This window comes from Oncorhynchus clarkii, chromosome 9 (genome assembly GCF_045791955.1).
Source record: "Oncorhynchus clarkii lewisi isolate Uvic-CL-2024 chromosome 9, UVic_Ocla_1.0, whole genome shotgun sequence".
In the NCBI taxonomy this organism is placed as follows: Eukaryota; Metazoa; Chordata; class Actinopteri; order Salmoniformes; family Salmonidae; genus Oncorhynchus; species Oncorhynchus clarkii.
Window position 1 is genome coordinate 53,684,303 of NC_092155.1, and position 116,323 is coordinate 53,800,625.

Genomic DNA, 116,323 nt, shown 5'->3' on the forward strand with positions numbered 1-116,323 from the left:
ATTCGGTCCTACTAAATTGAGCACCACCGTAGCTAGGCTAGGTTTTCGACCATTGATCAAGAAACAGAAGTTAATTTTAGAAATAAAACATGATAGGAAGCATTGGCAGCATTGCCTTTGTTGCTAAACCAACAAACAAAAAAATGAAGGGACAATCTGCAGTTTCAATCAACTCAGTGATTCCATACAGTGCCTCTACTAATGCAACAATTGAGTGGGTATTGTATCTACACTTCAATCAACTATTGTAATACATTTCATGTTATCAGAATAATGCTCATCTGATCAAGAAAGTTGATAGTAGAAAGGAAGACTAAGAAAAAAAGCTACTAATAACCTGCATTTGAAGCAAACAATAGGTGTGAATGGTTGGGATTTCCTCATTATAAAGATGTAGTTTTTTTCTTGGAGAGACAGCAATGACAGAAGTGTTCACAAGCTGCAAAACAAAGACAGCGTTTTATTTCTCTCAATACACACCATGCCGTTTGTATGTCGCTCTAGCCTACTATATCTGTAAACGGCTTCCATATATACCAACTGCCTTTGCCTGAGGGAATTAGTCAAACACACACACACACACACACACACACACACTAAAAACACAAAATGTACTCAAGGGTGGACGAGCTTGTTAATCACTGCATTGCGAAATGAAACATTTCTGTAGTTATACATCAGGCTCATTGTAAATCAAGGAATTCTCATTTGTACACAAATAATCATGGGTGTCGATCTGTGCTATTATATAGATAAAGTGCTCTAAGGACCAGATTGAGTGTTAGTGACAGATCAAGGGTTTACATTCTGGCGCTTGGGATTGCCACTACTTGGGTGCTTATACTTTTCTACAAAACACAGTTATTCATTTAAACTTTAGCAGATTCACCCATTCTCTGAGGAGATGCCACACAAGAGGCTATTCTGGTGCAAACTCATTCTAGCACTGGTGAGCAGTCTACTTCAACTGTTACAAAAATATACAAAAACATCTGTGCATTCATTCACAAATCTTCTCAAACCAGTAAAAGATAAATGCTTCTACTACACAGTCTCAAGTAGAGGAGGCCGGTGGGAGGAGCTGTAGGAAGACAGGCTAATTGTAATGGCTAGAAAATAAATTGCAAAGGTATCAAACATATGGAAACCACGTTTAATGCCCTTCCATCTATTCCATCCCACCCATTTCAATGAGCCAGTAATCCTATAGCTCCTCCCACCTGCCTTCAATGGTCTCAAGGCATTCAAGTTGGCAGCAGGCAACATGGCTGGCCACCTCAGCTGGAGGAGGGGCCGGTATGTCTCTGAAGCGGGGCAAGGACGACGTCAGCGTTCTTCTGCTCACTCTCGGCACTGTACAGGCCGTGCTCCCGGATGTAGCTCACCACCAGGTCCGGTAGTAAGTAGCGGACGGTCTGGCCCCGGCACAGGGCCCGACGCACGTGCGTGGCCGAGATCTCATTGGTTACCCACTCACGGACCACGTGGATGTTCTTGCGGTGCTTCCACAGCACCTCCGATTGGTGGATGAACTTGTGGGCGTCACAGCCGTTGCGGGTGATGCACACCAGGCCATAGCGGCCCACGATCTCGGCAATGTCCTCGTGCTTCCACAGGTTGGGAACGCCAAAGGACTCCAGGACGTCCGCGCCGCACAGAAGTTTCAGCTGAGGGCCGTTGTCTAAAGGGTTCATGGACAGATGAATAGTTTATTAACCCATACAAGACTGAAATGTGTCTTCTGCTGTACAGAACCTCTGATATAAACACACATTAGGCTAGAAAGTCTGAAGCAGTGGGTTTAAGTAAAAGTGTGTGAATTGCCTGATTTCTGAGAAGGATCTTTTCATCTTACGACTCACCTACACTTAAGAGACACGTATCATGGAATGTTGCCAGACAATGTCAAAAAGTTGGCCACAATGTTCTGCACTAGTAGAGACAGCCTGTGCCGGCAAAACATGTAACCAGCACCATTAGTTTTTATTACCTCAGGGCAGATCACTTGCTGTTCCACCATACCAGTCTTCAGGTGGTGTGACTAGTTGTCACTGGTTTCTATAACACCAAACCCTATGTGGGTGCTAATGTCCCAGACAGACAGTAGTATTCAACAGTTGCTGGCTCAATGAGTTAGAACAAGGTGCTGGCAACAATAGGGTTGCCGGTTTTAGTTTATTAATATGAACATTTAAAAATAAAAAACAAGCACATAACTTGAAAAAGCCATATATGCACGAGTAAAATCATCAAGGAAAAAGTCAGAGACTAAATTCCATTGTGGTTGAATTTCCAAATGGGCCAAATAATGAATGTCACTATCAATGGTTCCGTAAGTCACTTTGCATAATAAAATGACCAAAATTGTCATTACTAATCTGAGTGGAATTGATAGTAAGAAACAATACAGCAGCAATGAATCCCGATTGTGTTACCTGCCCTGGGTGTTACACAGCATCCTCCTCTCCAAAGAAGAGCTAGTAGGGACTTCTGGGTAGTAAGAAATGTGTGCATTTGTCTGTAGTCTCGGAATGCTCGTGGAAAATCTCTCTCCTTTTTTACCTCTCCTTGTGTGATACGAGGATGGATCCTCGAAAGAGTGCTTTGTCGCCTCAATCCTCCTCTTCTTTGCAGTGTCCACATAGTCATTGTTCTGTTCCGCTGTCATCAGTTCTTTATAATGATGCCTTAAGTGCAGACAACAATTCAATTGACACGAGGGAGATAAAGCCCAATGGAACCAAGCAAGGATCATGGCAGAGTAGCTTCACTTGTTATTATGGTTACAAAATGTCACAACTAAATTACTTTTTGGTCATTAATTTGATTTCAATAACTTTGAAGCAGACCTTTTGACTTGAACAAAACTTGCTATACATACTGTATTTGCCCATGGCTGAAGTAATCTGAAAGTAACTTTGAGACCTGAATGCTAAAACATTAAGGAGATAGAGGTGCTCAAAGTTAACAGTTTGCATACCCCACCCTACCATGAGTGCCGTAGGAAACTATTCAGACCCCTTGACTTTTTCCACGTAGCAAATTGATTAAAGAGTTTAACAATCTACACACAATACCCCATAATGACAAAGCAAAAACAGGTTTTTAGAAATGTTTGCTAATTTATAAAAAAAAAAAACTGAAATATCACATTTACATTAGTATTCAGACCCTTTACTCAGTACTTTGTTGAAGCACCTTTGGCAGTGATTACAGCATCGAGTCTTCTTGGGTTGCAATGAATCCCGATTGTGTTACCTGCCCTGGGTGTTACACAGCATCCTCCTCTCCAAAGAAGAGCTAGTAGGGACTTCTGGGTAGTAAGAAATGTGTGCATTTGTCTGTAGTCGCGGAATGCTCGTGGAAAATCTCTCTCCTTTTTTACCTCTCCTTGTGTGATGCTACAAGCTTGACACCTGTATTTGGGGAGTTTCTCCCATTCTTTTCTGGATCTCACTGCATTGTGTGGTTGAAGATGAGTTAAAGGGCACCAAGTGGCAGTTGATCTACCTAGGAAATGTAACTCCTCGCTCTCCTGAGCAAATACCCACCACCACCTTCTCTCCTATGTCAGCACTCCGTAGTGATGTAACAGACAAACTACAGACCTTGATGAGAGATCTCAGATAGCGAGCTGAATAACCTTGCTACACCCCAAGCCATAGCCTCAAGACCTGAACAGATCATTGAAGCCATCATCAGATGCTAGGGCCAAAATCAAAGCTCTCTGCAAACAGGTAGAAGAACTGAAGTATGCCATAGCTGCAATGATGATCCATCTAACTCAGACCAGCAACACATCCAGGGCCAAAGAGGAATGAAAACTTATTCTGCTATAACTGTGGTGAAGATGGCCACTCTTCCAGGAACTGTCAGAAAAGGAAAGAATGTAGAGGAATTCAACAGACGCTTCATCCATGCTCAAGGAAAATCAGGAAACAGCAGAGGGGACAGTAAATGAGCCTACAGTGTCTCCTGTGAAAGTGAATGGGAAAACCCTGTCATGCCATCCTAGACAGTGGCAAGCATCCACCGGCAGTTCAACAAAGACAACACATAATATCCAGCCTTTAGAAGGGATAACCTTGTGGGACCTAAGTGAGAGCAACTACCCCATGACGGCAACATCAGCATCACCATTGAGATCTCCTGTGATGCTGTAGACGTCCAGCAGCCTATTGAAACTCTAGCCCTTGTGTGTCCTGAGCCCCCCATGCAGGGAGACCCTCCATGCTCACTGGGACCAACCGTTCCAGACCAGCTACATTCCAATGCTTAATGTAGAAGGATGTCAGCGACATGAGGGCTGGTCTCCTTGTCTACCTGGATGACCTCATTGTGTTTGGGAAAACCTTGAAGGTGCATGAGGATAGGCTGATGAAGGTCCTGGACTGTCTGGAGGCCTGAGGCTTTCCATCGACAAGTGCCAGTTCTGCCAGACCTCAGTGAAATACCTGAGCCACAGTCTCCGATCAAGGTATCGATGCCCTCCCCTCATGGCCCAGACCAGAAAACCTCAAGGCCCTCCAGTCGTTTCTTGGGTTCTGTGGATACTACTGGAGGCAAATGAAAAGGATACACTTCTGTCGTAAGATCCCTCCATGAGATTACTAGAGGTCACGCCCCCAAGAGAAAATGGCAAGCCCACCAGTCCTCCCTCTAGAGTCACCTACCGGAAGGAGAAGGAGCTGTTTGGAAAACGATGGACAGCAGAGTGAGAGAGAGCCTTCCAGAACATCGTCGAACACCTCACCAGCTCACCTGTGCTTGCCTTCGCTGACCCTGAGAAGCTCTACGTCCTCCACATTGACACCAGTCTGAGTGGCCTGGGTGGAGTGCTGTACCAGGAGTACCCTGAGGGATGGAGACCAGTGGCTTATGCAAGCTGGACCTTGTCCAGGACATATAAGATCCAGCTCACAAGCTTGAGTTCCTGGGGCTAAAGGGGGCAGTGTCAGACAAGTTTCATGATTATCTGTACGGAGCTAAATTTCCTGATGCACAAGGACAATAACCACCTCACCTATGTGCAAGCCAGTGTCAAGCTGGATGCTACAGGCCAGAGGGGGATGGCCACTCTCGCCAACTACGAGTTCAAGTTGTAGTACAAGCTAGAGCGAGTGAACATTGCCGCCGACGCCCTGTCAAGATGTCCACACATGAGTGCTGAAGAGGCTGGAGACTGGGTTGAAATCCCCTCACCAGGAGTCAGAGCCACTTGCCAAGCGAGCCACTTGCCACTCTTCAGACAGTATCTCAGAGTGTGCATCTAGGAACATAAGGGCCCAGCCCGAGGATGAAGCCTTTGTGAACTTCACTGCTCTAAAGATGGACTATCCTGCGTGAGGATCTGCAATGTGCTCCGGGACTCAGTAATATACACTGTCAGCAAGGCCATTTCCAGAGGCTACAGTGTTCACCCTGACTGCACCTGTCGCAGTTAACCCAGAACCCAAAGGAGCCACAGAAGATGGACTGGAGAGGGACCCTGAAGAGGAAGCTGTCCAGCCCTCCCCAGACCCACAGTGGACACTCAGGCCATCCCAGAACTGCCAAACAAGAGTGTGGTGAAGGCACTAGTTAGGCTGTCTTATGAGGAGTTAGGTACACCGCACAACACTACCGTATTACACCGAGGTATACAGGTATTTTGTATAATAAGGGTATTTCTTTTCTTGGATGAAACATGAATGTTTCTGTGTACTTATGTCAAGCTATGACACATTGACGATGCTGTGTGTGTATCAACATATTGCATTCTGAGGTCAAAGGTGTTGGGTCTTGTCGGGAGGCTACGTTTATTTTGTGAGGGGTGTATGTAACTCCTGGTTAATTTGTTGTTTTGTAGCACAGACTATTACTTATTGTGTACTGACCATTGTTGCATGTGAGACATATTTGGGAGGTGGACCAGTTGCTAGTGAACAGTGCGACGTATGAGAAAGAACTACAAGCAATCAACATTTTCTAATTAGCCGTTTAAAGTTGTATAACTCACTGACCAGTGAAAATAATAGTATATATGATGAACAATTAGTTGAGGATCCCCGACCACCATGAGTACAGTGAGGGATTTGTTGCTTGTACTTTCTCAGACAGCGGATCAACTGTCATCAACAAGCTCCTCTTTTTGTCTCTCAACCGCTACACCGAGAGACAGCGTTAACATGGTCGTGAATTGCCACTGGTCGTGGTAAAAGAGAGGAGTTCAGAGTTTGAGTGGTCCCATTTTAATTGAAGAGGACCGTTTTAGTTTTTGTTTCACAAAAGGAACTGTGTCGGGCCATTCCAGTGTGTTTTATTGGGACAGCCACAGGTCTGTTGACTAGAGGTTTCCATTCACGAGCAGCCCCTCAATCACGCACCAGTAAAGCTTGGAATGGATTCTTGGACACAGAACCAAGTTTATTTGGGACTGAGAATTTTTCTTGTTTCTTTTATTAGTTTAAGGGAGGGGATCCCCATTTTAAAGTATCTATGAGCATTCTGAGGTGTTAAACCCTGGTACTAGGTACAAACTGATATGAACTCCGGTCCCTCAGAAGAGAGTGCCACATTTGCATTTGTGAAATTATTTTGACAAGATATGAAAGTAAAGGGCTTTGTGTTTCTAGATCCGTATCACAATTGAGAATGGGTTCACGTTTACATGTGTTTTTTGGCTGCCAGTGCCAATCTACCTCTGAAAATAACATAAGGTCCTTGGACCTTAAGGAGTAACAGTAGGTTCCTTAAGAGTACATCTTGGCCTAGGTTACCCTGGATAAATGTAATACAAGAGTCTTGCAGTGCAAGTAATGCTTTTTTTCATTTTGTATCACACAAACTCACCAAATCAAAATATATTTGACAACCCCTCTTCACACACAAATTATCAGCACTCACCGCATCACTTTAGCTGTCTCCACCCATTCAGGCTGCTGGCTCTCCCATGCATCTACCTTGATCCAGTCAGAGGTGTCTGTGGCCAGCCTGGCCATATCTACACGGTGACAGGCCTCAATCAGACCCTTCTTCTTATAGCCGTCACCCACTGCAGAGATGATGCCCCTCACCACTATGTACTGTCCTGAGAGTACATAGAAAGAAAGAGGAGTTAAGCCAGCTAATTCTGTAGAGCACACAATGACAATACAAATTCAGTAAAATACAAAATACTACCACTCTTATTTGACTAGATCTGCTTCTCATAATTTGGAAGCAATGCAAATGTCTGAGGAAGTAGGTCCTAAACTCATAAAACACAAAGTGATGATTTACAAATGTATAATCTAAAGAGAAATCTACTGCAGCCCCCGTTCTGCCAGTCAAATTCTGTTAAAGGTCCCAAAAAGCACACACATCCCTGGGTCGCTCGTCTTTTCAATTTGCAGCAGCTAGCGACTGTAACAAGCTGTAACAAACACTCAAACTGGATTCAGTCATTCAAAGACTGAATCATGGACACTACTACTGACAGTTGTGGCTGCTTTGCATGATGTATTGTTGTCTCTACCTTCTTGCTGTTGTCTGTGCCCAATAACGTTTGTACCATGTTGTTGTCATGTGTTGCTTCTTTGCTATGTAGTTGTCTTAGGTATCTCTTTATGTAGGGTTGTCTCTCTTGTCATGGTGTGTGTTTTGTCCTATATTTTTATTTTATTATATTTAATCCCAGCCCACATCCCCGCAGGAGGATTTTTGCATTTTGGTAGGCCGTCATTGTAAATAAGAATGTGTTCTTAACTGACTTGCCTAGTTAAATAATGGTTAAATAAAAAAATAAAAAAAATGTAAATCTGTTGACAGACCACAAATGATCAGACATACCTGTATCTTCCAGGTAATCCCGTGCCAATTCAAACATACGCAGGTGCATATTGGTTATGGGGTTGAAAGACCCACAAGCCAGCAGAACCACTTTGGTTAGATCTTGAGGCTCCATTGATTACAGTACATAGGAGCTAGAAGGACAGTCTAGGCTGAAAGAGAGAAACATACAAAGATATGTTGACAAAGCTGTGTGACCGGGAGGGTTTAGATTTCAAAACTCTTTACTGAATGTGTTGTGTGGATGTGTCTTGCCCATTGCACAGTTCACTTTGATGCCTTTGACACATTTCATTCTAATATTTCATAGTATTTCTGACAAGATAATAAAACATTTAAAAAACTGTAAAGGGGCGAATACTTTTTCCAAGGCTCTTTGTACAGCGGTTTGAACAATTCTGTGGCTAATCCATTTTGCATTACTTTAAATGGGATAGGCTAAACATGACATATGAATAGAATCTGAGCACAACTTTCCCAGCGTCGTCTGAGTTTGGCCGGGGTAGTCCGTCATTGTAAATGAGAATTTGTTCTTAACTGACTTGCCCAGTTAAATACAAAGGTTAAATAAATAAAATACAAATAAATGAATGAAGCCCATAGATGGAATGTTGGTAGCATAGGTCTATGTATGCCTTACTGTGTAAGCCTACTACATAATGATATCAATATTATGGGCTTTTGACTTGCAAAAGTGAAAGTGTGCAACTGAAAGAGCTTTAAGAGATGCACCATGTAACGTTAACCTTGGAATGCCCCAGTGTTGCCTAATTAGCTCAGATTGTCCGTAATGAGGTTCAAACTCACAACCTTTGGGTTGCTTGGCATTCGCTATATTACACTCATCCAGCCACCCTACTTTCCTTGATGCCTTAACATACTAAATGGAGTTTCTCGAATTGACATATAGAATAATAAGAAATGCGCCAAGAACAGATTGCAACAATAACTTTTTAACTACTTTGCAACTATTTAGCATGTTCGCTAACCCTCTACACGCAACTCATAAACGTAAACCCTAGCCTAGCTAACGTTAGCCATCTAGCTAGGATTCGTAACATACATTTTGCAATTCGCAACATATTGTACGTTTTGCAAATGTTGTTAAATGTAATACGAATTTTAACGTTAATTGGGTAATGGACATCCACAAACGAATACATACCATACGAAACGTAACATGTCATACTAAATGGAGAGTCTCGAAATGCTCTGAGACCAGGTTGCTACGAGGGGTCTCAAAGCCTCGGTTAGGTTCGGTTTGCTCCGAGCCAGAAGTAAACGTCTGTGCCATTTACTCCCTTAAAAAGACAGTAGCTTGAAAAACAAGGAAACTTCCATTTGTCCCTCTAGAGAGACTGTACGCAACAACATACAGTAACACTTCATCAAAATCTGTCAGACTCAATCTAAGATAAATCAATAAATATGTAATTCGTTTTTACTTAAAGGTCTTAGTCGCGCGATTTTACAGTTAACTAAGACGTTTGGTGCAGTATTTCTCAAGTGAAAAAAATTGCACAAAAACTAGTCTTCTGTCACTGAACGACAACAAAAACTTAATTGAAGAATGACTACTGCTGACCAATCACCGACGAAGAGGCGTAGACTTCCGAACTTCAGTTTATTTATTTTTTATTTAATCTTTATTTAACTAGGCTTAAGTCAGTTAAGAACAAATTCTTATTTACAATGAAGCCCTACCCCTGCCAAACCCTAACCCGGACGATGCTGGGCCAATTGTGTGCCGCCCTATGGGACTCCCAATCACAGCCGGTTGTGATACAGCCTGGAATTGAACCAGGGTCTGTGGTGCATTAGACCGCTGCTCCACTCTGGAGCTTGACTCAAAAAAAGTGATAAGTGCTATCTGATATCCTTGGGACGTCCATACCCTAGACCTAAACCTAACCTCAGCCCCCTCTTCTTCAGTGGGGTTTAACAGGAAGTCTTCAATACTCCATGGAAATTGAAGGCTATTTCGATCATCTAGCTAAAATATAAGCCTATTTTGACTAACAAGCCATGGCAATAGACAATAAAACAATCCTGAAAACATTTTTCTTCTATATCATGGCGGTCCACAAACAATAGTTTAAGTGCATGCCGCCACCTACTGTGCAAGAATGTATGATCAATCATGATCGGCCCAATTCTGTACTACCATGAAAATAAATTCTAAACCAAATAAATCCCTAACTTTTACCACAACCTCCCCAAAAACCCCTCCCCATTAAACTGTATCTCTGTCATGCTGAAACACTCCACCCTTAGCATTGTTCAGCATGTCAACAACCATTTCAACAGTAACATCTGTTACCCCCAATATATCTCTTTTGCCATCTCCACAATAACCTTCAACCTGTTATTTTTGCTTTCCACACCCCAAGTTGTACTGATAATCTTAGCAATATAATTCATTATCAAAGTGTCCTTTGACAAGGCACATTCATGAGCACACGATTTTTTAACAGGCCTCAAAATCATGCCAGGACCATCAGAAGCACCAGCCCCGACAGTAGACCCACTACAGGTACATCCGTGTATGCTCCATCAGTCCGCACTGTAGTTCTACCAATCTGTTTTATGGCCTCTGCATACGATACAGGATCAGTCATGATGTATCTCTGAGCCTCTCTCTGTACCTTGCATCCACCAAATGCTGCACTGTGTTCTCCCCCACAATTACAGCACTTACCCTTCACACTGCTTCCACATTCACCGTAATCATGTGCGCCTTCACACTTGGCACATATTTTCTTTCCTTTACACTGAGCAACTACATGTCCCATTCTTTGGCATTTAAAACACCAAAGTGCATGGGACAAATGATCTAACACTGAAACTAAGGAATCTTATCTGTACTTTTCCCGGCAAGACTTTCTCAAACCTCACAATCACTGATAACCTTTCACTTATTTGATCCTCTTTCATCTGTGAACATAGATATATTGGGACCCCAGTGAGGAATACCCTTAACCTAGCATAAGCACCAGGTACATGGCTTTTAATCTTCATCCCATTCAATGTTTCTATTTTCAATATCTTCCCCTTGTTCCCACACAATATTAACAATCTACCATTTCCAATGAAGCGAGCTAATTTCACTTCACCTACCTCTTTCTCTGCGGCATTACCTTCAACCAAGTTAGTCAGATAGGGTGTAAGTGAGACCCTGTGGTCTCATCAAACACAATCACCACTTTCCACTCCAACACATCACTACTCTTGTATCCTACCTTGGCCCTCTTTAAGCGTTCTTTACAAGACGATCCACTACTTTCTGTACCATGATCTCTCTTCTTCCTATGTCTTTTCACTACCGAACATTCCGGCCCTTGACCCTCACGTTCCATACCATCTATACTGACACCCATATTGTTCTCATTCCAGCACAGCTGCTGCTTCACCAACTTTTCCTCAATTTCCTCCATTTCATCTGCACTACACGCCGCCATTTCCCATGAACCTCTTACCACATTTCTGCAATAGCGAAACAAGACTCAACGATATCAAACAACTCTCACTTGTGATCAAACAATCGGTCTCATTCGTTTCTAGTCGCCTCCTTACACAGTTCAACCACAAACGTGTCAATCCCTCAATCTTTCCAGATCCCTGAAAACATTCGCTTGATGTTCCCAAAATACAAGGAACCTAACACTAAAATGACTCTTTAAAATGTAATGCACTTTCTGTATTACTAATCGGTCTTTGATTGGAGAGGATTAAAATAGAGACATATGATTGGACAAAAAATAACCGGAAAGGACAAGGCCGCACCCACGGAATAAGAGTCAAGTCTAGATGGGATTCAGCTTTTGTCAGATGTACGTAAATAATTTTTTGTTGTTGCATTTTAGCTAATCCTAACAATTTTCTAACTTTAACCAAATTCTCCTAACCTTCGACATTTAACAGGCTACGTAATTTCTCATAAACCGGCTACGAAAAGTCAATTCTGACAAATGCTGGATCCCTTCTATCCATGACCACGAACAAGAGCTACGTTCACAACTCCCACACTCCCCAATGTTTTTTGACAGTATTTTGTAACACATTTCATGGAGAAGTATTCAAATATATGTTCACCTCTTTCCTAAATTGATTGTGTTGAGGCGAGTTATATTTTTCTAACGATCAGGTGAGGATTACTTATTTAATTTTTTCAAGCCAGCAGCTAGACAACTATAGCCACAGGCTAGACTACTACACGCACAAAAAAACTGTCTCAGTCAGATGAATCTGGCGGCCAGTGGGAACAAGGTAGCTAACTATAGTAGCTAGCTAATAGCGAATGTTATTCTTCATGTCAAAGGATAGACCGCTCCATTGTGTTTGTAGCTAGGTAGTTAATCCACAAGTGATACATGAAATTGAACTATTTACTCACTAAATATGATATTTGCAGGGTGGAAGCATGGCTTCTCGTGGCAAATCAGAAACTGGGAAACTAAAACAAAACATGGAGGAGCAACTGGACAGATTGATGCAACAGCTCCAAGATTTGGAAGAGTGCAGGTACTCTCATCATCAGTCATTCCTAACTGTGAACATAATGTGGGTTGTCTGGATGTTCCACACACAGAACTAGAATTAATTCAGTGTATTATATTTATAAGATTCCACTAAGGGATGTAGCATGGAACTTAGACCACATATGTGTAGAGTGGATGTTCCACTCACAGAATTAGAATGAGTCATTATATTCATTCTATTTCTATGATTCCACAAAGTGATACATGTAGTATTAATGGAATTTAGAGCACATCTCTGTACACCCATAGATTTTGTTCCTCCATTACCAGGGCTCTCTGTTTATTCTAGAGAAGACCTAGAAGAGGAGGAGTATGAGGAGACCAAGAAGGAAACCCTGGAGCAGTTGAATGAGTTCAATGAGTCTCTGAAGAAGATGGTGACAGGCAACATGACACTGGTGGATGAGCTTGGAGGAATGCAACTGGTAGGGACTTTGGATGACCAGATATTAAAATTAAATAGAATATTATGAATATAAATAATATACTTCAAGGAAATCAAACTCATTCCATGGAGGTTTGAGTGTCTGCTGTTTTTTGTTAATTCCTTTAAATGTGTGTCCAATTAAGACCAAGACAACTAGGTGATGGCAGTTCCTAAATAATCAATTATCAATCAAGTACAAGGAAGGAGCGAAAACCCAGACACTATACCATACAGGAAATGAGTTTGACACCCCTGATCTAATGTATCTCTATGGGCCATACACTGTCATATCATAAGAGTGGCATAATATTATAACGGGTAATGACAAACCATAATGTTGTCATGATGCATGACATGGGAGAACTGTCCTTTTCTTCATTAGGCAATCCAGGCTGCCATCAGCCAAGCTTTCAAGACCCCCGAGGTGATCCGAATGTTTGCCAAGAAGCAACCGGGGCAGTTGAGAACCAGATTAGCAGAGGTTTGTCGGAAGCACTGTTCATCTATGTATTTTATGTACATTATTGTTTGTACATCATTTGATACATTTAATATCAAAAGTAAGCTTTACATTCTAAAACCTGTTCAGTTCATGGAATGCTTTGAGGGACACATATTAATCGTGGACTAAAAAGCATGGTCAATGGAGAATCTCTATTGAAATAGCTTTTTAATCCAGGACTAAGATTAATCTGTGACTGGGAAACTGCCCCTGAAAGTTTAGCCGAATGGTGTGAAATTCTCTGTAGATGGACCGTGATGTCATGGTGGGAAAACTTTCGAGGGATGTGTACACTCAGCAGAAGGTGGAGATCCTCACTGCCTTGAGAAAACTGGGCGAGAAGGTAAAAGGCCCGTTGTACCAGTGTACTGTGATCCCTTCTTCATATAGCTTAAACTTGTGATGAATACTGTAAGAGAAAGTGGCATTGAATATTTTGAAAATCTGCTATGATGGAATGGTAATTCGTATAACATACAAAATGTAACCATCTGGAGTTCAATAAATTGTATGCTATATATGACAGTCATTAACTGTCATTTCATTTAGTGAAATACTATAACAGGGGTCTTATGACTATGGTGTGGATTAATGGTCTTTCCTCAGTTTCACTCTTTTCATTTCTCTTTGTTCTTCCTGCAGCTTACAGTCGAAGACGAGACTTTTCTGGCTGAAAATGTGACCGCAACTCTCAGCCAATTTGAAAAAATCACTGCAGACCTCGGTGAGCTTTAACTCCACTGCACTTCTTATTTTTTTTACGTGTTACTATACCATGAGATCCAACCTCAACAATGTAAACTACTGTACTTAACCAGCATCTCACTTTTCAGGATCAGAAGACAAGATAATGGCTTTAGCTAGTTCTGGTGTGGAGAAAACCAAGGTATAGAGGATAATCAGGTGTTGTCCAATGTCTGTTGTTGTTTAACATCAAGTGTTTCCACCCAATAACAGTGCCATAATATTGATAATGTAAATCAGTCATGCACTTAGACCGTACTTGCTTTTAAAGAGTAAAGTTAACCTTTTGTACACTTTTTTTTCTTTTTCTGATGATTGTAAAACTTGGTATGCATTTGGTACTAGAGTATTTGAGTAGAGTAGTCTATTTATAATTTGAACAGTTAGACAGTCCATCGGTCATCCTTTTTGTTAAGTGTGGCTCAGACATTTTGAAGGCTTTAAATTCAGTTTTCATACGGATTGTCTTCATGGCTAAATCATTTTGTTTTAGCTCTTGGATTGAATTATTTTTCCTGCATAACTGTTCATGTCAAAATAAATAAATGAATCATTGCAGTGTTAAATATGCAACGCTGGGCTTAAATGTGATTGCATAACACACCAACTTGAACCAGCTCTGATTCTTAATTGAGAGGAGCCTGAAAATGTCAATCTAAAGTCAGTTTACAGTGTATATGCATCATTTTGGATGTGTAGTGTGTTTGATGTATGACAAAATACTTTCTAAAAATGTAGTCATAAGTGGTATAAGTTTCTCTGATTTATGTATTCCTAATATAAAGTTACATTTCTCAATCTGTCTCATTAAATATGGTAGTGTTGTGGTTAAAACACATTGCCATTATTCTATACACTAGTTCTGTTCTTTCAGCACCAGGGGGCACCATGATCAAACATTTCTATTTATAAGCAACACCAGTGCTCTGACTCCCCTGACAGTCTTATAACTGAGTGGATTTGAACTAGCGAAGCCGGTGGGGGAGGCATGCCTTGCTCGAATGGACCGGTAATCTGCACCGCTCGGTCATATTGTCAAGAATGGAGCATGGTGTATTTATTTTCCATGAAATGTAAGTTAGAATTGAAAAGTATAATTGGGAAGGCAGAAAGCATTTATATCAAAAGTAATCACTTTTGCATGTAGAATCCTACTCATTACTCCACATGGCTGAAGCGGCAGTCATAGTTTCACAGAGTTCAGAATTAGCCAGGCTGCATCCTTTTCCATGTGTACTTGCACACTTCCTCTTATGTAGAACCATTGTATTGGTGTAATCATTGGCTAGAGAATGTTTCCACCATGCGGCGGTGTGCAAGTGCACACTTTAGTAAAAAGGCAAGGGCAGATACAGCAGACCTCAAGTACAGAGAATGACACCAGTCTTAATTAAAAGTGTGAACTCATAATATAGAACAGAACATTATCCAGACACATTTGTACTTTCTCATCCTTTATTTTGTTCACGAGCAAGCATCAACTTCACTACAATTTGCCTTTCAATTGGTAGAAAAGTGAGAGCAGCCCCAACAAGCACAAAAGGAAGCGTTCAACAGTTCTGAAAACATTGTCACCTTCCATTTTTGAGCAAAGATAAAAAATAAACCAAAAATGTTTGAGTGGTGTGGACTTGTGAAAACAGACAATCCGAGAATCAGTAGTATACATGTCCCCTCTCCCACTCAAATCTCACAGTTCCACATGTAATATACAGAAAATTGTTGTTTTCATTAGAAGTGATTCATGCAACGTAAACACCCGTTGAATCCCAAAGCTCATATGTCTGCTGGATGGACAGCGACATTCATTCAATGGAAAGGAAAATGTCCAAGGGGCTGATCAAAAGTATCACAGAACTTGACTTGAGGCCCAAGCTCCACTGACTGGCACAAACAGTTGTAAACTCTGGCCCCTTGGAATGGTGGCTGTTCAGTAGTATGTTTGATTTGTACTTTTCAATAAATAAAGAAAATGTTTAAAAGGGAGATGAGAATGTTAAATTGGCAATGGACTGTGACAAAATGAGCGTGAGAAATTTGGAGAGAATAAGATTATACTCTTGTTCTGGTGAATTTCATGCTGCCCTCAACAACTTTGTCTGCAAATCAGGCAATAATACACTGTTCAAAATTACCGTTCACTATACACAAATAGGTAACTTTATACCCACATATGCTGCCTAGAGCATTTTAATATTGTACATATTTTTAGAAGTGGATTTCCTCAATATGATGATTCAGTACAATATCTATAGAGGATACAATATGGTCCTACTTTTGCTACACATAAACATAGACACATGACACCTATGTAAAACATTAACTTTTAATAAAACTAGCAGTGGACTATTATTACTACAAAATTAAATAAAATCACTTCCCCCAGCTCTGTAAGAAATCTAGCATTAAATAGTTACAAAATAAAAGTTGCCACAACTAAAAGAGCGTGGATGAGTGTTTTGTTAGTTGTGTTAATGCGCTGTGATCGGCAAAAGGCACTCCCAACTTGGGCCAGCTCGAACCTGACCCCCTTATTGGGCCCTAGTCATTTTGAAGGGGAGACTGTTCACCACATTTCAACAGTTGACCAAAAATAATAAATACATTGGACCTAACAGAAATGTGATTGAGCGACTCCAGACATATGGTTTTGCTCAAACCCTCAAAAGTTACTTGGAACGGTCTCCAAAAATGACTTTATATGAAACTTGCAAAGCATAAAATGGTACACTTGTGTTACTTGAGCCATTGTGTATTTGGCCTCTAAAAATAGATTAACATGCAAAGTATAAGACTTCCTTTATAAACCTTTCCAACAGTTTTCCAACTTTGTCATGCCTCACCTTTACTCACTTTACTTTTAAGTTTGACTAAAATTCCCAAAGTCATGCCATAAAACATACTTATGAAAGTTTTGCAGAATGTACATAATTCATTTGGATTCCTAAAACGGTGGAATAACGTTAACCTGTTTGAGGGTTACAAATCCTTTACCACGTGTTTTTTTTTTTAAGATATTGAGATGAATAAGCAGTGATTTTTGAGAGGAAATATAGAGGTTAACATCTGACATCTTTTCAATTAATTGTATAAGTTTTATACTAATACCAGAGGGAAAACAAGTTTACCAAATGTAAACAAATATCTTAGAACAACTCTACAGTACAGTTCCATGTACAATAAAATCTAGTGGTCTACTGCAAAAAAACATTTCATTTTAAAGATTCAAACAAGGACAAAGAAGACTACATTTTAAAGAGTTCTCATATCACAACAATGTGTCAGCAGTCACATATTTATTCGTATTTGTTATGACTTATTTGAAGGTTTCAATATCCTTCAAATAAGTAAAACTGCAGTGAGACTACGCTCAACTGTAATGAGAAAACCGTTTTAAAATGCATCTAATATATTATTTCAGGTTAAATAGCCATGCCATGAAAAAAATCCTTAAAAAAGATGTTTTTTTGCAATGAAGCAGACAAAATGTTCTCGCATTTCATTTCTCTTCCAAAGAACGACAGCAGCCGTGCTATTGAATTGAGCCCTCCTAAAGCTAGACGAACCATACGCCTCAGGTCCGTCTGTATGCTGAGATTCGTTTGTATTTTTGTTCTAATATTTTTGATGCAATATGGAAGGGCTTTTTAAAGCTGCAGATGGAGTGTAGTTCTCTGCTGGTCCTAATGTGCTAGCAGAAATATTAATATCTACACTCATTGTGAATTCATAGCGGAACTGCAGAAGCTGGCTGTTTTCTTAGTACCTTAAGCTACATCGGACTGTGGTTTACTGAACGTGATCATCTTGACCTCAAATTACCTTCTGTACAATAACAGACGAGAATGGGAATTAAATACATTGTCGCCTTGAGTACAGAATTGCCACCTGTGCAAGTCAAGCAAAGAAATAATCATAATTTGGTGGGTGCTTATATTTGTCCTATTTCACACGTGAATTGGAAGTGTGTTTTTTTTGCATATCCCAACTCTCCCTGAGACACCGTCGGAGAGTGGGGTCTCGGCCATGGTCTGACATTATCAACAGCGACCCTGGAGCAATTAAGATGATCTGTCTTGCTTAAGGGCACATTGACAGATTTATCAACTTGTCGGCTCGGGGATTCGAACTAGCTACCTTTCAGTTACTGGCCCAATGCTCTAACCGCTAGGCTACCTCCCGCCTCTTATGTATATAGCATGTGAGGAGTGTGGCATTGTGAGGAGCCGAAAGCAAAACCGACCAGTCCTGTCCCCACTAAGCAAAGAAATAACTACCTCCTTGCAAATTAAAAGACAAAATGAGCAACATTTTGCCATAGAAACCTTTGTGTACAGTTCTGGGTCTGGGTTGCTCTTCTTGAAGCGGACATTTTGTACAAGTATGACGGAAGAGCTTTGCCAAAAAATGTGCAACATGCTATAGCCTTTGTGACACAAATATTCTACACGACGTACTGCGTCTTTTTAGATATTGGACCCATTTGTTTAGGCCTTCACTAACACATTGACTAATTACATGGTTTCTTCATATTTACAAAATATTAAAAAGCAATTTATTCATCTACACATATGACTTGTTCAAATATCCTCATGCACTAAAAGGAGAAAAATGTAAATATGCGGTCTACGTGTCTGAAACGTAATCTCGTTTCACTCTCCGGACTACAACTCAAGCACAAAGAAAGAAAAAAAAAGTCAAAGCTTCTCTCGTTTAGCGGCAAACAAATCTAAAAACAGATGTGCAAGGAATATACATTTAAAAAAATCATTATCCATTTTGAAAGCCTTACATCAGTAAAGAACTAAACAAAAGTGCAAGGTTGTTTCCTCACGGTAGCTCAAAACAAAATGCAAATGTTGGCCAAGTCTTCCCGGGAATAAAACATTAAAAATTAAAAAAGTAAGAAATCAGCGATCCGGTGATTACTATACTACACAGAGTACCACCACTAAGATGACGACAGGGAAACCTTGACAATATATCGCTTTTAAGGGGGATTTGTGTTTTGTTTTTACATCATGGCTCCTCGGTAAGGAATTTGTAAGGGTGTGCCCCCACTGTTTAGGAGGGGTAGTGAGGATGAGAAACTCTATGAGTCATGTGTGTTAGAGTATGTATATGAGTGTGTGAGAGAAGTGTGTGTGAGAAGTGTGTGTATCACAAGAGGCTGCTGAGGGTAGAACGGCTCATAATAAATGGCAGGAACGGAGCAAATGGAATGGCATCAACACCTGGAAACCATGTGTTTGATACCATTCCACTCCTGCTCCAGTCATTACCACGAGCCCGTTCTCCCCAATTAATGTGGCACCAACCTCCTGTGGTGTGTATGTGTATATGAGTGTGTGTGTTGCTTGTGTGTGTAATAAGTGTGTGTTTGCATGTGCATGTAAAAATGTATGAGTGTGTGTATGTGTGTGTGTCTGTTAGTAGGTGAGTGTGGAGTCGTCCCACTCCAGCTGCTGCTGTCTGCTGGCACCCTGCTGGTCCTCTGGCTCTCCGGCCTCCTCATCCTCGCTGCTCTCCGACTCAGCACTTGTGATGTCATCTTCCTCCTCACCTTCCTCGCTCTCCTCCTCTTCTTCTTCCTCCTCCTCACTGCTGTGCTGGTCCTCATAAGTCTACCAGAGGAAAGAGGGTCAGTCTTTCACACATTATTAAATGATTATGAGAAAGATCTGAAGGAAGTGGAGGAACCCGATCAGCAGCTGCGTAGGCTGTTACCAACACTTATGCTGCTGCCATACGGTTAACTATTATTATTTATCCTGATACCCAGTCACTTAAACCTAATCCCCATCCACATGTAAATATCTACCTCAAATACTCCAGTATCCCTGCACATTGTGGGTTTGGTATTGGCACTGACCCTTTTTATAGCTTCCTCTTTTTTTCCTGTGTTGCCTTTATTATTTCCACACACACACACACACACACACACACACACACACACACACACACACACACACACACACACACACACACACACACACACACACACACACACACACACACACACACACACACACACACACACACACACACACACACCCCGTCAAAAGTTTGGACACCTACTCATTCAAGTGTTTTTCTTTATTTTTCTATTTTCTACATTGTAGAATAATAGCGAAGACATAAAAACTATGAAATTACACATATGGAATCATGTAGTAACCAAAAAAGTGTTAAACATATTTAAATATATTTTATATTCTTCAAAGTAGCCACCCTTCGCCTTGGTGACAGCTTTGCACAGTGATGTAAAGTACTTAAGTAAAAATACTACTTATATCATTTTTTGGGGTATCTGTACTTTACTATTTATATTTTTTACCTCTTTTACTTCACTACATTCTAAAAGAAAATGATGTACTTTTTACTCCATACATTTTCCCTGACACCCTAAAGTACTAGTTATAATTTGAATGCTTAGCATTACAGGAAAAAGGTCCAATTCACACACTTATTAAGAGAACGTCCCTGGTCATCCCTACTGCCTCCGATCTGGTGGACTCACTAAACATAAATGCTTCCTTTGTAAATTATGTCTGAGTGTTGGAGTTGCCCCTAGCTGTCAAAAAAAGTAATAAAAAAAGGAAAGTGTGCCATCTGGTTTGCTAAATATAAGGAATTTGATGAGTACTTTTTCCACCACTGAAATTAAATACATTTAAAATCTGATACTTTTAGTATTTTACTCAAGTAGTATTTTACTGGGTGACTCATTTTTACTCAAGTCATTTTATATTAAGGTATCTTTACTTTCACTCAAGTATGACAATTTTGTACTTTTTCCACCTCTGGCTGTTGAATACACCCATTGTTTTTGCTAAAGGGATAGTTCAGCATTTTTACATATTAATTTAATAATTCTTTCCAAACCTTGAAAGCAGTCTACAGACATGGAAACAAATATATACATATGTAAAAAATAACAAAACTATCCCTTTAAAAGGGGCAATCTGCAGTTGCTATACCAATTTTGGACATATAAATGTTTTTGTTTTTTTCAAGAATCAATGAGTAACTTATGAGCTTAGTTGAACTGTCACACCCAATCAGAACCCAAAATATATGCTTGTTTTACTCCGATCTTTGTAACCATTGTACATTTAAACACTGTATAGCCTCAAAACATATACCAAACAAAAATAAATGCACATGCATTTTTTTTACTGCGTTACAGTTCATGTAAGGAAATCATTCAATTTAAATATATTCATTAGGCCCTAATCTATGGATTTCACATGATTGGAAATACAGATATGCATCTGTTGGTCACAAGTACCTTTAAAAAAACAAGGTAGGGGCTTGGGTCAGAAAACCAGTCAGTATCTGGTGTGACCACCATTTGCCTCAAGCAGCGTGACACATCTCCTCCGCATAGAGTTGATCAGGCTGTTGATTGTGGTCTGTGGAATGTTGTCCCACTCCTCTTCAATGGCTGTGCAAAGTTGATATATATTGGCGGGAACTCGAACATGCTGTCGTGCACATTGATCAAGAGCATCCCAAACACGCTCAATGGGTGACATGTCAATGGGTGACAGGATCTTGTCACGGTATCTCTGTGCATGCAAATTGCCATAAATATAATGCAATTGTGTTCGTTGTCCGTGGCTTATGCCTGCCCATACAATAACCCCACCGCCACCAAGGGGCACTCTGTTCACAACGTCAGCAAACTGTTCGCCCACACGACGCCATACACGTGGTCTGCGGTTGTGAGACCGGTTGGACGTACTGCCAAGTTCTCTAAAACAACATTGGAGGTGCTTTTTGGTAGAGAAATTAACATTAAATTCTCTGGCAACAGCTCTGGTGGACATTAATGCAGTCAGCATGCCAATTGCACTCTCCCTCAAAACTTGAGACATTTGTGGCATTGTGTTGTGTGACAAAACTGCACATTTTGCAGCACAAGGTGCACCTGTGTAATGATCATGCCGTTTAGTCAGCTTCTTGATATGCCACACCTTTTAGGTGGATGGATTATCTTGGCAAAGGAGAAATGCTCATTAACAGGGATGTAAACAAATATGTGCCAAAAATTTGAGAGAAATAAGCTTTTTGTGCGTATAGAACATGTGATTTTTATTTTTTTTACTTTACATGTTGCTTCTATATTTTTGTTCAGTGTAGTTAAAATGATACGTTTGAGACCATGTATTGTCAGTCCTTGCATCCATTGCTCTGTCTATGCATTTGAGAGTGGTTACATTTCCATCCGGAGACAGGGTGCCCACTTTGTTATTGTTTCAACTGAGGATTTGCTATTTCAGTGCAAGGCTTTGACCAGAAGGAAACCTTTTTGGAGCATTACAGTGTGCCCGTGTGGTCTATTTGTTTTTGAATGATCGGTTGCTCCATCTCTGTTGTGCTCAGTTGGTAGAGCATTGTGCATGCAACGTCAGGATCGTGGGTTCGATTCCAGCACACAACTGCATGTTGCTTTGGATAAAAAACGCACACAATACTATATAATTTTTTGTACTACTATTGGATAAAAAGGTGTCTGCTAAATTATTTATATGATATTACCTCCATGGGGTTGACTGTGATGGTGAGGGCCGAGTCATCCCAGTCCATCTCATTCTCCTTGCCGCCCTCTGTGTCCCTCATGGTGCGCTGGTGGGCTGACCGGATCCGGAACACGCCCAGGATGATCATGAACACCAGGAAGCTGACACACACCACAATGACGATGGTGGCGGCGCTGGGGACCACTGGGGACAACACACACAGAGTGTGTATTAGGACAAATGTACGCATGCAAGCTCACACACACACACACACACGCACGTATGCACGCACACACACAAACTATATTCACTTCTAGGGCTGGGTAAGACTTAAACTCCTACTCTAGTCTCCTTTTCAGCTCATTTATCACCTGATTTTAAAAAAAAAAGGTACAGTTGAGGTTTTAAAATCAAATTTGATACCCCACCTTTTTAGCCTGTCCTTTAATCAATTACTTTACTGTTATTTAGCTCTGTCTTTTAATCAATGTCTTTGTATTGTTGTTGTTTGTTTTATGTTCCCATATTTATCCATTTTATTCTTCCTGCTTGTTTTAGCTCTCCCTCTTTTACTGTGAAGAGTGTTGTGAATTTGTGAATTTAAATTCACTTTAAATAAGCAGGCTGTATCACAACCGGCCATGATTGGGAGTCCCATAGGGCGGCGCACAATTGGCCCAGCGTCGTCCGGGTTAGGGTTTGGCCAGGGTAGGCCGTCGTTGTAAATAAGAATTTGTTCTTAACTGACTTGCCAAGTTAAATGAAGGTGAAATAAATATTGATTTGATTTATGGTGCATGGATAGAAGAGTTGGCGAGAGTTGTTGGGTTTAATGGGATGGTTGTTTTTGGAAAGTTCAATTTTTCCCCCACACGTTCCACAGGTCACATTTCATTTGCTTACTAAAACTGCATCAGACTACACTGAACAAAAATATAAAACGCAACATGCAACAATTTTACCGAGTTACAGTTCATATAAGGAAATAAATCAGTGAAATCAATTTATTAGGCCCTAATCTATGGATTTCACATGACTGGTCAGGGGCGCATCCATAGGCCCACCCATTGGGGGAGCCAGGCCCATCCAATCAGAATGACTTATTCTCAACATTAAAAAAATATATATTAGAAATACTCCTCAGGTTCATTAGCTGTCCGGATGGCTGGTCTCAGGCGATCCCGCAGGTGGAGGTCCTGGGCTGGTGTGGTTACATGTAGTCTGCGGTCGTGAAGCCGGTTGGACGTACTGCCAAATTCTCTAAAAAGACGTTGTTGGCGGCTTTTGCTAGAGAAATTAACCTTCAATTCTCTGGCCACAGCTCTGGTGGACATTTCTGCAGTCAGCATGCCAACTACACGCTCCTTCAAAACTTTAGATATCTGTGGCATTCTGTCGTGTGACAAAACTGCACATTTTAGAGTGGCCTATTATAGCCCCCAGCACAAGGTGCAATGTGTAATGTGTAATGATCATGCTGTTTAATCAGTTTCTTGATATGCCACAGCTGTCAGGTTGATGTATTATTTTAGCAAAGAAATGCTCACTAAAAGGGATGTAAACAAATTTGTGCACAAAATTGAGAAATAAGCTTTTTGTGCATATGTAACATTTCTGGGATCTTTTATTTCAGCTCGTGTAAAGTGTTGGTCTCATGTTTCATGTTGCGTTTATATTTTTGTTCAGTATAGGTGTAATCTGTTTTAGGAACATGTACCCCAATTATTTCACCTTCTTTATTACTTTACCAAACATACAGTTGATGTCGGACTTTTACATACACTTACGTTGGAGTCATTAAAACTCATTTTTCAACCACTCCACAAATTTCTCGTTAACAAACTATAGTTTTGGCAAGTCGGTTAGGACATCTACTTTGTGCATGACACAAGTCATTTTTCCAACAATTGTTTACAGACAGATGATTTAACTTATAAATCACTATCACAATTGCAGTGGTCAGAAGTTTACATACACTAAGTTGACAGTGCCTTTAAACAGCTTGGAAAAATCCAGAAAACGATGTCATGGCTTTAGAAGCTTCTGATAAGGCTAATTGACATCATTTGAGTCAATTGGCAGTGTACCTGTGGATGTATTTCAAGGCCTACCTTCAAACTTTGCTTGACATCATGGTTAAATCAAAAGAAATCAGCCAAGACCTCAGAAAAAGATTTGTAGACCACAAGTCTGGTTCATCCTTGGGAGTAATGTCCAAACTCCTGAAGGTACCACATTCATCTGTACAAACAATAGTACGCAGGTATAAACACCATGGGACCACGCAGCTGTCATACATACTGCTCAGAAAGGAGATGCGTTCTGTCTCAGAGATTAATGTACTTTGGTGCGAAAAGTGCAAATCAATCCCAGAATAATAGCAAGATGCTGGAGGAAACAGGTACAAAAGTATCTATATCCACAGTAAAACGAGTCCTCTATCGACATAACCTGAAAGGCCGCTCAGCAAGGAAGAAACCACTGCTCCAAAACCGCCATAAAAAAGCCAGACTACGGTTTGCAACTGCACATGGGGACAAAGATCATACTTTTTGGAGAAATGTCCTCTGGTCTGACGAAACAAAAATAGAACTGTTTGGCTATAATGACCATCATTATGTTTGGAGGAAAAAGGGGGATGCTTGCAAGCCGAAGAACACCATCCCAACCGGTAAGTATGGGGGTGGCAGCATCATGTTGTGGGGGTGCTTTGCTGCAGGAGGAACTGGTGCACTTCACAAAATAGAAAATGATGTGGATATATTGAAGCAACATCTCAAGACATCAGTCAGGAAGTTAAAGCTTGGTCGCAAATGGGTCTTCGAAATGGACAATGACCCCAAGCATACTTCCAAAGTTGTGGCAAAATGGATTAAGGACAACAAAACCAAGGTATTGGAGTGGCCATCACAAAGCACTGACCTCAATCCTATAGAAAATTTGTGGGCGGAACTGAAAAAGCATGTGCGAGCAAGGAGGCCTACAAACCTGACTCAGTTACACCAGCTCTGTCAGGAGGAATCGGCCAATATTCACCCAACTTATTGTGGGAAGCTTGTGGAACGCTACCCAAAACGTTTGGCCAAAGTTAAACAATTTAAAGGCAATGCTACCAAACACTAAATGAGTGTATGTAAACTTCTGACCCACTGGGAATGGGCATCACCGCTATTAGCTTCACGACTGACATTTGGACCAGCGATGTAAACCCCATGAGCATTAGGAGTCTGACAGCAGTGGGTCGACAAGGATTTCGTACTGAGGAAAGCCGTATTGCATGCTCAAAAATGTGCTAGTTCTCATACTGCTGCTGCCATTTCAATGGCATTTTTGAAACATGAACACTCCTAGCTCCATTTGAACTGACTCTAGAAATAAGCTCAACTGCGTCTGTAGCAGACGGGATACCCGGTCATGGCATTGAAACGCCTGCTCAACAAAAATGCTTGGAAAAGTACTCTACTAGTCTGTGAACAAGCGATTCGGTAGCATTCTCTCTGAGCCTCTTTACTGTGTCGCCACCAGGCTAGATGCTAGGTACAAGATCCGCTACTTCGATGCAGACAAGTGACAGTGCCCACCGAGGAAGAAAGGCCACGGACAGACAGCGCTGAAACTTCACTGCTGCGTATGATGAAATCCTGGTTGAGAATGAAACGACTGAACAAATGAACAACGAAACAGCACAGCAAGTAAGTGAAATAGGTTTTGAATATGTTTTACTGGTAATGGGGATATACGTAAATGCCAACAAAATAACTTTTTGGTCAGTGTGTGTTTCAACTATTTAACTGTACTAGAACGCTTAAAAAAGCTGCAACATTTTTTTAAATCGGTATTGTTTTTTTTGGCAAAGAAAATATCAGATATAGGTATCAGCCAAAAATGTCATATCCGTGCATCCCTAATTCTGAGCATATGCAATTGTGACTTCCACATAAAATTACTTCTTCACTTATTTTAGGTTTAAGGAAGTGTGTATGTCACATTCCTTATCATATAGCTATGAAAGTAATGTATCCACCTGCTCGAGACAAAATCAGCGATTGCTATGCCATGAAGAAGTCGAGCTGGATAAATGTTTTTCTAAGGACCGCCCCTTTGAGGTAACATTGCATTGAAGAAATATAAATCAGTGTAATGATGCAGCCGACCACCAGAGGGAGGCAAATGCAAGTTTATTCAACAGAGGACCTTTACATGGTCTTAGGAAGGTCTGGATGGCTGACTTATAAAACGGTGGAAAATCAATAAAATAAGTCATGTAAACATGCATATATTTTTTTTAAGTAATTCTATTGCCCGATTTCAGGGACTGTCAGCTTGAGAAGATGTATGTAGTATTTTACTAAACTCAGTTTCCACTTTGACCAAGATGGACATTCTTCAAGTTGTGTGGTAACCTTGATGGGTGGATTTTGATACAATGCCTGCCATTTTGCCAACCCAAATGGTGTCTATATGTGGGGGTATGTGACACAGCCATGTTTCCACCTGGTACAACTGGAAAAGTAACAGTGATTCCCTCAAGTCCATCTCTATGACAATTCAACCAGTCTCCCAGCGTCGGTTACAAGAGTAGCAGCAACTAAATCAGGCTTCCCTGCCCCCCTTTTTCTGTGCCTCGGTCTCTTTCACCAAGTATATCAATTGTATTATAAAATATGAGGACCCCCTCATCAACTGGACATGAGCTCAGATATTTAGTGTGTAGTTTAACTGTTTTTATGCAGTTGTTGATGTTTGTACACTACAATTCAACTCAGCATCTTGGTATTCTGTTTCTGCTAAATGTAATGTACCATTATGTTTATGCCTGTATTCATGTATTTTATATTGTAAAATAAAGAGATTTTCTGATAGAAAAACTGTATGGGGATTTCATCATTGTTAGGTTGAAAGAAGAAAAGGATCTACACATTGTAAAGAATCAAAAGCCACTTTTACACACACACACACACACACACACACACACACTTTTGGTATTTTGTTGCGCTGTCACATTGTGTGATCATAATGGAGGACCGTTGGACCTGGATCCATTTACTAAGTGTCACAGAGTAGGAGTGCTGATCTACAATCAGTTTTGCCTTTTAAGATCATCATGAATCTGATTATTACAGACATCCTAGATCAGCACTCCAACTTTGAGATGCTTGATAAATAAATGGCCCTGGTGTAATCTAACAGTCTTGATGGGGTTTTAGTAGGGTGTTACGATACATTGAAGCCAGGTTGTGCGACTACTCTTCCTGACTTTAGCAGTTACGTCAGACTACAACTGGCTAATAACAATGTATATCTCCTCTTAGATTTTGAGTGTCCTCTGCCAACCTTCTCTACTCTTATCTGGCCATGAGTACACAAGTATGTACTAGCCCGGTCATGTAGGCTACATGGTTTATTAAGCACTCTCAGCACTGGAGATTACAACCCTCAAAAAAATACAACATAAATAAAGGTTGTGCTCAGATTCCTGGCCGTCCAGATGTCGCGGAAGGACCGACGGCACTCAAATGTAATCCCCAAACTAAAAACCAGGCAACCGATAAATATTTAATGTGCCCTACTTTTGGTTAATTGACGTAAAACTATGGGGAAAGCTCGCCCCGGTCTGACCAAGAGGGATTTATTTATTTATTCCAGAGCAAAACATTTAACAGATTAGCTGTTTGATTATGAGGTTAGGATTAACTTTAACAAGAGATGAGTCAAATAATCTACAGCAAGTATTGTGGGAGGAAATGGGGGATCTGGAATTGTCCAATCTAAGATAGGTGTATCATAGAAATAAATAGACAAGAGTTTTAGTGTTTCTGGTATTATAAATCTATGGATTACTATTAATTCCAAAGCAGTGGAGGCCATTTCGGGTTGCCACAAAACCGCATTCACCACATACAGGGAAAAGGGAGGTTTGGGGTAATTAAATAAATACAAAATAAATCTATATTTATTTGAATTCAAGCTGTGTATACCTCAGTGTGGACTGAGACAGACTGTTGGCACAGCACACCCAATTTTGCAGTTTTGATTAAATAGAAGGCTTGTGTAGTGCTTATGATACATATTGGTAGCTAGCCCAAAGAGGCTAATTATGCTAAAGCTAATGCCTAACAAAGTTGATTTACTGTTTAACGGATGCCCCGCCTCACATTAAATATTTTTTTTGTTTTACATTTTTTTTATGATTTATTTGATTCATGTGAATCGATTATTTTAATCTATTTTTGACAAAAGTCAACTCACTTCTCCATTGCAAAGACTGGGATACTGTTAAATCACGGTGAATTGAATCATGTGAATCAAACGTTTCGTTTGCGAATCACAAAAAGTAATTTTAGGAAAAAATTTTAAGAAAACGTGTGCGCTTGCTTCAGCTGTCTAAAAATATTTGTATGGTAGTGGGAGATGTGTTAAATGTCAAATTAAAGCTGAATAGTTGCCGAAGCAGTTCATTATAGTAAGAATAGGTCTGATTACTTAGACTGCTATACATTTCAGTTAACCCATTAATTATAAAAAATAGCAGAACCATGCCTCAGAAATTAACTGTGCCTAAAACTCAGCCGGGACAGGCTTTCAATGGTGGTATCCTACTCCTGACACTGACACCAATTTAGTTAAGGGGGTACACCCTGACCAGGGCTCTGTGGTCCCTGTGACTGTCATTCCAGAACCATTATACCAAAAGGCAAACATGTTGTACTAAGGTTGTTCACTATTTTTTTTTACTAGTGGTTCAAATTTTTACTTAAATCTTTTCATGTATACCATTCATTATTCACACGCTCACCTCACTTGCACAGACAGGCTAATGAGTCGGGTTAGCATTAGTGGTTTTACCTGAAGCCTGGTGAGCGTTGACCAGGTTGTGTCCGGACAGGTCCACAGAGGCGTGGTGCACTGGGTTGATGAAATTGGGCTGCACCATGGCATTATTAGCATGGTCCATGGGGTTGGCTGTGTGGATCACACTGACCTGGGGGTAGGTGCATGCACAAAAAAAAAAAGCGAGAGAGAAAACGTCCAGAGTTACAGACAGACCACAGAATCAAAGTGTTACTGAAGCTTTTCCATTGTTTTTTTATTTTTAAACATTGTTACATATTCTTGTTCACTTCACCAATTGTTGTTCATAATTGTTTATGACATAAAAGGGTTAATATCCCTAACACAGTGACTAGGGATTATTTTACATCAGTCTCTATACTGAAGAAGTGACAGCAGTTGCTATATGGGTGAGGTATAAACAGTAAACGCTCAGTCATACCTCGACCTTGAAGTCGTTGCTGATGTATCGGCCGTTGAGTTCGGAGCAGAACAGCTTGAACTTCCTGTCAAAGAGAGCCTCTGTGTGCCAGTTCTTGTAGCGAATCAGGTGCAGGACCTGCTCATAGTTGGCCATGGTGTTGACGCCTGGGACATGGAGAGGAGGCTTGTCAAGTACAGATTTAGTTAGGGAAAATGTAGCTAAAGGCAGGTCCGGCACTCATTGTTAGCACATAGCAGACAGGAGGGTTGATGAAGGATATGTTTTTTATGCATTATGGGGGAAAAAGTCTAGCCTAGTCTAGTCTACCATAGCCAAACAGCCTAGTCTAGCTTAGCCTAGCCACCCTAGACCAACCTGTCAGGACGAGACCCAGGTTGGAGGAGGTCATCTCCAGGCCGCGCTGCTGGACCTGGGCCTGGTCCACCTCCAAGGTCTCATGCTCTCCGTCCAGCTCATCGCCCAGCGCCGTCACCTCACATGTGTCCAGGTTGTGCATGATCTCCTCCGACACTACCGTCTCTTGAACTGAGAAAAGAGGGGGGAAGAAGATAGATTTTTTTTTTAAATCTGTATGTTTGCTGTGGAAATGTATGTACAGTGGGGCAAAAAAGTATTTAGTCAGCCACCAATTGTGCAAGTTCTCCCACTTAAAAAGAAGAGAGAGGCGTGTATTTTTCATCATAGGTACACTTCAACTATGACAGACAAAATGAGGAAAAAAAAATCCAGAAAATCACAGTGTAGGATTTTTAATGAATTTATTTGCAAATTATGGTGGAAAATAAGTATTTGGTCAATAACAAAAGTTTCTCTTTACTTTGTTTGTTTACTTTGTTGTCTTCACAAGGTTTTCACACACTGTTGCTGGTATTTTGGCCCATTCCTCCATGCAGATCTCCTCTAGAGCAGTGATGTTTTGGGGCTGTTGCTGGGCAACACGCACTTTCAACTCCCTCCAAAGATTTTCTATGGGGTTGAGATCTGGAGACTGGCTAGGCCACTCCAGGACCTTGAAATGCTTCTTACGAAGCCACTCCTTCGTTGCCCGGGCGGTGTGTTTGGGATCATTGTCATGCTGAAAGACCCAGCCACGTTTAATCTTCAATGCCCTTGCTGATGGAAGGAGGTTTTCACTCAAAATCTCACGATACATGGCCCCATTCATTCGTTCCTTTACACGGATCAGTAGTTCTGGTCCCTTTGCAGAAAAACAGCCCCAAAACATGATGTTTCCACCCCCATGCTTCACAGTAGGTATGGTGTTCTTTGGATGCAACTCAGCATTCTTTCTCCTCCAAACACGACGAGTTGAGTTTTTACCAAAAAGTTATATTTTGGTTTCATCTGACCATATGACATTCTCCCAATCTTCTTCTGGATCATCCAAATGCTCTCTAGCAAACTTCAGACGGGCCTGAACATGTATTGGCTTAAGCAGGGGGACACGTCTGGCACTGCAGGATTTGAGTCCCTGGCGGCGTAGTGTGTTACTGATGGTAGGCTTTAATACTTTGGTCCCTGCTCTCTGCAGGTCATTCACTACGTCCCCCCGTGTGGTTCTGGGATTTTTGCTGACCGCTCTTGTGATCATTTTGACCCCACGGGGTGAGATCTTGCGTGGGGCCCCAGATCGAGGGAGATTATCAGTGGTCTTGAGTGTCTTCCATTTCCTAATAATTGCTCCCACAGTTGATTTCTTCAAACCAAGCTGCTTACCTATTGCAGATTCAGTCTTCCCAGCCTGGTGCAGGTCTACAATTTTGTTTCTGGTGTCCTTTGACAGCTCTTTGGTCTTGGCCATAGTGGAGTTTGGAGTGTGACTGTTTGAGGTTGTGGACAGGTGTCTTTTATACTGATAACAAGTTCAAACAGGTGCCATTAATACAGGTAACGAGTGGAGGACAGAGGAGCCTCTTAAAGAAGAAGTTACAGGTCTGTGAGAGCCAGAAATCTTGCTTGTTTGTAGGTGACCAAACACTTATTTTCCACCATAATTTGCAAATAAATTCATTAAAAATCCTACAATGTGATTTTCTGGATTTTTTTTCTCATTTTGTCTGTCATAGTTGAAGTGTACCTATGATGAAAATTACAGGCCTCTCCCATCTTTTTAAGTGGGAGAACTTGCACAATTGGTGGCTGACTAAATACTTTTTTGCCCCACTGTATGTGGTAACATTTTCCATGCCAATAAAGCCCTTTGAATTTTGAGAGAATATTGTCGCTGTTAAAATGTGAGCTTCTTAACAGAGCTATTGGGGCTTGTCCCCCAGAATTAGATTAAGCCTTGTCCTAGACTAAACATACTTTCAATGGACATTCTCCACTGACGATGCTGGTTCCGCTTTATTTTACAGGTGGTATTTACTAAGAAACTATGTGGTAACAATGGATAATAGTAATTTCAAAGAAACCACCTGCTTAATATCAGGAAAATAAAAAGGTAACTATGGAGCTTTTCAGTCCAGGACAAGGCTTAATCTGTGTCTGGGAAACCAGCCCATGATGTCATGTACATTGTTTATCAACCAGAGGTAATGAGAACAGCAGAGCTGGTAGGTAACAGCGGTAGTAGACCTCTAAGCCCTGTTTTCCCATATGGCTTGTTTTACACAAGGGCACTTTGTCTCTCTCAATCTCTAGATCGCTCACCCTCCCTTTATTGCATTCTCTTTCTCCCCTTTCCACATCTCTCTCGCTCTCCCTCTTCTGTTTCTATTTTTTCTCTCTTCTCCCTAGCACTCCCTGCCTTGTTCTTTATCGGACCAAATAGATGAACAGATGTCGTGGCTGGTCAAATAACCCCTCCCATAAAGCTTGCGTAGTAAACAACCCCTCCCTCCTCCTCCCCCCTTCCACAGCTCCCTCCTCCTCCCTCCCACAGCTTGCCACTGGTGGCCTAATCCTCTGTGTGTTATCTACTTGTTTCCACTGGGATATATACCAGGGTCTGGCCAATATCAACCCAATTCAATTCAGCCAGTACAATTAATCCCCGTGCATTGGGGTCTCCTCCAGATTTGCCCTTAGGGACACAAGGGCATCTAAAATGAGCATCCATGTCTGCCTGAACCAATATTTCCGATTGAAAGCAATTGGGATCTGCCCAGTCTCTGCAATTGTAGGGAAGAAGAACCACTGAGTTCAAATGAAATGCCCTGAACCATGATCTTGGCTGTGGTATTGTCTGTGAATGACTGGTGTGTTGTTCGGGGAAGTTTTCCCATATGGCTTGTTTTTCCACAAGGGCACTTTGTCTCTGTCAATCTCTAGATCGCTCCCCCTCCCTTTCTTTCATTCTCTTTCTCCTCTTTCCACATCTCTCTCGGCCTCCCTCCTTTTTATTTAATCCATTTTAGAATACGGCTGTAATGTAAAAAATTGTGAAAAATGTCAAGATTTGAATACTTTCCGAAGGCACTGTATCTACAGCCAACCTCTGATCTGTAGACCGCCAAAGGTCCCTGGGATGATACCAACAGGTCCCTGAGATGGTTGGCTGACTGACAGTTTGTCAGTTCTCAAGAGCTGGTTTGAATCTAAGGGGATACTTCAAAGAAGAGGGACCATAGCTTGCTGGTTGAAAAACCTTAAAGGTTTAGAAACATTTCTTAACTGTAAGGTGGTACACGATCTACAGTAAGGAGGTACAATCTACAGAGTGCTTTTTTTTGGTTTGTTTTGGCTCCCCCAAGTTATTACATTTTTTCACATTTTAGTTTTGGGTATAAAAAAATATATATATATTAAAAAAAAAATAGCAAAAAATGTCCTTAATTGAGGAAATCTGTTCCCAACTAAGTATTCACACAAATAAAATAAAAAGATGTGATCGTGTCTCAATGTATTCGAGGTATGAAATTATTGTATTTCAAAAAAACTATTTTTGGGCTTACAGTAGTTGTGGTCAATTTACAGTGTACAAATGATCAATATTTTACGTCCCCGACCAACCATTCACTCCAACAAAAATAAGCCCCCGGCTGAATCTAGTTGCCTACCCCAGATCTAGATTAAGGTGGACCTATTTAAAGTATGGAGGTATGTAGGGTGGTACGTCTTAGTACCTGTGGGGTCATCCTCTGCCCCCTCTGCCCCCTCTGTGGCCTCTGGCTCGGTTTCAGCCTCAACCTCGCGGGTGATGGTGCTGACGATGCGCAGCTCGGGGAACAGAGTCACGCCCTCAGGGCTCTCAAACTCTGCAGCGCCGCGGGCAAAGTGGTCGATGCCACTCAGGCTGATCTTGGGCTCCTCGGGCTGCAGCACCATCACGTATCCCGCCGCTTCCGGTATCAAGATGCACGTCTCCTCATTGAAGCACCTAGCAAGCCAATGGTTTCAGATCCATTTCAGTTGATATTTCCATTTCAGTCTAATATAAGCAGTACATTAGCCATGCAATATGCGAGAAAAATATCCTCTGTCTTTCTAAGTGCATGCAAATAGGGCAGGGGACCATTTGATTGTCTATACTGTGAAACTTTAAAACAGTTTGCAGTTCACTTGAAGCAGTATTTCATTATTTTGACCTCTATCTTACCATTTTACCTTTCATGTTGAATTCACTTTGGAAAAGGCTCTACCCTCCATTATTAAAAAAAAAAAAAAAAATTCCCTTAGAATAAATAACCTTTTGAATCTTTATTTGAGTGTAAAGCAGCACCTTTTAAACATGTCAGTGATTTACCATTTAAATATCATCATCTTTCACTAACACAAAATGTATAATATCATAAAGCATATACAATAAAATATACATTCTAAAGCCTGGCTAAAGAGCCAAACTCAGTAGTTGCTATTTTATTGTACCAAGTGGTCTGGCGCACAGACAATGTATTTTATCATTCAGGGCTGGTTTCCCGGACACATATCAAGCCCTGTCCTGGACTAAAAAGCATGCTTAATGGAGAATCTCTATACATTTTTTAGTCCCGGGCTAGGCTTAATCTGTGTCTGAGAAACTGGCCCAAAGTGTTTATTGATGGCACGGGACACTCACTTGACGGTGGTGGAGACGCGGAGGTGTCGGATGCCGGGGGTGGGGAACTGGCGTGAGTTCAGGTAGGAGATATGCTGCATGACCTTGTCGAAAGCCTCAATGTCATCGCCTTCCACGGTCAGCGACGACTGATTGGGGTTGAATGCCACCTGAGAGAGAAAAGGTGATGGTGGCAGAGTGAGACCCAACTGTTGATTTTCCATGTTAGTCATTTAGCAGGCGCTCTTATCCAGAGCAACTTCAGTTTAGTAGGGGAAAAAAGCCACATATCAAAGTCATTGCTAGAAGACTGAAGTCCCTCTTAGGGCTGTACTCATGTTCAATGTACTCTCTTTCAACCCTTAGTCCCATATCTTCAAGCAAGTTGTATTGTTTTAAATGTGACTGTATTAGAGGTACACCAAATCCACTGGATTTTGTAGCCCAGTTAAAGGGATTTGTTTCCCTGGAAGTTTACCAATGCTAACGTTTCAGCATTTGTGGCAGAAATCCCATTCAAGTCATGGGAACGATATTAGCATTTTTCACGCATCATGTCCAAATCATCCAAAGTATCAAAAATAGATTGTGAAGCTCACCAAACAGTTCCAGCCACTGCCAGGGAAACTAAAGGCACGGATTGCTGTCATACCTTGTACATAGACTGCTTACATGGTATGTGTAATGTGTAAAAAAAAAAAAATGGTGAACTATCCCTTTAAGGTTAGGAAAGCTGATCCTAGAGCTGTACATAGGGGAAACTTCACCCCAGAGCCCCTCCAGCCCCCCAGGCTATAGCTAGACCTCTCACCTTGACGGCTGAGGCCACCTCCTCAGGCAGCTGCACATCCAGTCCCTCCTTGCAGGTATACAGGCAGTCGATCACCTTCTTGTTCTCCAGCTTTCCCGATCGGATCATCAGGCCGGCCAGATTCCCCCGGAAAAACTGGGACATGCGAGCATTGCCGCCTGGACCCAGCAAAGGGCAGAGGAGAAAACACAAACACAGTCAGCCAGGCGTATAAATCTGCAGACTGACCTTTTCTGGGCCAGTGGTTTGAAGCATGCCATCTGAATGTGCAGCAAAGGCTGCGTGACTGGCGCTCTCATGCAAGTTAGTATGTGTGCCCTTAAAAGGCCTGAGAATGGATGACGGATGAGCTGATACAGGCCTCCAGCCAAACATGCACCAATCTGCAGTTTGATGGTGGAAAAAACAATGGATTGGAGGGGGAGGGGGGCATGCTGTCATGGAATCGGTTCAATGTCTTCAACCCAAATGTTATAATCTTACATACATTTTCATACCAATATGTATCCTACCAGGCTATGGTGATTCTTGATATTTCAATATAATTTATGTTTTTCAATATACTTTTGCTACAATCGGTTGTGAGGAAAATCTTAAATGTGACTTACATCCCAGTTAGCACATTTGGTTCCTTGGAAGCTGAGGGAACGTAAGATTTTGCCTTCCCATTGGTTCTGGGAACGAAGCCATAAGTTGCCTGATGGTAAAACTGACCTTTTTTTTTTTTTTTACGTTCTGAGAACGGAAGTAAACATTTTGCCTGTTCTGGGAACATCCCTTTTAGGTTGCAGGGGGGTTCTGAGAACATTTTACTATGATTCCCTGAAAGTTTTCCTGGGATGTTTAATTAACACTGAGAATGGAAATGATAGATTATTTGAAAGTAATTAAATAACAGAACATTCTCTAAAATGTTTTTAATGAAATGCAAAGGTTATTTTTCAATAACTTTCACTGAATGTTTCAATAAGACTTAATAACACTGCTAGTTTAGTTTGGTCTAACTGTTCTGAACTCCAAGCAAAGATAGGACCCATGGAAATTAATTTGCTTAGTGCAAACACATTGTTTTATTGCACGCGGTCAGTGAGATTCGAACCTATGAACTTATGTTCTCTATCCATGGAATTTGTCCACTGTGCCACCAGCATACCGTGTTTTCTAAACTCATACAAAGCAGTTAATTTTAGTCTATTCATACAGGCCCTATTTTTAAGGAAGCAAGCTGTCATTAAGATCAGGTGTGGCCAATTAGTAGCCGCAGCCAACACACCTGAACACATTTAACAAGATAGAGGAAAAGAGTGTTTGGACACAGAACAGAATGTATGTTTTTTAAAATTCTTAAAACTTTCTCTGAATGTTAAAAAGGTTTTATTTTTTTACATTCTCTGAATAATTTGAGAACATGACTTTAAATACAACCATTAGGAAATCTGTTAGGAACCTTATGCTGAAGGACTGAAATTCCCACAGAAGAACATTGTTTCTTAATCTGAGAATTTTCCCAATGTCAAACCAGTTGGAGAACGTTCCTAGAATATTACCAAAATGTAAATTAAATGTAACTATGTTTGAACTTTTTGGAAACGTTCTGTTAAAGTAATGAAATACCAAGAAAATAACATTTTTTTGTTGTCAAGTTCCTTAAATGTGCTGAGAATGTTCCAAAGCCAAGCAACTATCCTGCACCATTCCAAGAAAGTTTGTACTGCAACGTTTGGCAGTACATCTAAAATAACCATAGGACAACCATGCTCTCACCAAGATCTAAGAAACATATGGTTCTCAGATCATTTAGTGCTAGCTGCGATGCATCCTATCAGTTATGGTTCTTGATTTATTGTTAACTTATTTCTTATATGCTGGTGCATTCGTACGGTCAAGGTGAATATTGTGCAGGGACTTGATGCACCCGGTAGTGCATGAGGATGGGTCTGCTGTAGCTGCGTCACTGCAACGCAAATCTGGCCTCGCCTCTCTCAAGGTCACATTGTCCAGCAGCCAGCAGCAGAATCGCTGTGTCGCAAGCTGTGCATTGTTGTCATCAGATACTCTGGAGCCGCAGCTCCTTACGCAAGGTCATGCACCGAAAAGGTAAACATCTCCAAATACTGCATTGGGTAATAGAGAGCACCGTCTGAAGGCGAAATTGATAGAATACTGCATTGGCTTATGAATAATAGAAATATCAAAGTGATACAAAAAAAGCCGTCCAGGAATATGTTGCATCCAGTCTTACGCAAACTGTCTCATGCTAGAAATGTGGAGTTAGAGAATCATTCCTCGTGCAGCTAGAATGTGGAAGACATTCTAGTCGGGGGTGATGATGATGGCGTTAACAAGATGGACAAATGGCACATATTAAGGAGTAAGGGAAAGACTTGAGCAACCTGTGGAAGGCTCAGATACTGTCTCATTGTCTTTGTCATGTCCTGGGTTGTCTGTAGAGAGTACAGGAGAGAGTTCAGGGAAAGAGAGCAGGGGGGAGGGGATTGAGAATCAGGAGAGGTTGGTTTGATGTTACACATGAACTCCTAGTGCATCATCCTGGTAGTAGGGAATGAGTTAATACTGTATATACAGTATATCAGAACAATTACATGTACACATTTTAGGCATAAACACAAGGAGAACTACTACCATTGTATATCAATGAAAAAAAATGGCAGAAAAATGGCAAGAAAAAGAAAAAGTCTCAAACAGAAAGCCTTATTCTAGCAATTTTCCTTTGTAACTATCAATATAAACTCAAAGAGCAATACTGGTGTCTTAGCTGATACATGCATTGCCATGTAAGCTACAGGATGACATCTTAAAACATCCTGATAAGGGATTTATATTTGTTGTTAAGATAATATCTTAAGACATGCTTTTGTCTGTTTTCACCAACATTCCCGCTGTGTCTTGCCTGGTCCCAGATCTGTTTGAGTTAACATGTCAACTCCAAATGTTTGGTGATAGCACAAACAGATCTGGGACCAGGCTACTTTGTGGCTAGTTTACCTTGCCAGCAGGCCCCGATAGTGAGCTGCATGTCGATCTTGGAGGAGTGCAGGGGGTAGTCTTCGGTGACCAGGAAGGGCTCGAAGGTGGCCCCGTCTACAAAGAGAGCCACGGAGGGGAACTCCACATTCAGCACGTAGTGGTGCCACTCTTTGTCACACACCTGGAGGGAGAGAGAGAGAGGAGAAGGGGCAGGTGGTCAAAGTCAACTCTATCTAAATGAGTCTTTCCTCGCCCCCTTCTCAACTTCAACCAACCTCGCCTCCTGACTTTCTTCTCCAATACGATTTGAGAATGAAGCAAGGAGAGAGGATGCAAGAAATCAATTAAATATTGACTGGGTTGGAGCCTAGTCGAGGCCATGATGAGGTAGACATGGCAAAGAGCTCATTCTGCATATGTTCTACTACCCTGCTCTCATTCTACAGTCCTCATAAGCATCTTTATTATGGCAATGACAAAACTGATTGTGCTAATGGACAAACCATTTGGAATTTTGCTATGATTTTGAGAGGCAGCTGAAAATCATTGGTTGTTGTGGGTTTCTGGGACATTCTCACTAGTAAAATCTGGGACAATAAAGTAACTACTACTACAGTCAAACTGTCTTGAGGTGTGGTGTCGAAAAAGGGGCAGTCTTGGTTGTGTCCTGGTGACCAAGCAGACCACGAAAATAAGTGTTTTAATTAATGCTTTGAAGTGTTATCCTCTGCGTTTTACCCCAAATTAAATTAAAAGTGTAGCAGCTCACCTGGTCCAGTTTCCAGTGGAACTCCGCTGGTTTGTAGTTCTCCGTCTCTGCGGGGTCCTGACGCAGCAGCAGGATGAGGTGACAGTTGTGGACGTAGAGGGAGTAGTGGTGTCTGTTCATCTCTGTGGGATGGGCACCAGATTAGGGTTAAAAGGTAGGTTTGCCAAACTCCAGTAACGTTCCAATATTCCCAAATTCTCCAAATATCCCAGGTGGAAGATTCACAAATTCAAAATAGAATGAGCAGAAAATCTGGAATCCTCCAACTAGGATTTCAAGAAAACCTGGGAATTTTGGAAAAGTTGCCAGAATTTTGGACTGGGAATATTTCTGGAGTTCTATAGCGAGAGGACAAATACTGTCTATTGATGTATGGGGTATCAGACCTGGGTAGGAATCATAACCCTAATTATTTTCTTTCACATTCCTAAGCTGTGCTCGATTGAGCTTGCCAGGCACAATGGAATAGTCCCAAAAGTGCACACCCCATCGTACCAGCACTCCAGACAGGCTCAACGGAGTTCACATTATGGGGTATGTTTTACAGTGAGTACAGGGTAGCGTACCGGTCTTGTCCGAGTTACAGAGGATGGTCTCCTTCTCCCTGGCCCCGGGGCCGTGCCTCATCCACACTGAGACGGTGAAGGGCTCCTTCAGGCTGGTGCTCACCACGCCCTCGGGCACCTTGATGGCCTGCGTGCCATTGAACTCAAACACCTGGTCGCTGTCATGCCCATTGTCTGTGGGCAGACCCACCGTCCAGTTGGCAGAGCTGCTTGGTGCAGGCAGTAATTCCACCGTGCCAGCGCTGGCGCCTGAGAGAGACACACACACACACGGAATGCCAGGTTTAGATACAAATACACAATGCTACAGATGAGAAAAGAGACACACACACACCAAATGCCAGGTTTAGATACAAATACACAATGCTACAGATGAGAAAAGAGACACACACACACGGAATGCCAGGTTTAGATACAAATACACAATGCTACAGATGAGAAAAGAGACACACACACACCGAATGCCAGGTTTAGATACAAATACACAATGCTACAGATGAGAAAAGCGATGACTCGTTTTCCCCAGCTAACAATTACATCATGTCAACAAATCAAATCCACTTTGTTCACTGAGGGTAGGTTATTTTGGAATGGACTGCATTTACGAGGAATGGATGTTGTTTGGCACATTGCTTGATTAGCAGAGATACATTCTCTGAGCTACAGTATATCATGGTTGTTTTTGTTGTAGGTTTAGGGTTTCTCACCGCATAGCTTGTGCAGGGACTTCTCAGAGTAGGTGTCTCGGTCGCAGCCCTTTCCGATGTGATTTGTCTCCAGCTCGATGTTGGCCTGGATGGAGGTGATTGGCTCCTCGCAGGTCTCTAAGTGCATGCTGGGGAAAAGGGCCAGACTGCCTGTGCCAGGCTCGTACTCAATCCTCTTGTTGAAACCTGAGAAAGAGGGAGAGATAGAGGGAGAGAACGTGAAAGAGAGAAGAGAAATGAGCAACATGTTTAGACGCAAAACCACAAATAATGGTATAAGACATTTACAGTCGATACTCGTTCATTCATTAGGCAGTGATTCTGACCCTAGCTAAGAGAGGATAAGCTTGCGGGTTGAATGACCTCTTTCCAATAGTATGCTGTAAACCAAGGCTTGCCAAGGCTTTCGACTCTGTCAATCACCGTATTCTTATCGGCAGACTCAGTAGCCTCGGTTTTTCGGATGACTGCCTTGCCTGGTTCACCAATTACTTTGCAGACAGAGTTCAGTGTGTCAAATTGGAGGGCATGCTGTCCGGTCCTCTGGCAGTCTCTATGGGGGTGCCACAGGGTTCAATTCTCGGGCCGACTCTTTTCTCTGTATATATCAATGATGTTTCTCATGCTGCGGGCGATTCCCTGATCCACCTCTACGCAGACGACACCATTCTATATACTTCCGGCCCGTCCTTGGACACTGTGCTATCTAACCTCCAAACGAGCTTCAATGCCATACAGCACTCCTTCCGTGGCCTCCAACTGCTCTTAAACGCTAGTAAAACCAAATGCATGCTTTTCAACCGTTCGCTGCCTACACCCGCACGCCTGACCAGCATCACCACCCTGGATGGTTCCGACCTTGAATATGTGGACATCTATAAGTACCTAGGTGTCTGGCTAGACTCTAAACTCTCCTTCCAGACCCATATCAAACATCTCCAATCGAAAATCAAATCAAGAGTCGGCTTTCTATTCCGCAACAAAGCCTCCTTCACTCACGCCGCCAAACTTACCCTAGTAAAACTGACTATCCTACCGATCCTCGACTTCGGCGATGTCATCTACAAAATTGATTCCAACACTCTACTCAGCAAACTGGATGCAGTTTATCACAGTGCCATTCGTTTTGTCACTAAAGCACCTTATACCACCCACCACTGCTGGCCCTCGCTACATATTCGTCGCCAGACCCACTGGCTCCAGGTCATCTACAAGTCCATGCTAGGTAAAGCTCCGCCTTATCTCAGTTCACTGGTTACGATGGCAACACCCATCCGTAGCACGCGCTCCAGCAGGTGTATCTCACTGATCATCCCTAAAGCCAACACCTCATTTGGCCGACTTTCGTTCCAGTTCTCTGCTGCCTGTGACTGGAACGAATTGCAAAAATCGCTGAAGTTGGAGACTTTTATCTCCCTCACCAACTTCAAACATCTGCTATCTGAGCAGCTAACCGATCGCTGCAGCTGTACATAGTCTATTGGTAAATAGCCCACCCATTTTCACCTACCTCATCCCCATACTGTTTTTATTTATTTATTTTTCTGCTCTTTTGCACACCAATATTTCTACCTGTACATAACCATCTGATCATTTATCACTCCAGTGTTAATCTGCATAATTGTAATTATTCGCCTACCTTCTCATGCCTTTTGCACACAATGTATATAGACTCCCCTTTTTTCTACTGTGTTATTGACTTGTTAATTGTTTACTCCATGTGTAACTCTGTGTTGTCTGTTCACACTGCTATGCCTTATCTTGGCCAGGTCGCAGTTGCAAATGAGAACTTGTTCTCAACTAGCCTACCTGGTTAAATAAAGGTGAAATAAAAAAAATAAAAATAAACTTTAGCCTTACAGAGTCCAACACACTAACAGATCCTGAAGCCGTTTGAGAGTTACTGATAGAGTAGGTTCTTTGCTACCTTGCCAGCCGGGCTTGCAGGTGGGCTTAATGTTGATCTTGACCAGCACATCTTCTGAGGCGCGGTTCTTCCCACAGTCGTAGGCAGTCACCGTCAGTTTGTACATGCGCTCTTTGCTGTAGTTCAGCTTCTCTGTGTTCTTGATGAAGCCTGAGTGAAAAAAAAATGAAAAAAGAATTGAGCTGATTTGAGATTTTCATTGATGGAATGCCAACAAGCTACAGGTGCGCTAAGAACAAAAGTAAACAGTGCTAATCAAAGCCCAACTTTTAAAAATCGGATATAGACGAGCAAGGGATTATCATAATACAGAGATTTCAAGGTGCAAGCCTAAACTTCAAAGGCAAAGTGCTGGGGAAAAAATGACAGACTTACTGTTTGCCGAGATCAATAAAAAAAATTGGTCTAGGTCAATAAGAATCGCAGCTCTGATCTATTTTTAAGCAGTTTGTTTTTTGGCAGGCGGCAGGGTTGGGCAGCTACTTCGGGGTCCTTACCGTCCTTGTCAACAGTGAAGGGTACATCTGGGGTGACGATCTCGTAGCTGCAGATCTGGCTAAACTGGAATGAGCAGTCGGCATCCACTGCCTCCACCTTCAGGATGCTGTCATACTTCTTACCCTCGATGACCGTGGCTTTGTAGGACTTCTCCTTGAACACTGGGGAATACTCGTTGATGTCGTTCACTTGGATGTGGACAGTGGCCCTGGTGGGGTCAAAGTTAAACTGGTGACGACAGACTGACCGACCAAAAAGATACATCCATCACACAAGCTTCTGTGAATTACATTAGTCTCTGCTTAGCTAACTAGGTAATCTGTGCAATAATCAATTTTAGGATGGCTGTATTGCAGCCGATCACAATTTATCATAATGTTGCATTACAGCTGGATAACTTCGATTATACTAACATAATCAAGAATAGTAAGGAAGGATGGCTCAATGTGGGCAAGGGAGACCTCTGAGATTGGAGACAGTACTCCTCTTCTTGTCTCAAAAGTAAAAAAGTGTTACACTATTGTATACACCCTTATATTATACTAGGATTATACGAGGGTTATTGTGTTTCCATAGCTAGGGTTGACAGTGAGGACTTGTGAAGAGCATTATCAACCACCAATTAAATTTCAGTTCAATTTAAAGGGGCTTTATTGGCATGTGAAACATATGTTTACATTGCCAAAGCATATGAAATACCTCTACATAATCAAAACAGTTGCTCTGTGAGGTATTAAAGTTCACAGTTAGCCACTGGGGAGCCAGGCCCAGCCAATCAGCCAGGCCCAGCCAATCCGAATGAGTTTTTCACCACAAAAGGGCTTTATTACAGACAGAAATACTCCTTCAGTTTCATCATCTGTCCGGATGGCTGATGTCTGACGTTCCCGAGGGTGAAATAGCCGGATGTGGAGGTGCTGGTCTGGTGTGGTTACACGTGGTCTGCGGTTGCGAGGGCGGTTGAACGTACTCAAATTCTCTAAAACGACGTTGAGGCAGCTTATGGTAGAGAAATTAACATTCCATTCTCTGGCAAGAGCGCTGGTGGACATTCCTGCAGTCAGCATGCCAATTGCACGCTCGCTCAAAACTTGAGACATCTGTGGCATTGTGTTGTGTGACAAAACTGCATATTTTAGAGTGCGTGGCCTTTTATTGTCCCCAGCACAAGGTGCACCTGTGTAATGAGCATGCTGTTTAATCAGTTTCTTGATATGCCACAGCTGTCAGGTGGATGGATTATCTTGGGAAAGGATAAATGCTCACTAATAGGGAAAAAACTAATTTGTGCACAAAATATGAAAGAAATGTTTGTGCATATGGAACATTTCTGGGATTTTTTATTTCAGGTCATCAAACACGGGACCAACACTTTATATTTATATTTTTGTTCAGTATAAATACCAGCTGAAGTGTGGCTCTGGCCCCAAGGGAGAGCAGGTCTGCCTAAGCCATGCCCTGTGAGACATGGGTGGCGGCCCGCATAGATGGACACAGAAAAGTCTGGGCCTTTTGGGTAAAACACTGGGGTAAATCCTGTATGGAAATGCACCATGATTATGCACATTTTCCTTCCAACCTTTATTTGATTGAATATGTTGGCAATTATCAAATTCATAGACTGCAAGGTGAATTTTGATTGATGGACTCGTCGCATCAATCTAATTTTAAAAGGACTGCTGGCACCAGCAACAGAACGTCCTACCCACACACAATTACACTAAGATCAGGTCATTCGAACAAAATTGAGTCAAGGCGGGAAGAAATTGCACACACTGTGGCACTCAAGTGTTGACTTTGCAAATTGGTCCCAGTACGGGGCCCTAAAGCACTACGGAGCAAGAGTCAGACATACTTGTGAGATTTCTTCATGTTGGCTCCGTGGGGGCCCTCTCCACAGTCATAGGCCTGGATGGTGAAGGTGTGCTCCTTCTGGAGTTCACAGTCCAGCTTGTCCTTAGCTCGAATGACTCCCTCACCCGTGGACTTGTCCAGGACCACTGCCTCAAAGGGAACATTCTGCCCATGGATCCTGAAGCCACAAATCTCACCTGAACAGGTCAAGAATCGAAAAAGTGTTTGTTTAGAAGGGGAAAGTTCCTTCTTGAAGTCTACAGTCATATTAGTAAGAAAACACTATGTATACACAAACTTAAATAAAGAACAGCCAAAGGTTTTGGCAGCCAGGGATTTGTACATTTGGGGGCAGGGGGTGTCTGTGGAGGAAGCCAGAAGCATTGTTGTATGGGTGAGTACTTGAGGGGAGGGGAGGGGAGGGGGGAGTGGGGGTATTTAGCATAATAGTGGGCTGACTGATCACATCGCATCCAGTCATGCATGTTGAAACCAATAAATATGTGGACAGGCATTTCACAGGAGTACTTTACATCACAACAATTAAACTAATCAAACCAAACCAAACCAAAACAAAGAGGGAGTGCAAAGCCAATATTGGAGCAAGATATTAAAATCGGTGCATTTCACTGTCAGGCTATAAATTACAGAGCTATTTCAGAAGAAAAGAAGGAGTGAACATAGGAAAAAGAAAGGAACCCTAAATCAAAATATTAAAAGTTTACAGTAGAAGTAATATGAAACGATTATGATGAAGTGGTCCGGTATCAAATGGCACTAAACCTAATACAGTGAAGAAAAACTAAATGAACAAATGTAAATAATCCATTAAAGGTTCATTTTGGAGTGAAGGAAGTCTTCCTGTGCAATTTTGCCTCGCACCCCAAACTATTTAGAAATGAATACAAAATTAAATCATAGAGGATCAAACCAGTACAATAGCAGTAGTCAAACAAAAGTACTGGATGAGAACTGGGGTTAGAAATATCAACTTGCTTGACATCCACATCAAATGACAACTGCAGCCATGCTAATGGTAGAGATTAGTGGTGGAAAAGATGCGACAACAGAAACCTCACAGCAGAGAGAGTTTGCATTAACAACCTCAGCGACTTTGCTTTGAAAAATCAAGAAATTACAAGTTGCCAGTAGTCAAAATCATGGTTATTGTGTGAAAATCATCTTTAATATAATTATTTTTAAGTAATACCGGCACATTTATTTCAATTTGGTTCTTTTTTGAGAGGCACCAATGGTATTGGTGTGCTGTTTATTGTCCATACATAATAAAATGTCATTATCAAATTTAATTTCCCAACATTTAGCATGGGTTTCACCAGGTTGTTTTTTCTTAATAAATATTCAACTCAAGGCAGAATTGTTCATTTAAAGTAATTGTCTCAAATTGGTTTTGATATCAGTCTTGGTTGATTGTTCATGATGAATTTGCCAAAATGACAGACATCTTTGAGACCAAGTCCTGACTTTAGCACCTTTTCCCTGATTGTGGCTGAAATACTGTTAGGGTCTGCAAACTACAATGGATGTCTCATGCACAGATATTTCTAAGTACACGCAGCCCCACATCACACTTTTCATCCAGTTGTATTTTCCAAAAATTTGGGGTGTGAGAAAAGTAAAAGTTAAACAAAAACAAATGGGGAGGAGATTAAAGAGCATGGCAGGAGTTTCTGTGTAAAAGTGCGGATGCTAGTTTGCGTTAGTGGGTTAATAATAAAAAACTGAGCACAAGACAGGAGAAAGAGCCCATCATCACCTTCTTTGGTGAAGGTCACCTCAAAACTTTCTACAAGAAGGGAGAGAAAATCAACCCAGGTCAGTCAGAAAAGTTTAATTTCAGAGGTTACACAGAGAGGACAAGATACAGTTGAAGTCGGAAATGTACATACACCTTAGCCAAATACATTTAAACTCAGTTTTTCACAGTTCCTGACATTTAATCCTAGTAAAAATTCCCTGTCTTAGGTCAGTTAGGATCACCACGTTATTTTAACAATGTGAAATGTCAAAATAAAAGTAGAGAGAATTATTTATTTCAGCTGTATTTCTTTCATCACATTCCCAGTGGGTCAGAAGTTTACATACACTCAATTAGTATTTGGTAGCATTGCCTTTAAATTGTTAAACTTAGGTCAAACGTTTCAGGTAGGGGTTTGTGATAGCCACTCCAATACCTTGACTTTGTTGTCCTTAAGCCATTTTTCCACTTTGTGCAGTTGCAAACCGTAGTCTGGCTTTTTTAATGGCGGTTTTGGAGCAGTGGTTTCTTCCTTGCTGAGCGGCCTTTCAGGTTATGTCGATATAGGACTCGTTTTACTGTGGATATAGATACTTTTGTACCGGATTCCTCCAGCATCTTCACAAGGTCCTTTGCTGTTGTTCTGGGATTGATTTGCACTTTTCACACCAAAGTATGTTCATCTATAGGAGACAGAATGCGTCTCCTTCCTGAGCGATATGACGGCTGCGTGGTCCCATGGTGTTTATACCTGCGTACTATTGTTTGTACAGATGAACGTGGTACCTTCAGGCATTTGGAAATTGCTCCCAAGGATGAACCAGACTTGTGGAGGTCTACAATATTTTTCTGAGATCTTGACTGATTTCTTTGGATTTTCCCATGATGTCAAACAAAGAGGCACTGCGTTTGAATGTAGGCCTTGAAATACATCCACAGTTACACCTCCAATTGACTCAAATGATGTCAATTAGCCTATCAGAAGCTTCTAAAGCCATGACATAATTTTCTGGAATTTTCCAAGCTGTTTAAAGGCACTGTCAACTTTGTGTATGTAAACTTGACCCACTGGAATTGTGATACAGTGAATTTTAAGTGAAAAAATCTGTCTGCAAACAATTGTTGGAAAGATTACTTGTGTCATGCTCAAAGTAGATGCCCTAACAGACTTGCCAAAACTATAGTTTGTTAACAAGACATTTGTGGAGTGGTTGAAAAACTAGTTTTAATGACTCCAACTTAAGTGTCTGTAAACTTCTGACTTCAACTGTACATACTTTTGCCATATATGGATACACATTCACATTGAGAGTTTGGATTCAAATTTGATGTGCAAATCAATACACAGCTCAAAAAGCCCCCTTCCTTAGGGGAAAAGTAAGAAGAGGTTACAAAGAAACATTACAGTATAAGCTTCTACTGCCCAAAGATTTACCATTTTGCACAAAGATTTACCATTTTGCACATGACATGCTAAGAGACAACAATAACCAGCAAAATATTTCAGCATTTCTTGGTAGGCTTGGGCGACATACAGTTTATACTGTTTGAAGTTTTTCGAAATATCGACGGCATGATTCTCAATACCGTAAAAAAAAAAAAATTTAAAATGCACATTTTGTACTTTGGGGGATTGCTACGCCGCTGCTTATAAGTTATATTTAACTAAGGAATCTACAATCAGTCAAACTATATTCAGCTCAGGGCTCCAGCTATGCATTCGGTTTGCTAACTTGCTAGCTATAGTTAGCTAACGGACTTTTGTACATCACGCTGTAACGTACAATTGACCTTATTTTATGGCCCAAAAAACATAATACTTAAAGGTCAACTGTAATATGAATACCATTGTAAAGCACAATTTCTCCCCCTTCCAGCAAAATCAATGACGAGACCTTCATGCTGCCTGTCTCTGCATGACTGAAGAAGGCAATGAGCTCCATAGGGTCTTTTTAGAAATGGAGGAACGGAAGAGATAAGCCGTGTGGGCAAACAGCTTTTTTCACCCCATCTGTCCAACTTATCACCTCTGAAATGTAAATAAAACACCATAAAGAACTTATATAATGTGTCATTACATACCCATTTGAAGGTTTGTGTCGAATTTGAATCAGGTTTTTAGGGTGGTGCGAAAGTTATCTTTAGAAGTAAACAGCGGCTATCGTGGCTTTTGAGAGTCATGATGGCTTGCAATGATGATACAATAAATGAATGCATTCAGTTGTACAATTGACTAGGTGTCCCCCTTACCATATCCCTGTCACTTTCTTGTTTTTAAATCTGCGAGAGGAGAATTACACCTGGTGGAGACAGGCTGTACGACACAGAAGGGGGGCTTCTGTTCAGGACCAACCATGCAGTGGAAGCTTTGGGCCTCCCCCCACCCCATGCTCTCCCCAGCCCGAATGACAACATAGCTGAGACTCAGGAAATTCTACCCACAGCCTACCCTGTGTGCCTTGGCCCTCTGCTCTGGCTACAAGCCCCCGACATTTTTTACAAGAACATCATCCCAGCTCAATGTGTATTGATTCTAGGCCCCTTGATGCCCTTTGTATTGCCGGTCGATGGCGGATGTCGTAAGAATAGGCCGACACCTGAACTGAGGGCTACGTGACAATGTGAACTCCACAATGGGGTAGTAAAAATGATGTTTAGCAGATCAAACGGTGACTTAATAGGTTCTGTGGTAAACCAAATTCTATGTTTTAGGGATATGTGAGAATATGAAATTCACAATGGAGGAGTCAAAGGATGTTTCACAAATATCTTTGACTTAGAGGCTCTTACAGCAGCTGTTCAGACTGCACTCCTGTTCGTTATACTACAGCCCCCTTTCCTGATGTAAACACAGATTTTAGAGAGCTAGGCTAGCTCATCGCCACCTTCAGTAGCAGGAGTTCCTGTCAAGACTAATCACATTTCAAGGAAGATAAATCATACAAAATAACAGGGGGATATTGGTAAATGGTATCAATGGTACACTAAACAGACACAAACAAGCCAGATCAATTCAACGGTCATTGTCATGGAATAAAATTGGGAATTAGGAATTGCTCTCATATTAAGGCAAAATGTCCATACTGCATCATACTCCAATGTCCAGTACAGATGTCCCTACTACTCAGAGTCACATTAGGGAATAAGTAACCCAAATGTTGTTGTGGCCAAATGCTACAGGAGTCCTTGACTGTGTCCCTGTATTGTAGTTCCGGGCTTGGCTATTTCTATGGCTGCTGTGCTCATTTTCAAGCTTCCCGCAGCTTAAAAACCTACCATCGCTGCACCAGCCACGACGATGCATGCACACTAGAGGTCCACTGATTAATGGGAATGGCCGATTTCAAGTTTTCATAACAATCGGTAATCAGCATTTTTGGACACCGATCATGGCCGATTACATTGCACTCCACAAGGAGACTGCGTGGCAGGCTGACTACCTGTTATGCGAGTGTAGCAAGGAGCCAAGGTAAGGTTCTAGCTAGCATTAAACGTATCTTATAAAAAACAATCAATCAAGCTTAACATAATCACTAGTTAACTACACATGGTTGATGATATTACTAGTTTATCAAGCTTGTCCTGCGTTGCATATAATCGATCCTGTGCCTGTTAATTTATCATTGAATCATAGCCTACTTCGCCAAATGGGTGATTTAACAAGCTTATTTGTGAAAAAAGCAGTCGTTGGACCAATGTGTACCTAACCATAAACATCAACGCCTTTCTTAAAATCAATACACAAGTATAGATTTTTAAACCTGCATATTTAGTTAATATTGCCTGCTAACATGAATTTCTTTTAACTAGGGAAATTCTGTCACTTCTCTTGCGTTCTGTGCAACAGAGTCAGGGTATATGCAGCAGTTTGGGCCGCCTGGCTCGTTGCTAACTCTGAAGACTATTTATTCCTAACAAAGACAGCCAACTTCGCTAAACGGGGGATGATTTACCTAACCATGAACATCAATCAATCCCTTTCTTAAAATTAATACACAGAAGTACATATTTTTAAACCTGCATATTTCGTTAAAAGAAATCCATATTAGCAGGCAATATTAAACCAGGGAAATTGTGTCACTTCTCTTGCGTTCATTGCACACAGAGTCAGGGTATATGCAACAGTTTGGGCCGCCTGGCTCGTTGCGAACTAATTTGCCAGAATTGTACGTAATTATGACATAACATTGAAGGTTGTGCAATGTAACAGGAATATTTAGACTTAGGGATGCCACCCATTAGATAAAATACGGAACGGTTCCGTATTTCATTGAAAGAATAAACGTTTTATTTTCAAAATTATAGTTTCAGGATTTTACCATATTAATGACCTAAGGCTCGTATTTCTGTGTGTTATTATGTTATAATTAACTATATTATTTGATAGAGCAGTCTGAGCGGTGGTAGGCAGCAGCAGGCTCGTAAGCATTCATTCAAACAGCACTTTCGTGCGTTTGCCAGCAGCTCTTCGCAATGCTTCAAGCAGAGATTAGGCTGGCGTAACCGATGTGAAATGGCTAGCTAGTTAGCGGGGTGCACACTAATAGCGTTTCAAACGTCACTCGCTCTGAGACTTGGACTAGTTGTTCCCCTTGCTCTGCAAGGGCTGCGGCTTTTGTGGAGAGATGGGTAACGATGCTTTGAGGGTGGCTGTTGTCGATGTGTTCCTGGAAGCTACACTGTTACACTGGCAATTCTAAAGTGCCTATAAGAACATCCAATATTCGAAGGTATATGAAATGCAAATGGTATAGAGAGAAATAGTCCTATAATTCCTATAATAACTACAACCTAAAACTTCTTACCTGGGAATATTGAAGATTCATGTTAAAAGGAACCACCAGCTTTCATATGTTCTCATGTTCTGAGCAATGAACTTAAACATTAGCTTTATTACATGGCACATATTGCACTTTTACTTTCTTCTCCAACACTTTGTTTTTGCATTATTTAAACCAAATTGAACATATTTCATTATTTATTTGAGGCTAAATTTATTTTATTGATGTATTATATTAAGTTAAAATAAGTGTTCATTCAGTATTGTTGTAATTGTCATTATTACAAATAAATAAATACATTCAAAAATATATATTTTTTTTTAAATAATAATTTTAAATAATAAAATGTAAATGTAAATTATTATTATTATTTTATTATTATTATTATTTTATTTTTTTTAAATCGGACGATTAATCAGTATCGGATTTTTTCGGTCCTCCAATACTCGGTATCGGTGTTGAAAAATCATAGTCGGTCGACCTCTAATGCACACACCAATGATGTATGGCACACACCAACACACCATTCTCACACAGACATTCAAGCCATGGATTCAGCATCCCTGCTCATCCCATCGAGTACAGTGGCACTGCAGTGAACCTTGTTTGTACTTTGCTGGGACACGCTGTCCACTTTCCCTGCCCTCCTCATCAAAGGGGTGAGTGGTGTACAAAGAAGGGCAGCGTGGAGCGCTCCATTGAACTCCAATTTACTACTGTAAGAGGAACCCATCATGTGCAATGAATGGGCATTTTGATTCCTCTTCACGTTGAGTTCTCTATTGGGCTGGGTTATGCACCCTGTCGTTCAAATCAAATACATTATCAATCTGGAGTAGACGGATCATTTCATTGTGGTCAAGTTCTAGTCTAGAATATAACAGGAACATAATAAGTACAGTAAATTCACTTAATGTGTGATAAAAAATAAAGGGGCAAGGGCACAACAAGGGACATGGGAGAGTTGTGTAGGGAGTACTGAAGATCACATAATGAATGGGATGGAGGGGAAAAAAGCCATTCCCAATACCACAGTGCTTTGAACCTCAGCCAAAGTCAATCTCTTGTATGATTAAAAAAAATTAAAAAGTGCCCTAATGCTGCCTTGGCACATATCAGTTTAATTGTGCCTCTCCTCGGAGATGAACATTAAAAGGGAAACTTCTGATTGATCTGGATATGAAAGGATCCTTAGGGTGGATATGGGGACCAGCTGCGGACCACTGTGTGGTAAAAACAAATCTAATATGCAATATCTCCCCTGGCAGATTTGGAACATAAACTGGGTGGTGCACTTAACGAAGATTAACGTAGAGTGTATGACTGGACTTTGCAGAAGGAGCACAGATGACATAGCTTGGCCGTAAATTAAAGAGATCAACTTGATGCTTCTTCACATACTACAGAGGTCAAAGTGGGTTTAAGATCATGTAGAGACATCAAGTAAATAGATTCCCTATGAATGCTATAACATTGTATCATGTGTAGCTACTGCATCCCCAATTCGCTACTGAAAAGTCTCTGAAGAGCAAAGCAGCATGAGTAACCAATGGAAAACAATAAATTATAACATCTTTGTGACTGCTCGCTATCAAACCACTGACTTGCAGAATTGTACACCTGGAATTTTGGAAATTGATTTAATCCAATGAATCTGTAATGGTTATATTTTTTCTCATCGCCTTATGGTAAATGAAAGGAGAGAAAAAACAGAATCCATGAATCGAGGGGTTTAAAGAAAATGACCTATCAGGTTAGTGTAGAAGAAAAAGCTCCTCTCTCACCTGCGTAGCGCAGTGGGGCGTCTTTGTCCAGGGCGATAAGTGGAGGGTCCAGAAGTACTTTGTCGTCATTTTCTGTTACGATGCCATGATACGTCGTCTCGATCCATGGCTTGTGCTTATTAACTATAGAAGAGAGAAAGAGACAAAATTAGCTCCCATGCATTTTCATAAGAAAAACATACAAGGTTTTGAAGCACCTGATTCAGGGACAAAGGTAAAAGCCTTAGGGCAAATTAAAAGTAGAGCGGCCTGACCCGATACTTGAAACTATAGGACTACTGTGGGCCGTTCTCCCAATCATCTAGTCCTGAACTGGCACACTTGAAGACATTCCAGTAATCAGCCAGCCTTCAAGCACAGGATTCTCTAAACACTTTCAGCTGGGCAGAGATACTGAGAGAGTCCGAGACACAGATCTATCCCTCAGAATACACAGACCCACACAGAATTTAAAAACAAATCCAATTTTGATATACTCCCACATCTATTAGGTGAAAAACTACAGTAGCAAGATTTGTGACCTGTTGCCACAAGAAAAGTACAAACTATATTTATGTCTATTTATTTCCCCTTTCGTACTTCAACTGTTTGCACATTGTTACAAGACGGTACATAACCAGTAATATAACATTTAAAATGTCTCAGTTCTTTTGAAAAGTTTGCAAATTTAATATTTACTGTTCATTTCTGATTGTTCATGCCACATTTATTAACAATTCATCTTGCTTTGGAAATGTAAACATGTTGTTTCGCATGCCAATAAAGCCCTTTGAATTAAGAGAGCAAGAGCACATTGGGCTCCAACAATGTACCTTAAATTAAAATGTTCACTCAGTCACAAGTTAAAGTCTTTGTTTTAGACTGCACCTTGCCTCCTGGGAGTTTCTACCACCCACCTACACCTCCGTCATGGACCCGTAAACAAAGCCTGCTCAAGCTTGGCTACACAATTCATGTATTTTTCTGAAAGATATCAATGCATACATATACAATTGCGCAAAAGCACTTGCAGCAAATCTAGAGGTGCTGACACAGTTTCTTCCAGTTGAAGCCAAATTCTTCAGCAAAGAGCACCAAAGCCAGGTGGGGGTGCACCGCTCATTGCCCGCTTATGCCAAGTAATGGTAGGGGAAACATTGACTCAGCCACACTAAGTGGATGAGGTTTGACAGCATTGTCATCGGGCCAATGACTCCTGCAGCTTGAGTCCCAGCAGAAACTGTGTGGACCAGCAGTCTGGCTCATTAGAGCTTTGTGCTCTAGTCTGTTGGCCCGGGACACGGCCCCAGCTGCAGACAGGATTCACTTTTAGCTGGCGGCTGCAGAAAAAGCTGCAGTGAGTGACACATTTGGGCTGGATTACAAACATGTGTTGATGCGAGCAAGGGATAGTGGAATCGCACTCTCGAAGTAAATATGGAGCCACTCGTGAATCAAAAGAGTGACTAGCTAGGTGTTGGTGATGTCAACACTGACACCGATGAATGTGGCCGACTCTGACAGAGACGGGCATGGGGCATGATAAGAAATACGGTAAGCTGGCCAGGCATGTGTTGTCTGTTGGGATCCTGAGAGTGGTAATAGATGAATTGATCTGACAGGAAGATGGCAAAATAAGGAACTCAAAACAATATACAAGGTACCCCTTGTATATAGCCTCGCTACTGTTACTTTACTGCTGCTCTTAAATAAATAAAAAATCTCAAAGTTTTTTGTTGTTGTTGTTTTTTACGTATCTATTTTTTCAAAACTGCATTGTTGGTTTAAGGGCTTGTAAGTAAGCATTTCACTAAGGTTGTATTCGGCGCATTTGACAAATACAATTTTATGTTGAACTAAAGTTCAAGTGTCCTGACCTCAGAATGACCCCTTGAGCCAGTCTTGTGGTTACATTCTGCTTACAGTAACAACTTAATCAAAGAACCAAATCATAGGTTGCCCATAAAAGAAAAACAAACCAAACACTATGCTTCTTTTCAAGGTAGTTCAAAGTAGCAGTTTATCTATACCTCGTGAAACTGTGTCTAGAGGACCATGAAAGCCTGGAAGTTACATCTACCTACCTACATTTTGCATGTGGCCAAGACTGGCAAATCCCATTAGCCATCTAAAATTTAACACAATTTTTCTTTTACATTTTCTCCTGTGCAAACATTTGGTTGTGTTTAGTAATTGTGGAATGGGAAACAACTAGGTCGACCGATTATGATTTTTCAACGCCGATACCGATTATTGGAGGACCAAAAAAAGCTGATACCGATTAAATCTGACAATTTTTTTTTTGGGGGGGGGGGGTAATAATGACAATTACAACAATACTGAATTAACACTTATTTTAACTTAATATAATACATAAATAAAATCAATTTAGCCTCAAATAAATAATGAAACATGTTCAATTTGGTTTAAATAATGCAAAAACAAAGTGTTGGAGAAGAAAGTAAAAGTGCAATATGTGCCATGTAATAAAGCTAATGTTTAAGTTCCTTGCTCAGAACATGAGAACATATGAAAGCTGGTGGTTCCTTTTAACATGAATCTTCAATATTCCCAGGTAAGAAGTTTTAGGTTGTAGTTATTATAGGAATTATAGGACTATTTCTCTCTATACCATTTGCATTTCATATACCTTCGAATATTGGATGTTCTTATAGGCACTTTAGTATTGCCAGTGTAACAGTATAGCTTCCATCCCTCTCCTCGCCCCTACCTAGGCTCGAACCAGGAACACAACGACAACAGCCACCCTCGAAGCAGCGTTACCCATGCAGAGCAAGGGGAACAACTACTCCAAGTCTCAGAGCGAGTGATGTTTGAAACGCTATTAGCGCGCACCCCGCTAACTAGCTAGCCATTTCACATCGGTTACACCAGCCTAATCTCGGGAGTTGATAGGCTTGAAGTCATAAACAGCGCAATGCTTGAAGCATTGCGAAGAGCTGCTGGCAAACCGCACAGAAGTGCTGTTTGAATTAATACTTACGAGCATGCTGGTGCCTACCATTGCTCAGTCAGACTGCTCTATCAAATTATAGACTTAATTATAACATAATAACACACAGAAATACGAGCCTTTGGTCATTAATATGGTCAAATCCGGAAACTATCATTTCGAAAACAAAATGTGTATTCTTTCAGTGAAATACGGAACCGTTCCATATATTATCTAAATAAATAAAGTCTAAATATTGCTGTTACATTGCACAACCTTCAATGTTATGTCATAATTAAAATTCTGGCAAATTAGTTCGCAATGAGCCAGGCGGTCCAAACTGTTGCATATACCCTGACTCTGCGTGCAATGAACGCAAGAGAAGTGACACAATTTCACCTGGTTATTATTGCCTGCTAACCTTTCTTTTAGCAAAATATGCAGGTTTAAAAATATGTACTTCTGTGTATTGATTTTAAGAAAGGCATTGATGTTTATGGTTAGGTACACGTTGGAGCAACGACAGTCCTTTTTCGCGAATGCGCACCGCTTCGATTATATGTAACGAAGGACACGTTAGATAAACTAGTAATATCATCAGCCAAAGTAACAAAGCCTACCATCAGCAAGGGCATTGAAGATGAAACCTGGCTGGGTCTTTCAGCATGACAATGATCCCAAACACACCGCCCGGGCAACGAAAGAGTGGCTTCGTAAGAAGCATTTCAAGGTCCTGGAGTGGCCTAGCCAGTCTCCAGATCTCAACCGCATAGAAAATCTTTGGAGGGAGTTGAAAGTGTGTGTTGCCCAGCAACAGCCCCAAAACATCACTGCTCTAGAGGAGATCTGCATGGAGGAATGGGCCAAAATACCAGCAACAGTGTGTGAAAACCTTGTGAAGACTTACAGAAAATGTTTGATCTCTGTCATTGCCAACAAAGGGTATATAACAAAGTATTGAGATAAACTTTTGTTATTGACCATTAAAAACCTACAATGTGATTTTCTGGATTTTTTTTTCTCATTTTGTCTGTCATAGTTGAAGTGTACCTATGATGAAAATTGCAGGCCTCTCTCATCTTTTTAAGTGGGAGAACTTGCACAATTGGTGGCTGACTAAATACTTTTTTGCCCCACTGTATATGGATTACGTGATAGTAAAAATAATATTTTACAAAGTGACATGATATAATTTAACACATTACTTAGTCTATCCTGTCATATCATCATGGCTACTTAGTTGTACTTAATTATTCAAGTTATTCCAAAGTTGTAGCCTACATGTCTTTTATGTAATCCGGAGGTACACTACATGACCAGAAGTATGTGGACACCACTTCAAATGAGTGGATTCGGCTATTTCAGCCACACCCGTTGCTGACAGGTGTAGAATATTGAGCACACGGTCATGCAATCTCCATAGACAAACATTGACAGTAGATCAGACCATACTGAAGAGCTCAGTGACTTTCAATGTGGCACCGTCATAGGATGCCATCATTTCAACAAGTCAGTTTATCCAATTTCTGCCCTGCTATAGCTGCCCTGCTGTTATTGTGAAGTGGAAATGTCTAGGAGCAACAACGGCTCAGCCGCTAAGTGGTAGGCCACACAAGCTCACAGAACAGGACCGCTGAAGCCTGTAGCGCTTAAAAAACATCTGCCCTCAGTTGCAACACTCACTACTGAGTTCCAAACTGCCTCTGGAAGCAATTTCAGCACAAAAACTGCTCTTCGGGAGCTTCATGAAATGGGTTTCCATGGCCGAGCAAATGCACACAAGCCGAAGATCACCATGAGCAATGCCAAGTGTCAGCTGGAGTGGTGTAAAGCTCGCCGCCGTTGCACTCTGGCACAGTGGAGATGACAGGGTGATTAACAAAAGGCTAAGCTGTGTTTCAATATATTTCACTTGTGATTTCATGAATATGAATATTTTCTAGTAATATTTATGTCCGTTGCGTTATGCTAATTAGTGTCAGTTGATGACAATTCTCCCGCATCCGAGAGGTTAAAAAAGGAACCATCAGCTTTCATATGTCCTCATGTTCTGAGCAAGGAACTTAAACGTTAGCTTTTTTTCTTTTTTTTTTACATGGCACATATTGCACTTTTACTTTCTCCTCCAACACTGTTTTTGCATTATTTAAACCAAATTGAACATGTTTCATTATTTATTTGAGACTAAATGTATTTTTTTTATTTATGTATTATATTAAGTTAAAATAAAAGTGTTCATTCAGTATTGTTGTAACTGTCATTATTACAAATATATATAAAAAATAAATAATTCAAGTAATAAATAAATACATTTCAATTATACATACATACACATATATATATATACATACATACTTTCGCACGGCACTGTATTCGGCCCCCTTGAACTTTGCAACCTTTTGCCACATTTCAGGCTTCAAACATAAAGATATAAAACTGTATTTTTTTGTGAAGAATCAACAACAAGTGGGACACAATCATGAAGTGGAACGACATTTATTGGATATTTCAAACTTTTTTAACAAATCAAAAACTGAAAAATTGGGCGTGTAAAATTATTCAGCCCCCTTAAGTTAATACTTTGTAGCGCCACCTTTTGCTGCGATTACAGCTGTAAGTCGCTTGGGGTATGTCTCTATCAGTTTTGCACATCGAGAGACTGACATTTTTTCCCATTCCTCCTTGCAAAACAGCTCGAGCTCAGTGAGGTTGGATGGAGAGCATTTGTGAACAGCAGTTTTCAGTTCTTTCCACAGATTCTCGATTGGATTCAGGTCTGGACTTTGACTTGGCCATTCTAACACCTGGATATGTTTATTTTTGAACCATTCCATTGTAGATTTTGCTTTATGTTTTGGATCATTGTCTTGTTGGAAGACAAATCTCCGTCCCAGTCTCAGGTCTTTTGCAGACTCCATCAGGTTTTCTTCCAGAATGGTCCTGTATTTGGCTCCATCCATCTTCCCATCAATTTTAACCATCTTCCCTGTCCCTGCTGAAGAAAAGCAGGCCCAAACCATGATGCTGCCACCACCATGTTTGACAGTGGGGATGGTGTGTTCAGGGTGATGAGCTGTGTTGCTTTTACGCCAAACATAACATTTTGCATTGTTGCCAAAAAGTTCAATTTTGGTTTCATCTGACCAGAGCACCTTCTTCCACATGTTTGGTGTGTCTCCCAGGTGGCTTGTGGTAAACTTTAAACAACACTTTTTATGGATATCTTTAAGAAATGGCTTTCTTCTTGCCACTATTCCATAAAGGCCAGATTTGTGCAATATACGACTGATTGTTGTCCTATGGACCGAGTCTCCCACCTCAGCTGTAGATCTCTGCAGTTCATCCAGAGTGATCATGGGCCTCTTGGCTGCATCTCTGATCAGTCTTCTCCTTGTATGAGCTGAAAGTTCAGAGGGACGGCCAGGTCTTGGTAGATTTGCAGTGGTCTGATACTCCTTCTATTTCAATATTATCGCTTGCACAGTGCTCCTTGGGATGTTTAAAGCTTGGGAAACCTTTTTGTATCCAAATCCGGCTTTAAACTTCTTCACAACAGTATCTCGGACCTGCCTGGTGTGTTCCTTGTTCTTCATGATGCTCTCTGCGCTTTTAACGGACCTCTGAGACTATCACAGTGCAGGTGCATTTATACGGAGACTTGATTACACACAGGTGGATTGTATTTATCATCATTAGTAATTTAGGTCAACATTGGATCATTCAGAGATCCTCACTGAACTTCTGGAGAGAGTTTGCTGCACTGAAAGTAAAGGGGCTGAATAATTTTGCACGCCCAATTTTTAAGTTTTTGATTTGTTAAAAAAAGTTTGAAATATCCAATAAATGTCGTTCCACTTCATAATTGTGTCCCACTTGTTGTTGATTCTTCATGTTTGAAGCCTGAAATGTGGCAAAAGGTCGCAAAGTTCAAGGGGGCCGAATACTTTCGCAAGGCACTGTATGCATGCATGCATGCATGCATGTATGCATGTATGCATGTATGCATACATGCATGTATGCATACATGCATGTATGCATACATGCATGCATACATGCATACATGCATACATGCATAGCAGCAGATAGGTTTTTACACGATTGAGACAGTAATGGTTCCACAGATGTTTTATATTTTTAATACATACATACATACATACATACATACATACATACATACATACATACATAAAAAAAATATATATATAAAATCGGCCAATTAATCGTTATCGGCTTTTTTGGTCCCCCATTAAATCAGTATCGTTAAGGGCGTTGAAAAATCATAAATCGGTCGACCTCTAATAATACTGACCCATGTTGACTCCATTACTTCCTACAGTTGTGTCAAGTTGGCTGGATGTCCTTTGTTGAGTGTGAAAAACCCAGCAGCATTGCAGATCTTCATATAAATCAGTACGCCTGGCACCTTCTACCATACCCAGTTCAAAAAGGCACAGAAATATTTTGTCTTGCCAATTCACCATCTGAATGGCACACATACACAATTCATGTCGCAATTGTCTTATGGCTTAAAATCATTTTTTAACCCTTCCTCCCCTTCATCTACACTAACAAGTGACATCAATAAGTGATCATAGCTTTCACCTGGATTCACCTGGTCAGTCTGTCATGGAAAGAGTAGGTGTTCTTAATAATCTGTATACACAATGTGTAATCTAAATATATGGCTCTGGGAGACCTAATGAGGTTTTTGAAGAATCAGAATGGATGGAGCACCGAAAACACCTTAACAGCATGTCTCACATGACCTGAAGTGTGGTGGTTGTCTATAGACAGATTGCAAGACCAGACTACCTCGATAAGCTGCTTTAAGTCTCCACAGAATCTCAACCCAACAGAGGGATACATTTAGGTCACATCAGTGGGCATGCTGCTTTTCCAATGATCAACCACACCATAACTTGGGACAGCCTAATTTTTGAGTGTCCTAACTACATGGGATAATCTTATATATCACAGCACTACGCCATTCTTTCTAGTATGTGGAGCACTACTGCTATCAAATGAATTATAGATGTCTTGTGTAAACAACTATAGTGTTTCTCCTGGGTAAACTTATTTTTCACTTCAACAATATAACATAATTTCACTTCATCAGCTGGGACAGAATGTACAAACCAGCAAGCAATCTACCCTATTTGCCAGCCCACTGGTACAGATACAGCAGAACATGGTCATTCACAAGCTAACCATCTCTGGTAGTGTTATTGAACCTTGTATCAAGTTGCTCTGCAATGTGTGAGAGACATGAGTCATACATGTGAACGGGGCATGTGGTGACTGACAGTGAGATGAGATAGTAATTGCCTGAATAAAGAACAATAAAATACTGAGCATTGCTCACAATCCATCAAACCACCCTACAGCTAGACTAGAGTAAAAAGAAAAGAGATTGAGGTTAGGACTTTTTATATTCAGAAGGAGTTGATAGTTACTATTTCAGCCAAGAGTGAGAAAGTCAAAGGAGACTCTTTCCCCTCTAAACAAGTGGCAACCTAAAATGTGGAAACATTCCCTCTGAAAACATGCCATGAATCTCCACGCTATGTCATTGAAAACTAGTTTAAATCTCACACACACACACACACACACACAGCTTCTATAAAATGTACATAGGCTAAAACAATCCTATTTAAAGTGTGAAATTCAACACATCGTTTAGTGCACGCCGTGTGAAATTGATGTTAAGCCCCTTAAATCACCTGATTTACTTAAAAGGCACATCCAGGCATGGGACATGTGGGGGGTGGGCCTTTACTCTTTTCTCCTCCATTGTTTGTACAAGCAAGGGGGGGTCAATTACACAAATTAAGCTATCAGAGCAACTCCTCGAATGGCCTATTTCTTGAAGTCTGAATTTTTGTCTAAGGGGCGGTGAACTAATTGATGTAACCACTGTTTCCTTCCTCCTCATTAGGATATGCGACTGAGGACGAGATTTGGGTCTTGGGGGTGTGCTTTGATGTGGGTGTCTCTTGAGTGTTCGCACGTGGGAAGCGTTTGCACATTCACTCTGACAAAACAGTACACAGTTACAGTCACTCACCCTTCTAGATAACTTGAAACAGTCTAACTAAGTAATGTGTCTGGAGGTAGCCTAACTTTTTTCGGCAATTAGCTTCATCCCACTGCTGTGGGACCGTGGCAAAATTGGTTGGACTTCGGATAGCCCATCTGTGGGGCTAGTTAGGGACCGTCAATCAATTATGCAATGTAAATGGAACAATATTTTCATGTTGAACACCTTTTGTTCATTAAACGCTCTCAATAGTTTATAGTTGGTTTGAGGTTAAGTCATTGACATTTTAAACTATTGAAAATGTAATATATTGTCCATTGAGTAATTTACGGATGGTCCATAACTAGCCCCAGAGGGATATCCAAAGTCAAACCTAATGTACCACCGGCATTACAATCGTGTTGCGTGCAGCTTTGTGCCAAATTGATGATTACTTGGGTGCTGGCAACTGTGGGCAGGATTGAAATAAACCTAACCCAAGGAAAACTGTGGCATACCTTTTATTCCTTGGCATACTATTTTTTATAATCATCTCGCAAATCTCAGTTTTGGATGAGACTGAGTTTTTAACCAAAATTATCCCATTTACACTTTGTAGTAAATTTTGACACTATAATAAATGTTTCAGGCTCATATCGATGCCACATTGGTTGAAAACGACCTGAGAATTTGGCTTTTCGGTTCAGCTGCGCTTTAAGTGTGTGTAAATTACTGTATATTTGGGATATTGTTTTAAAAAAGGAAACAAAATCTCTGGAGTGCAAAATCTGTTGTGCAGTGGCGGTGAAGATCGACACCATGTGACAGCAAGAACAACATCCAAATTGAGCCCCAATTTGCACAAATGAGGCAGTTATTTCACTTCCTGATGTTAGCTACTAATTGGACCATTTCAAATGATTTGTGTCTGTAGCCTGCTAGCACTAATGGTTTGTTATTACCACAGAGTTTTAAAACCCAGTTCCAACAGGCCAATACTTCCGGGAATACCTTGCCAAGCAGCTTCAACAGACCAGACTGGGGGTTTGGGTTTGGAAAATCAATGGGAGAAGAGAACAATTATTCCTTAGTTGTTAATTTAAAAAAAGGTTAATCTCAACTTCGATACTTTCTACAGACAGCCAACCGGTTACAGATCACAAGATCTTATGGAGTTTCTCTCATCTTGTGCAGTGTGGAAAGAAAGCCTATTGCATTTTTATTTTTATTCAGATATCAAATCAAAGTTTGTCACGTGCACCGAATACAACAGGTATTACAGTGAAATGCTTACTTACAGGCCCTAACCAACAGTACAATTTAAGTTTTAAAAAAGAAGGTATTAGGTAAACCATAAACAAGTAAAGAAAAAAAACAGTAAAATGACAGTGAAAATAACAGTAGCGAGGCTATATACAAGTGGTACCGGTATAGAGTCAATATGCGGGGGCACCGGATAGTCAGGCTAATTGAGGTAATACGTACATGTACAGTTGAAGTCGGAAGTTTACAAACACTTAAGTTGGAGTCATTAAAACTTGTTTTTCAACCACTCCACAAATTTCTTGTTAACAAACTACAGTTTTGGCAAGTCGGTTAGGACATCTACTTTGTGCATGACACAAGTAATTTTTCTATCAATTGTTTACAGACAGATTATTTCACTTATGTATCACAATTCCTGTGGGTCAGAAGTTTACATACACTAAGTTGACTGTGCCCTTAAACAGATTGGAAAATTCTAGAAAATGATGTCATGGCTTTAGAAGCTTCTGATGGGCTAATTGACATCATTTGAGTCAATTGGAGGTGTGTGTACCTGTGGATGTATTTCAAGGCCTACCTTCAAACTCAGTGCCTCTTTGCTTGACATCATGGTTAAATCAAAAGAAATCAGCCAAGACCTCAGAAAAAGATTTGTAGACCACAAGTCTGGTTCATCCTTGGGAGTAATGTCCAAACTCCTGAAGGTACCACATTCATCTGTACAAACAATAGTACGCAGGTATAAACAGCATGGGACCACGCAGCTGTCATACATACTGCTCAGAAAGGAGACGCGTTCTGTTTCCTAGAGATGAACATACTTTGGTGCGAAAAGTGCAAATCAATCCCAGAATAATAGCAAGATGCTGGAGGAAACAGGTACAAAAGTATCTATATCCACAGTAAAACGAGTCCTCTATCGACATAACCTGAAAGGCCGCTCAGCAAGGAAAAAGCCACTGCTCCAAAACCGCCATAAAAAAAGCCAGACTACAGTTTGCAACTGCACATGGGGATAAAGATCATACTTTTTGGAGAAATGTCCTCTGGTCTGACGAAACAAAAATAGAACTGTTTGGCCATAATGACCATTGTTATGTTTGGAGAAAATACTTTCAAAGTTGTGGCAAAATGGCTTGAGGACAACGAAGTGGCCATCACAAAGCCATGACCTCAATCCTATAGACAATTTGTGGGAAGAACTGAAAAAGCATGTGCGAGCAAGGAGGCCTACAAACCCGACTCAGTTACACCAGCTCTGTCAGCAGGAATGGGCCAAATTTCACCCAACTTATTGTGGGAAGCTTGTGGAAGGCTACCAAAAACCACATTTGACCCAAGTTAAACCATTTAAAGGCAATCCTACCAAATACTAATTGAGTGTATGTAAACTTCTGACCCACTGGGAATGTGATGAAAGAAATAAAAGCTTAAATAAAATCATGCTCTCTACTATTATTCTGACATTTCACATTCTTAAAATAAAGTGGGGATCCTAACTGACCTAAAACGGGGAATTTTTACTTGGATTAAATGTCAGGAATTGTGAAGACCTGAGTTTAAATGTATTTGGCTAAGGTGTATGTAAACATCCGACTTCCAACTGTAGATATAGTTAAAGTGACTATGGATAGATGATAAACAGATAGCAGCAGCATAAAGGAGGGGTTGGGGGGGGGGGGGAACACACACAATACAAATAGTCTGGGTAGCCATTTGATTACCTGTTCAGGAGTCTTATGGCTTGGGGGTAAAAGCTGTTGAGAAGCCTTATGGTCCTAGACTTGACGCTCCGGTACCGCTTGCCATGTGGTAGCAGAGAAAACAGTCTATGACTGGGGTCTGACAATTTTTAGGGCCTTCCTCTGATAGCGCCTGGTGTAGAGGTCCTGGATGGCAGGCAGCTTAGCCTCAGTGATGAACTGGGCCGTTCGCACTACCCTCTGTAGTGCCTTGTGGTCGGAGGCCGAGCAGTTGCCGTAACAGGCAGTGATGCAACCAGTCAGGTTGCTCTCAATGTTGCAGCTGTAGAACCTTTTCGGTCTCCTGAGAGGGAATAGGTTTTGTCGTGTCCTCTTCACAACTCCTTGGTGTACTTGGACCATGTTAGTATGTTGGTGATGTGGACACCAAGGAACTTGAAGATCTCAACCAGCTCCGTCGATGAGAATGGGGGCATGCTCAGTCCTCCTTTTCCTGTAGTCCACAATCATCTCCTTTGTCTTGATCACGATGAGGGAGAGGTTGTTATTCTGGCACCACCCGGCCAGGTCTCTGACCTCATCCCTATAGGCTGTCTCGTCATTGTCAGTAATCAGGCCTACCACTGTTGTGTCGTCTGCAAACTCAATGATGGTGTTGGAGTCGTGCCTGGCCATGCAGTCATGGGTGAACAGGGAGTAGAGGAGGGGACTGAGCACCCACCCCTGAGGGGCTCCAGTGTTGGGGATCAGCGTGGCAGATGTGTTGCTACCTACCCTCACCACCTGGGGGCGGCCCGTCGGGAAGTTCAGGATCCAGTTGCAGAGGGAGGTGTTTAGTCCCAGGTTCCTTAGCTTAGTGATGAGGGCACTATGGTGTTGAATGCTGAGCTGTAGTCAATGAATAGCATTCTCACATAGGTGTTCCTTTTGTCCAGGTGGGAAAGTGCAGTGTGGAGTGCAATAGAGATTGCATCATCTGTGGATCTGTTTGAGCGGTATGCGAATTGGAGTGGGTCTAGGGTTTCTGGGATAATGGTGTTAATGTGGGCCATTACCAGCCTTTTAAAGCACTTTGTGGCTACGGACGTGAGAATAGTAGAAGATATTTGACTCACTTAATCATTGAAATAGGTGAGCCCGTCTCTTGACACCAACAGGTCAAACCTCGGAGAGAAGGGGAAGAGGGACACTCGAGTTGTTTTTCTCAGGCAGTCTGCAGCGATATTTAGATTTTGTTGAAGCAAGAGAGGAGAAGACGGTCTTACATAAGTAGGTAGAATGAAAGGGGATTAACGACTTCACTGCCATCTGGCTGAGTAACGGGTATTGTCCATTGCTGAACACCCAGAATGTGGAAAGGCGCATCTCATTAAAACGAGCGTGCAAGCCTTGGTACAGGACAGTTCCAATAGTTTATCCTCAAGAACCGGTGTCAAGATGTGAGTCTCTTCAGTGCTGGTGAAAGGATTACGCATCCACTGCTTTCCCAGGCGTGGATCACATTGTGAAGGAAAGTAATCCTCGAATTTAAGCAGTTTGAGAGTTTGGCTCACATATAACCCCATTAATTTACGCATCACCGACATCAGCCAGAGTTGAGAAAAGGGGGAACATATCGAAAATGCCTCTATCCACCAATTTTTTCATGCCGAATCAACTAATTTGAAGGGGTGTCCACATACGTGTGTGCACACACACACAGTGCATTCCGAAAGTATTCAGAACCCTTGACTTTTTCCACATTTTGTTACGTTACAGCTAGGGATGCACGATATATCGGTGAGCATATCAGAATCAGATGATATTAGCTAAAAATGACAACACCAGCCCGATGTCTAGTTTAACTCCGATGCGCAAAACCGATGTCAAAGCTGACATGCATACCTATACAACGTAAGTAGATGATGTCATATGCCACAAAAAAAACAGTGCTACACAGAAAGCAGAAAAATACTAAGCGCACACATCCAACAACTAAACAAGTTCAAGTCGAGTAGTCATTTGAAAGGATAACATTTCAGCGAGACAACTCAAAAGGAAAAATCCATTAACACCAAGATAATGGAATTCATTGCTGTTGACAATCAGCTGTCCTCTGTCATGATGGTTGAGCCCCCAGTACACACTATTTTTCAGATGTTGCCCTTCCAGAGTTACAGTATTGTTGAAACGTACATCTATGAGCTACTTGCTATGGGCGTCACCGCTATTAGCTTCACAAATTACATTTGGACCAGCGATGTCAACCCCATGAGCATTAGGAGTCTGACAACAAAGTGGGTCGACGAGGATTTTGTACTGAGGAAAGACGTATTTGCACGCTCAAAAAATGTGCTGGTTCTCATACCAATGCTGCTATTTCAATAGCATTTGAGAACATGTTTAAAACTTGGAAACACTCCTAGCTCCATTCAAACAACTGACTCGAGAAATAAGCTAATCAACTGCATCTGCAGCAAACGTGATACCCTCTGTCATGGCATTGAAACGCCTGCTCAACAAAACTGCAGACAGGTTAAAACTTAGAAAACTACTCAAGGCTGTGAACAAGCGATTTGGTGGCACTCTCTCTGAGCCTCTTTACTGTGTTGCCACCAGGCTAGATGCTAGGTACAAGGACCGCTACTTCGATGCAGACAAGAAACAGGGTTTACATGTTACAGACACAGCTGGACAAGTTGAAAAGACAGTGGGCCAATTGTGCACTGCCCAATCACTGCTGGATGTGATACAGCCTGGATTCGAACCAGACTGAAGTGACGGCTCTTGCACTGAGATGCAGTGCCTTAGAATGCTGCGCCACTCGGGAGCCCAAATAACTGTACTAGAATGCTTAAAAGGCTGCAAAATTTTTTTATATTGGTTATCGGTATCAGGTTGTTCTTGGCAAGGAAAATATTGAATATCGGTATTTGTCAAAAATGTAATATCGGTGCATCCCTAGTTACAGCCTTATTCTAGAATGGATTTAATTATTTTTTCCCCCTTCATCAATCTACACACAACCTATAATGACAAAGCAAAAACAGGTTTTTATTAACTTGTGCAAATATATTAAAAATTAAAAGAAGAAATATCACATTTACATAAGTATTCAGAGCCTTTACTCGGTACTTTGTTGAAGCATATTTGGCAGCGATTACAGCATCGACTCTTCTTGCGTATGACGCTTCAAGCTTGGCACACCTGTATTTGGGGAGTTTCTCCCATTCTTCTCTGCAGATCCTCTTGGCTGTGTGCTTAGGGTCGTTATCCTGTTGGGAGATGAACCTTCGCAGCAGGCTGAAGTCCTGAGCGCTCTGTTGCAGGTTTTCATCAAGGAGCTCTCTGTACTTAACCTTTCCCTCGATCCGGACTAGTCTCCCAGTCCCTGCTGCTGAAAAGCATCCCACAGCATGATGCTGCCACCACCATGCTTCACTGTAGGGATGGTGCCTGGTTTCCTCCAGACGAGACGCTTGGCATTCAGGTCAAAGAGTTCAATCTTGGTTTCATCAGACCAGAGAATCTTGTTTCTCATGGTCTGAGAGTCCTCTAGGTGCCTTTTGGCAAACTCTAAGCAGGCTGTCATGTGCCTTTTACTGAGGGGTGGCTTCAGTCTGGCTACTCTACCATAAAGGGCCTGATTGGTGGAGTGCTGCAGAGATGGTTGTCCTTTTGGAAGGTTCTCCCTTCTCCACAGAGGTACTCTGGAGTAGAGGTCGACCGATTATGATTTTTCAACGCCGATACCGATGCCGATTATTGGAGGACGAAAAAAGCCGATACTGATTAAAATCGGTCGATTTTTTTTTTTTAAGTATTTTTAATAATGACAATTACAACAATACTGAATGAACACTTGTTTTTACTTAATATAATACATCAATAAAATCAATTTAGCCTTGTTTAAATAATGTAAAAACAAAGTGTTGGAGAAGAAAGTAAAAGTGCAATATGTGCCATGTAAGAAAGCTAACGTTTCAGTTCCTTGCTCAGAACATGAGAACATATGAAAGCTGGTGGTTCCTTTTAACATGAATCTTCAATATTCCCAGGTAAGAAGATTTAGGTTGTAGTTATTATAGGAATAATAGGACTATTTCCCTCTATACCATTTGTATTTCATTAACCTTTGACTATTGAATGTTCTTATAGGCACTTTAGTATTGCCAGTGTAACAGTAGAGCTTCCATCCCTCTCCTCGCTCCTCCCTGGGCTCGAACCAGCAACACAACGACAACAGCCACCATTGAAGCAGCGTTACCCATGCAGAGCAAGAGGAACAACTACTAGAAGGCTCAGAGTGAGTGACGTTTGAAACGCTATTAGCGCACACTAACTAGCTAGCCATTTCACTTCGGTTACACCAACCTCATCTCGGGAGTTGATAGGCTTGAAGTCATAAACAGCGCAATGCTTGACGCACAATGAAGAGCTGCTGGCAAAACGCACGAAAGTGCTGTTTGAATGAATGTTTACGCGCCTGCTTCTGCCTACCACCGCTCAGTCAGATACTTGTATGCTCAGTCAGATTATATGCAACGCAGGACACGCTAGATAATATCTAGTAATATCATCAACCATGTGTAGTTAACTAGTGATTATGATTGATTGTTTTTTATAAGATAAGTTTAATGCTAGCTAGCAACTTATCTTGGCTTACTGCATTCGCATAACAGGCAGTCAGTCTCCTTGTGGAGTGCAACGAGAGAGAGGCAGGTCGTTATTGCGTTGGACTAGTTAACTGTAAGGTTGCAAGACTGGTCCCCAGAGCTGACAAGGTGAAAATCTGTCGTTCTGCCCCTGAACACGGAAGTTCCTAGGCCATCACTGAAAATAATTTGTTCTTAACTGACTTGCCTAGTTAAATAAAGGTATATAAAAAATCATATGTATTTTTTTATTATTATTTATTTTTTTAATCGGCGCCCAAAAGTACTGATTTCCAATTGTTATAAATCGTCCCTAATTAATCAGCCATTCCGATTAATCTGCCGACCTCTACTTTGTAGCGCTGTCCGAGTGACCATCGGTTTCTTGGTCACCTTCCTGACCAAGACTCCCTTGATTGCTCAGCTCTAGGAAGAATCTTTGTGGTTCCAAACTTCTTCCCATGTGTTCTTGGGGATCTTCAATGCTGCAGAATTTTTTTGGTAATCTTCCCCAGATCGGTGCCTCGACACAATCCTGTTTCGGAGCTCTACGGACAAGTCCTTCGACCTCATGGCTTGGTTTGACATACACTGTCAAATATGGGACCTTATATAGACAGGTATGTATGTGCCTTTCAAATCATGTCCAATCAATTGATTTTACCACAGGTGGACTAATCAAGTTTAAGAAACATCTCAAGGATGAACAATGGGGCGGCAGGTAGCCGAGTTGTAGAGCGTTGGACTAGTAACCGAAAGGTTGCAAGATCGAATCACCGAGCTGACAAGGTAAAAATCTGTCGTTCTGCCCCTGAACACGGAAGTTCCTAGGCCATCACTGAAAATAAGAATTTGTTCTTAACTGACTTGCCTAGTTAAATATAGATACAATAAAAGCAATGGTAACAGGAGGCCCTGGAGCTCAATTTCTAGTTTTTATAGTCTTCTAGCAAAGGGTCAGAATACTACAAACCTGTTCTCGTCGGCATTAGGGGTATTGTGTATAGATTGATGAGAACTGTATTTTATTTAATCCATTTTAGAATAAAGCTGTAACGTAATTATTTTTTGAAAAAGGGGTATGAATACTTTCCGAATGCACTGTACGTACGTATGTATGTATGTACTTGTGTGTGTGTGTGTGTATGTATATATAAGTAAATTAAATAAAACACACACACACACACACACACACCTATTTTATATATTGAGAGAGAAAACGAGTTTCCACTGGTATAAAAGCTTTAACACATGATCTACTCAGCATTTTTATAAATCTGCTATTCCCCCAAAAAACTGAGGACAAGCCGAACCCATTACCAAAACATATTGCCTTACTGTTAGTCAGACTTATCTAAGTGCTTGGCTTGACAAAGACAATGCAATTGAGGCTAATTAAGTCAAACTAATGGGTCTAGGCCCTAATCATGGAGCCAGACAGATAAGATAATAAAATGGAGGTAAGGAGATGTGGATGGCTTAAAATCATTTAGATATGTGTATGATGTGCATGTGTAGGGGTTAACTAACTCGAAGCCAAGAGCGAGGAGGAATTCAGATCCAAACGGCTTGATGTGGCCTTCTGTCTCACAAAGACAAATCAATTTGCTTGCTTCAGCATTCCAGTGCACACTGGAGCACAACGTATTTGCCCTAGAAAGCATTTCACTGCACCTGCGATAATATGCACAAGTCTGTGTACGCAACCAATAAACTTGGATTTGAAATAGCACAGTCACTTCCAAACAAGGCAATAACAGTGGGGAAACAGAGCACTAACCTTAGAGCATTCTGTGAGCCAATGAGGCTTGTCCCTGTGGACATAGAGAGCCCTTAGGATGAATCCACTTTAAAGTCGCCCCAGCCCACCACTAACGCACCTGTTATGTGTGATGTCAACTAGAGGTTGACCGATTAATCGTAATGGCCGATTAATTGGGGCCGATTTCAAGTTTTCATAACAATTGGAAATCGGTATTTTTGGACACCGATTTTACACACCTTTATTTAACTAGGCAAGTCAGTTAAGAACACATTCATATTTTCAATGACGGCCTAGGAACGGTGGGTTAACGCTAATAGCGTTTCAAATGTAACTCGCTCTGAGACGTGGAGTAGTTATTCCCCTTGCTCTGCATGGATAACACTGCTTCGATGGCGGCTATTGTCGATGTGTTCCTGGTTCGAACCCAGGTAGGGGTGAGGAGAGGGATGGAAGCTATACTGTTACACTGGCAATACTAAAGTGCCTATAAGAACATCCAATAGTCAAAGGTTAATGAAATACAAATGGTAGAGGGAAATAGTCCTATAATTCCTATAATAACTACAACCTAAAACTTCTTACCTGGGAATATTGAAGACTCATGTTAAAAGGAACCACCAGCTTTCATATGTTCTCATGTTCTGAGCAAGGAACTTAAATGTTAACTGTTTTTACATGGCACATATTGCACTTTTACTTTCTTCTCCAACACTTTTTGCATTATTTAAATCAAATTGAACATGTCATTATTTATTTGAGGCTAAATTGATTTTATTGCTGTATTATATTAAGTTAAAATACGTGTTCATTCAGTATTGTTGTCATTGTCATTATTACAAATACATTTAAAAAATATATTTTTTTATTGTCCGATTAATCGGTAGCGTCTTTTTTGGTCCTCCAATAATCGGTATCGGTGTTGAAAAATCATAAATCTTTGAAAAACTTGCATATGCAGTGCACAGGACACTACTGTACCTGGTATGCAATCCTGTTACCCATCATGTACAATAAACCTACAGACATCTAGACCTAATCCTATAATGGGATGCTCCTGGGCTAATCTCTATTGGTCTTCTTGCATCCCATATCCTCGCCTCCCTCCCAACCGTATTGGAGGAGAAGGTCCCTCGCCTAATGAGTTCTTCTCCAATGTGTTTTTAGAAGGAGTTGAGGAGAGACGAGATTATGCGAGGAATCAAGGTGAGATGAATTGACAAAAGAGCCCTGCTTCATTCGCTCACAAGTTCAGCAACTAGCAAGACCCGTAAACAAAGTTAGATAGCCGAGGCTTTTCCCTTCCTATGCAGGTTTCATTGCCTGTTCTGACAAGCAACATTACCTCTAAACTGCGCACATCCTCCAGGACTGCCACGCAGAAATGCCATGCCAGGCCTCCCGGGTGGCGCAGTGGTTAAGGGCGCTGTACTGCAGCGCCAGTTGTGCCATCAGAGTCCCTGGGTTCGCGGCCAGGCTCTGTCGTAACCGGCCGCGACCGGGAGGTCCGTGGGGCTAGCGTCGTCCAGGTTAGGGAGGGCTTGGTCGGTAGGGATGTCCTTGTCTCATCGCGCACCAGCGACTCCTGCGGCGGGCCGGGCACAGTGCGCGCTAACCAAGGTTGCCAGGTGCACGGTGTAGCCTCCGACACATTGGTGCGGCTGGCTTCCGGGTTGGATGCGCGCTGTGTTAAGAAGTAGTGTGGCTGGTTGGGTTGTGTATCGGAGGACGCATGACATTCAACCTTCGTCTCTCCCGAGCCCGTACGGGAGTTGTAGCGATGAGACAGGATAGTAGCTACTACAACAATTGGATACCACGAAATTGGGGAGAAAAAGGGGAAAAAATTTAAAAAATTAAATTAAAAAAATGCCATGCGGTGACAAGAGATTGAGAACTTCACTGAGATCGATCATTAGTTTGCACTATATAGATCAATGTTTTTTCTGTGATCAAATCAACATTATAAAATTAGCCCCTTTTCAATGCAACAAACTGAGTTGGTGATTTTTTAGTAGTGCAGGGACAGCCCACGAACGGTTCCTGAGGGAATACGCTTTTCAGATTAGTTCAGATCAGAGTGCAGAGCCTCATGGGCTATAATATGGAGTTGGTTGGCTGCTATAACAGCTTCCACTCTTCTGAGAAGGCTTTCCACTAGATATTGGAAACTTGCTGCAGGGACTTGCTTCCATTCAGCCACGAGCATTACTGGGGTCGGGCACTGATGTTGGGCGATTAGGCCTGGCTCGCAGTTGACATTCCAATTCATCCTAAAGGTGTTCAATGGGGTTGAGGTCAGGGCTCTGTGCAGGCCAATCAAGTTCTTCCACACCAATCTCGACAAACCATTTCTGTATGGACCTCGCTTTGTGAACGGACAGGGACATTGTTATGCTGAAACAGGAAAGGGCCTTCCCCAAACTATCGCCACAAAGTTGGAAGCACAATATTGTCTAGAATGTATGTTGTAGCGTTATGATTTCCCTTCACTGGCACCAAGGGGCCTAGCCCCAGACCATTATCCCTCCTCCACCAAACTTTACAGTTGGCACTATGCATTCGGGCAGGTAGCGTTCTCCTGGCATCCGCCAAAGGAGATTCATCCGTCAGACTGCCAGATGGTGAGAGAACGCGTTTCCAGAGAATGCGTTTCCACTGCTCCAGAGTCCAATGTCAGCAAGCTTTACACCACTCCAGCTAACACTTGCCATTGTGTATGGTGATCTTAGGCTTGTGTGCGGCTGCTCGCCCACGGAAACCAATTTCATGAAGCTCCCGCCGAACAGTTATTGGGCTGACGTTGCTTCTGGAGGCAGTTTGGAACTCGGTACTAAGTGTTACAACCGAGGACAGACAATATATACCCGCTGTGCACTTCAGCACTCGGCGGTCCCGCTCTGTGAGCTTGCGTGGCCTACCACTTCGCGGCTGAGGCGTTGCTGCTCTTAGACGTTTCCACTTCACAACAGCACTTACAGTTGACCGGGGCTGCTCTAGCATGGCATGGCAGGTGGTGGCAGGTGGTGTGCTCAATTTTATCTATCAGCAATTCACACAATGAAGTTATGAATCAATGAATGCGGACGAAATGGCGGGAGAGAGCTCATTCTGGAGAGAGAAGTGCCTTGTGGATCATAGCCACACTCCCCTTCTTATTGGACTGTGCCATCCCTGCGGCCTCCGCAATGGATTAGTCCACTGAGACAGGCGCAAATCAGACAGGTGTTTCATGTGCCATCAATCTATTTGCGACTGCTCGGCAAAAAAATATATATTGGTCGACCAACAGCCTATCGACCAAACAACCGACCACTCGACTAAATGGGGTCAGCCCTACTGCAGTCTCAACATAACCAGAGCATTATTCTAGAGCAAGTATTTTTCAAGCAACATAGTTCTCAGCACATTTGCTACAACCATGCTGACAATCACAGTTTGTTTAGTAGGAGTGCTACTGTTTTTACAGTAAAATGATAGCTTCTAATCCTATGAATGATAACATTTGGGAAAATGGCATCAGTTGCTGCTCCAAATGTGTATACACATTAGTAGTTCCCAACACAGAAGTGCTGTACACAAAGAGGGAGGGCAGTAAAACGTAGGCTATTCAAAAAGGACCACACCAAACCACAGACACGTTTAGCATCATTCTCTTTATTGAAAAGATCCCAGTACGGTTTGACCTCTTAACTGTGCTCAAATACTTCCTGTGAGAATTACAGGCCCACTATAGCCCCTGGTAATTCTGCATTACAATGGGACGCCCACACACACTCTACACAAAGTAGTATCACCATGCTAGCTACCACCGTGACATCTCTACCTCTAAACAGGGATCTGATGCACTCCCATTATCTCCCTCTGTCACTGCTGAAGCGCTCTGCACGTGTCCATTAGCCTATTGTCCATAGCCTTTACAATTGGCCCAACAGAAGGCCTAAGCAGATAAGATAACGCTGGGCCACCACGGCCTAAGAGGAGAAGTACAGAATAGCTCTCCTGACTGCGGCATCACCATGTCAGATGATCAATCTGTGATGATCAGATGAACTCATATCAGATAGTAATGGGAACTTCTATAGTTGTTGTGTACTAATGAAACAGGCAGGAGTTGAATTAGGCAGTTATAGTTGTTGGTGGAGCTATTAGTGAATGCTGCAATCCGATGGCTAACAAATTTTATCTAAAAGGAAATGCAGTTCCCTTGCATTCCAGCTCAATTGAAACCAACAGCTCTCCCCACAAACATAGAGCACTCCACGGTATTTGACTCAAGTGGTTCTATAAAAATTGTATGTGTTAAACGCTTATAGAGATGATGCAATCGGGTGCATGTTCAATAAAAACAACCACATAATAACCCCCTGCACCAGCCCTGACTCCTATGTGTGTTGCTTCAAAGACTAAATGTGCCCGCATGCTTCTCGGCCAAAACAGTTAGAAGAGTTTTTGCATATAATATGATGTTTTTGACTTCAACAAGGGTTTTTTCCGCGATTCGGGCACACTACATTTTTTCTTGAAGCAAGCGGAAGTCGGTAGCCGAAGTCTACGACCCTTGTTGACAACTGGTCAACAGTAGGGATTCTTCAATGAAGTGCCTGTAGTCACTCAACGAGAAGACGACTTCTCATCATGCACATTTTTTCACTTGAATACTGCACCAAACATAGTCAGATTCAAAATTGCACGACTAAGATCACAACAACAAAAAATATATCTATAATGACACTTGAGTCATAGATTAATTATGACTATTTTTAGGAAGTGTTAAATGGCCCGCGTCTCAAACTGGACAAACAATACTATTGCTGCTTTTTTCTTTTTCAAGCAATGGTCTTTTAAGGGAGTATGCGAGTACACTCATTCGGTTCGCCAAACTGAAGCATTCTGACGCCTTCAGTGTTATGCCTAAGGTCAAAAAAAATATCTAGTGGAAACACCAGTCAGACAAGGTTGACGAAATGTGATGGTATTCAATTAATCCAAATTCAAGTCGAGACATGACTTAACCTACAACACGGAGGAGTGGTGGACCTTTGAATTCTATTGACATGGGGTAATCAATGGACTCAATCTGTCCACAGTCCAAAACATTGGGGGCACACTTCTGTGTTTGCTGTGCTTATTGACAGAAGCCGCCTCCACCACAGAGCGTCAACTGTTCTGGGGAAGCCCTCTGGGCAAACCCAGGTCTCATGGCACCACTCCCTAAATATCTCTGCTCACGCAAAACACAGGAGAGCCTCTCATCAAGCGCCCTAACCACGAAACAATGTTTGTTTGTCCACCAAGCAATCCCTCCACCAATCCACCCCTGCAACAAGGCCAGACCATTGTTCTCTGAGAAGGTAGGTGGTGGAGGGTGGGGGCATTGAGGGTTTGAATGTAACTCAATCACCTCTCTGAGAGCGAGAGAGCCACACACAAGAGGCTATGCAGTGAGAGTGAGGGAGTGAGAGTTTGCAGGAGTCCGCCCCAGTCCCAGTACAGGACTACATAGGCCGGTGAGACCTGTGGATGTGTGACTGCAGCAGGTAAATGGGTTCTCTGGTTACCCGTTTCCCAGGACGGCTCCAGGTATTCATGTGTTCAGACACAAAGCTCCAGAGGGCTATATTTCTCCCTAGTAACAAAGAAGCTCTGGGAAGGGCGAGAGATGCCACACCAGATAAGGCAGTGCCTCTGCTTTATGGCTCAAATTACAACAAAACACCGCTGTTTATGTTACAAGGGCCACAAATGGCAACTTGTTGTGGTTTCACCATTACCAAGCACTGTAAATGTTTCATCATTAGGACACCGTTAAGGATTGTTAGTGACAAGATCAGGAGGCGTCATTTTTTATTTTCATTACGGTCAATATATTTGACGCCTTAGGCTTTCCATTCAGAAATTCATTCTGAAAGTCCATTGATTATATTCTTCAATACCATGGGTTTCATATGAGTTTCTGTTGGCTTGTTTTATTCCAAAACCCTACATTTCCTGTACTGTGATCAAATGACATTCTGATGTAGCCTAAAGGTGTTGTAACTGAAACCAAATTTCTTCAACGCAGCATCTGCAATTTCAACAGCCTGATCCTGTCACTTTGTTTGGAAAGCTGAGGGATGGGAATGGGGAAATGTAAACACTCAAATTCATAGACAAAGCTACAGATTGTGCCTTTACCATGGCAAATACATTATCTGAATTAAATCAACATTTCATACATTCCCAGACTGCAATATTTATGTTAATCTATGCATCAGCTGTTCCGCTCTATGTTCTGTGAATGTAGACACAACAACACAGCCAGCTGACCAAGTATGACGAAGAACAATTTAATATTCACAATTGAATGACCCATTCTTGACAGGTCACTGACTCAATTCAGCTACCAAAGGGACCAATCGAAAGGAAGTTACCACCAGGCCTACTTAAAGCTGGTTGTCAGTGGTTGTCTTTTTCTCTGGCAAAAAAATTTCACACTGAAGAAAATCGAAATGCTCAAACTATGCACTTTCTGAAGATGAGCTCATCCACGTATTCTTGGGGGCTTTTAACAGTGACCGCATTGTGATGTTCTCATTATGACTGGGCCCAAAAGCTCTTTGTTCCACTGTGAATTCTATGAATAAATGAGGCAACGATTCAAGAGTTAATTTTGAGACAGGCACCTCATTATAGGGCAAGAATAGTTTTTCAGGGAGGGGGTGTGAAATCCACTCAAGGCATTATCATTATCTTACGGGAAAAAAAGGCTAGAAAAAAAGGCATATATTTTGTTGTGATCCGAGGGAGATATTCCTGTGATGGAAACCACAGAAAATGGTGAGGTGTGGCCATATTCGATACACCAGCTGTATAGCCTACATACAATGAACATGCACTTTAAACTGTAGGCTAATACAGGGATTCTTCCAACAATGTAGTTTGATAATCGATGGCTTTACATGAAATTGTGTCACAGGGATAGAATTCTGAAGAAAATCACAAAATATACCAAACAAAATCACTTAGTGGTTGGTGGCATTTTCTTGACCATTTCCCAGTTGAAAGCAATGACATTCAACTAAACTAACAGCCTAGGTCTAGTACAGGATCAAAAAGCTGTGCTCATTAATAGAGTAGAATAACAGTAAATCTTTCTCTCCTTTATATTTCACATTTAACCCATGATGCCATCGATACCAGACAAATGTGGTTTGCTATGAAAACAAGCCTGTAACCGGATCCTGGTTTTAGTGCTGAACAATGGAACGCAACAAATGTAACAATATTATAGGGGGGGGGGGAAATGTGCATACTGTTATCTTTACGAGAATCCACAAAATGTTTGGCTTACGACAACAGATCCCTGGTGTATCATGCATTCGTTTGTCACTGACGTTTTGCAGTTATTTTTTAGCTTATCATTTTGTGATAAGAAGACCAATACTATTAGCACACTTAGACCTAAGAGCTAACCGGCATTTGGTGTTTAAAACAAACTGGCCTCTGAGGTGCACCTGTCCACTGATTTCAAAGACAACTTTAAACAATATAGAAAATGCATTTTATTTGACAAATACAAGGGTTTACATTTGTCAAAACCACAAAACATGGAATTTGTCTTCCCTCTTACCCTTTGTAATCAAACCAACCTTCTGTATACATGCTAGACTACATTCCGCGGGCATCAATAAGTTAAATCAACATGTGTCTCCCTCGGCAAGCAAAGCAAGCAGCAGGCCTGGACAGCTAGGGAACACTCGCACATGATTTATAATATAATAATGATATGTGCATTTGTTAACTCCACTGAACAGAAAGCTGGGAACCCAATTTGTTAATTGGATGATGAATGAGCTGCCGAGATATTCTAGCAGCCAGTTTTCTTTGTCTGTGTATAGAGGCTGAGGCCCATGCATCATCGTGCAGAGCTCTGCTCAAGCAGGCCAAGCATTTGACTGGGAGGTATATGGGGAACCATTGGCTGGATACACTTTGTGTGCTAACATCAGAAAGCTAGGAAACATCGCACAGTATGAATGTGCCATTATCAATCATAATCTAAACCCATCCAAGCAGGATTCATTCCAATCATGTAAGTGTAAAAATCCTTGCATAAACAATTTTGCTGAGTCAAATGAGTCAAATGATTGAGGAAAGACCAGTCGAGACTCCTGGAGTGCCTCAGAAATTTGAACAGAATATGTTTTTGCGGAAGAGGCACATGTTGTCCCCCAGGCTGACAGACTGGCTATGCTTTGCTTATGCTAACTTAATTTTGGCCGCTTAAAATAAGGATGTGCCTAAAATTAGGATAGTCCAAGAGATGAGATGCTTGCAGATAGAGTAGTGTCTGGGTCCCTATTCAATAACAGCCTGAGTAGGAGTGCTGGTGTCGGATCAGGTTCTCCTTGTCCATATAATCTTAGGAATTGATGACCTTAAAAGCCAGTACCTTGTGTTCTCTTTGCATACAGTAGTGACACATTTGAATGTGTGAACCTACTTTATTAATAACATAACTGGTTACTAGGCCTCCCGAGTGGCGCAGCAGTCTAAGGCACTGCATCTCAGTGCTTGAGGCGTCACGACAGACCCTGGTTTGATTCCAGGCTGTATCACAACCGGCCATGATTGGGAGTCCCATAGGGCAGCGCACAATTGGCCCAGCGTCACCCGGGTTAGGGTTTGGCCAGTGTAGGCCATCATTGTAAATAAGATTTTTTTTTTAACTGACTTGCCTAGTTAAATAAAGGTTAAATAAATAAAAAATAGGATACAGTAACAGGCCTGACATCATTGGATCTCTATGCTTGCCATACCCTGCCAATGCATCATACCCATACAGTGCCTTGCAAAAGTATTCATCCGCCTTGGCGTTTTTCCTATTTTGTTGCATAAATACCTGTAATTTAAAATGTCTTTTTATTTGGCTTTCATGTAATGGACATACACAAAATAGTCCAAATTGGTTAAGTGAATTTTTTTAAATCATTTGTTACAAAAAATTATAAAAATAAAAAACTGAAAAGTTGTGCATGCATATGTATTCACCCCCTTTGCTATGAAGCCCCAAAATAAGATCTGGTGCAACCAATTACCTTCAGAAGCCACATAATTAGTTAAAGTCCACCTGTGTGCAATCTAAGTGTCACATGCTCTCAGTATATATATATATATATATATATTATACCAGACATTATATAATATATATATTATAATATATATATTATAATATAATATATATATATAAATATATAAATAATATATATATATAAATATATAAATAATATATATATATAAATATATAAATAATATATATATATATATATATATATATATATATATATATATATAAATAATATATATATATAAATATATAAATAATATATATATATATATAATATATAAATAATATATATATATATATATATAATATATTAATATATATATACACAGTGCCTTGCGAAAGTATTCGGCCCCCTTGAACTTTGCGACCTTTTGCCACATTTCAGGCTTCAAACATAAAGATATAAAACTGTATTATTTTGTGAAGAATCAACAACAAGTGGGACACAATCATGAAGTGGAACGACATTTATTGGATATTTCAAACTTTTTTAACAATATAGCACCACAACAAACCTGCCAAGAGAGGGCCGCCCATCAAAACTCACAGACCAGGCAAGGAAGGCATTAATCAGAGTGGCAACAAAGAGACAAACCCTGAAGGAGCAGCAAAGCAGAGTATCTGTCCATAGGGCCACTTTAAGCCGTACACTCCACAGAGATGGGCTTTACGGAAGAATGGTCAGAAAAAAGCCATTGCGTTTGGTGTTTGCCAAACGGCATTTGGGAGAATCCCCAAACATATGGAAGAAGGTACTCTGGTCAGATGAGACTAAAATTGAGCTTTTTGACCATCAAGGAAAATGCCATGTCTGGCGCAAACCCAACACCACTCATCACCCGAGAACGCCATCCTAGTGAAGCATGGTGGTGGCAGCATCATGCTGTGGGGATCATTTTCATCGGCAGGGACTGGGAAACTGGTCAGAATTGAATGATGGATGGCGCTAAATACAGGGAAATTATTGAGGGAAACCTGTTTGTCTTCCAGAGATTTAACTGGGACGGAGGTTCACCTTCCAGCAGGACAATGACCCTAAGCATACTGCTAAAGCAGCACTCATGTGGTTTAAGGGGAAACATTTTAAATGCCTTGGAATGGCCTAGTCAAAGCCCAGACCTCAATCCAATTGAAAATCTGTGGTATGATTTAAAGATTGCTGTACACCAGCAGAACCCATCCAACGTGAAGGACCTGGAGCAGTTTTGCCTTGAAGAATGGGCAAAAATCCCAGTGACTAGATGTGCCAAGATTATAGAGACATACCCCAAGATTATTGCAGCTGTAATTGCTGCAAAAGGTGTCTCTACAAAGTATTGACTTTGGGGGGTGAATAGGTACACACGCTCAAGTGCATTTGTCTTATTTCCTGATTGTTTCACAAAAAATATTTTGCATCTTCAAAGTGGTAGGCATGTTGTGTAAATCAAATGATACAAACCCCCCAAAAATCTATTTTAATTCCAGGTTGTAAGGCAACAAAATAGGAAAAATGCCAAGGGGGTGAATACTTTCACAAGCCAATGTACATTCAAAAAGTGGCCACAGAAAGACCTCGGAGGATATTTCTAAAATTCAAGAAAGGACCTTCAAGTGGACACAATGGAAACAACTTTGAAACGAGTGATCAAAAACAAAAATCTATTAATTGAATGAGCAATGTGAATTGTTTCATGGTCTTTTGCAGTGAGAATGGAGCTTGTCATCACACAAGCATGCAACAGAACACAATTATTGTTGATGCATTGCATAGAGGCAATTGACCTTTAGACAATAAAGATAAGCTCACAGCAAGATGTGGATTTCACAAGTCGCTTTCCTGATAAGATCTGGGAAGTGAGCAGGTGCACGATCCAAACACAATGCCAAAAGAGAGTACACTGCCTGGAACTGGGCTGAAGGTCCTCTATATGCTAACGTTATACAGCATATTCCAAAGGAAAAAAACAGTATTTACAATGTTTATCATGAGACAAAGGCTAATCAATAATTATGGAAGAAAAAGCATTGACTACTTTTAGTCTTTTCTAATCATAAAATGTGAAGCTCAAACTAGCCTTTAGCTTAATGTATCCATTATTGTCCCAAATACTGTATATAGGCTATTATGTTAGTTGCATGGTATTCAAATCATGTCTAGACTGAGTAATTAAATGACTTAGTCACCACATGGATAGGCTACAATTTGATGTAATCACGGAAAATGAGGTTATTGCGTTTTCAATGGTGGTCTCTTCTCAAACATCCTCAGCTGCCTGACATGGCAACACAGTTATCACAAAGAACCAGAGTTGCTGTTGGAGCCTTCACTGTTTGACATCTTTGGATCTTAAATCGATATGACCCTTGCTAAAAGAATGAAGACGAATATGAATGTTTCCCTATTACTCGGAGCCTGTCGTGTTGATCTTGAAAATGGGTGTGCCGTGGGGGAAAAAAGGATACATTTCAATCTCCAGTGTTACGCCTAACTGCGCATGTTGAGCACCTGCCTTAACATGAAAAGTAGGCTACATTTGGAGCGTTCACATTGAGAGGTCACTGGATAAAGGTAGATATGTTCTATACATTGATAATGAGAGGTCTTCATCTTTCAATATTGAACTGCTGGCGCGACGTGGACTGCCCTGCAGTAAAGGCATTCAGTGTTGGCAAGCTACTTCTTCTTGTGTCTAATCCGTCCATATCTTTGGCATTTCAGTGAGGACCGCTGATGCACCTGCAGCATTGTACTAGCAGTATAGTAGAGATTTTGCTAAACCTGTGATGATAACGCATTCATTTTTAAACCCAGATACAAATGGTACTTGTGAGAAGGGTCTGCAATGCGTAGTTAACAAGCGACGATCAGACGTTGTGCGCCCGCAGCGTCGGTAAAACTATTAGGCTACCAAATCAAACATCTGTATTTAAATTAAATTGCCCTAACAATGTGTTTGAGGCATTTAAACATGCACTTAAATCACGGCTTTGGGGTAAAGTAGATTTTAAAAATAAAATAAATAAAAAAACATCCATGTTACACAAGTGCTACGTAGCCTACTTGGCCCGGTTTCCCAAAAGCATTTTAAAGCTAAGTTCGATGAATTTAACCTTAAGATGCTTTTGGGAAACCGGGCCCTGAAAAATAAAAACAGGTGAATGAAGCAGACAAGGGAAAGCCTATAGGCTAACCATAGTATGGGCTCTGATAAGTTAAGGGCTATATTAAAAATCTAATGCCAACGTGTATGTTTGCAAATTGAATTGTATTTATGCAGATAGGCCTACAATGGATGGGCACCCAAAATAGCATTGACGTCTGGCAGAAGGGAGAAACAGAAAACAACCTCTTTCATCCATACAGATATAATGGCCCCTCATCATTTCATGATACTAATTAAAAATTACAGTGACGATGCCAAATGGATAGAATTTAAGTTGGGTTTGATTGCATTTTTGATCAAATAGCTACAGTGTCGCGCTATGCACTGACACAGACGAATAGTCTACTTTGTAGTGAGCGACATCCATCCGCTATGGCAATCAGTAGCCTTGTCAGGTTGACCAGATACATCCCGTAGGAATGCCATCATCTAGGTTATTAATTGTAGCCTTTTATAATAAACAATGTGTAGGCAAGACGGAGGATTGGCCTTAATTTTCCTTACATGAAAGTCGTTCGTTCGCCCGAACATAGACAGACAACGCAGAGATAAACCCTCGTCTTTGGCTTACCTTTAGCTGCCTCCACCGCACATAATAGTCCGAGGACCAGTCCGACAACGGATGCAAAATGTTTATACCTTCTGATCTGCATCCCAAATTCGAATTACAACACGGGAAAATAAAAACAAACTTATTATATCCTCGCCTATAATAAAATATATAGCTCTCTCAAGAAAAACAATTTCAGAAGATGTATTCGGCAACCGTGATACTCCTAAAATGGCCGCCCCCAGCGCCGCTTTGCTATTCCCTTCTATCGCCACTCGCTCTCTCGCAGTTTTGCGGACTGATGGCTAGTGACGTCAATACTGTTATTGTGGGAGTGCTTGCAGCTAGTTGAGCACACAGTCATACTCAGACAGAGGGCGAGGGTCAAATACTTCTATTGGTAGGATGAGTGACACCCAGGCTGGTGACAGAGGGGATGTACTGTTGGGTGCGTGTTTTTTTTTTATTAGGCCTACAATAAGACTTTCTTATATCCTCGTTCCTAATCAATCAATCAAATGTATTTATAAAGCCCTTTATTACAGCAGCAGGTCACAAAGTGCTTATACAGAAACCCAGCCTAAACCCCCAAATGGAAAGCAATGCAGATGTAGAAGCAATGTTATGGGAAACTCTGTTTATGATAAATTAAATAAAACTGAATAGGGCAGCTGTTGCAATACTATGTCTGCTATCTGTGTAAGTAAAGCAGGCCAAAATAAATACATGCACACACACCTGTCTTCACTAATGATCTACTGAGAGGCCATATTCCTTCTCGTAACCTTTCTTTTACCTTTGTGTTCAACCTTTGATGTTTTGTTCACTCCAGAACACAGCAGGTGAATACATCTATCAGTGGTTACCGAGTGGATCTGGCCCAAAATCTTTTGTTCATGTTACTAATACAGACAAATACACAGATGGTTTTCTATTTCAGTTTCCACCACTACAGAGAGAGAGCTGACTCACACTGCACAACCTTCATCAAAGACACAACATTGATCCATTTCATCCAGGAGTCAACTAGGCCTGCATCCCAAATGGCCCTCTATTCCCTTTATAGTGCACTACTTTTTGACCAGGTCCCATAGGGCTCTGGTCAAAAGTAGTGCACTATATAGGGAATAGAATGCCATTTAAGACACGAACCAACTCTGATTGCCTGCCCGGCCCTCATCGTCACCACCTCACCCCACATGACTGGTGTAGATTTTTAATTATAACATGCATGACATGGTGTGATAATAGGTTTCAAAATGACAAAGGTGGTTGTGTGTGCTCTATTTAATCAACACGTTCTCTCATATTAAGGTAACACCCTACAGGCATAGAGGATGTGGTGCAATCAGATAACAATCAGACAAACGACAGCGGAATAAGCACTAAGATAAGGCGTCTCAGTGCTCCAATTGCTTTTGCTGACTATGAATAGAATAGAGTAACTTTATTTTTTCCCAGAGGGAACTTCAGTTGTGGCAAGTCGGATAAGATGAACATTTAACAGCAAAATTCACACATAACAGATACAAATGCTATACAAGATATACAAGACACATACACATTTCAACATGTTTTTGTATTATTACAGATTAAATATAAGCTTGTTGTGTAATCTTCACAGGGTTAACAAATTAGAATTGGAGACTAAATGACAGGACACCCTCTGTCACATACAAATTTGAATTGATATCAGGAGTCAACAGCGCTTGTGGAGCAGGATACTTTTAATAACGTAATGTGTTTGAATGAATATGAGCTTAAATTACTGGTTAATTACTATGTTAGTAATGGTTACTCTGTCGGGGGTAAAGTAGCAGTTTGAGATTGCTGTATCCTAAGATATTGTAGCAGGACATCAATAATACCACAATACAATTAGCCTAAATCAAAATGTCAGCTAAGCAAAGATACAACTATGTGTTATGATGGTCCCTTTCTGTGAAAAGTGGCAATCATCTCAACAGAACTCAAGAGAAAGGTCATACTTGTGCAAAGCCACAATTAACTGATGGGTCTATAAACAGGGTCTGTCTATAGTCAGCAGCAGAACCTCAGTACAATGGCTGTTTGTTTCCTATTTGGCAAGACATGAACTGGATGGGAGAAAGTGGAAGCCCCCCACAGAATGGTCATTGTGAACGCTCTGGTTGGACAATGGAAGGCAATAGGAGGATTTGGCCAATATGTGTGAGACAGCAGTGAAACCAAATAGAGGTGTCACTTCCTTCAGTTCACCACACCTACTGCTATGATGTCTCTCTTGGGAATTTTTCAAGCTCGTTGGCACAGGTCTGGCACTCTTGTCTCTTTGGTAGTGATGAAATGACATCTGAAGATATGGGATTTCCTTTCCACATTTTATTTCACCTTTATTTAACCAGGTAGGCCAGTTGGGAACAAGTTCTCATTTACAACTGCGACCTGGCCAAGACAAAGCAGTGCGACAAAAACAACAACACAGAGCTACACATGGGATTAACAAACATGCAGTCAAAAACACAATAGAAAAATCTATGTACAGTGTGTGCAAATGTAGTAAGGTTAGGGAGGTAAGGCAATAAATAGGCCATAGTGGCAAAATAATTACAATTTAGCATTAAGTGGTGTGATGGATGTGCAGATTAAGATGTGCAGGTAGAGATACCGGGGTGCATAAAAATAAATAACAATATGGGGATGAGGTAGTTGGGTGTGCTATTTACAGATGGGCTGTGTACAGGTACAGTGATCGGTAAGCTGCTCTGACAGCTGATGCTTAAAGTTAGTGAGGGAGATATGTCTCCATCTACAGCAATTTTTTTTTTTTTGCACTTCATTCCAGTCATTGGCAGCAGAGAACTGGAAGGAAAGGTGGCCAAAGGAGGTGTTGGCTTTAGGGATGACCAGTGAAATATAACTTCGGGAGCGCGTGCTACAGGTGGGGGTTGCTATGGAGACCAGTGAGCTGAGATAAGGCAGGGCTTTACCTAGCAAAGACTTATAGATGACCTGGAGCCAGTGGGCTTGGCGATGAATATGTAGTGAGTTCCAGCCAACGAGAGCATACAGGTCGCAGTGGTGGGTAGTATATGGGGCTTTGGTGACAAAACCGATGGCACTGTGATAGACTACATCCAATTTGCTGAGTAGAGTGATGGAGGCTATTTTGTAAATGACATCGCCAAAGTCAAGGATTGGTAGGATAGTCGGTTTTACGAGGGTATGTTTGGCAGCATGAGTGAAGGATGCTTTGTTGAGAAATAGGAAGCCGATTCTAGATTTCATTTTGGATTGGAGATGCTTAATGTGAGTCTGGAAGGAGAGTTTACAGTCTAACCAGACACCTAGGTATTTTTAGCTGTCCACATATTCTACCCATATTAGTCTAGCATTGTAGACACAACACATTGCCAATCTCTCTCTCTTTAAGAAGTCATGGGGCCTATTTTAGACAGAATTAAATAAAAACTCAATCTGCGTCTGGTATCTCCATTTTTGTACTTTCAATTCAATGACGTAGATCCATTGATTCTTGAAGAATATAATACCTCATGAGCTTAGTTCAACTGTAGTACCTCATCAGAACATTAAACAGTGGTGGGGTGCCCGCATTGTTATTAATTGAACTGCAGATTGCCCTTTTAATTAAGAACAATATTTCTCTATGATTTGGGACTCCTCATGGTCATGTTTGAGGCAACTTTTTTGATGATTGTGTGAAATTCATTGTTGTCATTAGTAGAAGCTCTGTTTTTCAAAGATTCATTATTTCCTACCACAACTCCTTAAATCTGACTTTGGAATTCACCCCTCATAGAAGGAAGAGGACTGTGTAAGGCTGCTAGGCCCCACAGACTGCATTAACTTACTAAAGGCCACAGACATGGATTTAAGGATTAGATTTGTAAAGTTATTAGGGTGAATGGAGGTCACTCACATACCCCTCCTAGCTGCTCCCCTCATTTATCATGTCAAATGCCACCTCAGTCTATTTGCCTCTACTCTCTCTGCTTCAATTTTCACTCCCTGCCATTTGCCAATAATATTCATGTCTGTCAAAAGATTATTGCGATTGACGATCGTACTGTGACTTGGGCTGGGAGAGGAGCGATAATTATAAATGCAATAATTATAAATGTTATATTTTCACACATAGATAATACATATAACAGGATGTTAAAAACATTATATTGTTGCATGTTATCGTCACCATCCCTGAGTCAGCCAGTAATGAGTGTGTTTGAAACATCCCTGCAGGCTGCTGGGCAGCAATCATAGTGGGTGGTTGGCAACAGACACAGCATGGGAAGCTTTGTGTTATCACAGGAATCAAAGCATTTGTGACCAATAGACAACACTGCCTTTACAATATTTTCTCTGTGTGTTATATTGCTTATGTCTACTCACAACATCCTACATTATAATGAAAATTCGGCATTCAATGGATCTACTGGATGTCTGTGAGGAGCCTAATTATTTGTTCCAGTTCTTTTCTCTGTGGTCTTAATGGGGTATGTATAATGAGAGTATGAGGCATTGATAACAATCGTTTGAAGCTTGTCTTTGGATTGGGAAAGCCTTACTTCCCTGAGTGCTTGATGGAATATTAATGCCAAAAAGATGAATTGACAATTTGTTTGTCAGCGGCCCTTTACCCTAAGGAATATTGCATATTGCATATTTTTTACTTATATAAAAGTAGCGCAATAAAAAAAACTGGTCATGAGATTATGATTTTCCTTACCAATATATACAGTATATATTTATATAGTTTTTAGTTTTGGTACTTATTTCATATCTAGCTTGAACATACAAAGCTATTGATCCTTAAAATGGACATAAGAATTCGTTGCCCAAAAGCATATCTATCTTGATAAAGAAAAATGTATCAATGTATTGTCATTATTTAAAAATACTTCAAATGTTGGTCTTGGTCAGGATTTCCATTTCACTTTAGCTCCATGAATACATTTTCAAAATTGTTAAACTTCATTTTAGGAATCCTGGATGTTATTCATTTCCCTCAAATTAAATATTTAAGTCCTTAAGTTAGACGTACGGGAACCTGCCTGGAAACATATCAAACAGACAGTTGAAGCTGAGCGAGTACCTTTCAGTAGCTTTGCTGGCAGTCTTATTCATGCATATCCTACTCTACAGGGAGCATTTAAAACGTATCCCTTGTGATTGACTCCTCTTTCTAAACCTACCTTTCAATTATCTTTTAACCTGTGCTGTCGCTCAAGGTCATTTAACCCAGGGGTTCTCAAACTTTTGGGGGTCGGGGACCCCTTTTTTTCCGATAGCAAATTTGACAGGGACACCGTCATATTTAGAACACAACTCGAGTGAGATAAAATAGCAAACATGGAGTTTTACTATGACCAACCAACTGAACCAAGTCTTGCGCCCTGTGAAGGCTGCAACAATAAATACATTTTAAGTCCCACCTCTTGGCATTGGAGATAAAATTGAGCAGTTTTGCCATTTTACATGTTTTTGCGAGGTATAGAGAAAACTTTGCAGCTTTAAAGCTTTAAATTACAGTGCATTTATGTTAAAAAATAAAATCATTTTTGGGGAATACAAATACAATACTAATATCTCTGTGAGTTTATTGTATTACACCCTCTAAACTTATTCCATGGATCGCTTTGCCAAAATGTGTTTAATCTGTTGTTGTTAAAACATATATATATATATATATATATATATATATATATATATATATATATATATATATACTGTATGTACATTCTTTTATATTTTGAGATCTGGCTGCTGTACCTCCGTGGACCCCTGACCCCACTTTGAGAACCCCTGATTTAACCATTGAGCTTCCAACTCCTGTAACTTAACTGCACCCTTCTTTTCATCAGCCCACTCTGAGAGACCATATGTGTTCATTTTTTAATATATTTTTTTAGCCCTTTTTCTCCCCAATTTTGTGGTATCAAATTGGTAGTTAGTCTTGTCTCATCGCTGCAACTCCCGTACGGAGATGCGAAGGTCGAGAGCCGCGTCCTCCAAAACACAACCCAACCAAGCCACACTGCTTCTTGACACAATGCCCACTTAACCCAGAAGCCAGCCGCACCAATGTGTCGGAGGAAACACCGTACACCTGGCGACCGTGTCAGCGTGCACTGCGCCAGGCCCGACACAGGAGTCGCTAGTGCATGATGGGACAAGGACATCCTTATCGGCCAAACCCTCCCCTAAACCGGACGATGCTGGGCCAATTGTGCGCCACCCCATGGGTCTCCCAGTGGCAGCCGGCTGCGACAGAGCCTGGACTCTAACCCAGAATCGCTAGTGGCACAGCTAGCACTGCGATACAGTGCCTAGACCACTGCGCCCCTCTGGAGGCTCTGACCCTGTGTGTTTCTATGCCAAATACCAATGAATTCTGATGCTTGTTAAAACAGACTTTCGCAGTTTGTTTCAAGAGATAGGGAAGCATTGTATTATTGTTGTGCAATGTGTTGTGCAATGTTGTGTGGTAGCATGCTTTATACCCATTTGGTTTCATTCTAAATAAAGTGGCCATATTGTCTTTGTTTTAGAATAGTTTAACTTAAACAGAAGTGCCTCTTATGTGGCGCTGAATATAAAGTACGTTGCTTGGCAGAGGAAAAACCCTTGAATTCTGAGTGGAAAAACTCAATGGCAGCCATCTTGTTTCAGCAGCCTACAGGTCCTTTTGTTACTCATAGGTTCAAGCACTAAAACACATGGCATGAGTGGGAACCTGATAGATGGAGCTGGCTGTGGCTTTCAATCCAATAAATCCATCCAACTACATAAACATTTATGTTTAGCTGTATTTGATAATTCTTCCTGGTATTAGTGTAAAAGTTACCTCACATATAGGTTTTATACTGTTAAAGCAAATATATCTCCGATTAATTTATTGGGAGGAGGGGAAACTTGCCTTTGTGTGTCTCTCTGTAATCTGAAGTGGGAATTTCCACAGATGGGCACCATGTTAGTATCAGCTACCACATTTCGTTTTTAAAGCACAGTAAGAGTACATTTCTTTGATTGACTTCCTGTCAAAATTACTTTGGCGGGCTGGGGGGGGGGGGGGGGGGCTCGCCTTTGTTTTTCTCTGTAGTACGAAGTGGGAATTCCTGCAGATGGGCACCATGTTGTGTTGGTGCCATGTTTTTGATTGTCCCGTTTAAAGACCTTGAACCATGACCTTCACAGAAAGACACCTCTGACACGTTGAGTTCACACTCAAGAGGCCAAACGCTCACCTCCGCTTTATTACACTGAGGATGTGGGGATGGGATTTCTGACATCGCTGTCACCTCGTTTCCCATAATTCATCTGTGATCGGTGGCCTTTCGGGACTCCTTTTCAAACTCCTTTTCCTTTTTAAGATTAGGGCCTGGGGATGGCTGCTCAGTGGCTGGAATCGTCACGGAAGAACATGTGTTGAAAAAATAAGGCAACACACAAAAACAATCAAAAATCACATAAGTCATCCACCTATGTGCACACTTTTATGTATATACACAGACATGTTTACACTACACGCATGCACTCAAGCATGGAAGCGTGCACACACACACACCGAATGAAACAATGAATAGGGGGCGAAAACTCAAGAGATCTGGCCACCCAAGGCTAACAGTCCCAAGGTTCCGGCATTTCATCTGTGATTGAGATCTGCTTCCATGTGTTGGTGTATTTATGAGGAAAGCTGCTGTCCAGACAGGGGAAGTGAGCAATCTGCTCCCTCATTACCCTTGAACCAAGACTCATATGGCAAGTGGGTGATATTAAAAAGGATGAGAAAAAATAAAAAAGGATTGGAGTGAGGCCAGCTTCCTCCGCCTTCCTGTGTGAGGTCGGTGTGTGGAGAAGAGAGAGAGAGAGCGCTGAACCAAACCTCAGGGCTGGTGAGCTGCAAAATGTTTTGCAACAGAAAATTATCATGAGCATTTTTTTATTTCTTAAGTCCTCCCTGTTTCAGACCATTTTCTCCTGCATGAATAATGAACAAAACCCAGGGTTTTCTCTGTCCGCCAGGTCATGATGAAGTGCTGAGTACCTATGTAGTTACTTTCCACTCGGCTAGGCTGAGTCACTGGTCAAACCTGCCCTCGTGGTCAGCTCATGGTCAGCCAGTCCGGTCAATAATTGGTAAAGTAACTTCCACAGGCTATTATAGGAAAATTAAATGTTAAAAAACGATTGTTTACGAAACCTAGTGGAAGTGTACTGTCTACCTGTGCACTTAATCACTGTATATCTCCATTACTAGCACAATATTAGAACACAATATTAGATTATTCCTTACTGGAATAATGGGGCCAAAGATAGTCAAGTATTTACAGTGACCAAAAATCTGATTCAACATGATAGAGAGCCATTCGTAAAACTAAGTGCTATCTTGCCTGTAACAAAAATGTAAAATACTCATTATCCTACACATTATCATATGAGTCACATACTAAATGACAATGCATGTTTTATATCTCAAAAGTTGACTCAACATGCATGGCATTTAGAAGATGTGCTATATCAGTGACTCATTTTCACAGAAGAAACGTGACACATTGCTCTAATAATAATAGTCATAATAACACGGACAAACTAACACCTTGGCATAACACATAGCGGTGGCAATGCTCACGGGAGCCCACGAGAGAGAGGCAGCCACATGGCCAACACAGTGAGAAGAAGCTTTAGGCCCGTATTCACAGTTTCTCAGAAACTGGATCAGTTCTGCCTTTTAGATCACAAAGCATGATATTTCATGGACGGTGGGGAACTGATCCTAGATCAGCACTACTACTCTGAGACACTTGATACATATGGTATGGCCTCTATATTGGTGTGGGATAGAGTCTACATACCGCTAACTTTGTAAATCACAGATTATTGCATGACTACAAACATTATCCCAATGCTGCAATATTGCATGTCATGTGCATTGATGTCAAGTTTATTCATATTTAAGCAGATGCTCATGCTCAAGTCTTCTGTAAACCGAGGAATAATATAGGGCAATAACATCCATATTTAATTTGGTCTAGTACACACACACAGGCATCAAGATATGTCACAGTTACCCATTCATCTACTATAGTAATGCTGGTTGAAGTCGTAACTGTAATTCTATTTCCTTAAATTCTCAAATCTATTTTTGACCAGTTGGGGGTCATCGCTGCACTCAGTGGAACACAGTGTGAAAAAGTTTTTTTTACAACACCATGAAATCTTTACAGACTTCAAAGTTCACTGGCTCTTGGACCCTAAATAACTGAGCAGAGTAAAGTTGCCACTAGACTGACCTTAGCCATTAGTGGGGAAAATGCTAAACTGACCTAAGGTTAGGATAGGGAAAGGGGAAGCTGATCCTAGATGTGTACCTCGGGGAAACTTCCCCCTGGACCTTAAACGACACCCATATCCTCAGGCCCTCCACTTAAAATTAGACAGCAGCTGTTCCAGGATTATTTTATTCTGAGACAGATTCCTAAAATACCCGTCCAAAATTATCTGGGGGTCAACACAGAGAGGAGGAACGAATCTGGAAGCATTTTGGGAAGTGGGTGAGTAAATGCCTATTTTGAACTGAGAAGAGCACAGCATGGTGACATGGTGGTGGTAGTAGTGGTGGGTAAGTGTGTGTGTGGATGCGCATGGTAGGCATGTGTGTATGTATGTGTTTGGGTGTGTTATCGCTACGAAGTCCCCTGACATAGAGAGTTATGGCAGGCCTGAACAAACAACCTATTTCTGAGCTGGGTGGAAAAAACAGAGACACACTTACCCTCCTGTCGATCTGAAAGTGACATGGGTATTCTACAAACAACCACTGTGGAACAACTCTGCCACCCATTCCATAGACCTGTATTTAATTTCATGGTTATACATTTCCTTCAATACATTGTCATTTTCAAACAATCCCTTCATACTATCCTATCCTATTGAGTCTCTACGCATTGACATCCTCATTCATTTTGATCAAATTTTCAACACTGGGCCAGTGCTGTAAAAATGTGACTGAGCAAAGACTATTTGTGGAACATCAGTGCGTTTTTAATGAGAGTGAGCTTGTGTTCGGGGAGATATGTATTATTGATGTGTGCTAGCTCATTCACTGAGCTCATTTCTCTGTGTCTCCACAGGGGAATGGAAACATTCACCTACAGCCTGGCTGACAGCCTTAGGAGTTGAATATGCACACACACAGAGAGAGAGAGAGAGAGAGAGAGCGAGAGAGAGAGAATAATTAACAAAAAAAACAGAGCAAACTAGAATGATATTTGGCCCTAAACAGAGAGTACACAGTGGCAGAATACCTGACCACTGTGACTGACCCTAAATTAAGGAAAGCTTTGACTATATACAGAATCAATAAAGGCTGTGTGCACGCACACTGTCCGAAAAATGAGGAGGAAACTGAGCTGCACTTCCTAACCTCCTGCCAAATGTATGACCATATTAGAGACACATATTTCCTTCAGAATACACACACCCACAAAGAATTTGAAAACAAAGTATTCAGACCCCTTCACTTTTTCCACATTTTGTTATGTTACAGCCTTATTCTAAAATTGATTGTTTTTTCCCCATCATTAATCCTAATTTTTCCTCATCAATCTACACTCAATACCCCTTAACAGTGGTCCCGTGTGGCTCAGTTGGTAGTGCATGGCACTTACAAAGCCAGGGTTATGGGTTCGATTCCCACAGGGGACCAGTACAAATAAAAATGTATGCACTCACTACTGTAACAGGCTGACTACACCCCTCGCATCGCTTGCGCGAGCGTTGCAAATTACATTTAGAAATCTATGTTATTCAATTATTGAACCCACACTGCTAGCACACGCCAACGATTGTCTGCGTTGCCAAGGGCTAAAATAGAAATCAATTCTATTTCTGATGCAGATCACGCTGCAAAGTCCCATCTCCTCGTTGGTTTATAGAAGCAGGTACCCACGTGCCATTTCCTCATTGGTTATACCCACGTGGGTGACTGAAAGACAAACGAGGTCGGTGGCGGTAATGCCACCGACCTGACTAGATGACTAGAAACGATTCGGTTGACCGTTTTATGTGGATTAATTGCCGGAGTAGAGGACCTTGTATATTTCAGGTAAAATAACACCTCAATGTTTATATCCCAGGACAAATTAGCTAGCAACAGCAAGGTATCTAAATAGGACAAATTAACTAGCAAGTGCAAGCTAGCTAGCTAAATTGCCATACATGTTTAATGCTTTTCAACCTGTCCCCAAATTAATGTAATTGGTTCAGAGTTTGTTTTGATATTTTAACCTGCGTGTTGTGATCGCGTTTGGTGTGTGGGGACAAAATAAATGTATGCACGATGGCGCACAATGGCGCATGCGTGCAGACGGTTTGGGTTCCGTGTAAGTCGCTCTTACTAAGAGTGTCTGCTAAAATGTGAAAAATTACAAACCAAAAACACATGTGGCAGCAATTACAGCCGCAAGTCTTCTTGGGTATGACGTTACAAGCTTGGCACACCTGTATTTGGGAGGTTTCTCCCATTCTTCTCTGCAGATCCTCTCAAGCTCTGTCAGGTTGGATGGGAGCGTCACTGCACAGCTATTTTCAGGTCTCTCCAGAGATGTTCGATTGTGGTTCAAGTCTAGGCACTGGCTGGGCCACTCAAAGACATTTAGAGACTTGCCACTCCTGAGTTGTCTTGGCTGTGTGCTTAGGGTCGTTGTCCTGTTGGAAGGTGAACCTTTGTCCCAGTCTGAGGTCCTGAGCGTTCTGGACTAGGTTTTCAGCAAGGATCTCTCTGTGCCTTGATCCTGTCTAGTCTCCCAGTCCCTGCCGCTGAAAAACATCCCCACAGCATGATGCTGCCACCACCATGCATCACCGTAGGGATGGTATTGGCCAGGTGATGAACAGTGCCTGGTGTCCTCCAGACATGACGTTTTCCATTCAATCTTGGTTTCATCAGATCAGAGAATCTTGTTTCTCATGGTCTGATAGTCCTTTAGGTGCCTTTTGGAAAACTCCAAGTGGGCTGTCATGAGCCTTTTACTGAGGAGTGGCTTCTGTCTGGCCACTCTATCATAAAGGCCTGATTTGTGGAGTGCTGCAGAGATGGCGGTCCTTCTGGAAGATTCTACCATCTCCACAGAGGAACTCTGGAGCTCTGTCAGAGTGACCATTGGGTTCTTGGTCACCTCCCTGACCTCATAGCAAAGGGAAAACAGAATGTAAATAAGGTATGTTTTTCATTTGTAATATATATGCAAAAAAACTTTTATCTTCGTCATTATGGAGCATTGTATGTAGATTGATGATTATTTATTTATTTATTATTCTATTTTAGGATAAGGCTGTAACGTAACAAAATGTGGAAAAAGTGAAGAGGTCTGAATACTTTCCCGAATGTGCCATCACAGCAGCAAGATTTGTGACCTGGGACTCCCGGGTGGTTCAGTGGTCTAAGGCACTACATCGCAGTGCTAGCTGTGCCACCAGAGACTCTGGGTTCGAGCCCAGCCGGCCGTGAGGCCCATGGGGCAGCGCACAATTGTCGTCCGGGTTAGGGAGGGTTTGGCCGGTAGGGATATTGTCTCATTGTGCACTAGCGACTCTTGTGGTGGGCCGGGCGCAGTGCACGCTGACCAAACACCGTACATCGCTAGGTGTACGGTGTTTCCTCCGACACATTGGTGTGGCTGGCTTCCGGGTTGGATGCGAGCTGTGTTAAAACTTCTTATGGCTGCAGGGGCAGTATTGAGTAGCTTGGATGAAAGGTGCACAGAGTAAATGGCCTGCTCCTCAGTCCCAGTTGCTAATAAATGCATATTATTAGTAGTATTGGATAGAAAACTCTGAAGTTTCTAAAACTGTTTGAATGATGTCTGTGAGTATAACAGAACTCAGCCGAAAGGTTGCAAGTTCAAATCCCCGAGCTGACAAGGTACTACCATCTGTTGTTCTGCCCCTGAACAGGCAGTTAACCCACTGTTCCTAGGCCGTCATTGAAAATAAAATTTGTTTATAACTGACTTGCCTAGTTAAATAAAGGTAAAAAAATAAAAAAGAATTATGGCAGGCAAAAACCTGAGAAGAAATCCAAACAGAAAGTGGGAAATCTGAGGTTGGTTGATTTTCAACCCAGCCCCTATTGAATATATTGGTTATGGTTATGTTGCACTTCCTAAGGTGTCCACTAGATGTCAATCGTCTTTAGAAACTTGTTTGAGGATTCTGCAGTGAAGTGGGGGCTCATAAGGGCTGCTGGAGCCAGGGGTCTGGCAGAGTGCCACAGGCTCTGAGGCGCAGTCATGAGAGAGTTAGCTCTCGTTCCATTGCTTTTCTACAGACATAGGAATTCTCCGGTTGGAACATTATTGACATTTTATGTTAAAAACATCCTAAAGATTGATTCTATACTTATTTTGACAAGTTTCTACAGACAGTAACGGAACTTTTTGACATTTCGTCTGCAACTAGGGAACACGCTTCATGACTTTGGATTTGTTTACCAAACGTGCTAACAAAAGTAGCTCTTTGGACATAAATGGACATTATCAAACTAAATCAAACATTTAATGTGGAACTGGGATTCCTGGGAGTGCATTCTGATGAAGTTCATCAAAGGTAAGTGAATATTTATAATGCTATTTCTGACTTTTGTTGACTACCCAATATCTTTTTGGCTGCTTTGTCTGAAAGCTGTACTCAGATTATTGCATGGTTTGCTTTTTCCGTATGTTTTTTAAAAATCTGACACAGCGGTTGCATTAAGGAGAAGTGTATCTATATTTCCATGTCTAACAATTGTATTTTCATCGACATTTATAATGAGTATTTCTGTAAAATGATGTGGCTCTCTGCAATATCACCGGATGTTTTTGGAACTAGTGAATGTAACGCGCCAATGTATACTGAGATTTTTTAAATATAAATATGCACTTTATCGAACAAAACATATATGTATTGTGTAACATGAAGTCCTATGAGTGTCATCTGATGAAGATCATCAAAGGTTAGTGATTAATTTAAATCTCTATTTGTGCTTTTTGTGACTCCTCTTTTTGTCTGGAAAAATGGCTGAATTTTTCTGTGACTTGGCAGTGACCTAGCAATCGTTTGTGGTCCTTTCGCTGTAAAGCCTATTTGAAATCGGACACGTTGGTGGGATTAACAACAAGATTACCTTTAAAATGGTATAAAATACATGTATGTTTGAGGAATTTTAATTATGAGATTTCTGTTGTTTGAATTTGGCGCTCTGCACTTTCACTGGCTGTTGTCATATCAATCCCGTTAACAGGATTGCAGCCCTAAGTTTTTAAGAAGCAGTGCGGCTTGGTTGGGTTGTGTATCGGAGGACGCACGGCTCTCGACCTTCGCCTCTCCCGAGTCCGTACGGGAGTTGCAGCGATGAGACAATAACTAGCACTAACTACTAACGATTGGATACCGCGAAATTGGGCAGAGAAAGGGAGAAAAAAACCAAAAGATGTGACATGTTGCCACAAGGGCAACCAGTGAAGCACAAACACCATTGTAAATACAGCGCATATTTGTGTTTATTTATTTTCACTTTTGTACTTTAACTATTTGCACATTGTTATAGTCATAAAATAACATTTGAAAATGTCTTAATTTCTTTGGAACATTTGTGAGTGCATCTATGTTCCCACAGGGATAAGGGACCGGCTGCTGACCTGGGCACACACATCTACGTTCCCACAGGGATAAGGGACCGGCTGCTGACCTGGGCACACACATCTATGTTCCCACAGGGATAAGGGACCGGCTGCTGACCTGGGCACACACATCTATGTTCCCACAGGGATAAGGGACCGGCTGCTGACCTGGGCAAACACATCTATGTTCCCACAGGGATAAGGGACCGGCTGCTGACCTGGGCACACACATCTATGTTCCCACAGGGATAAGGGACCGGCTGCTGACCTGGGCACACACATCTATGTTCCCACAGGGATAAGGGATCGGCTGCTGACCTGGGCACACACATCTATGTTCCCACAGGGATAAGGGACCGGCTGCTGACCTGGGCACACACAGCTGTCGTCGCTGGACTTCCAGGTATTTCTTGCACCATCTACTCCAGGGGTGTCAAAGTCAAATGGACGGAGGGCCAAATAAAAAAATCAGCTACAAGACGAGGGCCGGACTGTTCGAATGTTCATTGAAAAATTTTTAAATGACGCATATAGTCTAGTGAACCTAATTGAACCTACTGAAAACCTAACAAATATATTACAATATGATCAGATAAATAAAGCAATATTTTCTTATGGCTCTGTCAGTAATCTTTAATTTTCAACAGACACAAAAGACAAATTTCCTTTATATAAATATCCCCATAACATGAACATTAAATGAAAGAAACCGGTATTCAAGGCACCATCAGTAGACTATATTTTCTATTTTAGCAAAAGTGGGCTAAATTTACTTCAAAGAAAAAACAATAATAGCAATTTTCTATCATCCACTCAACTGAAATATTTTTAAAATATAATTGGATTGAAATACAAAAAAATAAAGTGCAAAAATCTATTAATCAAAAACAACACTTTGTTTAAGGAGAAGTAACATGCAGTGAAAACAAATATTAAATTTTAACTTTTAAACTTGAACTGAGTAAAAACTCTAAATATGTGATTGCACAGTAATGTTCACTTGTTTGAGGTTGAGGGTGATACTTGGTGGTGTCCCATCTTTTCCACAAGTTCATCAATGTTCGGGGTAAGGCTCTGAGCTGAAGAAATCCTCAGAATTGAGTGGAGGTGTTCAGCAGTAAGTCGACTTCTGTGTGATGTTTTGTTCAGGTTCATCAAAGAAAACAGTTGTTCACACAGGTATGTGCTGCCAAACATAGACAACGTTTGAGCAGCCTGGATGCGCAGCTGGGGCATTGTGCCGGGGAGGAAACGGGCGAACTCCGCAGCACCCACTGCCGCATATTTTGCCCTCAGTGCATCATTGCATTGGAGGTCAATCAACTCCATTTGGAGGTTTGGTGGTGAGCTTTCCACGTCAACAGCAAATGGGTTACCGAGCAGTTCCAACCTGCTTTTTTGTGCTTCAAAGTCAGCAAATCGGCGTCGAAAGTCAGCGGCAAGCATACCTATTTTATCAGCCAACTGTGTGCTCGGGAACGCACTGGTAGAGAGCTTCTCTTTCATGGTCTGGCAGCTGGGAAAGTGGCTCAAATTTTCTTTCCGCATCTGCGTCTCCCACAGAGTCAGTTTGGTTTTAAATGCCTTCACTGTACTGTACATATCAGAGATGACACGATCCCGACCCTGCAGCTGCAAGTTTATTGCATTCAGATGACTCGTAATGTCACACAGAAAAGCCATTTCACACAGAAACATTTCGTCTCGGAGTTGTGTTGTGTCTTTCCCTTTGCTGTCCAAGAACAGACAAATCTCCTCACGAAGCTCGAAACATCTTTGAAGCACCTTTCCCTGGCTTAGCCATCGCACCTCTGTGTGATAAGGCAAATCACCATGCTCCGTTTCTAACTCCGTCAGAAATGCCTTGAACTGGCGGTGATTCAAACCTTTGGCTCTGATAAAGTTAACTGTGCGCGTGATGATGCTCATTACATGCTCCATTTTCAAGGCTTTACCGCACAACGCTTCCTGGTGTATGATACAATGATAAGCTGTCAGCTCACCTGTCGCGTTTTCCTCTTGCATCTTTTCCCGTATCTTCGCCACCAGTCCGCTCCTGTGTCCACACATCGCAGGTGCTCCGTCGGTTGTCAAACCCACAAGTTTTTCCCAAGGCAGCTCCATCTCATTTACACATCTTGACACCTCTTCATACAAATCATGCCCCGTAGTTGTGCCATGCATAGGACGTAAAGCCAAAAACTCCTCTGTCACGCTTAGGTTGGAGTCCACTCCGCGGATGAAAATTGACAACTGGGCAATGTCAGAAATGTCGGTGCTCTCATCCACAGCCAAGGAATATGCAATAAAATCTTTTCCCTTTTTCACAAGCTGCTCTTTTAGATTGATGGACAACTGGTCTACTCTCTCGGCAATGGTGTTTCTGCTCAGACTCACATTTAAAAAGAGTTGCCTTTTTTCTGGGCAAACTTCGTCACAAACTTTAATCATGCAGTTTTTGATGAAATCCCCCTCCGTAAATGGCCGGGCTGATTTAGCGATCTCTTCTGCCAAAATAAAACTGGCCTTGACAGTTGCGTCCGCGTGTGTGTCCGCGTGTTTCGTTTCATAATGTCGTCTCAGATTATACTCTTTCAGTACCGCCACACTTTCTCCACACAGAAGACACACAGGTTTTCCAGCTACCTTCGTGAACATATACTCCGACTCCCACCTTGTTTGAAACCCCCGGTTCTCAGTATCCACCTTCCGTTTTGCCATTTTTGATGGGTATCTGAAAGTTAATTTTACTGTGATGCTGACGACTGCTGTGCCAATAAATATTGAAATGAAGCAGCCTACTGCTCGGTGCGTCACCTTTGCATTGTGGGAAATGTAGTATTGGTGCGTGTAAAAGATCTGCGGGCTGCCGGCTTGCTGCGGGCCGGTTCTAATAATAAATCAAGATCATCCCAGGGGCCGTAAAAAACCTTCTTGCGGGCCGGATGTGGCCCGCGGGCCTTGACTCTGACATATGTGATCTACTCTATCGCTGAGAAGTACTGGTGGCCCACCTTGGTGCAGGATATCACTCGGAATGTCCACTCCTGTTCCATATGTGCTCAAACCAATTCTCAAGTCCCCCTCCCCCTCCCGGGAAGCTCCTGCCAATTATCGTGCTTGGTCACATCTATCCATTGACTGACTCCCCCCCCCCCCCCCGCCTCTGTTTCACCATCATTCTGGTGGTAGTGGATAGATTTTCCAAGTCATGTTGCTTAATCCCTCTTCCTGCTCTCCAAGTCGCTGAGGCACTCCAGCAGGTCTTCTGGCATTATGGCCTTCCGGAGGACTTAGTCTCCGACCGTGGCCCCCAATTCACATCACGAGTTGGGGGCCACGGGGTCAAGGTCAGCCTCACTTCTGGGTATCGGCCTCAGTCCAACGGGCAGTTTGAGAGGATGAACCAGGAGCTGGGGAAGTTCCTGAGGAGTCACTGTCAGGACCGGTAGGATGAATGGGCATGATTGCTTCCCTGGGCAGAGTACACCCAGAACTCCCTACGTCACTCCTCTACTGGGTTGACCCCTTTCCAGTGTGTTTTGGGTTTCCAGCCGGCCCTGGCCCCATGGACCAAGGGCCAGACCGCGGATCCTGCAGTAGATGAGTGGTTCCGGTGCGCAGCGGAGGTGTGGAGCGACATGCACGTGAGACTCCAGCATGCCGTCCATCGTCAGAAGGAACAGGCAGACCACCACCACAGTGTTCCATCCTGGGGACTGCAAACCTCCCACTCAGCCTGCCCTGCAAGAAACTGAGCCCCCGGTTTGTGGGGCTGTTCAAGGGTTATCGAGGTGACGTACAGGTTACAACTACCCAGTCACTATTGTATGTCTCCCTTCTCAGGCTGGTGGTTCCTGGTCCCCTCGCGGATACTGTCCCCCCCTGGACTTTGAGAGGGGACAGGCATTAGCTATCAGATCCCTACTGGACTCCCAACGTTGTGGGGGTCGGCTCCAGGATCTGGTGGACTGGGAGGGGTATGACCCAAAGGAGCGGTGTTGGGTTCTGGTGGAGGACATTCTGGACCCCAACATCATCCGTGATTTCCACCTTCGCTGCCCGGACCGACCTGCTCCTTGTCCGGGGGCTCAGGGGTCATCCCCCTGGTTGGCATCGTCCTGCGGCTGGAGTCGCGCATCAGTGGGGGTACTGTCACATCTTCTCCTGCTCCTCCCCTCGGGCATATGACATTTCCAGAATACTGACCACCGGTCCTGGGATTCATTACACACACCTGTTAATCATTATGATTCACACCTGGACATAATTTCCTCCCCTTAATGTCACTCTTATGTTTTCTCACCAGTTGGTATTATCCTTGTGTACTGGCGTTTAGCCACATGGATTTGTCTCGTTCCTGGGTTTGTTTTGTTAAGCATGTCACCTGCTTCCCAACTCACAACTCGGTTATTACAATCATGTTGGGCCATAATAGGGTATTTCAACAAATGCTAATGCACTGTGCTTTTATTCAGGCAAAACTGCAATACAAAGAACAATATTTTCCCCCACACTGAGAAGTCATTGGATACATGTAATATTCATGATTTAACACATTGTTTTGAATTGAATTAATCCTTAACTAAACATAGCCTAGTGGTTAAAATCGTTGGGCCAGTAACTGAAAGGTCGCTGGTTTGAATCCTTGACCCGACTAGGTGAAAAATCTGTTTGCCCTTGAGCAAGGCACTTAACCCTAATTGCTCCTGTAAGTCACTCTGGATAAGAACGTCTGTTAAATGTAATCAAACCTTGTAGTTTTACATTTCCCCACTAACTGTTAAGGTAATAATTGAGGAGGAGAAGCTGATCCTATAACTGTACCTTGGAACCTTCACCCCGGAGCTAGGAAGCAGCAATAGTCTTGTACAGTCAATGGCTCTCACTATGATGGATGATCCCCAGCTAGGTCAGCCTGAGAATGCTGAGTCATTCAGAGCATTCCCATTATTCAGTAGGAGTCTTCTCAGGCCTTACTGCATGCCCAAATTAGTATACGGTCCACAATTAGCTCTACTGTAATCTTCTCTTGGTCACAGTACCTTATCCTGTTTCAACGGTCTGACACGATTTGTAAAATGTGTCTTGCAAGTTTTATCTGAAAGCAAGTCAAGGATATGGCTTGGGGTTCTCATGTCCTGGATAAATCGAGTTTGAGGTAATGTCGGAAGTGCCATTTTTGAAGCTCTTCGGCCTTCATTGAAGTAAGTGGCTCTTGAGTTGTTTAGCCTTCATCTCACACAGAGTAAATGCCGTTTTGAACTCCAACTTAGTCACTTTCATTATTCAATGGCAGAGCATATTTCCCCCTGCCGATTTCCTCACTTTAAGGTTATTTTTTGAAGTCATATTAAGGTATTAAAGGCTCCAAGTGCATTACAGTTTGGTACTATTTGCCAAACTGGTAACGCAGCCAGTCTTATATTCAAAACCTTTAATTCTGCATTCACCACACAACTGTTTACTGTGAAATGAGTACAGTACAAGTCAAAAGTTTGAATACACCTTATTCAATGGTTTTTTACTATTTTCTACATGGTAGAAAAATAGTGACTACGTCAAAACTATGAAATAACACATGGAATCATGTAGAAACCAAGGAGAGTGATGCATCAGATGACCTGGCCTCCACAATCACCCGACATCAACCCAATTGAGATGGTTTGGGATGAGTTGGACCGCAGAGTGAAAGAATAGCCAACAAGTGCTCAGCATGTGGGAACTCCTTCAAGACTGTTAGAAAAGCATTGCAGGTGGTTGAGAGAATGCCAAGAGTGTGCAAAACCACCATCAAGGCAAAGGGTGGCTACTTTGAAGAATCTCAAATTGAAAATATATTTTTATTTGTTTAACACTTTCTTGGTTACTACATGATTCCATATATGTTCTTACATAGTTTGTCTTCACTATTATTCTACAATGTAGAAAATAGTACAAATAAAGAAAAACCCTTGAGTAGAGTGTCCAAACTTTTGACTGGTACTGTACATCGGTTTAATCACTAAAACACAACTTAATGATATCTTCTCAATGTAGCGGTTTTAACAAGCAGTTAATCCAATACCAAAAAATGCAAGATGTATGTTTCGAAATTTCCCTTTGAAGTGCTGAAAGTAATATGCCACAAAATCAAAAGTAACTGTCAGTATCTGGTGCATTAAGTACTGCAGTGCATCTCCTCCTCATGGACTGCACCAGATTTGCTAGTTCTTGCTGTGAGTTGTTACCCCATTCTTCCACCAAGGCACTTGCAAGTTCCTGGACATTTCTGGGGGGAATGGCCCTAGCCCTCACCCTCCGATTCAACAGGTCCCAGATGTGCTCAAAGGGATTGAGATCTGGGCTCTTCGCTGGCCATGGCAGAACACGGACATTCCTGTCTTACAGGAAATCACGCACAGAACGAGCAGTATGGCTGGTGGCATTGTCATGCTGGATCTGTGAAGTTATTTGGATTTTTACAAATTATCTTTGAAAAACAGGATCTTAGGGCCTCCCGGGTGGCGCAGTGGTTAAGGGCGCTGTACTGCAGCGCCAGCTGTGCCATCAGAGTTCGCGCCCAGGCTCTGTCGTAACCGGCCGCGACCGGGAGGTCCGTGGGGCGACGCACAATTGGCCTAGCGTCGCCCGGGTTAGGGAGGGCTTGGTCGGTAGGGGGTGTCCTTGTCTCATCGCGCACCAGCGACTCCTGTGGCGGGCTGGGCGCAGTGTACGCTAGCCAAGGTGGCCAGGTGCACGGTGTTTCCTCCGGCGCATTGGTGCGGCTGGCTTCCGGGTTGGATGTGCGCTGTGTTAAAGAAGCAGCGGCTTGGTTGGTTGTGTATCGGAGGACGTATGACTTTCAACCTTCGTCTCTCCCGAGCCCGTACGGGAGTTGTAGCGATGAGACAAGATAGTAGCTACTACAACGATTGGATACTACGAAATTGGGGAGAAAAAGGGGTAAAATTCAAAAAAAAAAAAAAAAGAAAAACAGGATCTTGAAAAAGTGACGTTTATTTTTTTGCTGAGTTAATATGGCTAGCTATGTCAACTTTAACATTGATTTATCCTGCAATAGATGTCGTTCAGTTGGTAACACATTTTTGTCTTCTAATGTAATAAGATTTCATTACTGAGTTTGGGTAATCCAAAAGTTATGTTACTGATTAAATTATGGACAATTAAAAAGTAATTGTAACAGACTACATTTAGAAAGTAACCTACCCAACCCAACCCTACTGATTAAATTATGGACAATTAAAAAGTAATTGTAACAGACTACATTTAGAAAGTAACCTACCCAACCCTGCTGTTCACATTAGGCTACACACTTGCATTACCCATCAAAATTGACTGAAAATATAATTTATATCCCATTGTGTTCATTGAAGACATCTTTGACAATCGTTGATGCAAAATAGAAATTAATTGTTCAGATATAATTACACTACAGTTGTACTGTAATTAAATGAAATATGGTTCTCATCGACACCGTAAGTCCGTGCTCGTGAATTATTACCAACACATTGACTCTTCAACTCACGGAAATGCAATGCTTGATTACTGATACACGCCTTTTTTTGAAACGGGTATAAGGCCCTCTCTCGCCCTCCTTTGGAAAATCTTACCATGACTCCATTTTGCTTCTCCCCGCCTACAAACAGAATCAAGAGGGAAGGTCCCGGTGATCAGGTGTGTACACCGTTGATCCGACCATTCAGAACCCGAAGACTATTTTGATCACAGACTGGAATATGTTCTGGGTCACCTCTAGGGATAACATCAATGAATATGCTGACTCAGTCACCGGACTCATAAAAAAAAATGCATAGATGATGTGATACCGATAATGTCTTTCAAAAGGTACCCAAATAAAAAAAAAACGTGGATTGATGGCAGTCTTGTAGCGAAGCTGGAGAGAGATGCTGATCATAAACACGGCAAGGTGACCATGAACAGTAGTATGGTTAAACAGCACAAACACAACCTACACAGATCGATCAAGATGGCAAAACATAGAGGAGCAATTCTGTGGGTCAACACGAGGCGTATGTGGCAGGGGCTCCTAACGATCATGGATTACGGAAAGAAAGACAGCCACGTCGCAGACACCAACGCCACTCTACCGGAAGAGCTAAACACCTTTTTCTCACACTTCAAGCACAACGACTACTCTGAGCTGCCGAGGAGAATCCCTGAGGACAATGAGGATCACGTACTTACGGTCCCCACAAAGGACGTATGTAAGTCATTCAAATGTGTTAACCCTCACAGGGCTGCTGGCCCAGACAGCATCCCTAGCCTCGCCCTCAGAGCATGTGCAGACCAGCTAGCTGTTGTTTTCTGACATTTTTAATCTCTCTCTAGCTCAGGCCACTATCCCCACCTACTTCAAAATGTCCACTATCATCCCAGTGCCCCAAAAAAAAAAGGAAAAGTAAAAAAAAAAGGAAAGTAACTGAACTGAATGACTACGACCGTAGCACTCACCTCAGTCATCATGAAGTGCTTCGAGAGGCTAGTCAAAGATCACGCCATCTCCTCCCTCCTCGACACACTCGAACCTCTCCAATTCCCTTACCGCCCTGACCAGTCGCTGACCACACAATCGCCATTGCACTGCACACTGCCCTCACCCACCTGGACAAAAGGAATGCATATGTGAGGATGCTGTTCATCGACTATAGCTCAACCTTTAATACCATAGAGCACTCTAAGCTCACCACAAGCTCTCGGCCCTGGGTCTGAACTCCTCCCTATGCAACTGGGTCCTGGACTTCCTGACAGGCCGCCCCCAGGTGGTGAAGGTAGGCAACATTACCTCCACGACACTGATTCTCAACACGGGCGCCCCACAAGGGTGCATCCTCAGTCCACTCCTGTACTCTCTGTATAACCACGCCTGCATGGCCTCACACAGTTCCAACTCCATCGTCAAGTTCGCTGATGACACGACAGTAGTAGGTCTGACTACCAACAACAACGAGATGACCAACAGGGAGGAGGTAGGCACTCTGATGGCATGGTTCCAGATAAACAACCTCTCCCTCAACTTCAGCAAAATAAAGGAGCTGATTGTAGACTTCAGGAGGAAACAGGCTGGGCACGCCCCCATCCTCATCAACAGGGATGCCGTGGAGAAGGACAAAAACTTAAAGTTCAGGGCCTCCCGGGTGGCGCAGTGGTTAAGGGCGCTGTACTGCAGCGCCAGCTGTGCCATCAGAGTCCCTGGGTTCGCGCCCAGGCTCTGTCGTAACCGGCCGCGACCGGGAGGTCCGTGGGGCGACGCACAATTGGCCTAGCATCGCCCGGGTTAGGGAGGGCTTGGTCGGTAGGGGTGTCCTTGTCTCATCGCACACCAGCGACTCCTGTGGCGGGCTGGGCGCAGTGTGCGCTAACCAAGGTGACCAGGTGCACGGTGTTTCCTCCGGCGCATTGGTGCGGCTGGCTTCCGGGTTGGATGCGTGCTGTGTTAAGAAGCAGTGCGGCTTGGTTGGGTTGTGTATCGGAGGACGCATTACTTTCAACCTTCGTCTCTCCCGAGCCCGTACGGGAGTTGTAGCGATGAGACAAGATAGTAGCTACTACAACAATTGGATAACACGAAATTGGGGAGAAAAAGGGGTAAAAAAAAAAAAATAACTTAAAGTTCCTCAGAGTACACATCTCATAGCAGCTGAAATGGTCAAGCCACACAGCTACCGTGGTAAAGAAGGCACAGCAGTGACTCTTCAACCTTAGGATGCTGAAGAAATTTGGTCTGTCCCAGATGGCCTTCACAGTGTTTTACAGGAGAGCATACTGGTTCGGCAACTCCACCGCTGCGGACCGGAAGGCGCTACAGAGGGTGGTACAAATGCACCACTGACACATACAACGCCAGGTGTCACATGAAGGCCAAGAAGATAATCAGCCACCCAAGCAATGGCCTGTTCTCCCTGCTTGCATCACTAAGAAGCGGGTAGTACAGGACCATCATGGCAAAAACTGGAAGACTGGTCAAGAGCTTCTACATCCATCAGGCTTCTGAATATGGTATTACAGTACTGAATTAGCCAATGCAATTGTGAAACCCCAGCAACCTAAGTGTATGTAAACCTCCGACTTCAACTGTATGCAGATGACTGAACACAATACACATCAGCTACTACAGCGAGTGAAATTACTACAACACTTAACAAAGAGCTGCAGTCAGTTTCAGAATGGGTGGCAAAAATTAATTTGTCTTAAATATTAAAAAAACTAAAATCATCGTATTTGCGACAAATCATTCACTAAACCCTAAACCTGAATTAAATCTTGTAATGAATAATGTGGACATTTAGCAAGTTGAAGTGACAAAAACCGCTTGGAGCAACCCTGGATTGTAAACTGTCATGGTCAAAACATGTTGATACAACAGTAGATAAGATGGGGAGAAGTCTGTCCATAATAAAGCGCTGCTCTGCCTTTATTACAACAGGGCAGGTCCTACAGGCCCTAGCTTTGTCGCATCTGGACTACTGTCCAGTCGTGTGGTCAGGTGCCACAAAGAAGGACTTAGGAAAATTACAATTGGCTCAGACCAGGGCAGCATGGCTGGCCCTTAAATGTACATTACATAAATGAACATTAATAATATGCATGTCAATCTCTTTAAAACCCTTTTTTTTTTTTACCTCTAATTAACTACGCAAGTCAGCGAAGAACAAATTCTTATTTTCAATGACAGCCTAGGAACAGTTGGTTAACAGCCTTTTTCAGGGGCAGAACGACAGATTTTTACCTTGTCAGCTCGGGATTCAATCTTGCAACCTTTCGGTTACTAGTCCAACGCTCTAACCACTAGGCTACCTGCCGCTCTCATGGCTCAAAGTAGAGGAGCGATGGACTTCATCGCTACTTGTTTTTGTAAGAAGTATTGACATGAATGCACTGAGCTGTTGGTTTAAACTACTAGCACACTGCTCGGACACTCATGCATACCCCACAAGACATGCCACCAGAGGTCTCTTCACAGTCACCAAGTCCAGAACAGACTATGGTAGGCGCACTGTACTACATAGAGCCATGGCTACATGGAACTCTATTCCACATCAGGTAACTGATGCAAGCAGTAGAATCAGATACATTTAAAAAATAAAAATACACCTTATGGAACAGCAGGGACTATGAAGAGACACACAGGCACAGTCACACGCATACACATACACATGCTCTAGAAACACATGGATTTTGTATTGTAGATATGTGGTAGTAGAGTAGTTGACAGTAGAGTAGTTGACCAGTGCCTCCCCTTCTTGGTAAAGTAACAAGGTTAGAAAAAGCAGTTCAGCATCTAAAGCGGTTTCTGTCACCCACTCAGCTCCCATCTGCTTCTTCTGTCCAACACCAAGCGTCTCTGGTGCATCCATTTGCAAATCCACTGACACTGATCCTGAGCAGCAGCCCTTGAACGCAATGCACATATTAGGATATATATTGATACATACTTTGTCATTCTTCCTCCTTAACCCTCACCCCTACCCTAGTCACGTCTCATCCCTGCACTAGTCAAACATTACATTTCTGCCACTCTTGTTGATCACACATTTCTCAGAGAATTTCTAGGCTTTAGCTCAACAGGTTAACACAGTATTTTGGCGCACAGAGGCGCAGGAGACCTGGGTTTGAACCAAGTCAGTTACACTATGGCTGCGTCTGACCAATCAGATCAGCCCTGAAAAAGTTCTGATGTTAAAAGATCTGATGTGATTGTTCAAAAGACCAATTAGTGGAAAAATACCAGAATCGTGCTGTCTGTGTATTTTTTATTTAACCTTTATTTAACTAAGCAAGTCAGTTAAGAATAAATTCTTATTTACAATGACGGCCTACACTGGCCAAATCCAGACAACGCTGGTCCAATTGTGCGCCTCCCAATCACAGCCGGTTGTGATACAGCCTGGACATGAACCAGGGTGTCTGTAGTGACGCCTCTAGCACTGAGATGCAGTGCCTTAGACCACTGCGCCACTCGGTAGCCCTAAACGTGTAAACACAGACTGTGCTCACTCAGAAGGTGAAAATGGTTTCAAACATATTCGAATGCATTAAACATGAAAATGAATCAATCTATTTGACAAAGATGCCAAGGAAGACTAGCAAAATAATCTTTCCATCTTAACAGAGAGATGATATCAACTTGCTAGAATAATAAAGAATAATTTCTCATGCCTTTCCATTAAAATTATAAGAAAAGCAACACCAAATCAACAGATGGTGACCCAGAGGTTCAACTTATGTCTAGATCCTTTCTACAGAGATATCCACCTCCTCACAGTAAGGCACACTGCTGCAGTATGTGAACCACCTAAACTACAGATGGCATCTCCATACAGCCTTTCTCCCACACAAACTGTATCAAGACACCGGCGGAAGTGGGAAGATGATGATGGCAATAAATCCAGCCAAAGTGGGAGGCAATGAGTGGAACGATTGTAGGTGGACAGGTTTGTTGATCCTCAGCATATTGTGGAAATGATAGTCTGTCAAAGCCTGGTAAAATTAGAGTTATTGTAAGAGCTTACTGTATGTGGTTAGCCAGATGTCTGTATTCTTCAATTACCTGTAGAAATTTCAATCAATCAATCACATTTATTGTATAAAGCCCTTTTTACATCAGCAGTTGTCACAAAGTGCTAAATAGCATGCTGGCACCTCTATAACAGTGATGCTTCTGATACTAGGGGTGAGGTGGTACTCATAGATAACATAAATTACAGTACGTTGCCTTTTGGATGGCATGATATCTTTCCATCGAAATAGATAACATTACAGCAGCAGAATAAATGTTGCATGTAAAGGCCCAATACAGCCATTTAATATGAATAATTTCTGGGTAACAATTAAGTATCTTACTGTAATAGTAAGCCAATCAGCATTCAGGGCTCGAACCACCCAATTTATAATGAAGCTAAAAACATGGTTTATCCCTGTTATCGAGGTGTGGATATTGATCATGTGGAATATATTACCTGAATGTGTTTGTATACCTTTTCATACCTTTATTGAAGTTGATTGTCAATTATGTAATTGGTATGGTTTGTGATGCATTCTGGGTAAGGGGTCTCCTATTTAAAGCGCAACAGAACGCAAACAAAATTACTTCTCTGGTTGAAAATGGCCTATGTGGCATCGATATTAGACAGAAAATTGACAAAAACAAAGTCCAGTATATTCCAAAACAGTTTTGTGAGATTTGTGTAACTGAAGTTGTGTAATAAATGTTTGTCTAAAATCTATGCCACGTTGCCACAGTGCGCATGGAACAATTCTGGGATTTTTTTTTTTTTCAGGTCATGGGACCAACACTTTACATGTTGCATTTATATATTTTTGTTCATGTATATCTGTTAAATGGTTATTTAAATTAATGACATATGCATTGATTTTGTATATGTTTCTGAAGTAAATCTACATTTTATATGTAGATGGCGTGGTAAAGAAGGGTCCAGACCCCTTTTTTTTGTTTAGGCTTGTACTTCGTTTTTTTAATCATTATTATTTGGGACGTATTTGGGTGTTTTTAGAGATTTTGTTCATGTCTTTTGCGTGCGCTGATACTGCACAATGAGCAATGAGGAAGTGAATCGCGGCTGGGTTAAGTTTCAAAAACAAGCCAAATCACAAAAAGTGTCTGGACCTTTCTATAACATGCCACTTACATCAATAGAAATTTACTTAATAAATATGACAATTCTTCTTTAATAGGTTTAGGTGTAGCTAAATAGGTTTAAACTATCCACAATAACCAAATTTGGGGGTGATTCTGTGACAGTGTAGGCCTAGCTTGTTCTGTTCCAAATCAAGTGGCAGGGTTAGGTTAAGGTGGCCATTAGGCTGAACTACAGACTCTTGATTGTGGCTTACGATGCACAAAAGAGGGTTGTGGCTTAGTGATGTAAAAAGAGGCCAAACTTGTCTCAGCAAAAGACAGAGAGAGAGAGTCATCTATAAGCCATGAGGCTCCGGGTGGACTAGAGTGTATCTGCAGTGCTTTGTGAGAGAGGCGTGAGTATAATTTTACATGTCCTCTACCAATACGCCTCTTCTTTCTCTTTGGTGTATAGAGTAGCTATCTAACTCCTGGCTTATTTCAATAAGTGTTGAGTCATACGTGGGTGGGAGGCTAGCCTCACTCACTTCTTCAAGTGCAGCGCCTCTGCTTTGAGCAACCTCTGCTTTTAGATGAAAGGAGTTTTTTTCCATTTAATCTCTAATTGATATCCAGAGCTTCCTCACAAATTCCAGGGGTGGTGGGATTTCTCTTTGTGGATGTGTAAAGAGTACAAAACTTACGGAATACACAGTAAGAACTGTCATTTCTCCTAAGAACTCACCCCTTCCCTAGTCATGTCTCAAACCTGCACTAGTCAAGTGTCGCCAGGATGCAGTGGTGATGCACAGGTGGAAGGGTGGGAGAGGTGAGGCAGAGGGGTGATCCTTGAGTAATGCAGGGCTGAGGGTTGAAGAGTGACGCTTGACTAGTGCAGGATTGAGACATGGCTGGGGTGAGGTCTGAGGAGGAAAGTTCCTAATATTTATTGCGTAGGTGTGACTGGCTGTTTAAAGGATAAATAAACCTTTTGTTTAATTCCAAAGGTAGACTACTAAAGCAATAAGGCCCAAGGGGTTGTGTGTGGTATATTGGCCATTATAAACCGGGTAGTTTGGGTCCTGGATGCTGATTGGCTAAAACCCTTTCAACCATGTGTATATCAGACAATATATCACGTGTATACCACAGGCAAAAATACTTGTTTACTGTTCTGTTTACAGCCCTTAGTCGTGGTATATTGGCCATATACCCTTAAGGTGCCTTATTGCCATTTCAGATAACCGGCTAATGAAAAGCATTTACATTTCCTATAATTACATTAGAATCCATTCTACATTCTTTCTGAATTATGGTACGTTTCTTCTAACTTTCCAATTTGATGGAACCATCCTTGAATTTGGTTGATCTTCCATGATAATGTAACAACAGGAACTGTGTTTTTCGTAGTTTAGTCCTTGTGACAATCAATATAAAATAAAAGCTTGTCCAGTGCATTCTGAAAATATTCAGACCCCCATTTTATGTTACAGCCATATTCTAAAATGGATTCAATATTTTTTTTCCTCATCTACACAAAATACCCCATAATGACAAAACAAAAACTTTTTTTTATCTTAATTTTTGCATGTATTAAAAATAAAACTGAAATATCACATTTACATAAGTATTCAGACCCTTTCTTCAGTACTTTGTTGAAGCACCTTTGGCAGTGATTACAGCCTCAAGTTTTCTTGGGTATGATGCTGCAAGCTTGGCATACCTGTATTTGGGGAGTTTCCACTATTCTTCTCTGCAAATCCTCTCAAGCTCTGTCAGGTTGAATGGAGAGTGTTGCTGCACAGCTATTTTCAGGTCTCTCCAGAGATGTTTGATCGGGTTCAAGTCCGGGCTCTGGCTCGGCCACTCAAGGACATTCAGAGACTTGTCCCGAAGCCACTCCTGCGTTGTCTTGGCTGTGTGCTTAGGGTCGTTGTCCTGTTGGAAGATGGCATTTAGGCCAAAGAGTTCAATCTTGGGTTAATCAGATCAGAGAATCTTGTTTCTCGTGGTCTGAGAGACTTTAGGTGCCTTTTGGCAAACTCCAAGTGGGGCTGTCATGTGCATTTTACAGAGGAGTGGCTTACTTCTGGCCACTCTACCATAAAGGCTTGATTGGTAGAGTGCTGCAGAGATGGTTGTCCTTCTGGAACGTTCTCCCATCTCCACAGAGGAACTCTGGAGCTCTGTCAGAGTGACCATCGGGTCCTTCGTCACCTCCCTGACTAAGGCCCTTCTCCCCCGATTGCTCAGTTTGGCCAGACAGCCAGCTCTAGGATGTCTTGGTGGTTCCGAACTTCTTCCATTTAAGAATGATGGAGGCCACTGTGTTCTTGGGGTCGTTTAATGTGCAGAAATGTTTTGGTACCCTTCCCCATATCTGTGCCTCAACACACTCATATCTCGGCGCTCTACGGACAATTCCTTCGATCTCATGGCTTGGTTTTTCCTCTGACGTGCACTGTCAACCTTATATAGACAGTTGTGTGCATTTCCAAATCATGTGCAATCAATTGAATTTACCCCAGGTGGACTCAAATCAAGTTGTAGAAACATCAAGGATGGTCAATGGAAACAGGACGCACCGGAGCACAATTTCAAATTTCATACAAAGGGTCTGAATAATTATGTAAATAATGTATTTAATTTAAAAAATATATATTTATACATTTTTTATATATTTGCAAACATTTCTAAAAAACTGTTTCGCTTTGACATTATGGGGTATTGTGTGTCGAGTGATGAGGAAAAATATGTATTCAATACACTTTAGAATAAGGCTGCAACGTAACAAAATGCACTGTATTTTTGACATGGTCTGATCTATAACAAGTGGTCCATTGTCTTAGGTAGAGTCAGGGGTTTGACTCTAGTCTCAGCTAGTGGGCCTATTAGAGGTTCTTCACCAATTTTCTACAGTATATATAGTAAACCCTGGATTGCTGATCCCATTTTTAAAAAATGTAGTGGGGACAGTAACAGTTTTGTGCTTGTATGTTTAGCTCGCATAATGTAATTTAAAATGTATGCATTAAGGTGTCTGTAATAGAACAAACATGGAAAATAAATATGGACATAAAGTCATTTCTATACCTTCCCAAATATTTTTAACAGTGGGGATGCCAAGATGGAGGCTTCGTGGCTTCAAAACAGCGACCCCTGTAGTCATCTAGTGTATATATAAATAATTAATTCACAAAAATACCTTTGCCTATACATATTACTGCAATGTAAACTTGCAAACTTGTCACGTCTTGACTGCTCCTCCAGAGGTAGCGCACGCCACTCAAACACACATAACCAGTCTTCGTTCCCACTCTCAGCTCAGCATTTAATATTCACCAACAGCTGTCGTTTTATTCCCAGAATCAGTTCTCTTGAAATCGCAGGATTTTGATACATCTGTGAAAGATAGCATAGGAACAGTGAACAGATGTTCGTCATTAGCAGAGGAAAAACATGCCACCAATCCTCAAACATCTTCGGCAATTACCACCTGATAGCTACCCTTAAGAGGCTGTGACTATTTTGAGAGATAACTCTTGATCGAAGTAGAGGGAAGCTATTACTGTTGTCATTATTCCAGGTGTATTTCACAAAATGGTACCAAAGGAAGTTGCTGTCATTCCTGTTTTACATAACGTGAGTAGACCTAAAAGATGATATTTAATACCATTTATTTAACTAGGCAAGTCAGTTAAG

General features: G+C 41.7%; 3 protein-coding genes across 9 annotated transcripts; 1 reads left to right on the forward strand and 2 right to left on the reverse strand.

The window, feature by feature from the left end:
• Positions 1-429: 429 nt before the first annotated feature.
• On the reverse strand, positions 430-11,529 carry LOC139416562 (nicotinamide nucleotide adenylyltransferase 1). Of its 3 annotated transcripts, none has more exons than XM_071165326.1 (5): positions 11,337-11,529; positions 7,810-7,961; positions 6,886-7,069; positions 2,563-2,687; positions 430-1,681 (listed from the first exon to the last, which is right to left on the reverse strand). In XM_071165326.1, exons 2-5 carry the CDS (start codon positions 7,922-7,924, stop codon positions 1,278-1,280), a joined length of 828 nt encoding a protein of 275 aa, XP_071021427.1. In that variant the 5' UTR covers positions 7,925-7,961; positions 11,337-11,529; the 3' UTR covers positions 430-1,277. The 3 variants fall into 3 exon arrangements, with proteins under 3 accessions (XP_071021427.1, XP_071021429.1, XP_071021428.1); XM_071165328.1 differs by having other exon boundaries at positions 11,383-11,525; XM_071165327.1 differs by lacking the exon at positions 11,337-11,529 and adding an exon at positions 8,975-9,362.
• Positions 11,530-11,604: 75 nt separating this feature from the next.
• Positions 11,605-14,854, forward strand: LOC139416565 (leucine zipper and CTNNBIP1 domain containing). Of its 2 annotated transcripts, none has more exons than XM_071165334.1 (7): positions 11,605-11,953; positions 12,221-12,330; positions 12,637-12,772; positions 13,157-13,255; positions 13,524-13,619; positions 13,919-14,000; positions 14,110-14,854. In XM_071165334.1, the coding sequence occupies exons 2-7, from the start codon at positions 12,230-12,232 to the stop codon at positions 14,166-14,168; spliced, it is 573 nt and encodes a 190-aa protein (XP_071021435.1). In that variant the 5' UTR covers positions 11,605-11,953; positions 12,221-12,229; the 3' UTR covers positions 14,169-14,854. The 2 variants fall into 2 exon arrangements, with proteins under 2 accessions (XP_071021435.1, XP_071021434.1); XM_071165333.1 differs by having other exon boundaries at positions 11,851-12,075.
• Positions 14,855-16,332: 1,478 nt separating this feature from the next.
• On the reverse strand, positions 16,333-84,701 carry LOC139416563 (calsyntenin 1). 4 transcript variants are annotated; one of them, XM_071165329.1, is made up of 19 exons: positions 84,383-84,701; positions 53,244-53,366; positions 46,697-46,726; positions 44,921-45,116; positions 43,065-43,273; positions 42,568-42,717; positions 40,641-40,826; positions 39,934-40,182; positions 39,368-39,489; positions 38,617-38,779; positions 38,004-38,054; positions 35,611-35,768; positions 34,821-34,969; positions 33,889-34,142; positions 30,176-30,346; positions 29,819-29,964; positions 29,392-29,527; positions 22,565-22,749; positions 16,333-19,644 (listed from the first exon to the last, which is right to left on the reverse strand). In XM_071165329.1, exons 1-19 carry the CDS (start codon positions 84,462-84,464, stop codon positions 19,450-19,452), a joined length of 2,955 nt encoding a protein of 984 aa, XP_071021430.1. In that variant the 5' UTR covers positions 84,465-84,701; the 3' UTR covers positions 16,333-19,449. The 4 variants fall into 4 exon arrangements, with proteins under 4 accessions (XP_071021430.1, XP_071021431.1, XP_071021432.1 ...); XM_071165330.1 differs by lacking the exon at positions 46,697-46,726 and having other exon boundaries at positions 84,383-84,636; XM_071165331.1 differs by lacking the exon at positions 38,004-38,054 and having other exon boundaries at positions 84,383-84,635.
• Between the last annotated feature and the right edge of the window lie 31,622 nt (positions 84,702-116,323).

What these genes read in the sequence shown, in the direction of transcription:
- LOC139416562 (XM_071165326.1), bottom strand. Translation starts at nt 7,924, where the DNA reads ATGGAGCCTCAAGATCTAACCAAAGTGGTTCTGCTGGCTTGTGGGTCT. An exon ending in GAGACAGCTAAAGTGATGCG is followed by an intron (nt 2,688 to 6,885) that starts GTGAGTGCTGAT and finishes TCTGCACTTAAG; the next exon opens with GCATCATTATAAAGAACTGA. An exon ending in CTCGTATCACACAAGGAGAG is followed by an intron (nt 1,682 to 2,562) that starts GTAAAAAAGGAG and finishes TGAACCCTTTAG; the next exon opens with ACAACGGCCCTCAGCTGAAA.
- LOC139416565 (XM_071165333.1), top strand. Translation starts at nt 12,049, where the DNA reads ATGAATCTGGCGGCCAGTGGGAACAAG. An exon ending in CAAGATTTGGAAGAGTGCAG is followed by an intron (nt 12,331 to 12,636) that starts GTACTCTCATCA and finishes TGTTTATTCTAG; the next exon opens with AGAAGACCTAGAAGAGGAGG. An exon ending in AAAAATCACTGCAGACCTCG is followed by an intron (nt 14,001 to 14,109) that starts GTGAGCTTTAAC and finishes CTCACTTTTCAG; the next exon opens with GATCAGAAGACAAGATAATG.
- LOC139416563 (XM_071165329.1), bottom strand. Translation starts at nt 84,464, where the DNA reads ATGCAGATCAGAAGGTATAAACATTTTGCATCCGTTGTCGGACTGGTC. An exon ending in CTGCAAGCCCGGCTGGCAAG is followed by an intron (nt 40,827 to 42,567) that starts GTAGCAAAGAAC and finishes CCTCTTTCTCAG; the next exon opens with GTTTCAACAAGAGGATTGAG. An exon ending in AGGTGGCCTCAGCCGTCAAG is followed by an intron (nt 34,970 to 35,610) that starts GTGAGAGGTCTA and finishes TTTCTCTCTCAG; the next exon opens with GTGGCATTCAACCCCAATCA.